This window comes from Ovis canadensis, chromosome 13 (genome assembly GCF_042477335.2).
Source record: "Ovis canadensis isolate MfBH-ARS-UI-01 breed Bighorn chromosome 13, ARS-UI_OviCan_v2, whole genome shotgun sequence".
Lineage (NCBI taxonomy): Eukaryota > Metazoa > Chordata > Mammalia > Artiodactyla > Bovidae > Ovis > Ovis canadensis.
The window spans coordinates 90378638-90520961 of NC_091257.1; the positions used below are offsets into that span (position 1 = coordinate 90378638).

The window sequence follows — 142324 nt, forward strand, 5'->3', positions numbered from 1 at the left end:
GCCCCTCCCACTAAACTCCATCACTGTTTTATTTATTTTGAGATTTATTCTCCATCTCACCAGCCTGTTCCTTCCCCTAAGTCCTTCTCTCAGTTTATTCCCCTTCATTGATCTCTCCCAGCCCTGCCTCTCGGCCCCTCCTCTCTCTCCTCCCCTCTCCTCTCTATTCTTAGCCTCGACTCTTTCATGCTTTCAGAGACCAGAGGCCAACCCTTCCAGAGGCATCAGCACGCGTTCTGTTCTCTCCCTTCCCTCCTACTCACTTTGGCTATTTGCTCTCACTGCCCCTCTCTCTCTCTCTCAGTTCTTCCAGGCCTTGCAGTGTTCTGTTCATCTCATGAGTCACATCTGTTTAATTGTCCACAGGTAGTTCTGGCACTGGGACACTGTTGCTTGCACCTGCATCCAACCAGTAAGTGCTCCATAAATGTTCATTGAAGGGACTTCCTCTCACATCTTTCTTTTGCTCTCTCATCCCTGTGACTCTTGTTAGAGCTGCATCTCCTCTTCTGAGGACTCTTCAGACTCCCTTTCATTATTTCTAATTCTTCCAACACACCTCCTTTGAACATCCACTCTGGGCTAGGCACTGCACTAGGCTGAGAACACATGCTGAGATCACCCTCAGCCATGATGGAACACTGGCTGTATGCCATGATTTTCCTCTGAAGTCCTCCCAACAATCAGATGCTAACTGGTATGAGCCCCCATTTTACACATGGGGAAACCAAGGCACAGAGGGTTGAAATGTCAGGATCACACAGCTGGCAAGTCATGAGATCAGGTTGGTGCTTGACACTTGGTTCTGATGTTGCCCTCTGGTCCTGGAGAAGGTAAGCCGTGTGATAGGGGCAACAAGAGGCTGTGACAGAGGATGCACGGAGAGGACCTGGGCTGAGAGCCGGCTGTGTGATATTGGACAAGCCACTTCCCTCAGTGTCCTTGTGCAGGTGAAATGACATGATAGTGACAAGAGTTAGCTTTTAGCAAGCACGTGCCATGTGTCAAGCCCTGGTGCTAACTGCTTTACATAGATCGTTACATTTGATTCTCATAAGTGTATCTAACCAACACATACACTTAGAGATGTAGAAACTGAGGCACTGAGAAACTGCCCCAGGTAACACTAGTAGTTTGTGGCAGAGCTGGGATTCAAACCATACCAGAGCCTGCATACTGAACTGGTGTGTGATACCTCTCCAGGCAAGCAAGGTGCCTCATGCATCGCAGGCACTCAGAGGTCCAAACCTGTGCGGGATTACATTAGAGCCTGGTGAGTGTACAAATGAGGGAGATGCTGCTCTGCCAGGCACAGGGATGCAATAAGGAGGGGTGGGAGAGGGTGGGGCACAGGGCCAGAATGAATCCAGAGAGAGGTTTGTAAAAGTCCTCTTTTCACTTCCATCAGATGCTTCCAACACTGTCCTGAGACAGGGCATGTTTTCCTTTGGAGCCGTCCCCTAGCCCCATGGTATTTCCCTCCCTCTAGCCCAGGGTTTCTCCACCATGGCACTATTGACATTTGGGGTCAGATCATTCTTAGTTGTGCAGGGCTGTCCTGTATCTTGTAGGATATTTAGCAGCATCCCTGGCCTCTACTCACTGTGTGCCAGCACATTCCCCAATCCCCACCCTCCATATGACAACCCAAAATGTGTCCAGGCATTGCCAAAGGTCTCCTGAGAAACAGAATCGCCTCCCCTCCTCAACTGAGAACCACTGCTCCCACCTGAGCGCCTTAATGGCAGGGTTTAATGGCTCAAGAGTTTGCACGGGCTTCAAGCAGGCAGGCTGCCCTCAGCTCCAGGCTCTGCCTTCCTCCCTGGCCCTTCTTTTCTGTACTTCTTTACTCAGCGGCCAGAACCCAAGGGGCCTCACGTCTCTCTGTCCTCACCTGCAGGCCTTCTTGCCCTCTCTGTCTCCTTGCTCATTTCTCTATGTCTGTCTGTTGCCTTCTCACCCACTGTCCGACTGTCCCCCCTGCTCAGGCCCCCTCTGTCTTCTGTCCATTGGTGTTTCTGGTGTCCCTGGTCTCCCTGACTCTTTCTCTCTTAGTGTCTGGCCCCTTCTTCGTCTCTCTCTAGCCGTCCTTCTAGTCTCTCTGGCTGTTTCCCCCCTCTCTCTCCCCCTAGCTGTGTCCCCGTGTCTGCCTTTCTCTGTCCACTTTCTCCTCTGTCTGTCCACCCTCACTCATTCATTCTCTCTGCCACCTCTCTGTCTCTTTCTCTCCGTGTCCCTCGGTCTCCCTCTGCCTTCCCTCCCCCGGTCTTATTGTGGCTCTCTGTCCCCATCTTCCTCCTCCGCTGTCTGTCTTCCCTCCTCTCCCGCGCTCAATGCCTCCCTTTCCCCTTTCTACCTTCCTCTCCCCTTCCTTCCTTCTTTCCTTCTCATCCTCTCCTCCCTCCCTCCCTCCCTCCCTTCCCCCTCTCCTCCTCTGTCCTCCCTTTATTTTCCTCGTCCTCCCCTCTCCTCCCCCTCCTCCCGTTTTGTCTGTAGGAGCTGGAAGTTAAAAGCTTTTCCGAACTTGCTCTCCAGTCGCTGTTCCCGGCGCCTTTCATCTCCGCAGCACATTTGTAAAACTGCGCAGGCTGAAGGGCCGTGACATGAACAACCAAAGAAATGTCAGCGCGGGGACTGGGGCCTCCAGCGCGCCGGGGGGCGTCGCGGGGGCAGTCAGGGAGCGCCCCAGCCCCTCCCAGGAAGGGACCTGGGACCCGGACGAGGATGGGAGGCCCCCTACGAGGAGCTCGCAGCGCTCTGAGCCTCTACAGACCCCAGGCTTCCTCCACTCTGGCGACCAGGAGCGCAGGGGCGGGGCGGGGCGGAGGTCGGGTGGGGCGAGGCCACCGGGGAGGGACCAGGCGCGCTGCGGGGAGCCCCAGGCACCCAACGCCCGCTGCGCACTTAAACACCACCCCACCGTGTTCATCCTGGGGCCAGACTGTCTAGGTTCAAACCCCATCACCCCACTTACCTGCGGTGTCATCCCCGGCAAGTGACTTCATCTCTCCACGTCTCAGTTGCCTCATAGGTAAAACAGGCACGATGCTAACAGTGCCTACGCCAAAGGACTGGGTGAATGAGCGAATCCATGTCAACACTTAGAATAAATGTTTGCTGTAATTAATAAAGAGAACAACAACCTGGAAAGGGGGGTGGGGTGGTTATCAGCCCTATGCTCCAGGTGGGGAAGGTGTAGAGGGGCGGAAGTGATGAGCCTGAGACTCAGAGCAAGTCAAGGACAGAAAAGGAGTTAAAGCCAGGCCCCTTCCTCCTCTCTCCCCCTTTCTTCTCAAGGGAGGGAGTGCAGGGACGGAAGACAAGCTCCAGGAGTTAAAAGACTGAGTCTGTTTTGTGGATTGCTGAATCCCGTGGATACTGCCTAGTAGATGCTCAATAAATATTGGTTGACTGAATGAGTGAAAGACGAGAGGAAGGAAACTGGCTGAAAAGCTAGAACATGGAAAGCCTGCTCTGTTTGGGGATGTGGGTGGGTTGCGTTGATGTCTAAGAAGGAGCTCAGTGCCTGGGGAACTTCTGAGCAAGAGGAACTTGTGCGGGTCTCCGATGGCCACCGGGATCCAGGCTGCGGCAGCACCATGGACAGCAGACACACCTCCAGGCCGCTGAGACGCTCTCTCCCTTCATCTCTGCTTGCATCCCAATCCCCGACTCAGCCCTTGGACCCTCAGGCTGAGACTAGACCCCAGCCTGCTGCCTCCGTCCGCCCCCAGACACAAACTTTGTCCCTTTTCTTCTCTTTGGATCCACATCCAAGCAGCCCCTTCTTCCCCTCCCTTCCCTTCAGCCTGACACAGTGTCTGCAGCCCTGAGGTCCCACACTGCAGATGGCTGCCTGGAGATGGGAAGAGGGCTCCCATGGGCTTTCCTGAAAGGCCCTAAAGACACAGCGAGAGCAGAACAGCACCAGTGGAGCACCTGGACCACCCCTCCCGGACCCCTTCCCTGGGGCGGGAGAGTGAGACAGCCCTGCCACACACCGCCCCCTCCCCAACACTTCAAACACTCCACTCTCCCTGAATTATTCACCTGCCTCTCCCCAGGCTGCTGCAGGGCGCCCAGCCCAGGTGCTGAGGAAAAAAGCAGGAGGGCCCATTAAATTTAAACACCGCTGAGGATTGTCAGATGTGAGGTTCTATTCCTGGCCTGGAGAAGAGCAGCCAGCGGGAGGTGGGGAGAAGAATCAGCAGGGGGCTGGGGGGAGAGACCCACCATGGGGTGACTTGCTGAGCTCCAGTAGTCATTGGAGAAACTGGGTTTTCCCTCCCTGGAGGCCCTTAATCACAAGGAAGTGGCCCTTGCTGTACCACCTCACTCACCTGGCTCCGATAAGGCAGGAGGACCCATCTGAAAATAGCTTCTCTGCAATGGCCTGAAAGCCCACCATTACTGCTCCAGCATCAGCACCTCTCCAGTTCTATCTCTTGCTGCTTCCTTCTCATCCCTTACATCCTGGGAATGCCAAATACTTTTGGTATATATATATATATATATATATATATATATATATATATATATATATATATGGTATATATATATATAAATATATATAAATTGCACTCTGAGCTTTTATAAAGTCACTCCTGCCTGCTTTGGATATCTCTGTCTTCTTTTGTCTCTCTGGAAAACTCCTATTGAGCCTTCAAAACCCAGCTTCAGTGCCACCACACCAGATGTCATGAAGCTCACCCATCTCTGCCCTCCACTGGACCTGGAATACACATCCACATCCCCTGGTGCCCCACACGGGTATCCTTGACTGTCAGGCTGAGGAGGCCATCATGAATCATGGTCCACTAAGAAAGAACAGAAAAAGAGAAAACAGAGAAACAGCAGAGAGGGAGCTAGTCACCCCAGGAAGTCTGAGATCTCCCAGTCCTGGCTCTGGCCCCAGTTCTCTGTGTGTTTTGGGACACATCCCTGGCTCTCTCTCTTTTCCTTTGGCTGCGCTGGGTCTCCGGTGCTGTGTGGGCTTCCTCTAGCTGCAGTGAGCGGAGGCTGTGGTGTGCTGGTTTCTCATAGCAGTGGCTTCTCCGGTTGCAGTGTGCAGGCTCAGTAGCTGTGTTGCTCTGGCCTACTTACCCTGCAGTATGTGGGATCTTCCCAGACCAGGGATCGAACCCATGTCCCCTGCACTGGCAGACAGATTCTCTACCACTGGACCACCAGGGAAGTCTGAGGGCAGGGATCTTATCTGTCTGGGTCACTGCTTCTAAATCAGTGCCTATTTCTACAGCAGATACACAGTCATTTCACTAAGTAAACAGCTGGGGCCTTGGGTAAGTCATGCTGCCTCCTTGAGTTTCCGTTTCCCCACACCCAGTCTGGAAGAATTATCATGAGGCATATATGCTGAGGGGGCCTGAGATCCTAGTCTTTGTTCCAGCAACAAGCCCACAGTGTCACCTTGGGCAAGTTAACCCCCCTCCCCATGCCTTGGTCTTGCCAGGGCACTTGGCTGAGGTGATGAGCCAGACGGAGAAATCATTTCAGTCTTTGGGCCCGCTCTGCTGCTCCTGCCCCTCCCTTTGCCACCTCATTCACTCATTCAACAAATATTTAATGACTATCTACTATGTCCCAAGGCATGGAAGATACAGCAGTGAGCATGGGGTTGCCCTTCAAGGACTCCCATTCCAGCTGGGGAAGACAATACATGGACCAGTCTGATCACATGGACCACAGCCTTGTCTAACTCAGTGAAACTATGAGCCATGCTGTGTAGGACCACCCAAGACGGACGGGTCATGGTGGAGAGTTCTGACAAATCATGGTCCACTGGAGAAGGGAATGGCAAACCACTTCGGTATTCTTGTCTTGAGAACGCCATGAACAATAAATGGGGTAAGTAGTAAAATACATGGTATGTTAGATAGTACCAAGGAGCGATTTAAAGCAGGACAGGGCACCAAGAGTGTCAAAGAGGGGTGGCGTTTCTGTTTTGGGAAGGAGGGTCTGGGAAATATCCCTTTGCTAGATGAGATATATGAAGAAAGACAAGACACAAAGGAGGTGGCTTTTGAGGGAAAGAGCCTTCTGGGCAAGTGCAAAAGCCAGGAGCAGAGGCTGGCTGGGTGTGTTTGAGGAAGAGCCAGGAGGCACGTGTGTCTGAAGCCCATCGAACTAGGGCCAGTGATGGAAGGACAGAGGGTAATGATGGGTGATTCCCTCGCTCCCTCCATGGGGAGATGGCTTCTAAGTCTGCCTAGGGCTCCCCTCCTTCCATCCCTCTCCCTCCCTGCCTGCCTGCCTAGGTCTCTCCTGGGCTGGTGGGGAGCCCAGCCTTGCTGCAGGTGCCCACGCTCTGGATCGGTCATTTATCTCTCCGTGCCACGGGTTTCCTGGAGCCGGGCACTTCCTCCCCTCTCAGCTCTGCTCCCCTGAGTGGCAGAGACAGGTGTGAGGAATTAGCTGTGGGGACTAATGCCGTGACAGGAACCGGCACAAAAGAAGAGGACAGAGTGTAATGTTTATTATGTTTGAAGCAAAGCAAACACGCGGCCTATTTATGTATCTATAGAGAATTAATTGGCGAGCGGCAGCAAGAAGCAGATTATAAATTAGAATCATTTTCGCCAACTGAAACCCATTCATCTTGCTTCAGAATGGGCCTGTCACCTTCTCCTGACTAATTCCTTTTAAATGCGTTGCCTTTCCTCACCAGGTCCCCCACAGCTCTCACCTTGAGACCCACCCAAACCCTGGGAGGTTGCAGGGGGCTGGGGGGCTCAGCCTCTGTGCTTCTCGCAGGCCCGTGCTCCCTCCTCACTCCAGCCTCCTGGACCCCCGCCTGCAATCTCCCCATCCTGGGTCTGAGTCCCTAGTGCCCTGGCTTTACGTTGTTGTCCCTTCTCCCCCGTGTCCCAGTGCCTGCCTCAGCCTGCATCCTGCTCTGCCTAGTCCCCGAGCATCTGGCAGAAGGGGAGCTCTAGCGGCAGCCCAGGCCAAGCAGGTGGAAGGGGACCCCGAGTTTGCCATGCTGGGGGCCCCGAGGCTCTGGCCACTGCTGCCTGCTTTTGATTCTGGGCTTGGAGCAGGCAGCCTCCCAGGGAATCAAAGGGAAACCACACTGCCGCGTCCCTGTCGGGCCCGGCTTCGGCTCCTCTCACCTGGAGCCCATGGAGATGAAAGTCTGGGGTAGGTGCCAGGCCTGAGGGGCATGCCATGACCACCAGGTGCTGTGACCACCACTAGTTAACCCTTTCCTCTCTCCTGCTTAAGCTGCCATCCTTCGAACTGGAGGTTGCAGCCTGGAGGCCTCCATCAAGGCCTTTTGGGGAAAGAGAAAACAGCCAGAATGCTGAAGCTAGGCACTTCATGATAAAAGGGATGAGCCCTGGACTCGGCCAGATGGATGTCTGAATTCAGGAGCACCTCCTGCCTACAGGTGGCAAGGCCCCACACTTCTCCAAGCCTTGTTCCTTGACTATAAAGTGGAGATGATAATAAAATACCCATAACCTGATCTGATATTCAGCGGGGCTTGTTCAAGTATTGCAATGCTTCCAGACTGGTCAGTAAACAGCCAATGGACCCAATGCTCTTCCCTGCTACCACCCCAGTCCCACCTAGGACGCCTCTCCTGCCCACGATCCAGAAGGTCAGCTCCTTTGTGTAGCTCAAGGACTTGCTCCGGCATCAGTGCTGGATGTTCTGATGGACCCACGCACGCTGTACTGGGTTGCCCTGCCTGCATCCCACAGATATCATGAGAATGAACTAAAATGATGGGAGGCCAGCACCTGACCCCCGGAAGGTGCCCAATAGATCCTGGTTGACACTATTATTATTCTGGACCAGGGCTCTAGGCTTGGAATCCTGGCATCCCAGGTCTCCACTCCAGAGACTTCCCTGGTGGTCCAATGGCTAAGAATCCACCTTCCAGTGCAGGGGATGTGGGTTCCATCCCTGGTCAGGGAACTAAGATCCCACGTGCCAAGAGGAAACTAAACCCACGTATGGCAACTTCTGAGCCTGTGCCCGAAAAAATGATCCCGTGTGCCACAACTAAGGTCTGATGCAGCCAAATAAATAAACGTTTTTTTAAAAGCCTGCCAGTATCTTCCATTCTCCACCAGGAATCCCCCACACTTGCCCCCACTGCTAGCTTCAGAGAATCTCTGTGTTCACTCCCTGTTGTTGTTGTTCAGTTGCTAAGTCGTGTCTGACTCTTTGCAACCCCATGGACTGCTGCACACCAGGCTTCTCTGTCCTTCACTATCTCCCAGAGATTGCTCAAACTCATGTCCATTAACTTGGTGATGTCATCCAGCCATCTCATCATCTGTCGCCCCCTTCTCCTCCTGCCCTCAATCTTTCTTAGCATCAGGGTCTTTTCCAATGAGTCGGCTCTTTGCATCAGGTGGCCAAAGTATTGGAGTTTCAGCATCAGTCCTTCCAATGAATATTCAGGGTTGATTTCCTTTGGGATTGACTGGTTTGATCTCTCTGTTGTCCAAGGAACTCTCAAGAGTCTTCTCCAACACCGCAATTCGAAAGCATCATTTCTTCAGTGATCAGCCTTCTTTATGGTCCAACTCTCATATCCATACATGACTAATGGGAAAACCATAGCTTTGAGTAGATGGACCTTTATCGGCAAAGTGATGTCTCTGCTTCTTAATACACTGACTCCCTTCAGACACCCCGAGCACACACCTCCTGGGACTAAAGAGCCTTTGCCTTTGGGAATGTTGAGTTTCAGAGGCAGAATTGGGGCCTCTTGAGGGAATGACCCCAGCTTGACCGAATTCTATGCCCCCTCATCCCCCAGACCACCTGAAGCCTGGTTATCTACCAAGGGCCCATCACTGAGACCAGGACAGACCTGGGCCCAGTTTCCCACAGGACTCAGAACCACAGGTGATCGTTCAGGCATTCAGAAGGGCCCTTGACCTTCTTGTCGAGGGCCTACAGAAAAGTTGGAGATGTGAAAGGAAAAAAAGAGAAAAAAGATTAGCTCCAAAACACAAAATGAAAACTGCAAAATCGAAATTAATGAGTGTTTAATTAAATGTCTACAAAACCTAGCATTGTGCCAACTCGTCGACAGCAATTCAACTCACCTCTCCCATACTCATGTGTAAGAGATGCATGAGGTGGGGGTGGGTGCATTTCACTGCATTTGGTGTGTAGTGGGGACCCCTCAGAGGTGGACTGTAATGGGCCCTATCTCTATCTGCAAACTCCTTTCGGTCCCCACTCTGTTCCTTATCACTGTGTGACCCTGGGCAAGTCACTCCCACTCTCTGGGCCTCAGTTTCTTCATCTGTCAAACGGGGAGAACCACTCCCTGGCCCTCAGGGTGGCTGTGGGAATGATGTAAACATGTTCAGGGAGGCCATAATGAAGTTGCTCAGTCGTGTCCGACTCTTTGCGACTCGTGGACTGTAGCCCACCAAGCTCCTCCGTCCATGGCCAGCTCTAAAGTGCTGGCCTTCTGTTCCAGTAAGGGGAGGGGCCTTCCAGAGACTGGCTGGGAAGGACTTGAGCTTCAAGCCCTGGAGCCCTGCTCAGGCTCTTTCTCTGACACAGGATTATGGACAAGGATGATATTCAAAATATATAACAGCTGTCAATGGACATTGGGAACTAGAACAGGACCCTAGAGGCCTTTTCTGGGTGAGGTGTAACCCGTTACTTGCTAGACCCTGGGGGAAGTCAGGGGCTCTGAGAAGAGCTGGAGGTCAAGGTAGGCTGAGCCCTTGGGAGACTTACAAGACAGGGAGGCCGCTTGTTTAGCTGCTAGGGTGGAAGGGTGTCAACTTTTAACACCTGGAATAGCCATGTCTGTGCATCCTGGCTCTCCATGGCCTGCTGTTCTCCAAGGTGGGCTGGGACACCCTTGTGAGTCACATGAGATTTAGAGATCCTTGTTTATATGGTGACCTATGACCCAGGGATTCCGCTCCAGGTATACATCCCAGGGAAGTTCTCAGCATGTCCATGAGGGACAAATTTGGAGGGTGTTCATCTCAAATGCATCTGTGGTGAAGGAGGGAGGTGAGGTGACCTGGATGATCTCCCTGGGGCAGGGGTCAGGCACATGCCGGGATACAGAGCCTGGAGATCTAGGCAGCTCTTCGTGTAACAGACTATACACAGTGATAGATATGGATGGGTCTTTACAACATGAAATGAAAGGATTAAGAAGCCAGTGGGGATCTGAAGATAATACCATTTATGTGAATTCAAAGTGCATTCAATTGGTGCTCACATGAATCTATGTGTGTTGAAATGTATAAAGCCGAACACCAAAAAAGAGTCAATGTTCCAGGATGATAAATAAAATAAAATAGGACAAGAGACCCCTTTCAAAGGTTTCGATCTAAAAGGGGAGAGATGCTTAAAAAATTGCATTCATGCAAAATTGTTCTCATTTGCAAAAACATACAAACAGAGGGATCTCTTGTCCCCTCGCCCCTCCAGGAACTCCCAAGCTAATGCAGCAGACAGAGGGGGGAAAAGCCAATTCACTCTAATATCATCAGGCCTATGCAAGCATACAAGGCACTCTGGCACCACAGATGAGGGAACAGTTTATTCTGCCTGAGGGAACCCCAGAAAGCATACAAGGCACTCTGGCACCACAGATGAGGGAACAGTTTATTCTGCCTGAGGGAACCCCAGAAAGCAGCCCCTGCAAAAAAGAAGACGTGTGCTTTGTCTACAAGGCTGTGTAAGAGGAGTCAAGGCATAATACCATCTTCCCATCGGACAGCATGCAATGCTCTAACCCAAGAGAATCAAGCTCGAGCGGTGGGAGTTGAGGTGCCGGAGGAGGAGATGCTAGTTGGCCAGGGGGTCTTTCAGGCTTGGGCACATTTCTGCCTTATCAGCTGCTGGTGGCTGGGCCCCCCTACAGTCCAAGCTGGGCTGAAATCAGCCAGCTGTGCCCCCTCCCCGAGAGGCCTGGCAGGGCTCTTCTGTACTAGGGGGAGAATGGTGGTCTCCTCCTGTCTGCCTGGAATCTGTGGGTCCCACCGCCCTGACCCTCCCTGTCTTTTATCCTCCCTCCAGCTTGCAATCCATTGCTCACTCTGCCCTCTTTTACCTCCAAATCACTTACTGAATTTGCTTCCTCCTCCCCAGTCCCCGGCCAGCCCTTTCCTGGCCCATCACCAGTCTCCCATGTGTCTCTCCCTACCATCTCCCTTCATCCTATAGCCAGAAGGGGCTTCCTGACGTCAACTCTTGCTGCTCTCCCTGCGTGGCTCCCTATCGCCCTTGGCATAGCGTCTGGAGCCTCCAGTCCCCTGCTTGGTTTCCTACAGTTCCCCACCTCACTCCTTATCCTCAAACATCACAAGACCACTTGAATCCTGCCCTTTCTTATTTCTGTGCTTTGCTCACGATGCCCTCACCTTTTGGAATTCCTTTCCACCTCCAGTTCCCCTAGTGAACTCCCATGTACCCCTCGAGGCTCTCTCAGACCTCACCTCCTCCTGGAAGCCTTCACTGATTACCCAAGACTGCATGGCATGCTTCTTCCATGCTCCTGCAACCCCAAATGGACCCTATTCTAGTGTGGCTCATGCTGAATCAAAACTCTTTTATGTCCCCTTTAGAGGCTTTGTGGTGAAAACAGGTTGACTTTGGACCCAAACCCCCTGAATCCACTACTGGTTCTGCTTTATCATGACTGTGGATAAATTACTTGATCTTTCTGTGTCTCTGTAAAATGGAGATAAAAGGAGTATCTATCAAAAAAACAACAAAAAATCAAACCCCAGCCCAAAAAACTACCTACCTCAGGGGGTTGTTGGGAGGAATCAATGATTTTGCATACGTTCTTAGCACAGTGACTGGCACATGGTAAAACTCCATAATGTTGGCTGTTATTATCCATCTCCCCATTCCAAGCTATGAGTTCCTGGAGATCAGGTGTCCAGCACATCCCCAGGGTCTGCTTGTTGAGTGGTCATCTCCTGGAGACCCAGCTGCTGGTGTTAAAAGTTGCCTCAGGTCTCAGAATTGATTCCTTTTTTTTTTTTTAAATAAGGGTATAGTTGCTTTACAATGTTGTGTTGATTCTTTTTCTAATTTTTAAAATTTATTTTGGAGTATAGTTGATTAACAATGTTGTGTTAGTTTCAGGTCTGACAGCAAAGTGATTCAGTTGTATGTATAAATGGGTCTATTCTTTTTCAAAGTCTTTTCTCATTTAGGTTATTACAGAATATTGAGCAGAGTTGCCCGTGCTATTCAGGAGATCTTTCTTGGGTATCTATTTTAAACATAGCAGTGTGTATATGTCAATCCCAAACGCGCACTCTAATTCTCCTCCTCTCATCCCCCAGGTAATTCAATTGATTCTTAAACGCTTTTGACTCAGGGCCCTGAAGTGCCTGTGGCTGTGGTAAAGGGACCATTGCTCGCCAGATCTCTTTCTCAGCCTCCTGGCTGGGTCCCAGCCCCGCCTCAAGCCATCACCCCTGAAGGATGAAGCCGATGGAGCAGAGGATGGGGTCCTCGAGAGCAGGAGCTGTCTCTGGCCAGACCACCCTCGGTCGAGTGGGCTGACCCTCCTCGGGGGCCCTACCCCTTGCCTGGGTCCCCAGCATAGCTCCAACGTTCCCCAAGGCTGCCCCAACTTAGGCTCCCTGGGTGGTCCTCCGGTTGGGTCACAAAGAAGTTTCTCTTGGTGGTGTTAGTAATTAGCAGTGAGAGATGATTAGTGTCATTAACAGCCTCAAAACATTTGTTTTCCGGGCTCCTTGCTGGCTTGCAGGGAAGCCCTGGACAGAGATGGGGTGGGAGCCTTGGCGAGATCAGGTCTGCGAGGGAGCTGGCAGGAGAGGCAGGGCGGAAAGACATTGGCAAGAAGAAACGAAATTTAAAGTGGATGAATTATTTACTGCAGGAAACAATCCCGAACTCACTTACTCTCACTCGGAACATCCCAAACTGTAATCCGCGGCATTTTTCACTTCTCCCTAGTGTGCTGAGTGATTTTCTTTACGACTAGATATCAGAGGCCAGGGTAATCTTGTGGGAGATTGGCTTAGTATTGATCATGTGTGTCTTCCTGGGCTCCAGGTTCTCATCCAGGCTTGATGCTCGCGCGCCCGGCTTGGGTCACACCCCGAGGCTGGACAGGGCTGACGAGGTGGTCATCTCTGCAGCGAGCACCCGGGGCCACCCGGATGGACCCCTCTTGTCCACAAATGAGCTGAACACCCCTGCCTGAGTCACCCCCGCCATCAGTTCTGGTCTTGCCCCAGGACGGTCCTAAATGAGCACCTGGTATTTTGCCATATGTTTTAGATCCTTCATGTCATTACCTCCTCTCAAGAACCTTCAGGTAGATGTTATTAATCCCATTTTTCAGATAATAATAGCCGCAACCGTTTATTGACCTCCCCCTATGTCCTAGGTACTGGACTAATACCTTTCATTTATTCTCCAAATGTTTCCCTGTGACAGCTCCATCTACTGAAAAGCTCAGAGAGGTTTACATGGCTCGCCTAGAGTCACACAGGAAGTGGCAGACTCTGGCCCCAAGCCCTGATCTGCTCACTGCCAGCCCTGGGCACACACTGACTCAGTTTGAGAGTGATGGAAGAGGAGTCATTAAGATAAAGGATATTAAGCACATGATGAAATGGAACAGGTGTCCGGTAGGACTTCGGTGCCCCTTTGGGACTTCCTGAAGCGGGCAATGCTTAACCTGAAGGGCTGCGTGGCTCCCAGCAAGAGACAGTGTAGAGAGCATCACTCACTCAGGGTCAGGGGTTGTCTTCAGAGCAGAGACATTGGGAATCTGGCTGGCTGGGTGGACACTGCTGGCCTGGCACCCGACACGCCTCTTCTTCTGCAAGGATGCTTATGGTCCAGGGGGAGGGATCTCTATGGAGTCAAGGAGGAGGAGAGAGAAGCTGGGAGAGGAGGGCAGCGAGCCACAGGACTCAGGCTCTGCAGCTGTCTCTGGCCTCTGCATCCCTTTCAGGAAGAAAGGAGGAATCCAGGGACCAGGGTTCTAGTCCTAACTGGGGGGCTGGGAGACTTTACCTGAGTCCCTGCTCTTCTCTGGGCCTCTGACTTTCCATCTGCAAAATGACATCTCTGATCTAAGTCACATAAAAAGACTCCCTGAGTTCCAGGTGATTAGGTCAGCATGTGCCCTTCTGCCTGGGGTGGTCGGGGCAGGGGTGGGGGGACAGGGAAGATGGTTGGTGCCAAATCCCCCCCTGCCACTCCTCCTTCCAAATGTTGGCTCATCAGTGTTAGAGTGACCTCTGATATCATTGGTGCCAACCCACTCATTTTATAGATAGGAAAACTGATGTCCAGAGGTGGGAGCCAAGATCACACAGTCAGGGGCAGGGCTGGGCATCCTGATTCCCCAGTCAAGCTCTTCCTGGGTCTGCCCCATCCAGGCTGCAGAGGCAACTTGACTCTAAGGCCACTTTGCTTGGGACTGAGGGACCACAGGCACAGGGCTAGGGGTGGGAGAGGAGCAGGGAGTGGGTCCCACCACAGGGGTCACAGCTCTGGCATTTGGCCAGCTTCTCCTATGATTATAACTATAAATAAGACAGCTGGGAGGACTCCTAGCACGTTAACAGGTTTAACAAGCAGTAATGTGTGACCCACACTACAAATGGATCTTTTAATAATGAATAAGCATTTATTTAACAAGCTGTAACAGTTTTACCACTCTCGGATCCTCAGAAGTCCAAAGCTCTGGCATCGACTCCATAGACTGGTTTCCCCTGCTCATATCTTTTGTCCCTTTTTTTTCTGATTGTCTTTCCCTTATTGATTAGTAAATGTTCTTTGTATATTAAGGCTATTAACCCTTAACCTGCTGTGTGCAAACAGTTTCTTCTAAGTCTATACATTTTTATTCCTTAGATTGTACAGAAATTTAAACATTTTATGTAGTAAAACACGTTTTCTGCTACCGTTGAGGCTTCTGAGTTTTGAGAATTGCTTATGATGGATCCTCTGTTGGGGAATTGCAGGGTAAGACCAAGACACAGGCCAGGGTGAAGGTGGGGAGTGCGGGGCGGAGTGGAGGTTGATGCTCAGCCAAATTCAAAGACAAGAGCCCTGGCCCTGGATTACAACCTTGAGTGAATCCCTGTCTCCCTTGGTCTTCAGATGTCCAGCTCATAAAATGAAAGTGCTGAAATAGACAAACTCTCCACTGCCTCTCACCACAAATGCCCCAAGATTCTATAAGAAGAAGACCTTGTAGGGAAGATGCTGCTGAGCATTCTGGAAGGGGTCCCAGCGGTACTGTCTTCTATCTATGCATCTATCTCACCCACCAGATCGCCAGCCCCTTTGAGAGCAGGAAATCTTTTTATTTGTATTTTTTTATTATGATGTCTTCAGCTCCTTGCAGGAGGCTGCCTGCCCCACCCCTGGGAGAATTTCTCCCAACTGAGTTGTTGATCATACCCGGAAGTAGACCCTGGCTTCATTTCATGCCTCTATCTAGTGAGTAAGAGAGTGAGCTGCTTGAGTTTGGATACCGACTCTCGTTTGCTCTGTGACCTTAGGCAAGTGACTTCACCTCTCTGAGCATCTGTTTCCTCATCTGTAAAACTGAGACAGAGCTTTCCAGAGACGTCATTCAGTTAGCGTCAAAGATTGATCCAGGAGTAAGAAACACACAGTCCCTGCACATAGTAGGCATTCAAAAAATGTCAGACCTCTCCCATATCTCCATTGCTAACTACAGTGCTTCACATCTTGAGCTGCTAAGAAAGGTTAGATGAGCGTCTTAGTTTGGGTTCCTGTGGAAAAAGACCCGAAGAAAAGGATTCAAGGTCAAGTAGTTGATTGGGGTAGGTCATCCCAAAAAGCAGGAGCAGGAGGGTGGGAAGTGACAGGGGAGAAGGGAAAGAGCCAATGAGGAGGTGATGACCAAGCCCTTTACCACTGTGGGCAACTGGAGCTTAACTCCATTAGGGAATTCCGGGAGCCAGCACGTGGACACCCCCACAAAGAGCGAGAGAGCTCCAAACTCCAGCTCCAAAGAGTCAGTAATTCAGAGCTACGCTGTGGACGTTATCCCCTAGCTTTTCCAGTCTGCCATCTGGGCAGCAAAGTAGCTCTGAAGGCCTGAAAAAAGGGGATTTCCCTGGTGGTCCAGTGGCTCAGACTCCTCCCTCTCAATGCAGGGGGCCTGTGTTTGATCCCTGTTCAGGGAACAAGGTCCCACATTCTATAACCAAGAGTTCGCAGGCCACAGACAAATATCTCGCATGCCCCAACTAAGACTTGGTGCAGCCAAATAAATAAATATTAAAATATGAACAAAGCACATATTAAAAAAAAAAAAGAGGTTCAGGTGTTGGCAGTTGAAAGTCAGGCAGGTGAGCACGGAATTGCTGGCAGCCAGGTGACAGTAGTGGGGTCCCAGTACTTCTTCTGGAAGGGCAGGTGACAATGTCTCAGGTGGGCTGGCCCCACAGGGGTTTAAGGAAAGGATGGGGTGGCTGAAGGCGGTTTAGCAGAACCTGGTTCTTCATCTCTCTCCACTCTGGGCGCTGCCTGAAATTGATAGCTGGTACCAAAGGGCAGAAGTGTCACCTCTCAATAAGATGAAATCTATGTCTCAGGTGGGTGGAGGCGACAGGAAGATTTATCAAGGCCCTGGCAAAATTAACATTTGGATGGGGACTCAGCAAGAGCAGCTTCCAGAAGGGGGTCTCTTTGCATTTATTTAGGCAGGTTTCTGCCAGCGGCTGGACAAAAGAGGGCTGCCAGGGTCAGCCTTCCAGCTGGCCTCCTCCTGGAGGGAGGCCTGGATGGACAGAAGCGGACACACAGGGCAAAAAAGAGACTGGAAAGAGAACCGTCCCCCTGGCTGGAGCAGGGAGGCCACCAGGAGCCCCGGGGCTGTGTCCCGGCCCTGCCACCTGGGTCTCAGTTTCCCCATCTGAAACATGAGGGCCTTGCACATGACATTTTCAGAACTGACAATCTTGAGACCGTGGAGCAGGCATGTGCTACCCCAGTAGTCTTGGGAGGCTGGTGTGCGTTCATCCACAGAAAGGATGGCTGCCTTTGCTCAGGCATCCACTGTGTGCCGGCCACTGCTTTTCTAAATAGTTCTGCAATACACTCGCCTATTAAGGTAGGCTCTATTATTATCTCCATTTTGCCATTGAACTCAGAGAAGTATAGTATCACAGAGTGAGTCTGGGGCCAAGTAGAGATGTCAGCCCAGGTCCCCTGGTTCCTAGCCCAGGGCTCCTTCCACTGCAGTCACTGGTTCCAGTGAGTGGTTCCAGTGACTGGTTCCAGGGCCTCCTTCACTGGAATTTCTGTGTCCTGACTTTCCCCTGCCTGGGAAAGCCTGCTATTAAGAGTTCAGGATCTAGGACTTCCTGGTGGTTCAGTGGCTAGGACTTCATGCTCCCAATGCAGGGGGGCCGAGTTCGATCCCTAGTCAGGGAACTAGATGCCATAAGCCACAACTATAAGTCTGCATGCTGCTGCTAAAGATCCCACATGCCGTGACTAAAGATCCTGCATGCTGCAAAGAAGAGTGAAGATCTCGCATGCTGCACCTAAATGCTGGCACAGCCAAATAAATATAATTTTTTAAAAGCTCAGGTTCTAGATTCAGACAAACTTGGGTTTGAATCTCGGCTCAACCAAGTCCTTACTGGGAGGCCTCGCACAAAGTGCTTCACAGGAGCCTCCTTTTTTTTTTTGTCTGTGAAATGAGCAGGCGATAGCATGGCTTATCCGTTGTTGTTCAGTCACTCAGTTGTGTCCGACTGTTTGCACCCCCATGGACTGCAACACAACAGGCATCCCTGTCCTTCACTATCTCCCGGATCTTGCTCAAACTCAGGTCCATTGAGTCGGTGATGCCATCCAATCATCTGGTCCTCTGTCATCCCCTTCTCCTCCTGTCTTCAATCTTTCCCAGCATCAGGGTCTTCGAATAAGGTGGCCAGAGTATTGGAGCTTCAGCTTCAGCATCAGTCCTTCTAATGAATATTCAGGATTGATTTCCTTTAGGATGGACTGGTTTTATCTCCTTGCAGTCCAAGGGACTCTCAAGAGTCCTCTTATGGCTTATGGGGCTGGCTTATAGAGGAGATGAAGTGACTTATGCAAAGGACCTCATCCCAGGGTCTCTAGGAATAGGATCCAGTGCAGGTCAGGATCTTAAGTACCTCTGTGCTTAGGAGGTGAGGCCCGCCCTACAGCTTAGCCCTTGTACGAGACGAGGGACCTCAGCAGGATATTAGCTTTGAGGTCTGAGCCCATGCATGGAGGAAGGGCAGGTATTGGGCACATGGACCCCTGCCCCACCTCAGACACTAGCATCAAATACACCCTCTGAAAACCCAGCCTTCTGCCTTGGAAATGCCAGCCCGCAACCCCGGGAGAGAATAAAATGAAGCTTTCATGGGAGTGACATAATCCTTAAGTTTAAAGTAGGTATGGACTAGGCCTCCATTTCCCCATCTGCAAAATGGGCATAGGTAGTGCCACCCCGACTGGGGCTTTAATGATGTGTAACTGGCTTCCTGGTGGCTCCAGTGGTAAAGAACCTGCCTGCCAATGCAGGAGATGTAAGAGACGCAGATTCGATCCCTGGGTGGGGAAGAACCCGTGGATCTCTCTTGCCTGGAGAATCCCATGGACAGAGGAATCTGGTGGGCTACAGTCCATGGGGTCGCAAAGAGTTGGACAGGACTGAGTTGGACAAAGAGTTAGCACAGACACATGAGCTTTTAAACTTGGGACTCCAGACATGTGACAAACGTAAAAAATTCATTGTGGGTGCCATCCAGACTCTGAACAGATTATTGAATGCCTCCGTGCCTCAGTTTACTCATCTGTACGATGGAATATACTTAGCATGTTGGGGTGTTGTTGAGATTAGAGGTGCGCTGTCATAGAGCACTTTGAACAGCTCCTGGTACCTAGGAAACGCTGTGTAAGAGATGCTTGTTGCTGTCGTCATCTTCATCATCACCTAAGATGAGGGGTGCAAGGGTCCAGAGAGGGACAGAGGCTTGCTCAAGGCCACACAGCAGTCAGGATATACCAGGGGTCTGGACTCTGAGGTTACAGCCATGCGTACTGAGCCCAGGCCCAGCCCAGCTCCCCAGCATCCCTCCCCTAGCTGGGGCTGCCCCACCCCCACCCACCCCCTCCCTTGCCCAGGAGTGAGAGGAGGCCCAAATCCAATTAGCCTGGGAGCCTCCTGCCGAGCATCGCCCCTTTAATATAGCTGGAAAGGCTGCAGAGATAAATGGGAAATTAGAATTCTGCTGGGGTCTGTGAGACCCGCGGCCTGCCCTGAGCTGGGGCTGCAGCATGTCTCCTAGGGACCAAGGGGCTGCCTGAGCCTTCACGGAGGGGCTGCCCCTGAGAGGTGCTGCTGAGGGCCCGGTTTGGCATCTCAGCTGGCCTGCCAGCATCTCCCGCCTCTGCCTTCCCATGGACCACCCTCCTTCCCCAATGCCATTACCCCACTCCCTTCCCATCCCCCAGGCCTAGAAATCACCACTCCCCTCCTGATTACCCCTCCCCTTCTCCTATTCAGCCCCCTCCCTTCTCAGGACCTAAGGGCAGTGTCTGAGGGGGAGCTGCGGAGGGCATCAGGGCATCGGGCCAGGGTCTGCCCCTCAGCTCCTGAGGTGCCCTTCCCCTTCTCCCACTTCCTCAGCCCTAACCAAGCCAATCCTTCCCTCCTTTCTGTGATGTGGACCCCTGGAGGGAGGAGCTGGGGCCTGGACCTCCGTTGACTCTGGGGCTGAGGCTTCTGCTGGGCTGGGGACTCAGCCACTTGTGGGGCTGGGGTCAGGCCTGCAGGGAGTGGGAATGGCTCTAGCCACCTTCAAGAATGGGTGGTCTGCAGCAGGGGCTCCCCTGAGGGTCCCACAAATGGGAGACCCGCAGACTCCCTCTCTAGAGGAGTGTGGGTTGTCACAAGAAGTCCCTGGTCATCACCACTGTCTCCCCACGGGCTTCTACAGCTCCCAGCCCCATGCAGGCCTCAGTTTCCCCTTCTGTCCAGTGAGAAGGGTTGATATCCCGTGGAGACCTAGGATCGGCCACTGGAGGCCCAGATCCCGGGCAGCAAGCGGCCCCCCACCATCAACCCAGCTCCGCCCCTGCCTCCCCCACTCCCTCCCCCTAGGGACACATTTGCTGCTGGGAAAGTTAATCCATTACAGTTTAAAGGCTCCGTTCCTCGCTGGCAGTAAATTACCTACTTTGCATTTTGCAGCAACAACTTAACGGTATTAATTTATTGTGCTCTGTCTTTAACAAACATCATTATCATATTGCCAGCCAGGATTATGTAAATGGGAGGGACAAGGGAGAAAGAGGCCGATTCTTGTCCCCAAAGTCACCTTGATTTATTAACTCTGGGGCCGGCAATTGGCCAGACCCGGGAGGCCCAGGTGAGCAGGGAGGCTAGGACCACCAGGAAAGTCTGGGAAGAGAGTCTCGGGGCCACTGGGGGGCACCCAGGGGAGGTCCCCCTGCGAGGGAGGGACTGGCTGGGGTTAGAGGGATTTGCTTGCCATGTGACTCTGGACAAGTCTACTCCCTCCCTGGGCCTTGGTTTCCCCATCTGTAAGATGGGGCTTGGATTAAGAGGGGGCGGGAGTTGATACTACGTGAACTTGAGATCCAACAACACATTCTGAATGACCCTAAAGACGGTGTGTGTGTGTATGTGTGTGTGTGTTTGGCGGGGGAGGATGGGCTGGATGGGGAAATGTCAGGGACCACGTGATCTTGGACTGGGGTCCTCCCCCTGCTGGGTTTCCTGGCTCCTCACCAGGCCAGTGATGGATGGATACCTGGTGGAAGGCGAGATGGGTGAGCTGAGGAAAGAGGGATGTGAAGGAGACGCAGCTGGGAAGGGGGAGCCAGGACACACCAGCTCAGCCGCGGGGCAGCAGCATCGAGCTTTTGGCTTGCCCTCGGGCCTGGGGGCCGGGCTGGTCTGTACCATGGGGGCCCTGAAGGGTTATGTACCGGGTCTCAGCCCTCCTGCCCAGACACCTGGAGTCCCTCCTGAGTTTCCTGGGCTCTGAGCTCCCATGGGATGCTCCAGGTCAGCCTGTCTTGGGAACTGGCGGCAGCTGGGGTCTCACTCTGCTTGCCTCACCTCCCACCCGGGGTGAGGGCCGCCTGATTACACAGCTGGCTCTCCCCAGCCGCCCGCCACCCATTCCCCACCACCTGCAGCCGAGCTCTGCCAGGAACACACTCGGGCTGCTTCTAAGCACCCATGGGCTCCAGCCCAGGGTTCTGCCCCAGCCACCATGGCCCTGCCCTGACCCTACAGAGGCGCCAAGGTTGGGGCTGAGAGGGGCCAGCAGGAAGAAGGCCTCAGCCCGCCCGCTGGGTGCAGGGGTAGGTGGAGAAACAGCAGGGAGGGGGCGCCCTCCCGTGAGCTGGGGTCACAAGTCACCCCATCTTCTCTGTCTCTTCCTTGTTTCCACCTCTGTGACCCCCAGGGGTGTGGGGTCCCTGCCCGCCCCACTCCCGGTGTCTGTCGCTTGGTCTCTCTCAACAGGGCTTTCAGAGATGGGGGCTGGAGTGGGGAGGGAACCGGGAGCCGAGGGAGAGGGAGGCAGGAGAGGGAGGAGGCAATTCAATCTCCAGAGTTGGTCCTGTCAATTCAGGTCGTGGCGTGATAAGAAAGTCATTTCTGTGATGGGTTTCTAATCCACGCCCTCCTGCCTCTGCATCCCAGCATCCTGAGGCTCCCTCCCTCCTCTGCCAGAGCCAGAGGCTGGAAGGGACCCCTATTGCCCGACAGAGAGGGGCCGTACTTGCTGCAAACAAACCAGGCTGAGGAGCGTCCGCATGGCTGGGTTGAACGCCTGGGGTGCCCTTGTGGGCAAAAGAAGCAAACCCAGAAGGCTCCGTGATTCCCAGCTACCTGGGATGAGCAACCCCTCAGCTCCCTGTGATTCACAAGGGTGTACACAGTTGTGACATAATTGCCTCTCAACATCAGCCCTTTAGTTAAGGAGGGATCATGCCCATTCTGCAAATGGGGAGACTGAGGCTTGGAGAGATTTGATGATCTCAACAGTGAGATGGGTAGAGAGAAGTGCAAGTTGAAGTGTGCAGGGTAGGAGTTGAGCTGCTAAGGGGGTGGGGGACATGGGGGAAAGAGAGGGAACAGGGTGGGCAGGGAGTGGGAGCCTGCCCCTCCAGGCAAGGAGAAGAGCCCCTCCCTCACCCTAAGCCCCCTTCCAACTCACCTGGACCTGGGCTGGCTAGATAGATGGGGGAGTGAGGGATGTGCCAGGGACATGCTTTCTGCAGCCAGCAGGTGCCAACCTCAGACCTTAAAAGGAGCAGCCCAATGGCGCCCAGCCAGCCCCAGGGCAGCTCAGGGCCACGCGAGTGGCCTCAGGATGGAGTCACTGCTGGCTGGGCCGGTAGCCCGCAGGCTGGAGAACAGGGAGAGATCCTTCCTCGGGAGGAAGAGGGGAGGGCTCCCGGGAGTGTGGTGGGGAAGCCCCTGCAGCTGGCAGCGGTAGCCCTGGGCAGGGCGGGCCCGCCACACCCCTAACCCCTTCCTGAGACACGAGTCCTGACGCCAAAACATCTCTCACCTCTCCCAGGGCCCTGCTTGGGGACCCAGTCTCTCTCTGGTTTCCTTTACAGACCCCTGCAAACTTTCTGGGGACCAGGGACAGGGACTTCAGCTAGATTAGGGCTGGGCAGTTGAGCTGGGTCTTTCTCTTCCTTCCCCGACCAGGAGAGAGTCAGGGAGGTGTGGGGCTGGGCCAGACCTTTCTTGTTGTTTGATTCCTAGTGGCCCGGGGGAGTGGAGGTAGACGGAGTGCCGCTGGGTGGTCCTTAGTCTGCTCACTCCCCACTCCTGGCCCCCTTGATCCGCCCCACTCAGGGGTTTAAAGGGAGGAGAAGGGGCAGGGTGCACCTCCTGTTTGCTCCCCCCAGGAGGTTTGCTGGAGAACTGGAGAGGGATAGGGAGCAAGGAAGGATCTTTAATCCTGTTTGTCTTCCTCTGCCTGCCCCCCTCCCCTGGCTGACTCCAGAAGGGCTGGGGAGAGGGAGGAGGAGGCGGGGCGATGAAGCTGGGCAGCATCCCTCATCCTCTCTGACCTGGCCCTGGCTGGCCCCGAGTTTGATCGGGGTGGGGGATGGGGTGTAGAAACCAGGCTGGGCCCAGCAGGCCGGGGGCCGGGGGCCGGGGGCGGCTCCCCAGAACAGCCAGCCGGGGCTGCGCAGGGCCGGGGGTGGTGGCGGTGAGTGGGACTCGCTTTTGCAGGCAAGCTAATGTCATTTGGCTGCTGCAGCCTGCAGACCGGGGCCTGCATGCTAAGTGGCCGGAGGCAGCAGAGGGACTCAGGACAGGCCGGGGAGAGGGGACCGGCCACCAGGCACGCCCAGGGGGATCCGGAGGGCAGTGCTATCTCGGATGAGGCGCCACGCTGGGCAGTGGCCGAGGGGCAGTGAGCAGCACCATGCGTCCTACGCTGTCAGAGTCTCCTCACTACTGGGGGGACCTGAGTGAAGATGGGGGGGCACCCGGGTCATCCGGCTCCTCTCTCAGTTCCGTCCTCCCCCCACCTAGCCCTCCTCCTGGCGGTCCCAGGCGTGGAGTTCGTCGGATCTGTGAGTGCACACCACCCGGGTAGCAGACATCTGGAGAGCGAGCTGGTCCTGCTTGCCAGGAAACTGATTGGAGGGAGGACCTGCGGGCAGACGTGAGGGAAAAAAAAGGGAGGGGGGTGCTGGGGAAGCCCGCAAGCGAGGAGGAGTGGGGAGAGGAAGACTGGGGTGGGCGAGAAGCCTTGAACTCAGCACCCTGCTCAGTCACCCCGCGGCTCTGCTCCTCCAGCGGCTTGTTTGGAGGGAGGGCCAGTGAGTCCAGAAAGAACTCTGGCAGCTAAAATATGATGAGAACTCTGGTGAAACGCTCTGCACTGGTCTTTAGCTCAGATGGGGAGGGATGGAAATGCCAGGGGTGTGGGGGCCTGGGTTGGTCCTAGGCTGGGAGGCAGGGTCTCCTGACTGCAACCCACACTCCGGAGCCTGGTCACCACCCCTTAGGCTACCAGTACCTTCAGGCCCCTGAGAGGATCCAGGAGGCACACAGGTAGCCTCAGTCTTTGGGCAGAGATCTGTGGTGTGCTGACCGCATCTCGGCAAGAGACAGAGAGCTGTGGATGAACACCCTGATGCTCACCATCTGAGAGTCCGGGGGCCCTTCCAGGAGTGCTCTGAGACTCAGTGTCTCCCTGTGGGCCCGAGGGGCTGCTGATGAAGCAAGACATGCATGTCCAGCGTCTGGCTCCCGTGTCCAGGGTAAAGCAAGCCTTGTTATCACTTTCTGGCATCACAACCAGCATCTGGGAGGCGCCCCTCACAGTACTCAGAGCACCACAATGCCCCACCATGGGAGTCGGATGGGCCATAAGAAAATGGCTCTGGGGCTCCCTGGTGGCTCAGTGGTAAAGAATCTTCCTGCCAGTGCAGGAGACACAGGTTTGATTCCTGGTCTGGGAAGATCCCACATGCCACGAAGCAGCTAACCCTGTGAGCCATAGCTATTGAGCCTGTACTCTAGTGCCCGGGAGCTCCACAACCAGAGAAGCTACTGCAATGAGAAGCCTGTGCACTGCACCTAGAGAGCAGCCCTCACAGCAACGAAGATCCAGAACAGCCCAAAATAATACAATAATTTTTTTTTTTTTAAAGAAAGAAAACGGCTTTGGCCTCCCTTGCTCTGTGGCTGTGGGCAAATATCTTTACCCCCATGAACCCCAGATTCTCTATTTGTAAAGAGGGAAAAGATTACTTACCTCACAGAAACGTGCTTAGTCGCTTAGTCGTGTCTGACTCTTTGCGACCCCAAGGACTGTAGCCCTCCAGGCTCTTCTGTCTATAGGATTCTCCGAGCAAGAATACTGGAGTGGGTTGCTATGCTCTCCAGGGGATCTTCCCAACCCAGGGATCGAACCCAGGTCTCTTGAATTGCAGGTGGATTCTTTACCATCTGAGCCACCAGGGAAGCCTGAAATGTTGCAAGGAGCTAAATAAGACTATAAAGATAAACATGAATAAGGGACAAATACAAACAGAGACAGTGTCTGGTATGCCACAGGTGCTTGAAATGTCTGTTCTTTCCTGTAGAAGTTCCGTGTCCAACACTAACCCTCACGGGGTACATGGAGGTCCAGATGGGGGTAAAGGCTCACTCAGAACCCAGGGCTGGAACAAAGGTCTCTGACACCTGTGGGAAGAACACAAGAGACAGAATCTCTGGACTTCAGATCTGCAGCTGTAAGAAGAGAGCGTTGGATTGATCTCTGGTTTCCAGCTTGTCTCTGGGCTCTTAGGGGCCACAGTTGGGGTCGATGTCAAGTTCATAGGTCTCCAGGCTCATCGTTCCTAATTCACCCAGACCACTTCCCTTTCACTCCCTGCGGGTTAACAGAAGACTGTTTGAAAGAGTTGTAAGGGCTGCTAAGCCCCAAATGTGTAAAAGCCTCTGACTTGTTCATCTTCAAAGGTCCTGGCAGCTCGGGCCCTCTGGGACGGACATCCCTTGCAACACCCCTGCCCAGCAAACCCTCCCTAATCCTGCCTGGCTCCAGGTTGGCTCACCTGCGGGGCAGGAGATGAGTGATCCCACCCCAACCCCAGCCGGATGGAGCCTGGGGCCTTGGACGCTGGCTCCGCTGGCAGTTTAAAGTCCCCCTGGTTGTCTAATTTAATCACAGCTGTGTGCACGGCGACTCTATAAATAATTTTTAGTGCGACATAACCATTATTTCACTAATTGCTTCACACGCACCCCTGGCCTGTGAGATAAATTAAAGTTTGCTGAGTCAGCACCTCTGGCCAATGCCGCTTTGGGGCTTGGGTAGCTCAGCCCAATAATGGCTGTTCCCGTATCAGCTTTAGCTCACACCCTAAGGTGCAGCTCTCATGAAGGGGACAAGGGTGGAAGGAGAGACGAGGAAGGAGGAGAAAAAGGCTAGTAAGGGTTGCCATGTACAGTTGTACAGGTTGTAACCTGTACAAGGATACTTGGCCAAGGAAGCTAGTGGGGGCTAAAATTCAGCCCATGAGATACTTTATCCATCTGTGTGCCATCATATGGAATTTTGTGGATTCAAGAGAAAGAGGAATTTTCTGTAATCTATGTAAAAGCACTTGCTTGGACTAGTAGACTCCAATTATACCCACCCAGCAAGTTGTCAGAGCCGCCCCTGTCAGAGGGGAAGCAAAGTAACACATGACCTAAGGACACCTCTCACCTTATCAGCGGAGTAGAGACCTGGGTTCAAGGTCCAATGCTGAGTGACCTTGGGCAAGTCACATTCCCTCTTCTGGGTTATAATGTTTCCACAGTTTACCAAGCACTAATCACATCTAAGGCTGGGCTTCAGACCAAGTCACTGGCTCCAGAACCTCCGTGCTCTTTCCCACTGCCTGCATATGCCCAAATTAGTGGGTATGTCCTGGTTAAGCACGTCTGGTTACCATCAAGTTAAATAGTTCTTTTCTGCAGGACTTTTCAGGGACCTGGAGTATGATACAGAGCAGGGTGACTCAGAGAGGCTGAGAGATGTGCAGCTTTTCCTGAAGGCCTCTGGCCATGGAACCCTTTATTTGAGGACTCCTGTTGATGCTGAGATCCTGGTGCAAATCTCTGGGCTTGTTAGCAAGTGAATTTCAACCCCGAGGGCAGAGAAGACTTCCATTCCTGCTCACTGCCCGAGGCAGGCACACAAAGCCATGACTCTGGACTCAGAGGGCTCCCCCATCTGTCATCCCTGAACAGACCCGGGTCTTCCCTGGGATTGGTGCAGCCTCAGAAAAGATCTCTGTGTCCTCTGCCACGAGGGTCCAAGTTCCTCTAGGGTGGAAGTCCTGTCTGCTTCTTTATCTTTTGGGCTTAGCTCAGGGACTCTCCGTTGAGCAGATGAATACCTAAGCAGCTGAGCCGAAAAGAGACGCAGGCTGAGATACCTGGCTTCATGTCCGGCCCGAAGTCTCACCGGCTGTGAGACCTTTGAGCAGATTGTTTCCCTGAGTCCATCGCCACGTGAGCTCCTGTGCCCCTCGTTTGTCAAATGAGGATCAAACTCTCAGTCCCACTCCTCGTGAAGGGCGGAAGTGAGGCTCCAGGAGGTGAAAGAATGCTTTAGAAAGTGTGGACCTCTGGACACAAGCGGGGGATTATTCCTCGTTTCTCCTCCTCCTTGCCCAGCACGGGGCTGAGGCTGTGGTCATGTATTCACGGGCTCTGCTGTGACATTATTTGCATCCAGCACTCCTCACCACATTAGGAAGGTTCCAGCCTTGTTTTCTGATGAGAACACAGATGTTCAGTAGATTTGAACCCAGATCTGCCTAACTCCAGAATTTGCTTTTTCTCTCCACCAAGGTCTTGTTTCCTCTGGTGCCCGGCTCCCATCATTCAAACCCCCAGTTGTGGGCTGGATGATAAAGTGGATGGTTCAGGAAGGTGAGCAGTGAGGGATGAGGGTCCACCGTCCGGTCATTTGCTACATGTTAACAGTGACAGTGGTTTGTTGAGTGTCAGTCATGCACCTGGCATGGAGCTGGCTGCTCTAGATCCATCCCTTTCCCTGCTGACTCCTCAACCATCCCTCCCCATCTTCAAGATGCAGAGACAGAGGTGTAGAACGTTTATGTGACCTGTTCAGCCGCGTGCAATTAAGGAGCAAGAGACTGAAGGAGGGCTGATTCCAGAAGTTTGTCCTTTCCTGGGATTCTCAAGTTGCTACCAAACCCCTGGTTCCGAATAGCCAGCTGCTGTCTGGGAGACGTGACCCTCCAACAACTTGACTCCAGGGTCTGACACACCAGGGCGTCCCCCTTGAAGAAGCTGCCTTAGGGTCTCTTCCTACCCATCCAACCTCGCGCCTGCCTCCCCAGCTCCGTGGGCCCAGTCTGGTTGCCTGGTATGGATTTCCTTTTTCTCGTCGGTGCCGGGTGTTGCTTGAGACCCGTGGGATCTAATTCCCTGACCAGGGATTGAAACTGGGCCCCTTGAATTAGGAGTGTGGAGTCTTAGCCAATGGACCACCAGGGGCGCCTGATGCGTCTTTATTGCCCAGGAAACATGGAGGAACTGATCACTTTTTCAAAGTTCCTGTTTAACATCCGGGTGGGTGGGGCCAGAGGAGGAGGCAGGGAGGTAGGGCGTGAAGTAGCTGCTGACATTCACCACTGGTGCCAAGTGGCTGATGCCCGCGCCTCTCTCCCATGCCTTCCTCGGGAAGGCAGCCTGGGCCATCTCTCATCTCCCCAGTCTGCATCCTTCCTTCCACTGTGAGTCCATCACCGCCGGTCACAGCCATGCCCCTAAGAGCGGTGTTCAAGGTCCCTCAGCTCTGCCCCCAGCATCCCTGTCTCTCTAGCCTCATCCCTTGCTTGTTTTATTTATTTAAAAATAAAGGCATTGATCCCTTATGTGCCTGGCAGTGCTCTAAGTCCTGGAGATACAGCAGTAGAACAGATGAAACCCCTGCCCTCCTGGACGGACCTGACAGTCAGAAAGTTATTAATAAATAAATATGTAGTGTCAGACAGAGAGGGGCTTTCAAGAAAACCAAAATCAAAACAAACCAGACTCCTCCGAGGGAGCTACAGACAGAATTCAGGGGGTCAGGGAAATCAAAAGGGGGAAATTTACATTTTTATTTCACTCGTTTCATGAAATATAGCATTTCTCCTCGATTATAAATGTGAGCAACACATCGTGTGGTACTGGCAATGCTGTGACTTTGTCACCAGCAGAAATCAGATATTTCCTATCACATTACAGCGGTTGCAGACATTGTAAAGTATCATTGACACTCATCAGCACTTCAAAATTGTGGGAGTTAATAGAGGTGTCGCTAGATCTTGTTATCCAGTGTGTTAATGGAGAAGCACCTATAGGGCTGTATCACGCATTTGTTTTGTAAATATTTTGAAAACTCTATTTCAGAACGCTAAGTCGCTTCAGTTGTGTTTGACTCTGTGACCCTATGGACTGTAGCCCGCCAGGCCCCTCTGTCCATGGGATTCTCCAGGCAAGAACACTGAGAGTGGGCTGCCGTGCCCTCTTCCAGGGCGTCTCTCCAACTGAGGGGTGAACCTGCATCTCTTCTGTCTCCTGCATTTGCAGGCTGGTTCTTTACCACTCAGTTCAGTTCAGTTCAGTTCAGTCGCTCAGTCGTGTCCGACTCTTTGTGACCCCATGAATCGAAGCACGCCAGGCCTCCCTGTCCATCACCAACTCCCGGAGTTCACTCAGACTCACATCCATCGAGTCAGTGATGCCATCCAGCCATCTCATCCTCTGTCGTCCCCTTCTCCTCCTGCCCCCAATCCCTCCCAGCATCAGAGTCTTTTCCAGTGAGTCAACTCTTCGCATGAGGTGGCCAAAGTACTGGAGTTTCAGCTTTAGCATCATTCCTTCCAAAGAAATCCCAGGGCTGATCTCCTTCAGAATGGACTGGTTGGATCTCCTTGCAGACTCTCAAGAGTCTTTTCCAACACCACAGTTCAAAAGCATCAATTCTTCGGCGCTCAGCCTTCTTCACAGTCCAACTCTCACATCCATACATGACCACAGGAAAAACCATAGCCTTGACTAGATGGACCTTAGTCGGCAAAGTAATGTCTCTGATTTTGAATATGCTATCTAGGTTGGTCATAACTTTCCTTCCAAGGAGTAAGCGTCTTTTAATTTCATGGCTGTAGTCACCATCTGCAGTGATTTTTGAGCCCCCCAAAATAAAGTCTGACACTGTTTCCACTGTTTCCTCATCTACTTCCCATGAAGTGATGGGACCAGATGCCATGATCTTCGTTTTCTGAAAGTTGAGCTTTAAGCCAAATTTTTCACTCTCCACTTTCACTTTCATCAAGAGGCTTTTTAGTTCCTCTTCACTTTCTGCCATAGTGCCTCCCTATTTCAGCATAATTGGTTTCTTTTGTAATTCTGTGTGTCTTCTATGTATTTAAAAAGGCTATTCTGGGAAGGAGTCCATAGGCTTCCCCAGAGGCCCAGGGGTCTGTGGCCCCAGATGGGTGAAGTCCTGGAGTGGAGGGTGATGGAGAGGAAAGTGCCTCCTCCCTGTTCATTTTTCCCAACTCTGGTATCATTGAGGGCTGAACCCCTGTCAAACTCGACAAAGAAAAAGAAAACCTTTATGGACTCAAGCCGTTGTCGTTAGAGCTCTGTTATTAGCAGTCAAATAAGAGGCCACAACCCAACTACCTATTAAATGTCTCCATCTGAAGAACACAGGCCAATGGGTCTGATGCTGGGTCTCCATGTTTCTCGCAAGGAGCTCCTAGTCAGGGAACTCAGACACCCGGGGGAAAAGGGAACTCACAGTACAAGAGCTACCTCACCCATCCAACTATCCATCCACCCATCCACCCAATTATCCATCAGTCTATCCCTCTATCCATCCAGTCATCCATCAGTCCATCCATCTATCCACCCACCCATCCATCCACCAGTCATCCATCCATGCATGCAATACCCAACCCTCCATCCATCCATCCCTCTCTTTGCATGTCCAGCTATCTGACAAACTTTTATCAAGCAGCTCTGTATTCTGGGCCTTGTGCTAGACACAGGAGCTAGAGATGGGACTGATATATTTTGTGTGATGCCCATTTGCCTCTATATGAGTAGGACCTCTCTGGAAGGAAACATCAGAAGAAAACCATGGCTGTCCTCATAGAGGGAGACACGGCAGATGGAGACACGGGTACTCATTCCTTTTGCACTTTGAATTTTGCATCGTATGTACCTATTCACTATCTAAACAGTTTTAATTAAAAATATATGTTTGTCTCATCTAAATTGTCAGAATGTGCCTTGCTCCTGAAAGGATTTGAGGCAGCTTACAAGAATACACAGAGATGAACAGATGCGCCTCCGCTGTCAGGGAGTTGACAGTTTCATGGGGAAGAGAAACGCGTAAACAATTTCAAAACAGTGTCACTCAAAGGGTAGAGGGGCATGGGGCTACACTCAGCCCCGGCTCCTGAGCAATGACCTGGCACAAGAGTCACCTTGGTCTTGCCCAGGCTGGGCCTGAGAACCTAGATGCCCACCTCTGGGTTATATGGCCGGGATTCCTCCTGCCCCCACTCCACCAAGTTCAGGCACTTCTCTGAGCTGACTTCTAAGTCACGGAGCCAAACTCATGTCCATATCCCAGGTCGGGTGGCTGAAAAAGCAGCCCGTGGAGCGGTGGGGCAGGGATCCTCCCTGCTGGCCTGTTACTTGTGTGTTTATTCCACACGAGGCCCCTGGGCTGGGGGGTGAACACACAGAACAGGAGGGAATTATCTCCCAGGCCCTGATGTTTGGCATGGCCAGGACCCCTCCCACAGCCCCCAATTGGGAAGACGGGGCTGGGGGCTGACGGAGGACAGGAGCCAGGATTGCGTGGCTCGCCGGACCAGGGGAGAGAGAGGAAGAAAGAGAGGCAGAGAGGACCAACCTGGCTGTTTGGAGGATTCGGGTCTTTTCAGAACAACCCTTTGAAATCGAGCAAGAATAACTTTAAACAATAAGATGCTCCTCTCTCCCCCTCGGCTGTTGCCCAGGCAACGCCAGAGTGCTCAACAGCTGTTTAGTTCTTTAAGAAACCAAATCTCCCTCCCTTTGGTCAGCTACCGCCAGGAGGATGAAGAGGCGGTGAAGGCGGCCCTCGTGGCCTATGGTGTGGGGACCCGGGTCAGCTGCCTGCAGCAGTGGCATTTAAATCTAACGCCACGTATTACAGATGAACCCGGAGCCCCGCTCCTCAAGCTCCTGCCCAGACTCCTTTCCCCTGTGTGTGGCTCTGGCAGTTTGGAGGCGGGGTCATAGAAGAGAGGCTGACTTTCTCCTGTAAGGCAATTCGTGGCTTGAGTGGGTTTCAGGAGGCCACCCCAACCCTCTGCATCACTTGTCCCAGGAGAATCCTCATCAGGCCAGGGGACAGTGCATCCATGGGGTTTTAACCTCGAGTGTTTAACCTGGGCATGCATGCTCGGGCCTCAGTCGTGCCCAACTCTTTGTGTCCTCCTGGACTGTAGCCTGCCAGGTTCCTCTGTCTGTGGAATTTTTCAGGCAAGCCTACTGGAGTGGGTTGCCATTTCCTTCCCCAGGGGATCTTCCTGATCCAGGGATCAAGCCCGCATCTCCTGTGTCTCCTGCAATGGCAGGCGGATTCTTTACCACTTAGCTACCTGGGGAGCCTGTTTAACCTCGGATGCTCTCCAAAAATCTCCACCTTTGAGCAGAGAACACCAGCAGCTCGCCTCTTTCACAATTTCCTGCTTGAAGGCAGTTGGATGCCATCATCTCCATGGGGGTCTCCAACGACCCAGGGAGGGAGGTGTTTTCGTGTCAGTCCAGGTGCAGGGAGCTCTCGGAGAAGGCTAAGGGGTGTCGGGCACTTTCAAGCATAAATCCTTACAACCGTACAAGGAGGTAGGTGCTACCAGGAGCCCATTTTGCCCAAAGTGGAAGCTGGGGCTGCGGGGATGGACGTGACAGCCAGTGGGTGTGGTGGGATTTGAACCCACGCAGGCGGGCGACAGCGTCTTCACTCCTGTGTCTCAGCCCGGACCACCTTGGCAGGGCTCTGCATCACAGGCAGGGCCACATCTTTCCTGGCTCCTGGGACTTGGCCAGTGTGCCTTTCTGGAGGAGACTGACGCTTGGCTTTGCCTCCACAGAAGGGAAGTGATGGATGTTGGCCACATGAAGTTCTGAGTCCAGCATCCTCAAACTAGTCAAAACAAAGATTTAAAGCCTCACTTTGCTCATCTGTAAAATGGCCGCGCAGTTGTAGAAATAATAATAGTAGCTGCCCCTTAGAACTTACTATGTATTCAGCAGGATTCGAAGTATATCTATGACTTCACTTAATCATCACGGTAACTCCAGACGCAGGGAGTATTATGATCTTCATTTTCACATGAAGGAATGGAGACACAGGGAGGCACAGTCACGGACCCAAAGGCATATAAACCTGGGGCGGGGTGGGGGGGGGACGGGGGGCGGGACACTCCTGGCACATACTAAGTTCAAAGCAGAGGCTGGCTTTCATTTCCCAGGAAGATAAACAGAAGGGCTTCTGTCTCTGGGGTAACAAAACATGCGAGAAAGTTAAATTTAGAAAAGCTAAACCAGGTTAGCACATGCCCCTTCTCCAGCTCAGCTGCAAAATCAGGATGGGAAATTGGCTTCAGCCACAACAAAAACCTAGCCGGGGAAGCCTGACACCGCTGAGAAAGACCGCGTAGGGGAGGCAGCTCGCGGCTCGGAGGCGGGAGCGCCGGGACCGCTCCTCCCGGCCTGGGACAGCGGGCCCTGCCCCGGACCGGAGTCCCTGAGGGCCCGCGCCGAGTCCCGAGTCCCGGACAGTGACAAGGACACAGGCCGATGACAACCGCCAGGGCATCACATCCCCCGGCCTACAGGTCTCGCCACACCCAGCTCTGGCCCTTCCACCTAGGAAACCGGAGTACGTTCATCCGCGGCTTCCCATCTCCACCCGGAGAAGGACCCCCCCCTCGGCCCGCCCCCGTCGTTTAGCGCCGCTAAATGGCTAGCCAGGGGGTGCGGCGACAGAGGGGGTAATGAACTCCCATTGGCTTCTTTCACGAGATCGCTGCCTTAATTTACGAGGCCTGAGTGAGCCTCATTTCCCCAGTGCGCATTGAGTAATTAACTATTAATAAAAGCATTACTGAGTTAACCATGGGGGCATGTTTAATTCATGGGGCAGCCCTGGAACAGGACGGAGGCTTTGGCTCAGTGGGGGATTCCTCCCAGAGCAAAACATGGCCAGCGGGATGCGACTGCCCCCAGGCCCTTGGTCCCCCTGCGGCCGGCAATTCTTCTCACGCTAACCAGAAGGGCGGAATCCCAGGAGGCGGGTGAGACTCCCGGCATCCTAGTAGAGGGCTGCGGAGCAGAGAAGTGGAAAAGAGGGCCCTGGGAGGTGTCAGACCTGCTGTGAGGGCTCCTGGCTATGCTTGGGTGCGAGGGAGGTGAGTGACCTTGGGCGAATCACCTGGCTCCTGGAGCCTGTTTCTCCTCTGCAAAATGGGGCGACCGACTGGTACCACTGACCTCCCAGGGACGGACTGCAAAGGCAAAAGAGAGGAAAGGACGTGGTAAATGACCAGATGCCCTTCGCTTGGGTGGGGTTATCGTCAGGACTTCCCCCAGCCACCCACCTGGAGGTAAAGTGTTGGTGGCGTGGAGAAGAGATACCTACCTGTTCGAGCACAACCTGAGTAATTCCTCTCAAGACACCTCCTTGGAACCTGGAAGCTTTCCAAAGGAGAAGACTCCCCTCCCCCACCGTACCTGTGTGCACTTGTGACCTGCCACGGTGAGCTAATTCTGTGGTGGCGAAACGCACTGTCCCCATGTTCGCTCACCCCTGTGCCTGCATCTGCACTTGCCCCTGCCTGGTATGCCTGTCTCCTTTCGTCTGCTTGGCAACTCCTATCCAGTCTTCAAGCCTCACTTCAAAAGTGACAGCTGCTACTGGGACTCTTTGCTCTCCTCCTGCCCCAGGCAGAATTGGTCGCTCCTTTTTCTCTGCCTTCCACACTGTCTTGTTATGGCATCTATCCATCCGCCCGTTTATCCATCCACCCATCCTTCATCCATCCGCTCGTATTCACTGAGCACTAATACTGTGCATCTCTGATCATGTTCTGAAGTTTTGAATAAGTCTCAGTTTACTTGGGCTAGTGGTTCTTCATCTCCCCTCCCCTAGGAAAATGCTCAAACGTGCAGACGTTGCTTTCTTCTTCAGGGATCTCTGGTCATGTGCAGAGCAGACAAGCGGAAGGCGGGCACTGGGTGTGAGCCCCACCACGAAGCCCCCCAGGTGCACTTGAGGGCGAGGGAGGTGAGTGACCTTGGGCCAGACTGTGGATGCTGTGTGTGGTGGATGCTGTGATAGCCTGAATGTCGCCCTTTGGGAATGACTTACTCCATGAGGCCCTGGGAGTGTGGCTGGAGGGATGGTCAGCCCTCTTTGGAGGGCTGTCTTGATTGGAAGAAGACTGCCTCACCCTACAGGGTAGACTCAGTTCCAACGACAGACCAGTGTGGAAGCGTGAAGGCCTGAACCTCTCTCACACTGGCTTGTAACAGCTCTGCAGGGTCATCCCAGCTCCAAAGCTCCCCATGGGGTTGACTGAGGCCTTTGTCGCACCTGCCATGAAGCTTGACTCCTCCCTCCGCTGAAACCTGCCTCCATTGCCTCCCTTCCGCGGGTGTTTTTCCAAGCCCCCTCTCTAAATAACATCATGGACTTTAATCTTTACCTCTGGGTATACTTCCCAGGGAACCCATTAGATTTAAAAGCCCTGCAGAAGTTTCTTGAGGACAGCACAGCATCTATCACGCCTTGTGTATCTCCAGCAGCTCTCGCTGGGCAGGGTATGGGGGGACTTGCTCCAGAAACAGTTATTGAATGCATTTGAATGCCTTTCCTCTTGCCTCTCTGTTCTGTCCCTCTGTTGGCCCAGCAGGAGAGTTCTCATCAGATATCCAGGAGAAAAAGATGAACCCTTCGGCAGGATGCCAGCCGGACTAGAGCTTGTGGGCCTGTTTCTGGGGAAATGTACTAGTTGCCAACGAAACTGTGCATAACCATGGGAACAGAAGTTAAGCTAATTGGTTACTATGAAACAAGGTCAAAGGGGCCCGGCTGATGTCAAGTTAGGATGGAGGCTCAAGGGGATGGCTGGGAGGCCGGCAGGGATGGGCGGTGGTGAGGGGACAGCCTTTTCTTGTTCGGCAGATCATTTAGAAGTTAGACTAGTCCTCGGAAGCCGGGGAAAACCTCACTTCACTTTCCACTGTTGGAAACTCCTTCATGAAACAAATATCTGTCAAGCGTCTCCACTGTCCCAGGCATGGCAGCAGGGACGGTGACCTCAGGAGGCCAGAACCTCAGTGTTTGCTCTGCCTCTCACTTGCTTTGTCATCCAGGCAAGTTGTCGCATCCCCATGGCTGACGTTTGCTGAATAGTTATTACTGTGTGTCCCGTTATGTGTTAACTGCTTTACATACACTAGTTCATCTTCACAACAGCTTGGCTAAAAGATATACATTACCATTCCATCTTTAAAGAAAAGGACATGGGCTCAGAGGGGATCAGCGGCATGCCCGAGACACATAGCTGATCCCAGGGCCAAGCGGGTATGTGAACCCAGGTCTGGTGGAATCCCGAGGCTGTGTTCTTAGGTACTATCCTGCTCAATGTCTACAAGCTCGGTTTCCACAGCAATGAAAATAGGTACAATCAATTTTGACTGTATTGGGGATGTTAGCGATTAAATGACTGACGTGGGAGGCTTAGAAGGTGCCTGGTGAACGTCCAGTGTTCTCCTCCCCATTTCCTTTGTCCCCTGCGCCTCAATGCTTCCCTGGGCAGGAGGAATGATGGCCCCATCTGCCGTCTCTCCAAGGACACACGTCTCTGTCCCAGGTCCAGCAGTGTCTGGCACACGGCCAGAGCTCACCGAATGCTGTTGGCCCCAATGGATGATCTGGGAGTCCCCTCCCTCAGCTCTCTGGACTGCAAATCGGGGATCCCACTCAGTCCGTTAGTCTGTGATGCAACAAGCTGTGGCAAGTTCCACGAAGACAATTCTCTTGGTGCCGTGGAACTCTACTGTCAAGACACTGGAACTTCTAGGTTTTTCTCAGCAGAATGGAGTGTTAACAGGTAAGATGTGATCCCCTGAGCCCTCCTGGCAGAGAGGGTACCAGAAGGAAGATGAGGGTGTTCCCGGTCCAGCCTGATGTCTCGGCTTTCCCCCACAGGCAAACTCCAGTTTGTTCTCATGCTCACCACGCCCCCGCCTGCAGACATGCTCATATATGGGGGGCATTAACCCTCTTCCCACTGTAGGCCCCTGGAGAGGGGGTGGGCATGTAAGCACTTAAAACTCGAACCTGTGGGTCAGCCCTCCTCCCTGGCCCCCTCCTCAGCAGAAGCACTGGGGCTGGAGGCTTCGTGGGGACAGACGCCACAGCCTTGGAGACAAGTCACATCCTCAGCTTCCTTCAACCTGTGTGCGCAATGGAGTTGCCATGGCGACACTGCAGCCCTGAGATGCAATGGCTGCAGACAGCATGGGTGCTCCCAGGGCTCAAAGCTGAGGGTGACGCTGTCTGACCTAGGAGGCCAGGCGACTGGGTGGGTCTGGTAGGGGGAGGAGGAGAGGCGAGCCCCCTCCTCTAGGCTTGGCTGGTAATTGGTGCTAAGTGAGGGACCGCCATGGAACCCAACATTCTGGTAGTGGGGCCCCTGCTCTGCACCCTGTAATTACTGCACCAGACAGCACTTGTTCCCTGTGCGGGGAGAGGGAGACGGAGTGGGGAGCAGACAGGAAGCTCTCATCCACCTGAGCCAGCGGGGCTCTGGCAGCCTCTTCCCACCGCCCAAGCATCCTGCATCCCAAGCAGGCTCTCTGGCAGAGGTGGAGGCCCTGGCCCCTCCTGTCTGCTGGCTCTCCCCACATCAGCGGTGTGGAGCACAAGCTTCCTTTAATCCTACCCTCTGAGCCTACAGAATCCGAGGGTGGGGGTGGAGGTGCAGGAACCAGATAAGACACTGCCTCAGGGGAGTCCTGGGTGTCACACCTCCATTTTCGAGAGAAGTCTGCGCTGTGAAGCTGAGCCGGCGGCAGAAGACCTCGATTCTAATTCCTCCTGGGCCCAGAAGTTCTGGGGGCCTCAGGCTACTCACTGCCCCCTCCTGGGCCTCAGTTTTCCCAGTCTTAAGACTGAGCATGGGACTCAAAGTCATTCTTCAGGCTTCTTCTACAGCAGGGATTGGCAAACTCCAGCATGCAGGTGGAATCCTGATTTTGCAGGAAGCATTCCCTGGAACACGGCCCCGCCCTTTCGCTTCTGTATCTCTGTCTGTGGCTGCTTCCCTGCCACAAAGGCAGACTTGAGGAGCTGCGACAGGGACAATATGGCCCCCCGAACGGAAAATATTTACTATCTGGTCTTTCGTGGAGAAAGTCTGTCGACCTGTTTCTAAAATATTAACGTTCTCCTGGGCTTGATGGGCTGGGCTGTTCTGGCTCTGATCTGATTAGACCAACTCCTAACAAGTCCCTCTACCTGGAGGCACCAGGGCGGGTCCTGCTCCCAGGACTCTGCCTGGGTCTGGCCGGTGCCCGGAGACGGGCGGTTTCCAGAGCCAAAGCCTGGTGCGGTGGCGCCACCTACTGTGAGTGCTGGGCACACTGGGGCCCAGAAGGACCACCTGCCTGCCCGCTCCCAGGCAGGGCAGCGGCGTAGAGAGCAGCATCTCCTCTCCTCTCTCTCCATTTTATAAAGAAGACTGCAGACTAGTGGGCAGGTGGGCGGAAGGCTCAGGTCCCAGAGGCCCATAACCCCTCCATACATGTCCTGTAGACACACGTGTAGACACACAGAGCTGGCTCTGAATTTTAGCATGCCTGCTCACTGAGGGTCTTGGCTCCATGGTTGTCAAAGGACTTTCAGAATATGTGCGAAAGTAGCATTTGATCTGCTACCAACATGACTCAGTCCTTAGAACACCTCTGAGATAACCATATCCCCATTCCACAGATGAAAAGACTGAGGTTCAGAGAGGTTAGGTAATTTGCTTAAGGTCACACAGTGAATGACGAGAGTCAATATTCAAATTAGGCTGTGAAAACACTACAGTCCCCAGAATATGAAACTCAGTACCTGTTCTTCGCTGCCTGCAGGTGTGGCGAGGCCCCAAGAGAGGGCTCTGGGGCTCCGACAGGAGATGAGACACATGGGCGAGTCCGCTGAAGGAGGCGGAAGCGGGGAGCCTGGGCCTCCCCGCCCTCACACCTCCAGGCAATACAAGGTGGCCAGTGGACCGGAAACCCTTTATTTCCAAGCTATAAATAGGTCTGCTTGCAGAGAAAGGACAGTCTCCAGGTGACGGGGCCCCAGCGTCCCCACCTCCCGTCCCTAACTGCACTGCAGTCCAAGCCCAGCCCCCTGGAAACCTGTCTTCTCTCTAAAATCACCATCCCGGCTCTCAGAGCCTGACGAGCGGCTGCAACAGCCCACTCCCTGCTCCTGCTGCAACACCAGCGCTGCTGGGCCCCTGCTCCGGCCAGGCCCAAGGCTGGCCTGGCGCCCACCTGGCACACCAGCTCTCTGCCCCGGCCCCAGCACCGGCTGCATGCCCTCCGAGGCCTGGCCCAGGAGATGCTGGGCCCACTGCTGCCCGGCGGCCAGGAGGAACCACCCGGGTCCCCAAGCCGCTGACTGGTCCCCCGGCTGCTCACTGCTGCCCCTGGGCCACGAAGTATTCCTCCTCCTCGTTGTCCTCGTCCTCCGGCTGGCTACTCCGGAGCAGCAGCTCCAGGTCGGGGTTGGAGCCCAGCCCCTTCAGGGGCTTAGGGGCACTGTCACCTGGGGACAGAGACAGCAGCATCACACACCCAGCAAGGGTCTGCCTGCCCTGGCCTGACAGGAGAGCGTGCCGAGGGACCCAGGCCCCCGCCCGCTCCCTGGAAATGACCCCCGCAACTTCTCGGAGGAGTGGCGGTTGCCAAATCACCAGGCGAACTCCCTGAATTAGAGGAACAGGCAGGGCAGGGGCAGCTGAACTGACCAGACCAGACTGCAAATGGCTTGGGGGGGTCGAGAGCCACCTGCCTCCTCCTGGCAGGGATGGGCGGAGGGGAGATCCAGGAGGAGAGGGTCATCAGGAGACAGGCTTCCGAAAGGGGCTCTGGGTACCTCTGGCGTGCAGGGCTTTGAGGGCGATGTGCAGAGATATTCCCGAGAGGCAGAGGGCAAAGCCCAGCCAGTTCAGGAGGCTGATCTGGTCACCCAGCAGATGCGCTGCCAACAGCAAAGTGCAGACTTCCTGCAGGAAGAGAGGCAGGGAGGGGGCGTGCTCATGGCCAGGGCGGGGGGCGCTCCTTGGCAAGGAAGGTGGGGCCTGGGGGCGCCGTCACACTACAGGGGAGAGGCAGACCTGCCCAAACTCCCTGCAATGCAAAGGGGGAAGCCTCCCTGAGTTCGGGGACCAGCCTGAGGCCTCCCCGGCTCTGTGTTACTGTGGACAGAGGGGAGGTGGTTTTTACAGAATTCTGTCTGGACTGGAAGAGGCAGACCGAATCCAGGCTGGGGACACACAGTAGCAAGTCCAGGCAGGAAGGACAGCTGCCCTTCCAGAAGCACCTGTGCACGGAGCACCTCTGGTGCCGTGGGGCGGGGTACAGTCACACTGGGCTCTACAGGACCCATTGGTCACAAGGTTCTTCGTAAGCAATGGGTGCAAAGGGGACTGATCAGAAGACATTCTGAGAAACACAGCTCATGCGTCATCACTGGGTGGGCGAGACCCTCAGGGAGCCCTGTGCTGCTGGTTTCAGGGAACACTGTTCCAGGATCAGGATCTGCCTGTCCACTGCCCTGAGCAGGAAGCAGTGAGTGATGATGGGGGGAGGAAGGGGAGAGGAGACGGCTGGGGCTCCTAGACAGCGGTAAAGGCAGGATCAGCAGCCGCAGGGCCCTCGTGATAGAACCGTCCCTCACTGTGCTCCTGGCAGACACTGTCAATCAATCACTGCCAAGCACAGGACCCTATGCTGATGAGTCTGACTGGGGGCTTCTCAATCCTGACTCCAGGCTGCTGCCTCATGACTAGAGTTGGCTTTCTTGGTAAGATGTAAACATGTCCCAGGCCTAGTGGAGTCAGCCTGGCTACCTGCTAGCTGTATATCCCTGGGTAAGGGAAGCTCTTCATGTCTGTTTCCCCATCTGTGAAGCAGGGCTGTCCCCACTCTCCCCCTCCGCCCACTCCGGGCCATGGTGATGATGGACGGACTGCCAGGTGAGACAGGCACTTCCGTCTCTTCCCTGCAGGAGTCTGGAAAGCAGGAGCTGGGGCAGGAGCTGGGACACCCGCTGGAGACAGGCTCCCCTCTAAGACAGGACTGGGGTCGCCTCCAAGACTGTACCTTAAAAATGCCGGCAATGGAGAGAGTGAGGCTGGAGGTCCTGGAGACCAGGAGGAACTCAGAGAAGCCCAAACCAAAGGCGAGAATCCCGCCAAGGAAGAGGCTCCCAAGCACCCGCAGGAGCAGCCCTGTGTCCTGGAAACGGAAGATTTTCTCAGATGTGGACAAATGGAGACCTGGAAGCAACGGGGGGAGAGAGCGGGGGGCCACGTCCTGGGTGTGCCTGTCTGGGCGGCCTCACCCCACCCAGCCGTCGGGTGTGATCTGCCACGGCTACACCCCACCCTCCCTGCACCCGCCACCTGTCTGAGGCCCCAAGTCCTGGGACAGGAGGCGTCAGAGAATCTCAGGCAGATGGCCAGGGACTTGGGGAAACCAGGAAGCAGGGCAGGCTGCCAGGGAGCCCGGGGGCAATACAAGCCAAGGATCCTAACAGGGACTGATGGAGGCTTCTGAGCCTCTGGACTAGAGCGGGGGCCTGGCACACAGCGGGCATTGGGCGGAAGCACCTTGCTCCTTCACACCCTGTGTACCACCTGTCTTTGAGGAGGAGGCGGCGGGGAGGGCTGTGACTTCCTGTGGCCTTGGCAGCTGAGACCCCATGGCCCAAAGAAGATGCTAATGAGAACTGTCAGTGCCCTGGGCCACTGGAGGAGGCCCTTCACTCCAGGTGGGTCCAGGGACAAAACTCCATCCATACAAACCTCCTCCATCTAACTACAGAGCTGTGGGGTGTAGCCGAGACATGTGCCCTTTTCTGGACCACTGTTTCCCCACTGACAAAACAAAAGGGACTAGACTGGACAGTACAGTTTGATGAACAGTTCTCAAAAAGTAAACATACACACGTTCAAAGAGACGACAAAACCATGGCTCCTGTTCCAGAGATACCCACACAGGCCTCCACACACCAAGTTGTGCCCAGACTTTCAGAGGACCCCTGGGTCTCCAGCACTGCCCATCTGAGAGAACAGGAAAGGCTCCCGGGGGTAGAAGCCAGTGGGAAGGTGAGCCCTAGACGCGGCAAATGGACACTCGTGGGAGCAGGAGGCTGGCCAAGGAGGCTTTTGGAGGGAAGCACTGAGGAGAAGCAGAATGTCGGAGTCCCCTGGGCACACAGCCTTTTGACGCAGGACATCGTGTCTGGTGCTGGGCTCGGCAGCACTGCAAAGGCGTCGGCAAATTGAAGGGAATTCGGGGAAGAGCAACATAAGTAATGAAGGCGCTTGGGGGATTAATTTACCAGAAAAGATTAAAGAAGCTAAATCCATGCAGCTTTGCTAAGTGATGACTACCAAGGGCTCTCGGGTGAGAGTTTGCAGAGATGGGGAAATGGTGTAAACATCTGGGAAGGGAGGGAGAGTGTGGCGCTTGGTGAGGGGCATAAGGAGGGGATGGAGAGAGATTTTAAAACAGGGGGAAAAAAAATGAGGCTACAGAGCACAAGTTTCCTGGACAACGGAGCTGCAGAATAATCTCCGAGAGGTTTGAGACGCTTCACTGCTTGAAACTTAAATGGATGTGGGACAGAATTCTCTGTGATGACCCTGAGGACAGAAGGGACTCTGGGAGGAAGGATTAACAGACAGAGGACGAAGACCAATTCCAAAACATCAGGGAGAGGAACATGGTGGCCTCCCCCGGCCCAGGCTAGACACATCCTTCTGACTCTTCCCTGGGAGGTGAGGCGGGGAAGGGGGAAGGAACCCGCCCCTTCCTCACTCCCCAGCTCCCTGACTGGGAAACAGCCAAGGCCAATCCCACACACCTCTCCATGCCTGAACCTCCTATTCCCACTTCCTGGGGTGCCCGCCCTCATTGGGGGGTCAAAATCCCATTCATTCTCCAAAAATGCACTGTCTGGGAAGCCTCAACTTGCCTTTCTGGCCCACCAACCTGGACATTCATGACTCTACTCCAACTAAGAGAAAGAGGGCATCGTGGTTAAGAGAGGGGCTGGCTGGTATATGAGCTACGGGGACCTTGAGCAAGGCTAACTTGACTTCTCTCTGCCGTAGTTTCTTTTATCTGCAAGATGAGGCAGTCCTAGTACTGGCACATGGGGTTTGGGGGGAGTATTAAATGAGTTAATATGTTTAGAACAATCAGAACAGCCCTGGTATACTTTTAGCGCTGTGTGCATTTACCATCATTACCGCCTGGTGTGTTTTACACGTGACTTCTCAGTAGCATTTATCCTGCGAGATTCTAGCCCCTTGGTTTAAGTATCTGTCCAGACTCCAAACCAGGCACTGCCAGGGTCGGGACCACCATCACTAATCTCTGGAACCTCCGCAGCTACCACAGTGCTGGGCTCCGAGCAGAGATCAGAGCTCTGTGCCGAGGTCCCCCCAGGGTGGATGACCCCACGTACCTTCAAACACGGCAAAGAGAGGGAAGAGCCCCAGGAACATGAGTGGCTGCAGGTGGAACATGGTGTCTATGGGGTTCTGGAGTCCTGCACAAATGACTTGTCTGAGCCATTGTGCCCGGCCTGGCCCGCCTGCACCCTGCCCGCCTCCACCCTGCCTGGTGCCCTGAGCCCACCAAGTTCCGCCTTCTGCAGGAGCATCTGGGTGAGAGTCCAGCGAATGCCGCCGATGAACGAGGCACCCAGCACCAAGGCGAAGCCCTCGATGTTGAACTGCGTCGACTTGTAAGTGAACATGAAGAGGCCCCCGGCGATGAGGAGGACCACCAAGACTAGCGCCGCACGCTGAAAGGACAGGGTCGGGGAGCAGCTGCAATCAACTCGGGGGTCTCGAGTTCATCACGCCTGGGAGACTGGGGGTCAGTGACCATCTTGGCTGCCCTTGGGGCAAGGCCTCCTACCTGCCCCACCCTGGGGTCCTGGCTGGTCCCTTCCCTTCGATGTTACCAGGGCTGACACCCAGTTGGCATGGACCCGACCCTGAAACATGGCAGGAGTGCTATCCTACAGCGGCCCTAGGTCTCCATGTGGCCCCCCCGCCCCCCCAGGACCCAGCACATGAAGGGCCCCGGCTGCACAGCAGGGTCCCCCCGGACCACTGCCCCAGCCCCACGTCCTTGAACCTCATCTTCCGCAGCCACCGCGCCTGCCACACCGGTCCCTAAATCTTCTCCAGCAGCGCCCTGGGTCTGTCCCCAGGGACAGAGCGCCACTGAGCTGGGCTTGCCTCCTTGGTCACAGGCAGGGAAGCCACTGAGCAGCTACCGCTTTCTATTCTTAGCATCAGTGGGGGCGGGCGGGACGCAAGGAAAGCTGGGGCCTCACCAGCTCCTCCAGCTTGAAGATCAGAGAGAAGATGAGGATGAAGAGGACGGCTGAGGACTTGGTCATCGTGTACCTGCAAGGGAGACGTCCCCGTGACGCGCTGCTGGAGCCAGCGACACAGACTTACTGCCAGGAAAGGAGCCCACGCGGCGCCACCAAGGGGCGGGAGGAGGCCAGGGGAGACCCCTGACCTCCCTGAGGGCCGCAGGCCCCGCGCGATACAAAAGACCAAAGGAGGGAAGCGAGTTGTCTGGGTTGACACGCGACCTTTAATCGGAAGGAATTTCTGACTCGGAGGCCTCTGATTATCACCAGAAAATAAAAAAACTGAGCTTCCCGAGTCCTGTGATTTACGGGCTCTTTAGTGGAGATCAGGATTAAGGAGGGAAGAGAGAAATGGAGAAAGAAGGGGCAGCCACACACAGCTCGCTGAAGCGCAGAACCTGAGATAAGCAATAGCTGCTCCCTCTGCTCCGTGCCCCCTTCCCCGCTGCCTGGCAGGGACCTGGCAGGGAGGTGCAGCCCCCTGCCCCCGCCTGCTGGACAGATGGCCAGAGGGCCCAGTACTCACAGCGAGACGGTGATGTAGAGGAAGCTCCAGTTGGACAAGCCCACATCCAGTGCCGTAGCCAGTGCTGCGGAGACATGGGGCACGCATGGGACACCCCGCCCGGGTAGGAGCCCTCCTGGAGCTTTCTTTTCCACCCAGCAGCTGAAGGGTTAACTCCTGGCCCCACGCCCCTGAAGCAGAAGGGGCTGCAACATTAGGGCAACAGTCCACTGTCTAACCGCTTCCCATTTGTTGGATATTAACGAATGCCACGCCCACCCCATGAGGGAGGGGTGTCCACCTGATCCTGAGGACCCCTCACTGGAAACTCTGCAGACTGGCTCCTGCCTCCCTCGGGATGAAACACACTGTCGTCCATCCCCCGCCGCCACCACCAGGACTTGGTCCTCCAGTATCTGAGCCAGCTGCCTTCTCAGTTCCGCTTCCTCTCCCGACAGCTGAGTGCTCAGCTTCCGGAGACACTTTCAGTTCCCTGGCAGATCTGCCCACGTACCAAGCCTCTCCTGGAGACACTGGGGCCTCCCCTCCGAGGGGACCCGCGCCCCCCTCAGGTTTCAGCCCACAGCCCCCCACTCCTGGAAGCCCTCCCGCGCGGCTGCCAGCTGGTCCCTTCCCTGGGCTCCGTGGGCTCTTGCGCCTAGTCGCAGGGCCGGCTGTGACGTGCCCTCTGACCACCGTCTCCAGGCCGTGATGCATGTGTTCAAGGGTGTGCCGCGTTCAAGGGTGTGGGAAGGTCGAGCCACTGCACCTCCCCCATCCCCGCCCGCCCCCCATGAGGCAGCAGTGGGGGTGGGGAGGACTCCGTGAGGAGTGGCCCCGGAAGGGCTCAGCTTCATGCCTTCCTTCCCCTCTGAGCTGCCCCCTCCCTCCGGCCCACAGGCAGGCACGTACCGGTGGGAGCCACTCTTCTGAGGTAGTCGGGCCAGCTCAGCACCACGCGGGCCCTGTGGCTGGAGCACTGAACCAGGGCCCTGGACAGGGCGGAGAACAGGAAGATCACAGCCAAGTGCAGCATCGTCATGAAGAGGGGGAAGTGGAAGCTCTGGGGGGCCCAAGCACAGATGGAGCGCCTCCGTGACCGCCCGCCCCTGGCCCCGGCGCCCCCCACCCCTGCTGGCCTGGCTACGGGTTCAGGGGCCTCTGCAGTGTTTGAGGGGCCCTCTGACCCACCACGTTTGCCCTGGCTCACTCCCCAGTCTCCCCCTTTCCTGATGCCCCTCCATCCCGGTATTTCAGGGGACTCCCCGGCGAGGCCCTGTCCCAGCACTGGTGTGGACTGGCTCCCAGCCTGGCTGGCTGAAGCCCGTGCCTCCCCGTTGCTAAACATCAGGGGGCGCCGCGGCCCCCCGCGTACCTTGGTCAGCCACTTGTTGTAGAAGGTGATGCCGATGGAGAAGCAGTAGTAGAGGAGCACGAGCCCCAGGGTCAGCACCGCCCTCCACACGAAGGCCACGTCGGGGGCGCACCTCCCCATCCGCAGACGCTGGCCGGCAGGGGCAGCAACCACCTCTCGGGAAGTCGCCCCGCGGGAAGGGCCGGTCGGGCTGGGCCTGCGACTTTCAGCAAGCACGCCTCCCGGCTGCCGCTTCCATGATCTGGAATCGTCTATGGAGCCCCAGGGGCCGTCCTCACCTTCGGGGCTGGTGGCCTGAGCCAACCCTCTCCATGATCAACGGTGGACGCGGCTCGCTGGACCCCAGGGCTGAGACTAGAAAGAGGAAAAGGGCCGCGTCGGTTGGCTGGGGCAGGGGGAGGGTGACTCAATGCGGCCACCCCGGCCCTGCCCTGCAGGGAGCAGGGGTGACCCAGCCACGGGACTCCCCGCAACCTGTTACCTCCACTCTCCTGTCGCCTCGAGCTCTTCTCTGTGAATTCACACCAAAGTGACCTTTTAAAAATGCAAATGTGATCATGCCAGAGCAGCTGCGGCCCTTCAGCAGCTGTCAGGGCTCTTAAAGCAAGACCAAGACCCTCCCCTGGCTAAGGAGGCCTGCCCCGTGGCTGGGCTCTGGGTGCCCTGTCTCACCCAGGGCCTGCTTTTCCCTAGGCACATCCAGCTCTTCCCTGCTCCTGCAGGGAGCCGAATCTCTGCACGCCCTGCATTCCCTCCTCTGCAGGTTCTACTGATCATCAGCTCGGATGGCTCTTCCTGGGGGAGCACTGCCTCCACAGGCCCCCCGAGACATGGCTGCTCCCCTACTCCTCCGACATCACATGTGTGCCAGGCCTGAGAGCCGGCTGTGTGCCCCGTCGTCAGGTGGTGAGCCCCAGGCACACAGGAGGTATGGTGTTCACGACAGCTTATAGCCACCTGGCACCCTATGTTCGCTATATGGTTCGATGAGAGAGGGCAGGTGATTTTCAGGGGACAATCTGGTCTTCGAGGCACTGAAAATGAACCAGAAAACTAATGCCTCCTGTGCCTTAGCCTCTAACAACTACTGTCAAAGAGGCAGTGCCTGCCTTCAAGTCTCAGCCAAAGAAAACCAATAAAACCAAGCCCTGCCTCCTTATCAATCCAGCCAAGCCTAATGAGTGTCCGAAGCGTGCAGGCTGGAGTCGGGGAAGACCAGGCGGACCCGGGTCGACTGTGACCCACCTGCAGCCCCATCTGTGTGTCTCTCCTTCCCCATGCTCCTCCCTGCTGAAATGCCACCTCCTTCTGGAAGCCTTCCGAACATATCTTACCTCCCCCACCCCCAGTCCTTTCTAAAAGTAAAGCACTCGGTTCTGTACTCTGAAGCCTGGCTTACCATGTCCCCTCCCCATTGTGGGAGCTGGTGCAAGGCCTGGCCCGAAGGACATCAGAGGCTGTGGTTCTCTTTGGGAAATTCTGGAAACCTGTGCTCCCCACGTCAGACTCCTTCACGTGGCCAGAGTGGAGCACGCGGGCACCAAACCCACCTCTGACAGAACTCCAGGCCCATGCTCCTTCCTCTATACCAAGGCTTCCCAACTGTGGCATTAGTGCTATTTGGGGCTAGATAATTCTTTGCTGGGAGAAGCCCTGTCTGTGCACGGGAGGATGTTAAGCTGCATCCCTGGTCGTTGTGCACTAGGGGCCTGGACCATCCCTTCCCCGCAAGTTGGGACGACCAAAAATGTCTCCAGATGTTGCCAACTGTTAACCTGGGGGTGGGGGGTGGGAACCGCTCCCCCTTGAGACTGACTGCTAGGTCCCACAGGCAACTGCGGGTCCTGTTGGCACTAGGGGAGCTATCTCTTGGTACTCCCTCTCCCTGGTTAGCCCTGGGCTCCCACACCAGGATGGTCAGCACCCTGCTGGGAACTGATTTCTTACATCTCCTGGCTTCTGGAGTGGTTCCAGCTCCAACAGGCTCCAACACTGCCACGCAGGTGCTCCCTCCACTGTTCAAATCCTGCCCTTTCAAGGAGCCAGCCCAGGCCCGCCACCTTCGGGAAGTCCCCATGAGGACCCCAGCCCACAGGGAGCACCTTTTCGAAAGGTAACGAGGCTCCTCACTGGTGTCCCTGCTTCCAATTCCTCCTACAGCCTGGAGGCAGCCATCCAGCTGCAGAGGTGGCCTGAGCACAGAAAGCAGACCAGGCCCTCACTGGGTTAATCCCAACTCCTCAGCAGACCCGAGGGGAAGGCCTCCCAGCCTCCGGCCTCTGCCAGCTTCTGCAACCTCATCTTCTCCTTCCCACCCCCCACCCGCCACGCTGGCCCCTGGCCATTTGTTCAACACATCAGGCCTGCGTCCTTTGTATTCGCGGTCGCAGATCTTTGCTTGGTTGAACATCTTGGGGCCTGGGGCGGGGTAGGGGTGTGGGGAGGGGGGCGTCTAATCCTGGTGGCACCTCCCACTACCTGACGTTTCCTTGTTTGTCCACGTGTTTACCATCCACCCCCCGACTCCCACCCCACGGCGGGATGCGGCCTCTCCAAGTGCAGGGCCGGGTCCGCGCGATGCCCGCCTGGGTCCCGCCGCGGGGAGAGAGCGCGGAGGCCCGGGCCCCTCCATGACTGCGATACCGAGGCCCGGGAGGAGCATGACCCGGGCGGGCCCCGCGGCCGCGGCGCGCGGCGCCGAGCCTGGACCCCGCTCACAGCCCCGCCCTGGTCCCCCTCCAACCCCGGGAGCGCGCGGAAGGCCCGCCGCGCGCCCACTCACCTCGCCCCGCCGGCGCTGCAGGCCCGGATCCTCCTGCCGGAAGTTCGAGGCCCACTGCCACCACTGGGGGGCGCTTCTGCCGGAAGCCGCTGGGGGTGGGCCCGGGGCCAGGGGCGGGGCGTGTCGGGGGCGGGGCGGGGCGTGTCGGGGCGGGGCGGGGGGCTGGTCCTCCCGTGTGGTCTGCGAAACCGCGTGCTGCGCGCCCTGGCTCCCCAGGAATCTGGCCTGAGCATCCCCCTTGGTTGTGTCTCCTGTTGTCAACCGAGATCCTGGTCAACCAAGGTGCCTGCTGCAAGAGCCCTGCGCACCGCTGGCAGCCAGGAAAAGGTCACCTACTCATATATTGAAGTATTTACCTTATTCCAACCCAGTGCTGGGCAACCATGGAAACGCTTGTATCTCTCCTGGGCTTTTTCCTATGGGAGCTCAACCCAGCTAGGGAGTGATATCGGAGGCATCAGGTTTCAGGACTTAGAAGATCCGCTCAGTTCAGTCGCTCAGTCGTGTCCGACTCTTTGCTACCCCATGAATTGCAGCACGCCAGGCCTCCCTGTCCATCACCAACTCCTGGAGTTCACCCAAACTAATGTCCATTGAGTCAGTGATGCCATCCAGCTATCTCACCCTCTGTCGTCCCCTTCTCCTCCTGCCCCCAATCCCTCCCAGCATCAGTCTTTTCCAATGAGTCAACTCTTCGCATGAGGTGGCCAAAGTACTGGAGTTTCAGCTTTAGCATCATTCCTTCCAAAGAACACCCAGGACTGATCTCCTTTTGAATGGACTGGTTGGATCTCCTTGCAGTCCAAAGGACTCTCAAGAGTCTTCTCCACCACAGTTCAAAAGCATCAATTCTTCGGCGCTTAGCTTTCTTCACAGTCCAATTCTCACATCCATACATGACTATTGGGAAAACTACAGCCTTGAACAGACGGACCTTTGTTGGCAAAGTAAAGTCTCTGCTTTTGAATATGCTATCTAGGTTGGTCATAACTTTTCTTCCAAGGAGTAAGCGTCTTTTAATTTCATGGCTGCAGTCACCATCTGCAGTGATTTTGGAGCCCCCCCAAAATAAAGTCTGACACTATTTCCACTGTTTCCCCATCTATTTCCCATGAAGTGATGGGACCAGATGCCATGATCTTCGTTTTCTGAATGTTGAGCTTTAAGCCAACTTTTCTACTCTCCACTTTCACTTTCATCAAGAGGCTTTTTAGTTCCTCTTCACTTTCTGCCATAAGGGTGGTGTCATCTGCATATCTAAGGTTATTGACATTTCTCCCAGCAATCTGATTTCAGCTTGTGCTTCTTCCAGGTCAGCGTTTCTCATGATGTATTCTGCATATAAGTTAAATAAGCAGGGTGACAATATACAGGCTTGATGTACTCCTTTTCCTATTTGGAACCAGTCTGTTGTTCCATGTCCAGTTCTAACTGTTGCTTGCTGACCTGCATACAGGTTTCTCAAGAGGAAGGTCTGGTGGTCTGGTATTCCCATCTTGGGAGAGAATAAATAGTAAACATTGGTGAAACATTTTGAGTGCCTGAAAATTTTATGAGCATGGTCTCAACTTTAGGAAGTTGAATAAGCAAGAACATCCCAGGCAGGAGAAATAAGAAGGCGAGGAGAAAGCTGGAGTCTGGCTTGAAACCTACTTGTTTACAAGAAGTTGACAAAAACTATGCGTTAGAAAAGTAGGCAAAAGGCAGATTGCAGTAGGCCCCAAAACGCCAACTGAGGAGTTGAGATCTTACCTGCTCTTCAGGATTCAGGAAAAGCGTTAAGACCACGCTGAGAGAGAGGACCATTTGGAGGCCAGAACCAGGTAGGCTACACAGTGGGGTTCAGTTAGGAACTTTTTGCTCTCCCTCTCCAGCCACTCCTGGATGGCTCACAGGCTGGCTGCAAACAGGAGTCCTTACAAGTGACCCAGCTGGGCTCCTTGGCCTCTCTCAACAGAAGGCTCAAGACCAGAGTGTAAGCAGTTCTTTATGCAAACCACTGCTGCCCTGCCCCCGCCAGCTGGCATCACCAGGCATTTGTTCATTTAGCACTTATACCAACACCTACAATGACACCGAGGCTCTTGGCTTTATTCAGTCAAGGCTGCATACACTTTCTGTGCCTTTTGAAAGCCCTTGTCCTCACCCACTTCTTCCACAGAATCAAGATGAAGTATGTTTCATCACGGCCCTCATTCAAGCCTCCAGGCTACCAAGGCTGAGGTTTGGAGGACAGTGTGGAACACCAGCTGGCAGGCTGGGCACTGAGCACCGGCAACGCTCAGGGTGAAGAACATGTCTTCCTTGTAAGGCACAAGTGCTTGAGCTGTTTCTTGGCTGTGTCCCTCCCTGGCAGGGAGAAGAGGGAGGTCATGTCCTCAGCGGTATACAGGATGCCTTTCCTGCTGTACCTGGCAGGCCTGAGCAGAAAGCACTTTTTCCTGGTGAGAGAGTCTATGAGCATCCTTAGCCAGCAGGCAGGCGTGTGTGTGTGTGTGTGTCTGCGTGTGTGCGCAGTCCTGCGTGTGGTAGGGCAGAGTGGCTGAAGAGGAGGCAGCGGCTCTGGGAAGGTGACTGAGGGCTCCAGCTGGAGCTCTCCAACGTCTCCCAGACACAATGAAATGAAGGCTTGTCAAGGTGAAAGCTCCCCGGGGCAGGGAGCAAGTACAGAGAAACAGCTGTTAATGGGAACCAGTGTGTACATGAAAGAGTATTTATTGAAAACATGGTCACTGACAGGAAGCGCCTGGCCGCTCTCAGGTTACAATCTTGGCTTGCAACTGCAAGTGCTGACTTTTGGTTTGTGTTGTTTGTTTTTTTGGCCTCCCATTTTATTTTCCCTCCAACATTCCACCCTAGGATAGGTAGATCTTATATAAATATATATACATGTCTGTAGAAGTATGGCCTATAGTAAAGAAAATATACAGTACACTCTTCACTGGGCAGTCCCCACCATGCTAGGCTACCAATACCGGATGCCACGGTGCCCGTGCGTGTGGTTTACGAGTGCTGCAGCACCAGGGAAGCCTCATGGGCACAGCAGGGGCCTCCGCGGGCCCCGGCCAGCTCCCTGAAATCGTGGCCAATGGCAGAGACCACAGCGCTGGGGGAGAGGGGGCAGGGAAGGCAAACCTCCCGAGGTCCAGAAGGCCGAAGAAGCACAAACCGGAAGGGCGGCTGTTCAGGTTAGGTGGGAGTTTTCTCCCCAAGCAAGGACATGATATAAATGTGGAGGGGAGAGGAGTGGACTCTAGTGACCGTACCACAGTCTAGGCCCAGGCCTCCTCTCAGCAGAAGGTGGGACTCGGCCTGTGTCTCTCTGACTTGCCAGGATGAGAGACTGCGAGCTTGCAGGGAGACATGACCCTCTGCCCAGGCAAATGGGTGGGCAAGAGGACCTAGTGGCTCTGGAGACCAGAGGGGTCAGAGCAGCAGCAGCAGCAGCACATTGGCCCCGGGCAAGGCCGGGTGAGCCCTCACGAAGACGGCAAAAGCAAGGGCAAGGCATCTACTGAGCAAAGGCCGAGGCTTCCACTTGGATCTGAGACACAGGCCCGGGTCACTTGAGGCTCTCAACACGCCCAGCACGTCTGTCCTCTACGGGCAGCCTTTCCTGGGCCAGCTCTTGCCCCCTTGGGGGATCCAGGCGACTGGTGAGCAGGCTCAGGGAGAAAAAGTGAGTGGCTGTGGTTGACTCCGGCTCCAGGAGCAGTTTCTTGGCCTGGAAGGCAAGGGTGTCTGCTGTTCATCCCTCATGGCCCGTCCCCAGGCTCCATGGTGATGGCGAGGGCAGAGCACCCTGCCTTCACGACTTGGAGTGGATGGGGACCGAGAGGAAGCTCGGGGTGGTCCGAGGTGAGTCTGAGGTGTGACTGGCACTGACTGGCCCCCACGGTCACTATGGATTCTGTACAAGCAAAGACAAGGCACCAGACTGTGAGTGCTCCTCCTGGGCCCCAAGTCCCTTGTGGGGTACAGTCCGCTCCAGCTCCGGGCTCAGCCGTAGTGGTAGACGAAGTCGTAGCTGCTGGGCTCCTTGGGTACCGGTGGCGGGGCCTCGGGGATCTGGATGTTCTCCAGGTCCAGCAGCCGCAGCTTCATCTCCATGCTCAGCAGGGTGTCTAGGTCACTCTTGGTCAGCTCGCTGGACATGTCCTTCCCCAGGAGGGCGCTGAGGCCATCGATCCAGATGCAGTACTGTGGGAAGCAAGTTGCAAATGTCACCCGGGGGCCCCTGGTCAGCAGGAGGGCCTGCTGAGGTCCCTTTGCTGAGAGGGCTCACAGAGTCTCTTTGGGCCCCCTGCAGGACAGGCAGCACTGATCCGAGATAACCGCAAAGGTAAGCTGGGAGGTGATCAGTCATCTGCCCAAAGACCTTTTGATTTTTATAAGGGATTTGAAGTGTGATTTAAAAAAAAAAATACTATTAAGGAAAATAGCAAAACAGAATCTAAGAACAGGGACATCAACTACCTGAGACTGCCCCCAAATCTGTAATGGTGGGGAGGAAAAACATATTCAGTGAAAAAGGCAGGAAAGGAATCCCAGTAAAAATCAACTTTGTTTCAAGAAAAGTCAATTTAAAAAAAAGTCAATAAATGTTAAAAAATAAGTACTAGAAAAGCTGAACATGAGGGTTTCAGGATAAGAGGGAACAACAGAATTCTCAATCCATTCCTCCCTAACTCCTCTTGTTCCACCTTTTTCATACCTTTGCTCACCTGTCTCCCACCTGCAAATTCTTCATTTCTTCCCAATAAACTCCACTGGCAGCTCACGCCCCCTGCCTTAGGGTCTCCTCTTCAGAAGCCCCACCTCCAGCTCCCTCCAATGGCTCCCAGAGCGCACCAGACATGTGTGCTCTTAACCAGTTTCTCTTTGATAGCTAGCATCTTCTGCTGCTACAGATGAAACCGCAGGCCCCGTGTCAGGAGCGCCAGATCCACCTGGCTTCAAAGCCCAGGTCAGATCCACTACAACATGTGCCCCAGAAACCCAAGGACGGAAGATCCTTCAGGTTCTCTTGGATGGGTGGCCGGCCAGGCAGAAACTGCGAAGAGGAGACTTTTCCTAGTTCCAGGCACATAAGTTACCCCTAGTGGACCTTGTCCTTCTAAGACAACCTACTGCTGCTGGAAGGACCCCTGGCATGGCAGATCTTTGGCATGCCTTTAGAAAGACGTGCCTGTTCTGCCCACTCCTCCCCTCCAGCTGCAGAGTCACAGAGAAGGCTCGGCTGTACAAGGCAGGGCCACACCGCTCACCTCGTACTTATTAGGTGCAATGAAGTTTAAGGTCTCATCGGGGTCGTACAGGATGGAGAAAGCCAACTCCAGCACCTCCTAAAGGAGAAAGGGTTCCAGTTATCTGGAGCAATGGAATGGCCTGAGCTCTACACACCGAAATCTTGGCCAGAGTCCCAGCAACTTGGCACCATCACCAAATGTGCCGATTCAGATGTGATGGTATCAAGGTCCTAGGGCTCATGCACAACTGGGGCTGGAGACGAGGCCAGCGGTCATCAACGTTCACTTGCCCACTCCCCACTCAAGTCATGCCTAGGATATGATGATACTTTTAAGGTTACAGAGAACTCATCTCTCAATACTCTGAACCTTTGAATGTCAGAGTCCACAACTGTGTATAATTATATATATATAATATATATATATATTAAACTGAAAGTCTTAACAGTTTAAAAAAACCCACCACAACAGAAAGAAATTGTGGCCACAGATGGGATAACTTGAGCATCAACAACACAACTGTAATGAAGAAATATAACAGGCTAAAATCCATGAGTTTATAATAATACTAAAAAACAAAACACATGCACAAGATAGGTCACTGTTGGACGATACCAGGGACCTAACTCCTTGTTTTAAAAGTAAGCGTTTATCCTCCCTTCTTATATAAACCATACCACTGGGAAACCACAGTCAATGACGGCAAGTTTCTCTTTAGAGAAGTAGTTCAGTTAATACATGAAAAGGGATGACTACACTGGAATATCACTAGTTTGCAAACCTTAATTTACTAATGAAACAAGGCACTGAGCATCCAGAGTCTGCTAACATCAGAGAGAGACAAGCAGACATTATGTGCCTCTTGATAGAATATAATACCATCTAGGAAGGAGCCTGGCCACAATAGAAAAGGTCAGGCCTGGGCTGGATCGAGCCTCAAGGTCTCGCTACCAATTACAGATCTGGGACAGAGAAGCGGACTCAACTACACCATGGGGAGACAATCAGCAGATTTTAGACTCTGGAAAACTACCAAACAAGCAACCTGGTTTCCTCAACTAATGAACTGCAAAGAGAGGGAGAGAAAAAGATGGAGGGGGAACTTATGAATTAAGAAATTAAAAGAGGGGATTCTCCGGCAGGCAGTCCAGTGGTCAGGACCCTTGTGTTTTCACTGCTGAGGGCCTGGGTTCAATCCCTGGTCAGGGAACTAAGATCCCACAAATAAATAATAAATAAAATTCTTTAAATTAAAAACGTTTTTTAAAGAATTAGAAAAGAAAACCCTTAAAAGACGAATGACAATGTGCGTCTCTGTCTCTTGCACACTCAGTCGTGGCTTATTCTTTGTGACCCCATGGATGGTAGCCCACCAGGCTCCTCTGTCCATGGAATTTTCCAGGCAAGAATATTGGACTTTGTTGCCATTTGCTCCTCCAGAGGATCTTCCAGATCCAGGGATCAAACCCGCATCTTCTGCATCTCCTGCACTGCAGGAAGATTGTTTACTGCTGAGCCACCAGGGAAGCCCCATCACAATGTGGAGACCCTATTTGGATCCTGATTTGGCAGACAAACTGGGTTTGAGTGTGTGTGTATGTGCGTGCAAATGCTTATAAACATTTATGCATTTTTATGTAGAGAAACTGGGATGTTTTTAAGACAGTTAGTGGAAAAATCAAGTATCAGTGGAACATTTGATTCTAGATAACAACTTTTTACTTCCTTTTAGATGTGAAAACGGTATTGTGATTATGTTAAATAGAGTCCTTATAATTCAGAGATACAATCTAAATGATTACAGGTAAGATGAAACAACACTCGAGATTTTCTTCAAAGCAGTAAGCGAAGAGGGGCAAGCGGATGTGGACACTGCCATGGTGGATGAGGCTGGGCAAGGCCTAGAGGGTTCTATCTACTTTGGCGTCTGTTCAGATTGTTCTTGATGAAACATTCAGGGTCAGTTTAAAGAGAGAGAATGGGAGGCCATGCACCCAGAAAGCAGCCACCACCGACTACCCAGGATCACTGGGACAGCAGCTCAAACTCAGGGCCGCCTTTCCACTCACCTTGTTCTGTTTTAGAGCACTTTTCTCTTTCATGTGGGGACAATCCTTCCCAGTGACAATGGCCTTAATGTCTGCAACAGGAACTGAAAAATGAAGAGAATTAGTTTCTGGAAAGTTTATGCTATATGTTGGGCCTTGCAGCCAACCTAGTGCTGAAAGGGACGCCCTAGCCCCCCGCCCCACAGGGCTGTAGGAGCTCAGGGAGGGCGGCCTACATCATTCCCTCCTCTGTGGCCACTTGGCTGGGACCCTGGCCTGCTGGACTGTGTCAAACCTAACTGGGGTCAGTGCAGGACCTCTACATGGTCTCCTTAAGGCATGGGGCCTCAGACACCTCGCTTCCACTTCACAATAGTAAGATGACAATGCTGGCCATAGCAACCAGCAGCTAATAATGACTCTTCCTCCCTGCCAGCCACTGTTCTAACTGCTTTACAGATAGGACTCATTCAGTCCTCTGAAGGGGGCAATGTGGCTACTGGTCCCATTTTATAGAAGAATCTTTAAGGCAGAGAGCAGAAGTAACTTGTAATTAATTAGAATTAACAGCAAAGCCAGGATCTGAGTCCAGGCAGTCAGGCTTCAGAGCTTCTGCTCTTAACCATTGCCTTTCAACGCAGTATTGCATCACCCTTTCCAATCTGCAAAACCCATTCCTATCTGTGATCTTACTGAATCTCCAAACAGCTCCTTGACGTCGGCCAGGTAGACATGACCACCGATCACCAGGGAAACAGGTTCAGATGAAATAACTGGCCTCAGGCCAGGTAACTGGTTTGGAGCAGCCAGGACCAGAACTCAGATCTGCTGACAGGGAGTCCGGCTACACGAAAGCCCAACAGGGACCTGAACTTACTCTTCTCCTGCAGGGATTCAAACGTCACCTCCCCTTGAGGGTTGTCATCCAAGTCCCCGTAGTGCAGGACTTTGTGGTTCAGGGCCAAGCGGCAGTACCAGAAACGCTCTGAAACACAGGGGAAGCCAGGCAGGTGAACGAGGACAGTTCTAGGAAAGGCCCGGGCACACACTGGGCCAAGAGAAGACTCGCTCCCTGCCCGCTACCCCCAGGGACGCTGCAGCGCAGCAGCTCCGGGCGGGAGGGACAAACAGCCCGGAGACCACAGCCCGGGGACTGCGCCCTCAGGTCACCTTGCCTCCGGCGGTTCCCAATCTTCCGGAAGCTGCTCCCCTCACAGAGCCGGTTCAGCCGCTGCTGTTTGATCAGCTCCAGGATCTCGGGCTGGATCTTCTCCCTCAGCTCCCTGGGGTGGATGAGCACGGGAGTAAGGGGAGGTCACTGGGACAGGGGGTGCTTCGGAAGGGAGGCGGCGCTGGCCCTCCCTTCCGGGCACTTACACAATCGGCGGGGACTGGAAGTCATCCTGACTCATCCTCTCCGACTGGCGCAGCCGCAGGATCTCGGAATAGCTCAGGCTCCGCAGTTTGCTCTTGAACTGGTCCAGAGAGTTGGGTTTGGAGGGCAAAGCTCGAGTGATCTGCTCTCGGACCACCTGCATGACCTGAGAGAGGAGGCAGCGCGGCCTCAGTGTGGCCCCGGGAAACGGGCACCAGGCTCTGCCCTTTGGGTCCTGGGCAGAGCAGGCACCACGGGCATCCGCTGGGTGAGGAAGAGCACTGGCTCTCGAGGCACACTGCCTTAGACAGCTACGGAGGACCGCGATGCTGACAAACGCTTCATTTCTCCTACCTCTCAACAGGTCAATGGTGGGGGAGAAAAGAGGAGGTGGCTGGGCCAGACAGGAGTTCAGGGCTTGACTCTGAACCCTAGTCTGTTCCTCGAGCAACTCACTCAACACCCTCAGGCCCCACCTACTCGTCTTTAAAGCGAGAGAAAGGAAGATACATCTTCGATGGAAGCTGCCACGAGGAATGGGAGACCCCCAGTCTCTGGATGTACCACGCCCGGCCCACTGGTATGTGTGCAAAATACCTGTTAGTTCCCTCAGAACGACAGCTAAAGTAAAAAGCAGGACACCATCTGTACATCCTATCAGCTCCCCACCAATGAAGGAAAAATACACAGAAAAAAAAAATACTGGAGGGAAACATAAACAGGGTCGTGGTCGCTGGGTAGGGGAATTACAGACATTCCCCTTCTTTATATTTCATCAAGTTTTTACAATGAGATGAGCAGCTTCAAAAAAGCCAACTCCTAGATTATCAGCTTTTGAGGGCCTAGCAGTGCTGTCAGACAGGCAGGTGCTCAGAAAGCGTCGAGGAGTAGCTACTACTGCCAAGTACCCCAGCATGAATGCTTGCGGGTCCACTCAGGCCTCTAACAGCTGTAGCTCATGCAAGTGCCTCGGTGCCTGCACGGTTTGAGTGCTCAGTAGCCCACGCCATCACTGCCACGCTTTCCTCCCGTCCCCAAGGAAGGCGGGAGGGGCTGGTACTGGTCCACCGGGCAAAACAGGGGTCCAGCAGGGAGACACCTGCTCAGGGTTCTGGGGCGGCTGATGCTCTCAACGCCTCTGTCCTATGCCTCAGCGCTGCCAACCACGGTGTCTTCCAGCTCAGGGGCCGCCAGGCTCAGGCCAGCTGCCCCAGGCTGCCCTGGTGTGGCCTTGCCCGGACCTCGGAGCTCTGCGGCCCTGACCTTGTTGAAGTCCTCGGCTGTTGCCCTCATCTCCTTCCAGGTCTTGTTCAGCAGCTGGATGCAGATGCCAAAGAGCTCCTCAAACGCGCGGTCGTGGGTGAAGAACATCGGGTGGTAGTCGTTGCGTCCCTCGTTCGCTGTGGAAGGAGAGGCAGGCAAAGGATGACACTGGGAGCCCACGTCTGGAAACCTGGGTTCCTTCGCAGTCCGGAGAAACAGAAGTAGACTGAGGACTGGGAAGGTAAGTGGGTGGTGGCAGAGCTGCTGAACACGCTCAGATCACCAGCTCAAACAAGCCACGGCCACGACTCCCGCAAACAGGGGTAGACGGATTACAGCCCATTCAGTGATTTAAAAAAAAAAAAAAAAGCCCAAGAAGGCTGTCCAGTCTCATGGACGCCTAACGCTGCCCCCTCAGGTCTCACCGGGCTCCTGAGCACAGGGAACGGGCATGCAGGGGAGCCGCGCACTTACGCAGTTCCCCGACCTGCAGGATCTCACACAGCATCTTGGTGAGCTCGATTGCGCTGCGGCCAAAGGGGCACTCATGCTTGTCTTCTCGGCTACTGTTCTCCAGGACGATCTGCGGGGGAGGAGAGGGGGTGAGGGAGGGAGAGGGGAGGCAGGCGACGGGGCGTCTGCGAGGGGTAGCTGGCCCCAGCCTTTACCCGGATGTAGGTGTCCTGGTGGACTTTCGCCAAGTACAGCATGTTGTCCAAGGCCAGCATCCCGGGCGGAGTCTGGGTGAAGTCCATCGCGGGGTTGATGTGGTTCTGGGGAAAGAGACACCGGACTTGAGACCCGGCGGTCTCCCTGTGTGGGGGCTCGCTTGAGGGGGAGTCTGATCGCCCCTCCACCTCGTGCTACCGGCACACCACACCTGCCCCTGCCGAAGCTCTGGTCACGTGCCATCTCTATGAGGGCTTGGGCTCCTACCCACTGGACTGTGGCTGACTTGTTTGGCATCCCCAGGGCCTAGAATACTGCTGGTTGCTGAGTAGATGCCCAGTAAGTATTTAATTAACTCCATTCTCAAGCTGTCTCCTATTACAACACACACTCCAGCTTTTCATGGAACCAGCTGCTTTGATGAGCGGTCCCCTCGCCACTCATCTGGCCCACTTCCTGGGCCCTCCTACAGATGGGTTTGTTTCAAGGGGCCAAATATTGCACATGAACTTGTGAACCTGCCACGGCCAAAGGGGACCAAGTGTCGAGGGCCCTCCAGCTTCTCAGTGTCTCCGGTTCCGGGGCTCCCACGACGATACGAGATGTTACAAGGCGGGGCTGTCAGGGTTCTGTCTGAGGGGGCCCTCTCACTCCGTCAGGGGAGAAGGTCTACAGTGTTAGTGTCTGGGAAACTTACAGTGAACCCCAGCATTTTGTAGTCCTTGGTGTACATGGCTTTGCGTTTCTCAGTCCCACTCCCGGGGGCGTTGCTGGGGTCAGATTCTGCATCAAATGCAATCCTCCTCAGTTCAAATATAATGTCTCTTTGAGCCTGGGAGGTGAAACAGACTGTCAGCAGATGAGTCAGGTGATCAAAGGAAGCAAGGAAAAGAAAAGAGTGGGTCAAGCTTTTCCGGGCAGAACCCTGGCCCCGATCAATCCCTGAGGAGGCATTACACAGGACACAGATGGGCTTGGCCCAGAACCACCAGCAGGAAGGGATCGCGGTGAGGCACAGAGCTGACAAAACCATTTCTGCAGACACAACAAAGCACGGCTCCTGGCACCCAGCAGGCGCTCCAGAGACAGGGCACAACATGCCGTGTCACACGGCACACGACGCCAGCCGGGAGAGCCCGGTCCCACTGAGAGCCTACCTGGTCGTTGGGGTCCATCTTGGTCATCATCCTCTCTTCCAGAAGGTTAAAGGTCAGGACTTGCAAGACATACAGCTGATGGGCCATCTCGGTTTTGATGGGGCGGTTCCCTCGTATCACATGCTGGAAAGAGCAAGGGAAGAGGGTTGAAGTGGTTTCTGCTGGAGGGTTGCATCCATGCTGGTGCACAAGACAGACCACTGGGCAGGGGACGGTTTCCTCCCCACACAGCGCCTGCACGCTCCACAAGGGGAGGGCGTATGAACGGGCCTGACTCAGGCAGGGCTGATGCACTGCAAGCCCCGAGGGCACCATCTTTTCTCCTGCCCGGTCCTGGGCAGGGAAGTGGGACGAAGGGTAAGGTCACGATGTGGGAGGTGGGTGGCTGGGCCTCATTCCAATTGATCCCAACAACAGAGAGCGTATGTCAAGAGTCACTAGCAGAACTGGACGGTACGCTTTTGTCTTAGGAAAATGTTCAGGATGGCCTCATTGAGGAGACAGGTTTCAAAAAGAGCATGTTCTTTCAGTCGTCTCGAGACACGTACACCAAGGCGGGGGGGAATCTAATGCTCCCTGAAGGGCTCCCTCTCACCCCTTCTCTCTCCCCTTCCCCCTGCTCACTCTACAGCCCCCTCTCTGTGTTCCCACCCCAGTCCCTCTTCTCTGATGACTATCCCCGCTGCCCCGAGCTCACCGCCTCCTCCGCCGCCCATGCTTCATCTCTGCCCTGCCCTACATCGCCCCGCTGTCCTCTGAGCTGACCACACTGGTCCGCCCGTCTCCCGCCCGCCGTGGCCTCCTGCCCTTTCCTGCCTGCTCCCTGCACGCCTTGCTCCCTCTGTCTCACCCACCCTCCTGAGGCCCAGTCGCTCTTGGTCTCTTCTCATCAAATGAAACTCTTGCCCTGTCCTGACACATACCGCCACCTGTGCCTTTCGCGTTCTCTTCCTCCGTCTAGCTTGTCTCAAGAGCTGTGCTGTCCAGTATGCGAGGCCCTAGCCGTATGCGGCCACGTGCCTTTCAGGCAGTTAAAATTAGTTCAAGTTACGAGGCCTCATTTTAAGCTGAGGCACTAGCCTCACTTTCAGCTCAGGAGGCACCTGCGACTGGTGACTACCGTCCAGCAAGAGAGCTGGTGTGGAACATGTCCGTTTGCAGAAAGTTCTGCTGTATCTAGAGCTCTTTCACTCTAGATCAGTCCTTCTCCAGAGCATGCACACTCTCTTCAGATCTGTGCAGCCCAATCTGGTAGCCACTGGCCACCCGTGTCTGCGGCACACTGGAAATGTAGCTGGTCTAAACCGAGATGTGCTGTGAATGTAAATTGCACCCTGGATATCAGAGTCTTGGCATGAAAAAAAAAGTAAAATATCTCCTTAATCATTTTTCTATTGATTACATGGTATCATAGGCTTTCAGACATACTGGGTTAAATGTAGTATGCTATCAAAATTAATTTTCCCTATGTACTATGCTATCAAAAAAAAATTAATTTTCCTCCCTTTTTTGTTTGATGCTGCTACTGGAACACTGACGATGAAACCAGTGGCTCATGTTGTATTCCCACTGGCTGGCACTGCCTTAGGCGTCGTCTTCCCACCTGCGACTCCAGAGCTCTTCCTTTCCCTGGACTGCAAGGCCCAACACAGGATCCACAAGTCACAGGTGGGTACTGAAATTTAAACTGAAACTGTCAGCAACGACAAGCTCAGTTCCCCAGGCGCACCGGGCACGTCCCAAGTGCCCACAGCCACCCATGGCGTGAGCCACCGCTCTGTGCTGCCCCTGCTTGGCCTGCGGCGTGCACGCTCACGCTCATCTCCCACCCCAGCCCTCTTCAGCCGCCTCCGCCTTGGGTCTGGGTGTCCGTCTGTCTCTGGAGCTTCCCTGTCATGGTCCGCCCCGCCCCGCCTCTCCTCTGCCTTGGCTGCTCCGGCCCTCTCCGTGTCGCCCAGAGTCTCTTTCTTCCTCTGAGCCCCGCTGCCACTCTGGTTTCTCCCTACCTGTCTGTCCCTGTGCCTCCCTCCTTGCCTCCCTCCATAATTCATGAAGCCACTCTGAAGAGAGCCTGGTTTTCATTCAATATAATCCCCCTTCCTCAAACTGAGAAGCGTCGGAGCAGGGGAGTGGTTATTCCAGCCCCCAGCGGCTTGAGGAGATAGAGCTCCAGTGATAGAGTCCCATTCGACTGCCAAGCACCTCGAGGCCTCCGCTCTCTGACTTGACTCCGCTAAATCCAGACTGAAGTGAGCGTGCATTAACCTTTTCCGAGCGGACCATTTGGGTCCCAAGTCCTGACGCTGAACTGTCTTCTACAGTGGACGGAAGCCTTGCTTGTTTGCCAGGTTTGTCCAGGAACGAGCTGAACTTCTAAACCCATTCAGGTAAAGGACGAGCCCCGGAATTCATTCAAGGGAAGGGCACCCACTCCCACACAGGCAGAGGATGGTGCCCGACACAGCTGCCTGGGCATGTGGACGGGCCCTGGTGCCGCAGGCGGGGGCAGCAGCGTCTGCTCCTGTCCGTCCTGCCGCGCTGGCAGGGGGCTCTGAGTGGGGAGACAGCCCCAAGGCAGGGGCTGGTTCTGCGGGGTAATGTCCAGCTCTACCCGTTCAGAGCAACTGATCCGCTTCTCAGGCGCCCACAGGGACGTCTCGAATCGTGTCCCCCATGCGTCTTGTTTGCAGTGAAGGAACTGCCTCTGTGAGCAGAGTACTCAGTGAGCGCCAGGCCCCCTGCTAAGCCCTGTGTATGTACAGCAGCTCATTCGGTCCTCACATCCAGGTGAGCAAATCGAAGCCCACAGACGGCAAGTAGATTGCTCAAGGTCAAAGACCGGTTAATAGTGGGGGTGGGAGGTACTGACTCCAAAGTTCATGTTCAGAATTCTGAAGGCTTTCACACTTGACTCTGATTTCTCATTTTGTTTCTTTCACTGCAGTCTCCCAGTTTCACCATGTTTTTGACAACCGATACAATGGCCATCTTTTAACTGAGCTCCTTGGCACTCTTCCTCTGCCCTCACCTCCCACCTCAGCTCTCTCCCCACCGCCGCCCCTCAGGAAACACAGACCCTGCAGTGTGATCTTTCTAGAAGGGCAGCCTGGTTATTTCACGACCCTGATTAAAGCTCCTCAATTGCTTTTCGAAAAAAAAAAAAACACCAAGGTCCTCTTTACTACCTCTCCAGCTGGTCACAGGCTTCCCTGGTGGCTCATATGGTAAATAATCCACCTGCAATGCACAAGACCTAAGTTCGGTCCCTGGGTCGGGAAGATCCCCTGGAGGAGGGCATGGCAACCTACTCCAGTATTCTTGCCTGGAGAACCCACGGACAGAGGAGCCTGGAAAGCTACAGTCTATGTCGCAAAGAGTCGGACACGACTGAGTGACTAAGCGTAACACACCAGCCGATTACACATCCTTGCTCCACCCTTTACAGGACTCTCACTCCTCCTAGGTGTCCCCCTTCCCCACGCAGGAATTCCTTTTCTGACTGGTCTGTCAGCTTGCCCTCAGCCTTACCTACAGCCTCCTACACCCCCCTTCACAGCAGCACTGCCGGGTCCTCCCCTGGAGCCCACAGGCCAGGGACCCCTCCCAGGGCCCCACACAACTCGAGGTTACGGCTGGTGTCAGTCGAATGAATTGCTCTTTTTGTGTCTATTTTAACACAATCCTTCTGGATAGACTTTTTTTGGAATTGTGGGGCAACAAACAGTATTAGCTGGCTAAAGACCTCTCTGGAGGCTCTGCAGTTCCTGGTGGGCCAGGCTCCTGGCGACAGCCCTGCTTAAAAGGATCACAAAACACAGCTTTCCAACTGAGGAAGGGTTAAGTACCTACCAGTAAGCTTCCTGAGTGCCCACCTTGCTCCATAGCAGTTTCACTAATAATAGTACAACTATAAGAATCGTAGGGGCTGCCCTGGTGGCTCAGTCAGTGGTAAGGAATCCACCTGCCAATGCAGGAGACACAGGTTCGCTCCCGGATCTGGGAGGATCCCACGTGCTGTGGAACAGCTACTGGGCCTGTGCCCTAGAGCCTGGGAACCACAACTGCTGAGGTCACCTGCTGCAGCTACTGAAGCCTGTACACCCTGGAGCCTGTGCGCCAAGACTAGAGAAGCCCCTGCAAGGACGCATCTGCACACCCCAACTAGAGGGAAGCCCCCGCTCGCCACAGCCCCCGCTGCAAAGACCCAGCACAGCCGAAACAAAACAAAACAAAACAAAACAAAAACAATAACAGCTGCAGTTAACTGTAACAAAACAATAACAGTAACAAAATACAGCTTGTCTAGGAACTTACATTGAGGATTATGGACCGAAGGTGCTTCTGTGCAAATGCGTTGGCCATGTCCTGTTGAGAAGACGCAAATGTGAGCTGGGTGGCAGGCACGGAGCTGTGACAATGATCCAAAGGAAGGCATGTCACAGCTCTCAGGCTTTTCCCCTTGATTTTTCTCTTCTTTTTAAATGAAAGGTGGGCACATGGGGTAAAAATTCAGACCTTCAACTATGTATTTTATACTCTGAAAGATCCCCGCACATTTTCTTTCCAGAGTACAAATGAAGGCAAACAGGGCTTCCTTTCTCAATGGCGCAATCAACTGAGTCATCTTCAGAGAGGGACAAAGACTGCTTTAGGACAAGACGTTACAAGGACGCTGGGCAACAGACAATGAGCACAGGCCACAGAGCAGCGTGAAGGTTCCCAGGCCACATGCACCGTCCCCAGCTGGAACCACTGCCAAGGCTGCAAGGGGCTCGATGAAACACTGACTCCAACCCAGGGATAGGGCTTGGCCGCAGCACCCCCCAGCCCCCAGCACCACGCCAGCAGGAGCTCAGGCGGGATGCTCTGAAACAGTACGTGGTCCATGACTCACTTCTGACCGGTTTTAGAGAACAAGCTGTTGTGTGGTTTGGGGTAATTTTTCATGACAGGGTCGCCTTTTTTGTTATATTGGGTTCAGATTTTGACAGTAACTGTTTAGCACACTCAGGAAATAGTGTCCTAAGTTAAGTGAATCTTCCAGGGAATGAAGCCTTAAGGGTCCTCTCAGAACCATTATTTTGACCATTCTTGTGCTAATCTTCTCAAAATATACACTTCTTTATTTCTGAAGAGACTATGATTATAATTTAATCACTGCCAAGGATTTGGTTCCATCAGTAAAACCCACATCAGTTATTATTCTGTGTTGTGACACTATTAAGGGGCTTCTGAAATGTGAAGCTGTTTTCCCCTAAACAAAATGCGTCTAGATTCCTATGCTTTTCATTTTTTGGACAGCTTTTCATAATTCTTCCATTTCCTCCTTCCACTGTCAGCCATCACTTCTTATAATGTTAATTCATATGACTTCACTTTCTAAACTGCTTCCATTTAGTTCCACACATAATCATCTTTCTCAGAGCTGGAAGGCCTCTCTCTTGCTTCTAGATTTCTGGCCACACTCCGAACGGCTGACGCTGCCAGGAACATTAAGTTTTACTTTGTGTCCCCAGAGCATACACTGGCTGGCAGAGGAAGAAGGTGGACTAAAAACTTCTTCAGTAGCTATGGGAGGCTGGTTATGGAGCTTAAACCTTGCTGTCGACAACTCACAGAGTGGATAATTGCCAGTGATCTGCTACCGGAGTATAAAGGCCTTCGACCAAAGATTTCTCTGTGGTGCTGGCAGGGGAGGGCGGGAGAAAGCACTCACTGTCTTTCATATCCTTGTAGAGCTGACCTCTCTGAGCTCCCTCTAACCAAGAAACGAGCATTCAAACTCCCTCTGTGAACCGTCTAAAGCTTCTCCAATTCCTATGGTCCAGTAAGCATCCAGAAGGGCACACATTTCCCTTTACTACTGCTACTGCAAGCAGGAAGACGATGCATCTGGCATCATCTAGATCGAAGTCACAGGCTATTTCTGAATCTGATCTTCTCCAGCGGAACCACAGACCCACATGAAGGCAGGTTACAAAGGACAGACGGGGCCATGGTCCCTGGGGCAGGCAGCCCCTTAACCCTTGAGGTGACTGATCCGCAGTGCTTCTCTCCGTGTCCTGACAAATGAGATTTATAGCACACAACCTTTTCCTGTGTCTTGGAGCTCCCTGAACCGCCTGATCAGATCAGGAGATTTTTGCCTGGCTTTGACCTCCCCACCTGGAAGAGAGCGGGGCCCTTTCCACATGGCAGTGCTACTTACAGTGACAGGCAGGTCTAGCGGATTAAGGTGCTTGTCCTGCCGGCAGAAAGCAAAAAGCACAGAGAGAAGCAGATGGAAGAATGAGCTTTCGGCTTACATTCACAAAGGACTAGGGAGGAAGAGATGAACAGAGCAAGCCATCCAAGAAAGACAAGGACAGACAGAACCACAGATGCTCCAGGTCCTCCCACCAGAACCTTCCAAGAACTCGGTACATGATCCCACAGGAATTACAACTTACTGAACCCAGGGGGTTGACTGAAAATTACAAAGCCTTTCTTATGTACCTCTCTTGGGCTTTGACCAGAGAAATCGAGAACGGCAGTGTTGGAAGGGCCCTTACAGACCCTTTACCTGGCCCTCGCATTTCACAGAGAGAGAAGTGGAGACCCAGAGGGTCAGAGCACTTGCCCAGCAGTGGTGAGAAAAACACTCGGCCCTGGGGCTCTGGCCTCTGAGGTCAGCGTTGCCCCAATGGCCTGCTCATCCCTAGTTTCCCCCCTGGGAAAACAGGGGTCTGCCTTTTTCTCATGACATCCTTATGAATGAATGGGGCAGATGCTGCTCCCACGTTATAGGTGAGGAAACTGGGGCTCAGAGAAGCAGAGCAATTTGCATCATGTCACATAGCTAACTAATAGGGAAAAGTTTAGAATCTGGATGAGAGGATCTTTAGACATGAAACTTCGAGGTAAGTCTCTCCACTGTTGCTTCCTTCAGCAAGGATAGGACCCGGCAGAGCTGCCGGCAGAGCCGCCTCTCCCTGCTTCTTGATCCTTTAACCCAGGGGTAGCCACACTAAGGCCAAATGAGATGTCAAGGTCTTATGGAAAGACAGTCGCCACACCCACCTGGTGTCTACTGTCTGAGGCTGCCTTGGCTATAGCAGGAAGGCTGAAGAGTTGCCACGTAGACCATAAGGCCCACCAAAGAAAAAAATATTTATTCGGCCTTGAGAGGAAAAAGTCTGCAGGCCCCTGCCCTGACCTAGGACCTAGCCGGACTCCCGCCTTGGTCTTCCCGGGGTCTTCCATATTAGCAAAGCCACTCTGATGGGGTCTGGCTACAGAGAGACAGGACGAAGGACTCTCCCAAGAGCCCCTGACTGGCTGGGTGAGAAGTCTTCTCTCGGAAAAGCCCAGATGAAAAGCTTGAAAAGGCTGCCACAGACCTGTCGCTTGTCCTCAGGGGCCTTCAGAAAAAGTGCGTTAATCAGTGCAATGGCGTAGGTCTGAATCTCCTGGTTGGAGCTGTGTTAACAGAGAAAGAAGGCAGAGGGAGATTAGCAGACTGAACTGCAAGAGATGGTTTACAACAATCACTCGCAGACTGTCATACAATAATTGGAGGCCAAGGATCAAAAGCCTTAAAACAGAGCCCCTGACCCAGTAATTCAAGTAGGAGGAATTTATCCAAAGACAGCCATCAGAGAGCTGTGTGCAAGTTACTGGCAAAGTGTTTTATCAAAGTACTATTAAAAAGAAGAATAGGAAATAATGTGAACGTCCACAGGAACAACTCTGCTCATGTATATTAAAATCCTAAGCAGTCATTGTTTTAGCACAAAGGTTCTTCATTTGGGGTTAGGGATGGGCTTAGGGTATCTATACACCCTAGAAACAGTATAGCCATTATTCCATTTATCTGGTTGACTATGTGACAGTTTTTCCAGGGAGGTGAGAGTCCATAACCATTACTGGATTTTCAAAGGCATCTGTGATGCAAAAAGATTAAGCACTACCCTTTTAGAAGGTTCTTTGACATGGGAAATGTTCAAGAGCTATCACTCTGTTACAAAAAAAAAAAGTCAAGGCACACAAAGTATGTGTAGTAAGATTCCAACTTTTTTAAAGTATGCATAGAAAAGAGAAGACCAGTGAGACAGTCAATTTAATGTTAGGGACGTCCCTGACAGTCCAGTTGTTATGACTCTGCACTTCCAACGCAGGGGGTGTGGGTTTGATCCCTGGTCAGGGAACTAAGATCTCACATGCCTCGAGGGTGGGGTGGTAAAAAAAAAAAAAAAAAAAAAGTTAACAGTGGTTATGTCTGGAGGTGGGATAATGGGCAAATGATTCCCTTATTGTGCTTCTCTGTTTTTTCGAAGTCTTCAACTATGGACATATTTTATTTTAAACAAATGGCAGCTACCACTTTTCTGTGGAATCTCATACTCCCAGCAACTGATGAAAACTCTCCACCTGCTGTATCATAGCTGCATCCTGGGGCTCTTTCCAGAGGGGCTGCTGGGCTCCCAGGTCGGGCAGGGGTGTCTTGGAAGTCTGATTGAGGGCACAAGGCGTTCCTCAGCCCAGCAGCAGCGGACATGACTTCCGGGGACAGCAATGGGTTGAAAATATTCACAGACTGACCCCTAAGAAACGCCTAGCTCCTCTCTCCTCCCTAAGGAGGTGACTGGGTCATTCCAATTCAGAAACAAAGAAACAGAGGTAACTCTGAGGTCAGGAAAATCAGAACTCTCCATCTGGGGTTGATCATGTCCCCTCACTTCAATCAACCTTTTTGGCTTTGGGGGCATGAAAACAGAGGCTGAAGAATCCCCTAGAGAAGTGACAAGGAGAAAGAAATCAGAGTTGCAAATTTTCTTGTGCTTTTTTTTTTTTTCCACTTGGGCTCGTGGGAAGGTTTGGGCTGAGAGCATAGCTGAGTGAAGGAAGAAAAGGCTGCTAAAAACAACCAAGTCTGGGAATTCTGGCTTCCCTGGGAACCGGAAGGGTATTCAGTCAACAACCCACATGCTGGAAGGGGGCAGTAGGTAGGAAGGTGTCAGCAGTATTAGCATCCTTGCTTTTGGAAAGTCCAGACCCCTTAAATTACGTGGAATGGCTGAAAGGGAAGAATAAAGAACCGGGAAGGGAGAACAGGCTCCAAAGGGTTCATCTGTCTTTAGATTTTGTTTACTATCTGTTAAATGTCTTAGGATGGGATAAATTTCTTAAAAAACAAACAAAAACAAAAACAATGACCAACAACAAAAAAACCTCTCCTGAATGAATACCTATCCTGTGCGGGTCCGACACTAGACCTTTTCTCTCCTTTGATCCTCCCAAGTCTGAGAGGTGGGAGGGATTAACCCCAGCGTAGAGGTGTGAAAACTAAAGCCAGGAGAGAAGAGGTAGCTTGCCGAGCACAGAGACCTTGTCTGCAGTAGAGCCTGAATTGGAACGCATGCTCTGCAAGACACTCCTTGCTACCCTCAACTGCACGCTGCTAGTTCAGCAAGAGTTCATTCAACAAATACTAACAGAGCTTCTACTTAAAACAAGGGATATAAAACTGGTCCCTGTTCCCAACTCAACGCTTAAAATGGGAGAAAGATAATAAAAATTACAGTATTTCATGTAAATATGATTGTCATAGGTACAAACAGGGACTACTGAGCTCATAGAGGAGAAAGCATCTAATTCTGTCTGGCACCATGGTGATACAGAGAGGGACTGGGACAGTTTCACGCTATCCTAAGAGATGAAGAGAGTTACAGAGGGTGTCAGGCAGGAGCGTGACATGAGCAGCTCTGATTTATGGGAGGAGCTCCGGCAGTGAGTAGTAGGGCAGAGGTGATGAGTGGCAAGCGGACCAGCATCTGGGAATACAGGTGTGGCAGAAGGAGGGCAGAGGGCTAGGAGGACGGGCCATGCAGGGCAGCACGGCGGGGTCGCACTTACACCTGGAGGTGCGAGATGAGCTGCCCCACGGTGATCTCCTCCGCGATCTTCTGGTACAGGCTCTGACTGTTCAAGACCATGCTCTCCAGGATGGCCAGGGACCTCTGCAGGATGGACACGTCCACCATGGGCTGGCTCACATACCCCGCGATCTACAGCCAGAGAGGGTGAGGCGGTCAGGAAGCCCGCGAGGGCTGAGGGCTTAGGTTTCAGATGCCCGCCCCCGCCTAGGACTCTCCCCCCTTAAGTGTGCACCCACTTCTGGACAGTTGCACCCAGGTAACAGTGGTGTCTGCTGTGTGGGCCAGGGTGCCAGGGAGTCCCCCGGCACGGATAATGCATAACTCGATTTCAAATGACAGTATCCACTCAACTGTGTTTCCTTAAACCTAAGGACTTAATCCCTTGTGTTTAGAAACAAGGGTTTGGGCATGGAAGGGGTGAGCGTGAGGAGCAGAGGGTCTTCCTGATCCTGGGACCTGGTGTGCTCGCCAGGTGCTGTTCCCCTGACGTACACTTTGTCCCTGTATACACACAGAGACTCAGGGACACGGAAAGGACCTCCAAGTCTCGTAATTTAATCTCTCCACTCAGTCCCCATGAGAATATCCTTGACACAAGATCACTGCACTTGTGCCTAAGTGTCTCCAGCATCAGGAAGTTCTCAATGTCCCAAGCCAATGACAGGTACGATCTAGATCAGCTGAGATATCATTTATTGGTTTTCAGTTCAGTTTCTTCTAGAAGAAGGAGAAAACTAGAAGTCTCTCCTCTCCACACTGAGTTCATCTGACAAATAGGCTCGCCTGCAGATTCGTAAACAGAAGGCACACTAGTAAATGTAAGAGAATATAAGGCAAATGAAATGAACATTTTTTTTTTAATCCCAAGAGGGCTCGGGAAGCAGTGAAGAGACTTAAGGACGGGGCTGGCGGGCGGGCCGGCACCACCGCCGGTCTCACTGATAATCCAATCCCACTCTGGCCACACTGGGTTCTGGGAGCCCAGTCCCGCCTTCTCAGCGTAGGCCCTGTGAGTGTAACAAAGTCTCAGTACATCTTCCAGGAGCCACAGGAAGGCCAGAGCCTGAGGATGAAAAACCTGGCCTTGGGGCTAGAAGGCCGACCCGCCCTGGAACAGCTGTGTGGCCTGCATCTCCCCTCGAGCCTAGCGGACACCTAACTGAGGGAGGAAGGTTGGAAGCCTCACCTGCTTAATAAAGGTGATTGAAACCATGTCCCAGGAGACAATGCCATGGTCCATGAGCTCTAAGAAGGCAGTCAGGGTGAATGCCAGCATCTCACTGTAACTGAGACGTGCAAAACACATACAAAACAATATGAAGATTCAGAACCGGAGAACACAGGAGTGAAGGGAGCTACAGCAGGCTCGGGTTTCAGCGTAAGCACCATGCAAGGAATCCACGGACGACACTGGGGCCCGGCGCCTGGCCGACACCTGCACCAGGCGCGGGGAGCGGATTCCTCCCCGGATCTCTAGTATCACCGAGGGGAAGGCAGCTAGGTGACCAGACGTCCTCATCTCAGAGAAACAGTCCCTCGGCCATCTCCTGTCCATCAAACCACAACACCTGGTGGGGTGCCCAAGGGAGCTTGCATCCCAGCCCACCTTTAGGCCAGGAGGCAGCAGGACGCAGGAGAAAGAGCGTGAACTTTGGCCCATGGTTTCAGGTCCTGTCCGACCACTTCCTAGCTGGGCAAATTTCAGACTTCTAAAATTTTCAGACTTCTATTTCTCTCTCGGTAAACTGGAGTTCTTCTCACAGTGCTGACCTCACGGGGTTGCGGTGAGGACAGGATAAGGCATGAGGAACCTGAGCAGAGTGCTGGCGGAGAGAAGGACTGGGGTGTCTTCTGCCCCCTCTCTGCTCTGTACGCACTGTACCCGTCACACACCCGTCCCTGCGCCCGCGGGCTCAGTCCCTGCATTGTGCCCAACTCTCTGCTGCGCCTCGGACTGCGGCGCGCCAGTGCTCCATGGTTTACAGACCCCAGGCTTCCGTTTACAAAACATGTTCTGACCCATCTCACCCACAATCCTCCTCAGGACAGGACAGCCAGGTGGGTACCACCTCCATTTTAAAGAGGAGGGAACCACAGCCAATCCAACCCTGCACTCCTGGGAGACTGGGAATGCCCAGGTCAGTGCTGATGGCAGCCACAGGCTTCAGGATTTCCGTGCAGCCGGAGAATCCATGGCTTAAAACAAACACCCGAGATGAGCTGCTCAGTTTGGCTAAGAAACTTCAACAGCTGACCCATCAGCTGAAAGAAGATTTCTGACTCCCTCTCTGCTGGCTTAGGTTCCATGGGCTTAGAAGACCAACTAAACATGTTTATCCACTGCTGATATCAACAGGGCAGTCTCCCGCCACGTTCCCCTTGGCACTGGAGTATCACAAAGACATTTCCGGTGCATCACGAAGTCCTGGATGCCCCCTCTAACCCCACCGTGAAAACAGGGGACAGGGAGACAGTGAAGGGGCGAGGAGAGCTATGACAGGGGAGGGCCACACGTCCGTGTATAAGGAGGGGGGGCGGTGACTGGAGAGGGAGGGAGGTGGGATGCGGTTAAGAATAGACAGAGATCTATTCTAGTTGATAACAGACAGCCCGCTCATTAACCTCCATCACGTCACATCTACTTCCCAGAAATGATTGCACCTACGAGCTGACCTCTCTTCCCAACATCCTCAGCCCAGAGTTTTACTTCTCACTTAGCACAGAGCTGCTTTGTCCCGTCTGAATTTGTGAGAGCCCAACCAGACTAGGAGATTTAGGGCCACAACAGGTTATACTCTTCTGCGTGGACCTCAGTGCTTGGCATGCTGCTCTGTATGCAAACGGAGCTCAATAAGCGCATCTGACTCAATGGAAAAAAGACTAGGATGCCCCGCGGAATGTCGTAGATCTCAGAGCCCCTGTCGAGACCTCAGAAACACTCACTGGGATAAGAGCTTGGTTCCGCTTTCCACGAGCCGCGTCAGCACAACGATGCCATCCATGTTGATGAACTCGGTGGCGAAGGTCACGTCGGCAGAGAGCTTGGCCAGCTCCTTCATGGCATCCAGCCGGGTCTCCATGCTGGAGGACTGGGTCCTCTCCATCAGCTGGCGTGCAGCCCGGGACTATGGGACCAAGGACAAGATACAGGACATCAGCTCCCCGTGGGGGGTCGCTGCTCTGTGAATAGCTCACAGAGGCCCCTGTGGACTCTCAAGCCCGAGGCAGAAACAGCTTTTCACACTGCTTAATATTTGCTAAATAAATGTTTATTGGATCCATCAGGGAATCACCAGTAGGTCAAGACAGATCTGTAGCCAAGTGTATCCTTCCTGTATCATTCTGGTCTATGTATTAAAAAGAGTCCCACAGATGGAATATAAGAGATTTGAGGGATGATAATCCACTACCTATGGCAAGTCACAGAGACAGACTAACGCTGTTGTTCAGCTGCTAAGTCATGTCCAGCTCTGCGACCCCATGAACTGCAGCACGCCAGGCTTCCTTGTCCTTCACCATCTCTTGGAATTTACTCAGATTCATGTCCATTGAGCCAGTGGTGCTATCGAACCATCTCATTCTCTGCCATCCCCTTCTTTTGCCTTCAATCTTTCCCAGCATCAGGGTTTTTTCCAATGAATCAACAGACAATGGTTCAATCAATATTGGAGAGTTTTTCTTTTTTTCAAATTGACTTTCAGTTGATTTAGAATGTTGCGTTAGTTTCTAGTGTATACCAAAGTGTTACACGTTTTCTATACATACATTCCTTTTCGTGTTCTTTCTCATTATGGTTTATTATAGGATACTGAAGCTAGTTTCCGCGCTATGCGGTAGGACCCTGTGGTTTGTACCCGCTAATCCCAGATTCCTGATTTACCCCTCCTCAATCCCCTTCCCCATTTGGTACCCGTAAGAGTTCTCTATTAACTGAAGCCATCAGACAGTGGAAGAGGTTGTGTCTTGAAGTACTGGGCTCTTGGTCACTGGAAGCAATCAAGGAAACTCTGGATGACATCTGTCAAAAAGTGCTATTGGAGGGATTCCTGCACTGGGTGGAGAATTCAATCTGATGAACTCTAAGCTCTCTTTTTCAATCTGAAACTGGTAAGCCCAATACATATATATATATTTACTTTCTCTCAAAAGTCCAAATCGTTGTTCCTCAAAGTGCTAGCCCTGGAGAAACTTTAAGAATGCCAAGCAGCAGCTAATTTCGAGACAGCTTTTAGAAAAGGACCGCCAGCGACAGCGCCTCCCCTGAGCAGGTGGCCCCCTCCCTCTTGGAGCGCCTGCCTCCTCCTGCAAATGCGGCTGCGACCCCTCCTCCCGTGTTCACAGGTCCTGCCTGTTGCTGAACTTCTTAATTTTACAGCTGGCGCCTCACATCTTACTGGTTTATCACTCTATTTTCTGTGTGTTAATTTCATGGTCTTGGTTTGAATGGAAGAGTCTGGAGAGCAAAAACACTCCCGGGGTCTTAATTTTTCTTACAGTGCTAAAGCAAGTGACTGGAGCCCCTGTTCTCCATTGGCGAGGAGTCAGGCTGCCCACGTCTCTACCTTCCAACTGCGCACGGCTCTTGAGGACACAGAAATTCCCCATTACCGCCAAGGTGGAGGACATGAGCACCGGAGAAAGGGCCACAGGACAGAACAATTCGAAGAGCACTGGCCTACATCACACTCAGAACCTTCCAAACCCAAATGTTCACTTTCCTCCTGAGACGGTGCTTCTGAGCGGCCGCCTCCCGCAGCTCCTGCTCCAGGGAAAGTCACCTGCTCTGCACAGGGGCCTGGAAAACGCTTGGGCACTTCTGTGAAGGACACAGCTCCCAGGCTGTCACGTTAAACTGGCGGAGTGTCTGGGGCAGAGATGGGGTCCTTAGAATGAGAAGAGCTGAGGGAGGGAAGTGGGAGGCAGAGATGCTGCGAACACTGGCCCCGCGGCTCCTACCTGGGCCTGAGAGGCGGCTCTGACCTGTCCTGAGTGTCGACAACTGGCAAGTTGTTGAACCTGAGTCTCAGTTTCCTGGTCTGGAAAATGGGGCTATTGAGAGCACTCATCTCATGATACCATATGTGAAAGGATTCAGCTAAACCCAGGCATTCAGCAAAAAGCAGCTGCAGGTACTGTGCGGACGGAGCAGTCTCTCACGTTACCAAAGGAACAGGGGCTGGCAATGGCCTCCATAACAGAATACACGAAAAGCTGCAACAGGAGCTGCAGACGCGCCGAGGCCACCCCCATGTCACCGGTCCTGCTCTGGCTGAGCAGTCAGGGCGAACCCCTTGTTGGGTGGTGGGCCTCTCCTGTCCTGTGGGCACCAAGGTCCCGCCTGTCCGGTCGCTCACCCCCTTTCCTGCACTGGCAACCTCTGTCTCTTCCATCTGAAGACATTCTCAAGGACACAGAAAAACCACCAGAGAAGGTTACAACCCTGACGGGACGGAGGAGGCGGGGAGCTAGGCAGAGGAGACGAGAGTGGGAAGGAGACCTTTCGCTGGCTCTCCGTCAAACCTTTTTGATTTTAATACACGAACGTTTCACCTCTTTTTAAGTAAGTGTATCTTTTCAACTCCATATCCTGGAGCTGGTACCTTCTCTATCTACTTCCTTTTAAACCCTTTTAAACTCCTGATAATGCGGTGAGTGGAAGGTCCTTGCCTCCGAAAGTCGACGCACTGCCACCCAGCTGCCAAAGGCCAGGGCCAGTCTCCCAGATCCACAGACAGCTCCCCTGTCCACAGCTTCCCTTCTCTCTGCTCACTGCAGACGCTGCCGCCCTCCATCCTGACGCTGCCCCTGCCCTCAGCTCCTAGGCCACTTCAAGCTCCTGTTTCCTTCCCACACTCTGGATGCCTCCTCAGCTACCCGGAAGGGCTGCCCTGGCAGAAATCAGGGGCCAGCGTGGACTGTCTCGCTCCTTCCAGCTTCTTCGCCAAGCTCACCTCCACTTTTCCCGCCTACCCTTTCATCTCCACGGCCACTGCCTTCACGGGCTGTTAACACTGCTCATCGGCTTCTTGAAGATGTCTTCTGCCATCTTCCATACTGTCACTAAAGTCATCTTTCTGAAATATAAATCTAAATAAAATATTGCTTCCCACTTGAAGTCTTTCAGTGTCCCTTCTGGACACATCCCCTTCTGGATAAAGTCCAACCTGCAAGAAGGCCAGAGGAACCTTCTGCTGATGGCTACAGGCCCTCAGCCCCCCAGCACTCCCACATCACCCAACAAAGCACATCTCCGGGCTCGGAGTACCTTTCCTTCTCCTCTTTCTTCAGCTGACTCCTGCTAACCCTTCAACATCGGAACCACGTGTCCCTCCTCTGGAAGGGCCTTCTGGGACTCCTCGGGCTGAGTCAAGTGGGCCCTTTTCTGAGTTCCCACAGCTCCCTGAGCAACTTTCTCTCCAGACCCCGGAAGGAGGCCTTATACTGTAGTTGTTAACTCCCCACTAGGCTGTGAGAGCAAAGACGGGCATTTTTCACCTCCAAGTCTTACTTTCTAGAACAGAGTCCGGCCCATGGTAGGGACTCACATACACTTGACAGATAAAAGAATTCCTAAGGAAAGCAGAGTACCTACCGGGGAGACGGCCAGCTGTAAGATTGTCCCGTTCTTAATGTCGCTGCGAGTCTGGGTGCCAAAGAGAAACAAAGAGCAGCTAAGATAAAATATTAAAATTGGGCAAGTAAGCGGAATCAACACGAACTTTCTGTCATTTTTAAAGGAGTTGTAACTGACACTCTTCAGTCAGTCCCTCTCCTCCTGCTTGCTTCTTGGCCACAAATTTCTAAGACGCTTTTCGAGTGCCTCTCAGTAAGCAGAAGCCACATTTTCCAGCCACTAGAGAGTAAGGGCTGACCCGCCCTGACCTGCCCAGGGAGCGGCTCTCACCCCAGTAAGAGGAAGCTCCCTGAGGGCCACCGGCACCACTGCCTCGGGCGGTTCACTTGAGAGCGAGTCTCCGTACTAACCTGTTCCGTGATGTAGAGCTGGGGGCCATCTGCGTAACGGAGGGTGTAATACTCCGGGTTTGGCAATGACCACCTAGGTAAGAGAAAACAGTACAGCCTCTTTGGCCATATATACCTGGGGGCCTGTCTAGAAGCTGCAAATAAAGAACTTTCAGTAGAGCTGCTGAAGGGATTGGGTGGTCGGTGTGATGTACGGGAGGGAAAAATCAAAGCTTTGGGTTGAGATATTCAACAGTAACCCCCTCTGCCTTCTGCAGAGACTGGCACTGCAAAGGTGGGATGTGTAATTCGGCATGGGTCTCAGACCCCACCAGGACCTCAGGTGGGGCCCTCCTACTACTGACAGCAGGTCTTGGGGACATCCCCACCAGCGCGCGGGAGCCTGGGACTGGGGACCCGCCTAACTGCAGGTCCTCGGGCAGGATTTCTTTCAAGGCCTGGCAGTGCCCCTCTGTCTTTAGCCTGTCACTGTCTGCAACGGGGGGCAATTTCAACTCACCCATCACAAACTTCCTTGATGATGGACGCCAGGGGCCGTTTCTGAAAGAGAGGGGGGTGGTGGGGATGGGGGCAGAGATCCTTCACCAGCTGCCACATCCTGCTAATGCCAGGGTCCTGGTGAGAGGGTCTGCCAGGCAGCCTGAGCCTGGCGCCTGAGCACGGACTTCATCTCTGAGAGCTGATCTCAAAGAGGAAGCCTCTCGCAGGCTGTGGTGACCAGCCTTCCAGAGCGGGGACAGGCCTTGGCTGACTCCTACTCCTGACACCAGTGGTCCCCACCCCGCAAGACGACCCCTGCCCCGCACTCCCTGACCCCTCATTTCCAGAGCTTACCTGGTCAATTTCAAGGAGCTGCGCATTAGCACCTGGCCACTCGATGGCCACTTTAACGATGTCTGATGGTGGTGGCATCGTTCCCAACGGGGCCTGCCTCTCCAAGACAGACACACAGACACAGCTGCCTGGGGAGAAAGAATCGGAAAGAATGAGTTTGCCTTCGTTTTTCACTTTCGTTACATATTTTGAAAAATCGGAAGGTAGTGTCCAAAGAAACACATAGGACTACTTGCTTTGAGCTTTTTGAGATCACACCACAACCTTTCCTTGGGCCTTTTGTCTCTTTAGATTAAATCGGCTAGTAGAAAAGGGACAAACCTATCTATCCACTGCAGATAAGCCAGCAGCAAGATCTACAATGTGACACTTCAGCTGGAGGGCCAGGAGGGCCCTGCGGTAAATGAGCAGATTGACTGCAAAGCCATGTCCTAGGACCTTGAGAGGGAGAAACATATGCCCGAAGACCAATAAGAACAGATACAGGCTGTTCCTGGCTGGGTGGTTAAAGGAGCTCCGCCAGCTCTGCGGTCAGCCCTGATCCCAGAGTCAGCAGAGCCCGGCCACAGCTCCCTTGCTTCCTCCCTACTTATTGCTGCCACTCCTTCCCCCTCAAGCCTCCCCTGTGTGGGATGACACAGGGTTCAGAAAATGGGGAAGAGAAGCGGGACAGGAAATGCTATTTTCATCCCAATTCCCCAGGGCAAAGGGCCGCCAAGAGAAGTGGAGGGAGGTGAGGACACCCTCACAAAGGCCTCACTATCGGAGGACAGGCTTCAGAAGTACCTCTGACCCCACTCCCCTACAACATAAAGGAAAATAAATCATTTTGAACAAGTCTGGAAGATGGGCCCATGTGACCAGTCTCCTAGGCAACTGAGGGCTTAGTGGCGTTCCAGGCAGCAGCTAAAGCGTTCTCTCTCCAAGGTCTGATGAGGGAAGTCGCCCCACTGATGGATGATTTCAATGTGTGTTTACACTCCGTGCCCGCAGTTTCAGGAGAGGCCTCGCTCTTCATCAAAAAGACCTTTTTCCTGTATCCTCCATGTTTAACCACGCACCTGCAATTTCTGCTTCTGAACAGAGACTGCCTGCCTCTCCTGGAACATGCAACACAGCTGTTGCTAAGCTGGTATTCATGGATGCCATCACTTTTTCAGCCCAAGCACAGATGTCAGTTCTCACAGTACTTGTAACTACAAACCTCTTCGGTGATGGGGTACAAGTCCCTTGGACTTCCCAGGTGACGCTAGTGGTAAAGAACCCATCTACCAATGCATGAGACTTAAAGAGACCTGAGTTCGATCCCTGGTTTGGGAAGATGCCCTGGAGGAGGGCATGGCAACCCAATCCAGCATTCCTGCCTGGAGAATCCTATGGGCAAAGGAGCCTAGCAGGCTACAGTCCATGGAGTCACAAAGAGTCAGACACGACTGAAGTGACTTGGCATGTACAAGTCCCTTACCCTACCACCTCACAGGTCTCAGACAGAGGGAAGCTTTCCTGACCATTTCCTGACCAGGGTGGGCTGCTTCAGAAGTTGACTGTCAAAAATACCAGCACTTGGACTTCCCTGGTGGCCCAGGGGTTAAGAATTTGCCTGCCGATGCACGGAACACATGTTTGATCCCTGGCCTGGGCAGATCCCACGTGCCACAGGCAACCAAGCCCGAGAGCTGCAAGTACTGAAGCCCATGCACTCGAGAACCCCAGAACCCGTGCTCCACCACAAGAGAAGCCCAGGCTCCACGACAGGAGCAGCCTCCGCTCGCCACGACTAGAGAAAGCTGACGAACAAAGACCCAGCACGGACGGACACGGACACGGACACACACACACACACACACACACACACACACACAAGGTATATTTATATCATCAGCACTGTCAGGACACCGCAACGCAGAAGAGATGGTTTTTGACGTGCTATCTCTTACTTCGTTGAGTTCTGCCAGCAGCCTTATGAATTAGGCAGAACAGGATTATTTGAAGACATCTCCATTTGAAGGTGACAAAACTGAAGCTCAGTGGATTAAGCTCCCCGAGTTCATAAAAGCAGTGAAGGGGACAGATGTGGAGCTGACTTTGGCCAGTGCGCCCCCTGCGCCCCCACCCCCACTGAGCTGGCCTGGATTTCCACTCGCTGCAACTGAATCAAGCCTAAAGGTGAAGTGGGCTGGCCTCATGGCTCTGAGAGCTTTCACAGCTTCTTCAGCTCCAGGCAGAACTTCTCACGTGTGATTTCTATGTGCCTAGACACACAACAAATCTCTGAAAAGAAATGGGCCCAGGTCCTGGTGGAGATGCTCTGCTCAGGTGACAGAGCAAAGCAGGCATGGTACCATGAATCTCTGGATCCCCAGGATACCTTTATCCTTTTCTAAGAGTATCCTTGTCCTATCATTTTAATTTAGATACAAATTACATATAATAAAATGCGGAGCTTATGTATATATGTGTGTATACATATGTAAATACATACACACACACACAAAACAGAAACACACACACACACCTTTCTGTAACCACCCACCTAAAACAAGACACTAAACATTTCACACCCCCCAAATTTCCCTCCTCCCTCATTCTGGTCAGCCCCTCACCCACCAGCCCTCCAAGAGGCAACTTCTTTCTGACTTCTAATCTATCACCATGGATTTATCCTGTAGCCTTTTGTATTAATATAATACTTCATATATGTGGAAATGCACAACATGGCCTCTAAGACCATTTGTTATTTAATTTCGTTTCTTCTTCTTCGTTCTTTAACTTTTTGGCCAGAGTGAGGCATATGGGATCTTAGTTCCTGGACCAGGGATCGAACTCACGTCACCTTCAGCAGAAGCATGGAGTCTTAACCGCTGGACCTCCAGGGAAGCCCCTGGTTTCTTCTTCTTTTTAAAATCAGTAGGCCATGTAGATGCAAGAAGAAGAGTGCTGGGCTGGGATGCTGGTCCCTGCTGAAGAAAGCACCTGGGTTCAGAGCCAGAGGACTTGGGGCCTAGTCACAGCTCCGCCACTGAGTGTCTGGGTGATGAGCACGTGTCCCTTTCAGCCAAGTCTCAGTTTTCTTCTCCCCTGTGAGGAGAGACTGTGGAACTAAAGCACGTGTAATGTGCCTTTTAAGTCTAAGGTTCTAAACTAGAGTTAAAATTCCAAATGAAGACTGCCCATTTCAAAGTTCTATGCATAAGAATCTTCACCTTTACTTCAGCGGTACTGCTAAGAAACAAATCATATATTTTGGAACTCCTAAACAAAGTTAACATTCATTACTGTATTTTACACTTCACTTTGACCCCATATGGTATGTCCGAGGCTGATTATCTCTTTATTAAAGTCAGCTGTGAGTGATTCTTGTCTGTTCCAAAAATTCACATCCATGTGAAAGCAGGGGGATTTGCAATCACTGGGAGTGTTCCAGAGACACTGAAAACCCCTGGTCTCTGCGATTCTGCCCTTTCCCCAAATGCCCAGGCAGCCCACGTGTGTTGGCACTCTCTCCACCCACACCACGGCCTATGGGACCAAGGTGAACACCCACTCTCCACAGACTAATCCAATCTGCTCTCTTGAGCTTAAAAGACACAGGCTATGGGAGGTGGATGTTGACGGGCTCTGAAGCAGAAGGCCAGTCAGCTGCAGAGTGGGGACCACAGCAGGCCAAAGATATGGGAGGCGCAAAAACCACGAACCTTACAGGGGAAGGAGATGAGCAGACGGCAGTCTAACACACACAGGGCACGGAGCAGGCCCCGAAGGAACACTGGCCGGAACACTGAAGAGCAAAGCCCGCTTAGACAAGTCTAGTTTGTTTACAACAGTTCAGTTACGCAGTGGCTTCGTGGCAGTCATCCTGTGTGTAACAGTAATGTGCAGACAGCCTCTTTACACTTCATCACACACGTTGTGGTGTTACTACTGCTGATGCTCACCTGAACCCTGAACACCATCCCCATTAGACAGATGAGGCAACCAAAATTCACAAGGGATGAGAATGGGTCTCCCACATGCCTCCTTCCCATCTCTTCACACACAAAAAAACAAAGAAACCACATCAGACTGGATCTCAAGATTGGCTCTTAGGGGGACCTTCCCTGGTGGTCCAGTGGTTAGGAGTTCACCTTCCAATGTAGGGGATGTGGGTTCGATCCTCGGTTGAGAAACTAAGATCCTACACGCCTTGGGGCAACTAAGTTCTTGAGCCACAGTGGAGATCCAGAGCAGCCAAAAAAATAAAAAGACTGGGCCTTGGGACTTCACAGTTGGTTCTCTTCTGTGGCAGCCCTGTGTGATGTTATTCCATTTTATGGACAAGAAATAGAGGCAGAGATAAATTAAGTTCCATGCTCAGCGTCACGCAGCGGGTAAGCAGCACCACCAGAATCTGACCCCAGCCAATCTGGCTGTTTGAAAGCCACATGAAAGCAGGGGGCACTGTACCCACAGCAGGTCCCCCGGGGAGGATGTGGGCGTGCTGGACCTGAAGCTGAAGCACGCCAAGGCTGCACCAACAAGAGCTCACCACGGTGGCAGAAAACGGAGTCCCCTGTCTAAAGGAGGTGACCTCCACTCTCCTGCACGGGGCTCAGTCCTTCATGGTCCAGCCGGACCTTCCTGGACTAGTTATTTTCACAAGGCAGGGCACGTTCCTCCTCCTTCTCTGTGTCTTTGCACATTTCCTTCCTTCCTTGGGCTGTCAGGAGAGCTCGTATGCAAGCTTCAGAGCCCTGCTCAAATGTCATTTCCTCTGCACCAGTCTTGGTGAAGTGAAATAGGACAGGACCCCGTGTTCTCATGGCCTTCTGTCCACAGCTCTGTGAAGGCTCCCAGGCTACCCCATTACAGCTTTAGATTCAGACAGCTCTCTTCCCCACTCCCTCCTCCTGGGGGCAGGTCCAACCCTGCAGCTTCTTCCCTTAGCACAGCATTGTGAGCATCTGTATCTGCTCAAATCCAACAGCTCTGACTCCTCCAAATGCTACAAGCCAGGGCCAGCGGCACATGGAAGGGGGCAGGCACCGGGCGCTCCAGCTGTGTGTTCCATGACCTAGCACCTTCCAACTCCACAGCATTTCCAGTGTTTTCACATCTAACATCAGATGCGTCTCACTGGAGAATCAGATTTAGCACATCTGACTCCAGTTAAAAGATGGAGGGAAAACATCCTTCTGCCTTTCTCCCCTGGAAACATTAGGAGACAGACTACAAGAGTAATATTCTCCAGGTAACAGCCCCATGGACAGAGGAGCCTGGAGGGGTACAGTCCGAGGGGTCACAGAGTCAGACATGACTTAGTGACTCAACAACAATAACACACAGCCTGAGGATAAAGGATCTCCTTGTGGGGAACCCTTTCAGGGCTCCTTTGCTTACTCTTTTCATTTTCACTTTAGGAAGGAAGCGAAAATTAGGTCGAAGCAATTCAATAACATTGCAAAATTCTCAGGGTTATAAATAGCCTCTTGCTCTACCTGCTCGGCAGTCCATAGAGTTCAACAGTAAACGGCCAGGATGAGGGAGCTTTGGGTCCACAGCCAGGACTAGAGGGCAAGGAAGTCACAAACCCCTTTCAATTAAATGACTCTCCACCCCACCCCACCCCGCCCCCTTTCGAGTACTATAGACACAAAGATGACTCGGGAAATTGCTGCTGCTGCTGCTGCTAATGCCACCAACAAGAGAGAGATGCACAGCGATGTGGGGAAGATAATTCTACTCTAAGGCTTCAGAATGAAAGCCCAGGTTTTCAAAGGCGAAGCCAGGGAAAACAAGAGGAAAACAGGACCTTCCGTGTCTCCAGTGAGCCTTCTTTAAGTGGCTGCTGGAAGGTGTGCTTATAAAATCAGCACAGTTACAAAAGGCCCCACTGAGCTCCATCAATCAACCACGCCTGCGTGGGGGGTGGGGTGGGAGGACCACTCCTGGGAGCCGGACGCTGAGAGCGCAGCAGAAAGGAAGTGAAAGCCGATCCCTGGCCATTAGTGAGGAATTCAGACTGAAGAAGCCAGAAGGTTCCAGCTCTCCACCCTCCCCCCTCATTCCTAAGGATCAGGGCTGACTGTGCTTTTTGTTTCATTCTTTTGCTTTTGATTCGGTGGGGGAGGCTCGGGGGAGGTTGGTTTCTGTTTCCTGCGATAGAACCCACCGCACCAGAAAGGGGACCAGAGGTCACACCCTCTTTCTAATCGAGGGTGACAATCTCCACAGAGGCTTCTCCCTCGGACAGCTTCTCAAGTGAGAAGTGACTCAACTTCCCTCGGGTCAGACCCCTGCGTGAAGGCGAGAATCGGGGGTACGGGGAGGGAAGCTGGGTTTGCAGACTCAGATTCTGCCAATCACTGCCAGAAACACCTAGAAGGACCATCACATCAATGGCAGCTGAGGTTTCTCCTGTTTTTTTGTCGGACGCAAAACTCACCCAAACGCCTAGTTAAAAGCCACTGACTTAGAGCCACAGGCGCGGTGAGGAAGGGTATGGGAAGATGGGAACTGTCTGGGTTTCTTCTCACATAACACCCGCTCTAAGAACCACCCAGGTCTCTGGCTTAGAAAACTTCTGCAGCGCCCTGTGCTTACAGAATCGCACTTAGACTCCTCAGCAGGGCACCCGGCTCCTTCCAGTCCCATCACGGACCCTCCTCGAGGATGCTCCAAATGTCCTAGCGGACCACCCTGGTCCCTCGACCGCCAGAAGCTTCCAAGTCATACTTCGGTCTCAGCCGTTACTGCCTCCATCTGGTCTGGCTGTGCCGCCAGCCTTGTTGAGCTTCAAGGCCCAACAGTTCCTCTTCTGTGTGGCCTTCCTGGTGCTCTGACCTCAGGCAAAGTGAACTGTGCGCATCTTTTACACTCGGTCACGATCCACCTGATTCACAACTGCGTGTGCAGCCTTTTCTCTTGCTCTTCAGACTGTGACCTGCCTTCCAGCACTACCGACGTTGCTGGGGAGCCCCGGATAACGCAGAATCACTTACTCCAGCCCTGACCCGCTGAACCAGAAGCTGCCTTCAAACAAGATTCCCAGCTGGCTGGCATGCACACGACAGTCTGAGAAGCCAGACTCGAGACTGGTGGTTCTCCGCTCTGGTTGTGCCTTGTCCAGGCCCACCCCGGGTGACTGCAACACCTACCGCCCCACCCCTAGCAGGTGAGTGTGATGGGCAGCCAGGGCTGGGAGCCACAGCTCCAGGCTGCCAGCTGAGGGCAGGGACTCATCAAGTCCATATCTACTCCTCTGCCCACCTTTCGCCAAGGCTGGCGGCACAGGGCCTGGCACACAGCTGTGCCCATGGAATTCCATGCCAAAAATACCCTTGAAGATGCCCCTGGACCTGACTGCCTTTAAAAGAGAAACAAAAACTCTAATGACAGAGGACTAGCTGTTGCCTAGAACTCTGCAAATCTCTACAGTCATCGAGGTGGTTGTAGAAGGAGTCAGTGCTTCCAGATCACTTGCCTCAGTTTCCGGAAATGAAACAGACACTGAAATGGAAAAGGGTGAATCGGAAGTCCTGCCGGCCTTCATGGGGCTGTGGTGCTGCAGCGGGGAGGCAGAGCCTGTGTAGGGAGCAGGTATGCTGGGCTGAGAAGCCCTGGGGGATGACTGAAATCCTGGGCTGGGGGCCCAGCTCCTTCAATCCTGACCCCAACAACAGAGCATTGCGCTCGCTGGAAAGCTGGGCCAAGCCTCTTGTTTTATGAATACAGGAAGTGAGGTCCAGAGAAGCTGGCAAGGCCCCACCACCAGTCAAAGACAAGAGGCCTCGCCCCTCACTTCTGGGTCAGTCCCCCCCGAGCACAGGAAGCCTGGCCGACAGCTCTGCCACAAGCCCGAGCCTCGCTGGGCCTTAGGTCCTGATCGACACGAGGAGGCTGGACTAGATTTAAGTGAGGTCCCTTCTAAGCTTGACCTTCTAGCACGGCAGAGTAACTTACTGAGGTTAGGAGCTCGCATTCTGGGGTGGGACAGACCTAGACTTGCCCAGCTCTAAGAATTTCTTTATCTGTAAAATGGGGATTTCAATCAACCGACCCTACCCTATAAAGTTGTTGTGAACGATAATACACGTAAATCATTTAAGCATAGTACCTGACCCACAGTAAGCGGAATTCCAACGGTGTGAACTTGATGAAGTTGCAAACACATGGTAACTGTGTCCCTGGCATGACAAAGCCCTGTCTACTGGGCTTTAACATACTGATGACAGAAGGAGAGAACATATGTTAAGGCAATCAGAGAGGGAAAATATAATAATAATGATACCAAATATAACAATCAGATAATAAATATTATAACTATTGTATAATATAGTATAATAATTATATAATACTTAATATTCCTTTCCTAGCAGAACCTTGGAGAGCTTCAGAGTTCCAGAGCAGTGGCCAATACAATGCTTAGCACAAAGCAGGTGCTCAACAAACTTTTCTGCTGGCTCAGTTAAAACTAGTGTGCCTAATGGGTTCACAAATTCTGGCAGCATCTACATGGGAACTGTAGGAAACTGCAAAGGACCGCCTGCCACAGCCTAGAGGATTTCAAACCCAGCATTTGAAACACATCATGCAGCTGCTACAGCCTCTGCACACCCCTGCTTCCGGTCCTCCACGACACTGCACACTATCAGCCGCTCATCTAGTCACTCCGTGATCTGGCCTTGTCCTTCCACATGCCCAGTCAGCATCCTGAAAGTGAGGGCTGTGACCACGCTCCCCAGTTTCCCCAGATCCTGGTCTCACAGTGATGGGGACCTCACTCAGCCAGCTGCTATTGAACCAAACAGCCGGCCTGTTAACTGGCACCTTGTAAGAGATGCTGCGGGCTGGGTACATGTTTCGGCCCGAGGGCCAGGCTGAGTTGGTGCAGGCGCTGAGCTGCGGTGACTGGACCCAGAAGCACTGGTTTTGCAGGTTTTTCCCTCAACTGCATCAAACGAGCTTGTTCCTGAGCCACCTACCTAGGTGGTACTGATGCACCCAGCCACACGACTCTGCATGGACAGGTAGAATAAGTACAGACCCACAGGTGCCATTTTTGGGGGAAGAAGTTTAGCCCCCACTTCCTGCACCCCCAAAATCCCCTGGCACCTCCTAGAAGCAGCATAGGGTACAGAAGGACCAAACTCCAGATGAAGAGATTGGGGTCCTGGGCCCCATCTTGCTTCCTGCGCTCACAAACTTTAGGATGATTGCTGGCAGGCAACATGACTTCTAGGAGCTTCATTATGTTTATTAGTGAAATGCACGTAACAATAATTACCTCAGATGGTTTAAGGCGATTAAACGCCGCAGGTATATAAAGCTTCTAGCACTGCACACACCTACGAGTGGCTATTGAGCAGCTGATATGTGGTTATCACAAGCTGAGATGGGCCCTAGGTATAAAACACACATCAGATTTCAAAGGTTTATTGTTGTTGTTTAGTCTCTAAGTTATGTCCAATTCTTTTGCAACTCCATGGACTGTAGCCCACCAGGCTCCTCTGTCCATGGGATTTGCCAGGAAGAATACTGGAGCAGTTGCCATTTCCTTCTCCAGGGGATCCTCCTGACCCAAGGACTGAACCCATGTCTCCTGCATTAGCTGGTGGATTCTTTACCAGTGAGCCACTGGGAAGCCCTTCCCAGGCTTCAGTTCAGTTCAGTCCCTCAGTCGTGTCTGCCTCTTTGCGACCCCATGAACTGCAGCACGCCAGGCCTCCCTGTCCAACACCAACTCCCAGAGTTCACTCAGACTCATGTCCATTGAGTCGGTGATGCCATCCAGCCATCTCATCCTGTTGTCCCCTTCTCCTCCTGCCCCCAATCCCTCCCAGCATCAGATAACACACAAAAATGTTAATACCTCACTAGTAATGTTTTTCTATTGATTATATGTCAAAAGAATATTACTTGAAAATCTACTAGGTTCAGTAAAATGACAAGAAGTAATTTCACTTTTTCCCCTTTGTCTTTTTTTTTGGCTGCTCCGGGACTTAGATGCAGCAGGCAGGATCTAATTCCCTAACCAGGGATCCAACCCAGGCGCCCCCTACACTGGGAGTGCAGAACCTCAGCCACTGAATCACCACAGAAGTCATTTGCTTTTTTAGTGTGGCTATTAAAACTTTTTAAACCACAAATATTGCATTATATTTCCACTGGACAGCAAGGCTTGAGCACAGAGCCTGGCACAGTTTGTGGAGGACATCAGAGACACCACTCACACCCTGTACCTCTGGCCAAAGCCAAGTCCTCCATTCATATGTTTAATACATATTCACAGTGCCTGGCCCTGCGCAAGATGCAGGAAATACAAGGGTTAGGGTTAGGGTTAGCAAGGATGGACCCTTTCTTTTCCCTTGTGGACCTTACTACCTGGGGGGGGGGGGCGGTGGGGATAGACAGTCATCAATACGTTCATAAATATACGTCAAACTGCTGCTGTTCAAGTGGCATGAAGGAGAAGTACAGAGGGTGATGAAAGTGGGGAATTCACTTGCTGGGGGAGTTGGGGGCCAGGGATGCCTCTAGAGGAACTGATACTTGAGTGGAGATTTGAAAGATAAAGGGGACTTGACTAGAAGAAGGCAGGAAGGGAAGGTACTTCCTGGGGAGTAGGAAAGAAGGCTAAGGTTGCAGACCCTGATCTGGCCCAGGGCTCGGTATGTAGAAGGAACAAGAAAAGGCCAGTGTGACCAGAGTATTGAGCAAGAAGGGTTAGCAGCCAGAGACTAGGGAGGAGAGGTGGGTGGCATCCCATCTCCAGAGCTTGGGTGAGGATCTGAAGGTAGTCCTGCAAAGAGGTGGAAGCCGGCCAGTTACAAAGTAAGCCAGCGAACGGATCTGGACAGAATTTTGAAAAGATCCCTCGGGCCACAGTGCGAGGCCCACTTCTCCAGTGGGCCCCAGCGCCTGTGTGGGCAGATGGGTTAGAACACTGCATCAGTCCAGGCGAAAGAGGTCTGCACTGAGGGGGAAGCGGCAGAGATGCAAGTAATAAACGGTCTGGGGGAATACAGGGCCGGCCCGGTAGCCGGGGCGGAGTGATGAGCAGGTCTGTTTGTGCAGGAGAGGGCGGCGGTGTAACGGGAGACTCCCCAGGCTTCCGACGGGTGCCACCCAGCCCCACACACTCCCGGGCTCCGATCGATTCCTCAGCCAGCCGCTCCCCCTCCGGCCACCCTCTCCCTGCCACCAGCAGCTCGTTTCGCCCCCGGGTTCCATCCTCCCACCCTTCTTCCAGACCCCGCGTCCCCTACTCGGCCTAGCCGCCGCTCCTCAAGGCCTGGTCCGCCCTCTTCCCCACCAGCCAGCCCTTCTGGCTTGGGGACCCAGTGCCCTCCGGTCCCACCCGGGGCCTGCTGACCCCTTCGGGGCTCCTCGAGCCAGCACGGGGCGGCCCAGGCCCGCCCTCTCCAGCCCCCAGGCCCCTGGGCAGAAGCAGGCCTCAGCCCTCCGCCCGTTCCCCGGCCCCGCCCCTCTGCCCTCCGCCCCTCGGGCCAGGTCCCACTTCGCTGCCCGGCGCGCCCTGGCCCCAGGAGCGCCCCACACTCACCAGGGCGCCGACCAAGGCCCAGCTCCAGCGCCGAGGTCCCCCAGCCGCCGGTCCGCTAGCCTCCCGCCTCCCCGGCCCTCCCGGGACTCCGCCCCGCGCACGCCGACCCGGGCTCCTATTGCTCCGTTTCGCCGTCACACTGAGTTCTCTTTCTTTAATTGGGCGAATTGACTGTCACTCAAAACAAGGAGGGCCCAACTGCCGGGGCGGGGAAGAGAGAGCCGCCGGTCCCCGCCCTGCTGCCGGAGGCCTCTTAAAGGCGCAGGCTGCTTCTCCAGTCTCGGGCTATGGATTTTGGAGACATGGGATTCCCTCCCCGCGCCCCGCCTCAAATGCAAGAAGCAGCCTTTCCTCCCCACATTCCCTTGCTCCCCGAAACTTTTCTTTTGGCACAGCCTGGGTCCCAGGTGATCAATCAGAGGTTTTGAGGGCTCAGATGTCCTCTAATGGCACTCGGCCGGGTGCCCAGCAGGCATGGAACGCACTCAGCAGTGGGATAACTGTGGTTTGGAGAACTGAGTGGGAGGTGACAGTCGTGTCAGAGGCTGTGAGCAGCCGCGGCTGCTCACCACCGAGCTGGAGCTAATTATACCCGCACCCAGGGCTGACCGTGGGCGCGGAGCAGAGGCAGAGGGGGTACAGCTCAGCCGTACTGCTGGTAGGGACCCGTGGGAGGTGGTAATTTGTCACTGCACCTGCAGATCGGAGCCGGGCCCTGCGCCAGGGCCTCACTCGTGCTGCCTCCCTTTTACATGCACAGCAACTCCGATCGATGTAGGTATGAAATGGGTCCCCTGACCGTGCAGCTAGTGATGGGCAGAGCAGGACTCCGGCCTGTGCTTGACTGATTCTAAAGTCAATGCTTTAACCATTATGTCTCACAGATCCTTACAACCCCCTGAGGGATGGGTATTTTGTTGTCCCTTTTACAGATGCTCAACGAAGAGAGGAAATAATGAAACTGATACTCAGCAGAGAGGAAATAAGGACTCCCATTTATATGGCACTTTACACTCTGCAAAGCATCTGAAAAGTAGTTTTACATATATTGTTTCATTTGATCCTCAAAACATCTTGGAATTGAAGATGACCTTTATTAGTCCCCTTTTACTAGTGAATACAAACAATGATGCTCATGGAGGTTGTGGCTTAGTAACAGCTAATGTAGCACAGCCCTTGCAGAAATCATCAGCAAACTTTCCATAAATATCCAGATAGTAAATACTTTTGGCTATACAGCCTCTGTCAAAACTATTCAACTCTGCTGTTGGACTGTGCAAGCAGCCACAGACGATATGTAAACCAGTGAGGGTGGCTGTGTTCCAAAGCAACTTTATTTACAAAAAATAGGTGTTGACCTGTGGCTGTACTTTGCCCACCCCTTGCCCACCAAAGCTTTTAGTAGACCATTGCTTTGAGAGATCTTCACAGAAGACTGTTATTACTCAGGCTGTTCTTTTTAATTATTAATGAATTACTGTTGACGTTATTATCCTCATCATTTTACAAAGGAGAAACTGAAGGTTTGGCAAGGTTAAGGATTATATTTGAGGTCAACTCAGGAACTAGAACTCAGGTCCAGCTTTCCTCATTCCCAGTTTCATCTTCCATCTACAGAAATTGTTGGAGGAACGCATGAGAGTTCCACCTTGGTCACAGTTCAGTTCAGTATTTCAGTTGTGTCCGACTCTTTGCGACCCCATGGACTGCAGCACACCAGGATTTCCTGTCCATCCCCACCTCCTGGAGCTTGCTCAAACTCATGTCCATTGAGTCGGTGATGCCATCCAACCGTCTCATCCTCTGTCATCCCCTTCTCCTCCTGCCTTCAATCTTTCCCAGCATGAGGATCTTTACCAATAAGTTGGTTCTTCACATCAGGTGGCCAAAGTATTGGAGCTTCAGCATCAATCCTTCCAATGAATATTCAGGACTGATTTCCTTTAGGACTGACTGGTTGAATTTCCTTGGTCTAGCAGACCTTTTTTCCTGCCCCATTACAAGATGACAGACCAAGTTCATTTTCCCTCCCCAGCCTTGGGTGGTAATAACTCCTGCAGCTCCGTTCTTCAGGAACATTCTCCCACTTCTTCCTGCCTTATTCATTTACTGTAGCCCATAAACACCTCTCCCTCCCTGAGCCCCCACACCAAGCAGCTTTTTATTTTTATCATTTTTAAAAAAAACTTTTAATTTTATATTGAAACATAGGTAATTAACAATGTTAGTGTCAGGTGTACACCAAAGTGATGAGTTATACATATGAGTATTGATATCTATTCTTTTTCAAATTCTTTTCCCATTTAGATTGTTACCTAACACTGAGCAGAGTTCCCTGTACTATACCTTAGGTTCTTGTTAGTTATGGATTTTTAATATATCACTGTGGACATGTCCATCCCAAACTCCCTTACTATCCCCTCACTCTTCTGCCCTGATAACCATAAGTTTGTTCTCTAAGTCTGTGAGTCTGTTTCCCTAGTAGCCTTTGTTACTGAGAATAGACTCTGCTGGGAAATAGACTCCATGTGGGCAATGGCTTTGGTGGAGTCTGCTAGCTGCCTGCCAAAACCCCTTCTCCCAGCCTTTCATAGTGAGAGAGCTGCCTAGCTAAGCTTCTCTTCCCAGCCTCACTTACAGTTAAGAACAACTGGGTAGGGACCTCCCTGGTGGCCCAGTGGTTAAGATTCCCTCCTTCCAATGCAGGGGGCCCAGGGTTAATCTCTGGTCAGGGAGCTAGATGCCACATGCCTCTCAACTATGACCTGGCGCAGCCAAATAAATTTTTAAAAATGAAACAAAAAAAGACTGGGGAAGTTTTTGCCAGTGGAAGTGATGTATGAAACTTCAGGGAAGGCCTTTGGGCCTGGCTCCTCCCTGCTCTTTCCTCTCTCTCTAGCTGGGTCCAGTCTTGACCTTGTGATGATTATAACATGCTGGGGGATGAAAGGACCACCACATAGAAAGTTCTGGGGTCCCTGGATAGATCACATAGAGAGAAAGCTACGGGCAGACCTGGAATAATTCTAGGTCACCTTATGCTCTTATGTGAAAGAAAAGTAATCTTTGTTCTTTAAGCCATTGACTTTTCGGGGTGGGAGGGTACGTATCTGTTTGCTAGAACCAGCCCTGCACTTACACAACCCTGAGAGTGAAAGCTTCCTTAAATTTTGTGCCCCGGGTATCTCACTTGCCTCACCCTAGTCTTAGCCCTGTTCAGTACACATTTAGTCAAGGAATAAGTCATTCCCTTTAGCTTTACAATACTTGGTCTCCTCACCCTCCCACCCCCTCAAGCGTAGGTTCTTTAATTGCAAGTCTCAGGAACCAACTCTGGCTAACTTTAGCAGAAAAGGAGTTTCTTGGCAGGCTAGTGGCAATTCACAGAGGTGACAGGAAGCTGGAGGACTAGGCTTAGAAAAGGACAGAGCCTGGAGATGCTTTGGGTGTTTAGGTAGCCAAAATGAATTCACTCCACCCTCTTCTCCCCTTTTTTGATCAGATCTTTCTTTGATCAGAGTCAAGGTCCCTGGAGCAAGAGTCTAGCTGTCTGAGCTCAGATAACATGCCCAGCTAAGAAAACATCGCTTAGCTAAGGAAGGCAGGCACCCTGATTGACAGCTCCACCAAGGCTACTACACAAGGCAAGACTTCTTCAGATCCCTCCATCTCCACTCCCAGCTGAGACCCTGGCATTTCAGACCAGGTGCCCTGTTTTCAGACTGAAATGAACTAGGAGAAGTACCTGAAGCTGAATGTCATCATTATACGAACCCAACACAATGTCTGGAAGCCAATATGGCATGATAGTTATGATCCCTGGGCCTTGTAATTATACAAGAGCCCTTTGTAACCTCACAGACCTGCAAGAGCAAAGAAAGAGCCCAGAGACAGAGACAGCAATAGTTTATTGTCTCTTACACAAGGGCTTTCCTGGGAGCTCAGTGGTAAAGAATCCACCTGCCAAGCAGAAGACTTGGGTTTGATCCCTGGGCCTGAAAGATCTCCTGGAGAAGGAAACAGCAACCCACTCCAGTATTCTTGCCTGGGACAAGTGGAGCCTGGCAGGCTACGGTCCATAGGGTTGCAAAAGAGTCAGACACGACTTAGCAACTAAACAACAACTCTTACACAAAGGGTCCTGGAGTGACACCTTACTGTGTGTGGCAGATGGTGGGCATGGTAGCAGTCTTCACTACTTGGTTGGAGGAGGAGGTGACCGTTTATAGGGGGAATTGATGCTAGGTGGGAGCATTAGTTACTAGGGTCTAATTAAGCCCCATAATTAAGAGAATTGGATATTCATATGAGTGAAACGGGGCCAGGTTGAGCAGGGGATATACAGAGAGCAAGAGAGCCACCGTCTTAAATGGCCTAACCACACAGGCCAAGCTACGTGTGCTCGGGGACGTTACTAGATCTTTCTGAGGCTCAGTCTCCGCACCTGTACAATGGGGATAATAACACTATTGACCTTGGTGGATTGTCATGAGAATTCAATGAAATACAGTAAATGTCCAACACTTAGCAGGGTGCCAGGCACATAATATGGAGAAGGAAATGGCAACCCGCTCCAGTATTCTTGCCTGGAGAATCCTGTGGACAGAGGGACCTGGCAGGCTACATACAGTCCATGGGGTCGCAAAGACTCAGACACAACTGAGCGACTAAACAGCAACAGCAGGAACATAAGTGCTCATTAAGTTGTATGTAGTCTTCAAAATTATGGTCAGCCCTCAGTAAGTATTCACTGTATTCTTTTAGTTCCTCTAAAGTTACATCTGAAACTGGAGCATATGGAAATACTTCTCTAATCCTTTGACCACCCACATTTGTGTAGTCTGTCATCCCCTTTGGGGCCTCAATTTCCTCCTTACCCAGCTCACAGTCTTACCCCTGGTCTTCACTATAATCATGCCCTTGTGTTTGCCCTCAACCTAAATCACCATATGTCACACTTATGCCCAGCAATGGACTGGGGCCAGAGAAAAATACAGACCCTCACATCAGTCCTCCAGAGGAGACGATTCCTTATGCTTAACTGATGACCTTATCTCTCTGACAAAAGAGAAAAAAGAAAGGAAAAGAAACAATAAGAAGAAAACAACCTCATCTTCTCACTGCAAATCCATCCATTTGCTTGCATCAGAGTCTGAATGCTTTGCATCCTTCTTGGATCCTCCTTAAGGGCGATCCTGGAGGAGCAGGTGTATTTCATCTCCTGTCACCTAATCAGAAATGTTACTTTGGTAGTTTTCTCCTCTCCCTTGCAGACCAATGCTTTGGTTATTCCCATCAGCATCCACCTATGCCATACAGTGGTCCACCTCTAGAGTGCTGGGGGTGCTTAGACAAAATCTTCACCATCATCTTCAAGACCTCAGATGATCTGGCATTTGATTTCTTTCCACTCTCCTCCTAGCTCACTCTACTTGAGTCTCATAGGTCTAATCTCCCATTCCTTGATCAGTTTTTTCCTACCTCTCTGCCTTTGCACCTGCTGTTCCCTCTCCTGGAATGCTCTTCCCCCATCATCACATGGCTTACTTTTTTACTTTATTGAGGTCATAGTCTAATACCTCCTCAGGCAAGTCTTCCCTGACCACACTATCATTTGTAATCCAGCTCCTCCAACCCCACTGTTTCCTTATCCTGCTCCAGTCTCTTTCATAGCACTTGATGTCACATTGCCATTTTGTTTTATGACTTTCAGTTTGGTTGTAGACTCCACGATAGCAGGGATATTGACAATCTTGTTCCTGGCCGTCTCCCCAGGACCTAGAGCATGTGTGTGCATGCAAAGTCGCTCAGTGGTGTCCGACTCTTTGTGACCCTATGGACTGTAGCTGGCCAGCCTCTTCTGTTCATGGGATTCTCCAATCAAGAATATTGGAGTGGGTTGCTGTGCCTTTCTCCAGGGAATCTTCCCGACCCAGGGATCGAACCCACATCTCTTATGTCTCCTACACTGGCAGACGAGTTCTTTATCACTAGCGCCACCTGAGAAGCCCACCTATAGCATGTCTAGTACGTAATACACGATCAATAGCTTACGTATTGCATCATCGAAAAGGCAAAAAGAAATCACGGTTAACTGGTCTCTATGAACTTGACTTATGCTATGTTTGAATCTTCCTAAACACTCGGAAGTTAAGCATGTTCCTTCCTTCTCACAACAGTAATTGTTGAAATATGATTCCTGACACCATATCAGAAGGGTTTCTGACATGGCGGCTCATAATCAAAACCAATGTGTATCTGCTAAAAGAAATAGAATTCGTATTTATTACGGGCCTACTATGGGCCAAGACATGTTGGGCGCTGTTATGCACATGATCTCATTTTAAATGGCCAACTTTCTATGAAGCACTGCTGGGGCTGCCAAGTCGCTTCAGTCGTGTCCAACTCTGTGCGACTGCCATTTCCTTCTCCAACGCATGAAAGTGAAAAGTGAAAGTGAAGTCGCTCAGTCGTCTGACTCTCAGCGACCACATGGACTGCAGCCTACCAGGCTCCTCCGTCCATGGGACTTTCCAGGCAAGAGTACTGGAGTGGGTTGCCATTGCCTTCTCCAATGAAGCACTAGGGTGCCCATTTTACAGATAAGGAAGACTGAGGTTTAGAGATGCAAAGAAACTTGCCATGCAGCTTGTTTGGTACCCAAGTCAGTCTGACATCAAAGTACATGACCTTTTCATACTCACCACTGAAAACAATACACCTGGCCATTTCATTCTTTGTCAAACACTTGTTAGGCTTGGATAGAAAAGAGATTTTGTGCCAAGGTCTTTACATGATTTATCTCACTTGATCCTCACGTTCCCATGAGGTGCAGGCTCATTACCTTTATTAGACAAATGAAGAAACTGAGGCACAGAGAGATTCAGACATTTGTCCAGGGTTAATTGGTGGAGTGGTGAAGCCAGTCTTCAAATACAGGTCGAATTTCAAGGCCTGGATCTCTTGTGCAATATTGTACCGCCTATCTCTCTGACTCAGAAAGAGGAGAAAAATGACTAAAACAGGCGAATAAAGCATCATTAAGAAAATTCATGGTGACTTGGTTTTTAAGTGGGAAGCAAAGGGCAGGAGGCAGACAGCCAGTCTAGCCTCAGCTCTTGCAGGTTGGGGGTTCACATAACTCACGATAACTTCATTTGCGAAGATCGCTCTTCCAGGAACTGGGGCTTATCTTGTATTTGTGTGAGTGGAGGCGGAGCCGGGGGGTGGGAGGTGAAGACCCTGGTGAGCAGTCAGCTGTCAGCCCCGGCCAAGGACCGACTCCAGCCGCTTGTGTGAGACTAGCGCCCTCTGCTGGCCCAGGAAATCATCTACCAACATCTACAGCTCTGTGGGTGGGTGGGCGTGTGTGTGTGGGGGGGGAGGGGCGGTCAGGAAGGCATCAGGGGAATGAGACATTCAATGAGATTTGCAAAATAGCACACCTAGTAGATAAAAATAATAGTTACCACTTACCAGTGTGACATTAGGGTAGGGACAGGCCCTGTTTTAAGGATTTGGGGCTGTGCTTAGTCGTTCTGACTCTTTGCAACCCCATGGACTGTAGCCCGACAGGCTCCGCAGTCCATGGGGATTCTCCAAGCGAGCACACTGAAGCGGGTTGCCATGCCCTCCGCCAGGGCATCTTTCCAACCCAGGGATCGAACCCAGATCTCCCGCATTGCAGGCAATTCTTTACCGTCTGAGCCACCAGGGAGGCTACATTAATTTTATTTGCTCCTAGGGACTTTTACATACTGTATCTAATTGAACCTTCACCCCGACCTGCTGAAGTCAGAATTCTGATTATTATTGCTCCCATTTTTCACAAGCGGAAACTGAAGCATAGAGAGTTAAAGTCATCTGCTGTATGGCTATTATGTGGCGAATCTGGGGCTTGAACAAGAGGACTCAGCCTTGGCGTCCGTGCTCTGGAAACCACTACATGGCCATTCTTTGTGCCGCGAGCGCCCCCTGGCAAGTCCCCTGTAAACAGCCACACCGAGGGCGGACCCACAGCAATTGCTCAACAATTTCTTGGAAAATGGTGAGCCTGCTAGGATTTGCTGCTTTCTGGACCTGAGCGGGGGCACGGAAGATTGCAGGTTCTTCCTGAGGACTAGTCTTACAACCCACTGCATCCCTCTGAACCGGAGATAAGCCCCTGGCCAGCGCTAAGCTTGGCCCCATGGATCCACTTCAGGAATAGAGAAGCCGAGAATCCTAAATAATAATGTGAAATATTTAACAACCAGTGAGGCATGAAGGCTGACGGATCAGAACCGACAGCTCCTGGAGAAGATCCCTAGGAGCTCTGTCCCTCCCCCCTTCCCGTATGGCCACCGCTGCTTTAACCCTTTAGTTACTGGACTGTGGGGAGGTGGAGGGGTCAGTGGTGGAGCGAGAGCTCAGAGAGGCTGGGGCTGTGGAGGAAACGCTGAGGGGTTTGAGGCATCTACTATTTATCAACTAATGTGGGGGAATTTTACTACTTTAATGGTTGCTATGGCTACGCGGGCTGAGTAATGCCGTTTTTACTGTGGGTCCTCAGGCTGGTTGCTTGATCTCTCTGAAATGTATTATCCTCATCTCTAAAATAGGGATAAGAGTGGAAATTGACTCATGGGGCTGGTGAGGGAGTTATATGAGGTGAAACCAAGTAAAGGTCCTGCTTGCAGCTCTGAGTAGGCGTTCAGTTGATGGGGGTTGTCATGGCTAAACGGATGTGGGTGTGTGTGTGTGTGTGTGTGTGTGGGTGGGTGGGTGTGTGTGTGTGAGGTGTGTGAGGAGAGTGAAGTAGCCTTGTTGACCCAGGGCCCCTTTCTCTCACCATCCCTTGCCTTCATCACTTTAAGTGTAAGCCCAGCCCTGGAGATCAGAGCTTGGGTGTGAGGCATGGGTTCCTTTATTGGACGCTTCTTTTGCTCCTGGAGACACCTCCGTGAGTGTTCCTGAACTGGCTTGGTTTGTCTGGAGCAGCTCCTTGGTTGTTGAGAAGCTGAAGTGGCCGTGATAGAAGTGAAGACCCACCCTCAGGACTTACCTGGCAGTCCAGTGGTTAAGGCTCTGTGCTTCCACCACAAGGGTCATGGGTTCAATCTCTGATCCTCGGTCAGGGAGCTACGGCATCCAGGGGCCTGTATGCCTCCTGGCATGGTCAAAAGACTTAAAAAACAAAGCAAAACCCACCCTTGCCAGAGAACCTGGCCATAGAGGTGTGGCTGGGGGAGGAGCCCAGCTGGAGGGGCTCCTGTTTATTGTAGAGTTTATCTGTTCCTTCTGCAAATATTTGTCAGGTGCTCAGTATATGCCATTCACGGGTTATATAGAGTGAGCAAGACTAATGTGCCCCCTGCCCTCAAAGCGTTCACCGTCCCGCGGTGGAGATAGACAGCAAACAAACAAGCAACTAACTAAATTAATTAATTAATTAAAAACATTATTATAAACAGGGATAGATGTTCTAGGAGAATGATTAGGCTCAGTTCAGTTCAGTCGCTCAGTCGTGTCTGACTCTTTGCGAACCCACGGACTGCAGTATGCCAGGCCTCCCTGTCCATCACCAACTCCCAGAGCTTGCTCAAACTCATGTCCATCGAGTTGGTGATGTCATCCAACTATCTCATCCTCTGTCGTCCCCTTCTCCTCCTGCCTTCTATCTTTCCCAGCATCAGGGTCTTTTCAAATGAGTCAGTTCTTCGCATCAGGTGGCCCAAGTATTGGAGTTTCAGCTTCAGCATCAGTCCTTCCAGTGGCTATTCAGGATTGATTTCCTTTAGAATGGACTGGCTGGATCTCCTTGCAGTCCAAGGGGCTCTCAAGGGTCTTCTCCAACACCACAGTCCAAAAGCATCAATTCTTCAGCAGTCAGCTTTCTTTATAGTCCAACTCTCACATCCATACATGACTACTGGAAAAACCATAGCTTTGACTAGATGGACCTTTGTTGGTAAAGTAATGTCTCTGCTTTTTAATATGCTGTCTAGGTTGGTCATAGCTTTTCTTCCAAGGAGCAAGCACCCTTTAATTTCACGGCTGTGGTCACCATCTCCAGTGAGTCTGGAGCCCAAGAAAATAAATCTCACTGTTTCCATTGTTTCCTCATCTATTTGCCATGAAGTGATGGGACTGGATGCCATGATCTTAGTTTCTGAATGTTGAGATTTAAGCCAGTTTTTTCACTCTCCTCTCACTTTCATCAAGAGGCTCTTTAGTTCTTCACTTTCTGCCATAAGGGTGATGTCATCTACATGTCTGAGGTTATTAATATTTCTCCCAGCAATCTTGATTCCAGCTTGTGCTTCTTCCAGTCCAGCGTTTCTCATGATGTACTCTGCATATAAGTTAAATAAGCAGGGTGACAGTATTCAGCCTTGACGTACCCCTTTTCCTATTTGGAACCAGTCTGTTGTTCCATGTCCAGTTCTAACTGTTGCTTCCTGACCTGCACACAGGTTTCTCAGGAGGCAGGTAAGGTGGTCTGATATTCCCATCTCTTTCAGAATTTTCCACAGTTTATTGTGATCCACACAGTCAAAGGCTTTGGTGTAGTTGATAAAGCAGAAGTAGATGTTTTTCTGGAACTCTCTTGCTTTTTTGATGATCCAGCAGATGTTGACAATTTGATCTCAGGTTCCTCTGCCTTTTCTAAAACCAGCTTGAACATCTGGGAGTTCACGGTTCACGTATTGCTGAAGCCTGCCTTGGAGAATTTTGAGCATTACTTTACTAGCGTGTGAGATGAGTGCAATTGTGCGGTAGCTTGAGCATTCTGCGGCATTGCCTTTCTGTGGGATTGGAATGAAAACTGACCTTTTCCAGTCCTGTGGCCACTGCTGAGTTTTCCAAACTTGCTGGCATATTGAGTGCAGCACGTTCACAGCATCATCTTTCAGGATTTGAGACAGCTCAACTGGAATTCCATCACCTCCACTAGCTTTGTTCATAGTCATGCTTCGTAAGGCCCACTTGACGTCTCATTCCAGGATGTCTGGCTCTAGGTGAGTGATCACACCATCGTGGAGATCTTTTTTGTATAGTTTTTCTGTGAATTCTTGGCACTTCTTAATATCTTCTGCTTCTGTTAGGTCCATACCATTTCTGTCCTTTATCGAGCCCATCTTTGCATGAAATGTTCCCTTGGTACCTCTAATTTTCTTGAAGAGATCTCTAGTCTTTCCCATTCTATTGTTTTCCTCTGTTTCTTTGCATTGATCACTCATTTCCCCACATTTTAGCAATGGAAGGAGGAGGGTTGCAGTCTTGGAGGTCCTCTCTGAGGAAGTGATGATTATACTGAGACTTGATGGCTGAATAGCAGTTTTCCAGGTGAAGGGGAGAGGGTTCCTAGCAGAAGGGCCAGCAATGTGGGAAGACCAGGAGGCAGGCGAGATCCAACTTGAACTGGGTCATTAGACTGTAAAGGAAGGAGGAGAGATGGGCAGGGAGAAGCCAGTTAACACAGGTCTTGTCAGCTCTGAAGTAAATAGTCTCAGTTTTGTTCTATGTCCAGTGGAAATCCACAAGAGGATTGGAAGCAGGGGAATGACAAGATCTTTGACAATTCTGCAAAAAGATCTCTTGGGTGCTGTGATCTGACTGTGTTGAGAATGGCTGGTAGGGTTCAAAGATGGAAGCAGAAAGACTAAATGCGATGTGAATATTAAAAGCCTGCAGACTCCTAGGAGAAGACTGATTTTTCTATAGCCCTAGGGATAAATAACCACCAGAACTGGTCTTCAACCTGTCTAACAGGTCAAGGGCAACTCACCTCACTGATCCTGCCTCTGAAACCAGCCAACCAGTGACAGTCTGTGCTTTGAAAACCAGCCAACCTGCAGCAGCTTCACTGAAATGAACATGCTTCTAAGTCTGGCATTGCCCTAATCCCACTTTCGGAAACAATGCAATCCCAAAACAAACTTTTCCCAAAACCTATGTAGGATTAACCATTTGCTTTGCTCCTGAGACTATGCTGAGCATAGTGTTCCTACATGCAAGGAAGCAATAAGTCCAGCTGGTTACAATACAGATTGATGGTCTGACCCTTCATCAGAGCTCTTTACAGTCATCCTGGCTACAGATGACGATGGTGTGTCCTCTTGTGACTGCTGAGACTGTCCTGCTGGGCTTTTTGCTGCTGGCTCTCGCTGGTCCAGGCTTCAGTGGCTGACCAATCTTCTTTTGAAGTTCACTCTCTCCCTTTGGAGGTTTTAGGCCTTCATTTCGGCAGTCACCTCTTGGCCCCAGGGGATGCTACCCCCTCTTTGAGCAGGAGGTATGGGTCATGGTCTAATCAGGAGTTGGAAACCACACCAGTTATTTAAGAGAGATATATTGATATAAAGAATTGTTAATGAGATATCAAGTTGTTAAGTAGGCATCTAAAAAAGGATCAAAAGAACTCTTAAGTTCTCACGGAGGTAATGACTGCAGGAAACGTCTATTACCTCTAAGGCTCAAGGAACAAAGGAAAGACTGACATTATTAAAACCAAGAGGTGGTTTCAGAAGCCTATGAGGACAGTCCCTGGCCAGCTTGTGCTGGTGTCTGAGCTCAGAGGAGGGACCTTGAGGGTGGGATGCTGACCTTTGAGGGGGAGCCGCTCCCCCGGGGGCTGGATGTCCCTTGTGGTTCAGTGGTTAAGATTCATGCTCCCAATGCAGGGGGCCTAGGTTCCATCTCTGGTCAGGGAACTAGATCCTGTGTGCCTCAAGTAAAGATCCTGCATGTTGCAACTAAGACCCAGCACAGCAGAAACAATTATAATAGACTTCCCTGGTGGCCTAGACAGTAAAGAATCCACCTGCAATGCAGGAGACCCGGGTTCCATTCCTGGGTCAGGAAGATCCCCTGTAGAAGGGAATGGCTACCCTCTCTAGTATCCTTGCCTGGAGAATCCCAGGGACAGAGGAGCCTGGTGGGCTACAGTCCATGGGATCGCTAAGAGTCGGACACAACTGAGTGACTAGCACTAACTAAAATTATGTTTTGTTTTGTTTTGTTTTTTAAAGTTTTCCCCATGTGTTAAAAAAACAAAACAACCTTGCAAACTGGAATCAACTGGTGTTACAGGAAGAAATGTAGGTGTGTGTATTGTACTTAGTCTGACTCTTTGGGACCCCATGGGCTGTAACCAGCAAGGCTCCTCTGTCCATGGAATTCTCCAGGCAAGAATACTGGAGTGGGTTGCCATTTCCTTCTGCAGAGAATCTTCCTGACCTAGGGATTGAACCCATGCCTTTTGAGTCTCCTGCAATGGTGGGCAGATTTTTTTTTTTTACAACCAGCGTCACCTGGTAAGCCCCAAGTGATGAGAGGAAGAAACAGGCATGCCCAGGGTAAACATGGGATGCTGGGGTGATGCTCTCAGGAATCACACAAAAGGACACAAGAAGAGTTCCTTTTCCTCTTCCAGGCTTGCAGCTCCCGCCAGGACACTCTCCCCACTTAGCAGAGACTAGAAGGGGGCTGCTGGCAAAGCTGCAGAGCGTTTCCAGAATCCCAGCGCCAGCATCACAAGGCAGAGCATGGAAGGGTGGGTCTGGTGCTGAGAGGCAATAGCTTGATAGCTGAACAGGTGACATTCCGCATCTGTCTCTAGACTGTGTTTTGGCTTGTCTTAGCGTTTCCTTATCAGAGGGCAGCCTTGTTTCTAAGATTTTGGAAGTCACCTCAGATTTCTCTTATTGCCCCCTCTCCAGTGGTGGGCACAGGTGCACGCACAGATTAGTTGATTCCCAGCAAAGAAGGGTGATGCCTCCGGTGAACAAAGGAACAGAGGAAGTGGGCAGTGGTGTGAGTTCAGCCCGAACGGTTCACATCCCTGGAAGTGGCCACTATGCCTTTGCATTCACGCTGAAGGATGGGTGATGGGTGGCGTTCCAACAGCTTAGACACAGGCCCTGTAGGGCCTGTGTTATAGACGAAGAAACTGAGGTTCAAAGCACCCACTTCTTGAGTCAGAACGAACTCCATCTGTCTGACTGCTGACCCGAGATGCCTAAACTTCTGCCTGGCAACTAGAGCTTGTAATTTCTTCGGGTTTCTCATCCTATAAAATGGGGATAATGACATCTGCCTTTTGGGTGGTGATGAGGATTAACTGGCTTCATATATTAAATACAAACATAAAGCCATTTTTGGAGACAGATGCTGGACAGATTCCCACTTTCCACTCACCAGCCTGCCAATTTGTAGTTCAAGTTCGTGCCTCAGCAAAGGGATAAAGCAGTCCCTGTCGCAGATCTGGGGGTGGGAGGGGTGGTGGTGCTCTCACTTGGTTGAGAAAAACCAAGAATGTAAAATCCTTGAATGTCACCGTCTCAGCGAATACTAATAATAGGGTAATAATAATAATGATAATATGCTCCCATTTAACGAGCGCCTACTATACATGTGTCAGGTACTTCACATTATTATTCTGCTCTGTGTATTCATCCAATAGGTATTTAGCTCACTACGTGCCAGGCATCATGTTATATTAACTCTAATCATCACAGTGAAACCGAGTGGTAGGTCTTATTATTCTTGTTTAATAAATGATAAAACTGAGTTGACAGAGCACACAGACCAGGCTGTATAATAAGTATCACGAATATCTAGCGTCAAAGAGCCTAGTACATTAAATTTTTTAAAAGCTCCCCAAAGCGTTGTAAATGAAAATGTTTCATTAAAAAAAAATAACTCTTTTTAAAAAGTAAACATATCTCAATAGATAGGTTAAAGAGCAAAATGGGTAGAAGAATTAGTGAACCAGATCAAGCCAAGGAATTCTCCCAGAATGCAGTGCAAAAGAAGACTTCGATGAGAAGTATGAACAAAGTGTTAACAGACAGATGCACAAGTTCACTGTCTGCTTAATGTGAGCTACAGAATGAAAGCAGAAGAAAAAGGAAGGAGGGAATCCCCAAGGCAAGGCGGTAATTCAAGGCATTTTCTTAGGATTTAAATACATGTGCTCTTGCATCGAGAAAACCTAGTTACAGGTCCTGTACAGCTCACAGGAATTACTTCCTGCAATTTACAAGAAGACTGTCAAAAGACCTACATCTAAGCATATCGCAGTGGAATTTCAGGACCCTGAGCATGAAAAGAAAGTAGAGAAAAGTAGGCTGGAATGAGAATACAGTGGACATCAGGCTTCTCATTTGCAACTTTGTAAGCAAGGAAACACCAGAATGATGTCTTCAAAGTTCCCTGGTGAAAGACTTGTGAATTTAGGATTCTTTATCCAACTAAGCTACCAAGCAAATGTGAGGGTGTCACAAAGACACTTTAAGACACAAATGGACTAAAATTGTCTGTAACTCTGAGTCCATACAGAACAGCAGTTCTCACCGGGGTCCTGCTGGCATTTGGAGTGAAACAATTGATCATTCTGTGCGCACACTTAGTGTCCTTCACGGCCATCCACTAAATGCCAGTGGCGTTCCTCCTTAGTCACTGTGATGATACAAAACACCCCTACATCGGAAGGGGGTGCGGTATAGCCACTGGTCGAGAACCCATTGGTGTAGACGGTAAACTTCAACAAAGAGAAAATGAATCCAGGAAGAAACCACGTGACATACGAAGCACAGGTAAGCAAGGAAACCAAAAAAATGTATGTTTAAGTCTAATAAAGAAATTTATTTACAAGTTAATCAAAAGCTAAGATGATAACCCAGGGGGTCTCAAAGAGTCGGACATGACTGAGCTACTTCACTAACCTAAGATGATAACATGGGGTGGAGATACATAAAATTTGAGAAAGAGGTAGGGGATTCTCATTTTATTTAGTTGGAAGACCTAGATATCGTGGAGCCTGGTGGGCTGCCGTCTATGGGGTCGCACAGAGTCGGACACGACTGAAGCGACTTAGCAGCAAGCTATGGGACTTCCCTGGTGGCCCGGTGGCTAGGACACTGTGCTTCCAACACAGGGGGCCTGAGTGCAATCCTTGGTCAGGGAACTAGATCTCACATGCCACATGCCACAACTCAGACCCAGCATGACCAAAAAATTAAAAAAGAATGCGTTTAACGATGTGTGTCAAAGATATAAAGATAATAGGAACAGAGTATATATTTTCCAAGTCATTAGAAGGAAAATTAATTGAGAGCAAATAAAATGTTATCAACTAACCAAAAAGCAGGGGTGAAAAAGATGCATGAAAACAGCATATGCAATAGAAAATCCATGATAAACTGGTAGAACATGTACACATATATCTGGAGTCATAATAAATTTATGAAATTATATAAACTATATTAATACATTAAATCCAATATTAAAAGACAAAGACTCTTAAACTGAGTTTGAAGCCAAACTGCATGATGTTTTACAAGAGACAGCAAAAACAGGGTAATATAGAAAAATTGAAAATACTGAGATGGAAAAAGTATTCCAGGAAAATGACAGCAAAGGGAGGACATCAACGTTCAGTTCAGTCCAGTCGCTCAGTCGTGTCTGACTCTTTGCGACCCCATGAATCACAGCACGCCAGGCCTCCCTGTCCATCACCAACTCCCAGAGTTGGTGACTCAGACTCACGTCCATCAGGTCAGTGATGCCATCCAGCCATCTCATCCTCTGTCGTCCCCTTCTCCTCCTGCCCCCAATCCCTCCCAGCATCAGGGTCTTTTCCAATGGAAATTCAAGTAAACCAACCCTGAGATATCACTTTACATCCATAAGAAAAGCTAAAATAAAAGACTGTTTTAAGTATTGGAGGACCTAGATGTGGAAGACCTAAATCTCTCATACATTGCTTTGTAAATCATATAATCACTTTGAAAAATATTTTAAAAGTTAAACGCACACCTAATATATAAAAAAGGAGAGTGAAAAAGTTGGCTTAAAGCTCAACACTCAGAAAACAAAGATCATGGCATCTGGTCCCATCACTTCATGGCAAATAGATGGAGAAATAGTGGAAACAGTGACAGACTTTATTTTGGGGGGCTCCAAAATCACTGCAGATGGTGACTGCAGCCATGAAATAAAAAGACACTTACTCCTTGGAAGAAAAATTATGACCAACCTGGACAGCATACTAAAAAGCAGAAACATTACCAACAAAGGTCCCTCTAACCAAGGCTAGGGTTTTTCTGGTAGTCATGTATGGATGTGAGAGTTGGACTATAAAGAAAGCCGAGCACCAAAAAATTGATGCTTTTAAATGGGTTCCAAGGCAAAAATAATCAGTATGATTAAAACGGCAAAAATAGATATTGGGACTACCTGCTGGTGTAGGGGACACGGATTCAATCTCTGGCTTGGGAAGATCCCGCATGCCGCGGAGCACGCGTCGCAACTCCTGAGCCCGCGCTCGAGCCTAGGAGCTACACTGCCGAGGACTGCACGCCTGGCCTGTGCTCCGCAGCAAGGGACGCCCACGCACTGCAACGCAGGGCAGCCGCTCTCGCCGCAACTAGAGAAAGCCCCCGCTGAAGCAGCAGAGACCCAGGGCAGCCAAAAATAAATAGGTAAAATTTAAAAATAGATATTGAGGAAATACTCCATCTACCAATAAGTTTAATCTTTGTGCCTATATGTACCTAGTAACATAGAGTTGAGATGTGTAATACTAAACCTGATAGAATTAAAAAGAAAAAAACAATCTACAGTTTTGTCAGAAACTTTAACTTACCCTATTAAAGCAAGTAGTCAAGAAATCAAGGAAGGCGTTAGCATAATTAACAAGCTTTACAGAATAAAGTTATAAAATAAATGTTATATGGAGATAATGTGTTTTCCCTTTTCAAACACATGTGATAACTCTGACAAACATTGTACCTATTTGAAATAATAGTTTTTTTCCTTTAACCCCTCTTCTCACTTTTATCCTATTTTTCTCCTATATTTTTCTATATTTTTTCCAATTTCTGCTATATTTTCTTTCCTCCGTTCCCATTTTTCTCTCTCTGTACCACCTGCTTTTCTTCCTCCCAGGTAAACTTGCTAGCAGATGGATTATATCCTCCTGTATTTTTTTCATGTTCATAAAGTCAGATGCAAATGTATATATCTGTGTAGATTTCTCTCCCTATCTCTTACAAAAATAGAACCTCAGTTTATAGTACATTTCTCTGGATCTTGTAGAGATGAAAGATGGAAATACCTTCAAGTCAGCAGACAGAGACTTAAGACATTCTTTTTTAGTGGTTGTGTGATGTCATGATAGAAACCTACCATGATGTATTCAACTATTTGAGCATACGCTTTATTTTTAGGGTTTCATTGCAATCATGTTCATTGTTGATGTGAATAACCACAGCCACATATATTCTGGTGCTTTTATTTCTATGGGATGGATTCCCAGGCATGAGATTGCTGGGTCAAAGAATGTGTGGAACTGTTTTATCTTGATATACGTTGCCAGATTGCTCTTCAACAAGGTCATTGCTACTGGAAAGTGGTGAAGAGAGTCCCTTCCGAGCCTAGAGTAGGTGTTATCATGCTCTCGATTTGCTAGTCTGATGTGAGTAAAGTGATATCTCACTGTTATTTAATTTGCATTCCCTGATTCCTAGGGAAGATGAACATCTTTTTCGGTTTGTTCGCCATTTGGATTTGTCCTTCTATGCACAGTCTAGTGAAAGCATCTGACCATTTAATTCTGATACTAATTTGCAAATGCTCTGTGTATATATAGATATTAACCCTTCATCTGCCATCTGCACTGCAGATAGTCCCAAGATCTGATTGAGGGCTGAAAGGCAAAGTGTTATAGGTATTCTTCTAAGATTTCAATGGTTTGATTTTTTTTTAGACTTGTCTTTAATTCATTTGAATTTTTTGTTTGTTTAAATGATGTGAAATAGGGTTCTGATTTTATTTCTTCAATCTCTCCATTCTCTACTATAGTCCTCAGTAACCACAGGTGGCAATTATTTTATTTGAAATGTGACTGGTCTGACTTGAAATGGGCTGTAAGTTTAAAATATATACCAGATTTCCAAGACTTGATATGAAGAAAAGAAAGTACAATGTCTCATTAATAACTTTTATCTCGATTACATGTTGAAATAATAATATTTTGGATATATTGGATTACATAAAATATTAAAATTACTTCATATATTTTTAAAATTCTTTTTAATGTGGCTCAGAGAAAATTTTTAATTACATACGCAGCTTACATTATATTCCCATTGCACAGACTGTTCCTGATCATTGGTAGTGCCAGAACTATTTTTTAAACATTTTTATTCTCTTTCATTTATCTTTTATCTGCCTTTTGAGAGGCGTATCTGTTTTATTGCTTATAATAGACATCTGTCTGATTCATCACTTCCCATCGTCTTTTAAACAGTCTTTTTATATTTGGAAAAATAATTCATCAAATCTCAAATTCCCAGCCTCCCTCACCATTAGGCTGTGTGTACTTGACTTTCGCAGGATGAATGGGAAGTGAGCTACATGGGGAACCAGGTTCTAGGAGTTTCCATTTCCATGGGTCCAGGTGGCACAGGCAATGAGCTTTGAGGATAGCAGCCCCAAGAGTGGTTTTAAGGTCAAGGTCGTGGCTTTGGGCAGGTAGTAACAGCACAGCAGTTTCCTCATCGGGCAGGACTGGGTATGGTTTTGGGGCATTGCTTAACCTTGAGTCTGACTTTTCAGCCCTCACAATGACTCTCTTTAAAAAAAAACTTGTTTGCTCTTTAATCATCAGAATCAGCTTCTGTTGCAACATAGAACTCACTATAGAATGGGATGGTCTTTGGAAGGACTGATGCTGAAGCTGGAAAAAAAAAAAAAGAATGGGATGGTCTTCAAGAAGAGGATTTGGGATATTTTTCTTACTGTTTAAAAAAATCTTCCATCTTTTTTAATTTTTATTTTTTAAAGTTATGAAAGTGATAACACATTTACAGGAGACTTGGAAAATACAGAACAAAGTTACATATAGTTCCACTATAATTACAATTATTTTTAAAGTAGATAAAGTAAGATTTTTTAGTTGGAGTTTCAACATCAAGCTCTCAAAAATTAACAGAATGAATATATAGAGACATAGAAGGATATGGTAAACCTGAAAAGCACTATGAACCAATTCAGTGTGATTAAGATTTATACAATTTTCACACAACACTAAGATACAAATTCTATCCAAGTTGCCATAGACTGTAAACTAGGAGATGCTGGAACTATCCAGGGACACAAAACAAGGTGAAAAATTTCATGGCCTACAAGTACTGAAATCATACAGAGTCTGTTGTCACTGTGAAATAAAAAATATCTTCCACCCTAATGAGTTCTGTCTTCTTACTTTTTATCCCCAGCTTATTTTCTTGTTCTTTTTCTACTTCTCAAGGAGACTACTGTCTTACCCTGGCTTCCCCAGAAAATAGAGCCCTGTGTCAAAAGTTTACCTGCTAATACTCCACTGGGTTTGTGCAACAGACCACTTGCAGGAAACCCGGTTGGAGGAAAAAGTGAGGCAGGGAGGGAGCAGAGCCGACTAAGAGGCAGCATTTCTGAGAGGCCCACTGTGTTACAACGAGTGGAGCTAGCTGCTTGGGCTCGCAGTACATCCTCAGAGAGGCTGGATGAACTACTCTGGCTTGGAGCATCCTTTAGCAAGAGAAGGTGAGACGAATTTATCCACTGGGTCCTTCTTTGTCCCCCAACTACTATGGCTCAAAGTCTGCCTCAGAGGGTACTAACTCAACACATCCAAGGCAGTGTCTGTGGCCTCTGGAGAAGCCAGAACCTCCTGGACCAATCTGGCTGCTGCAGAGTGGGCTGTCTCCCCCTTTCTGTCTGTGCTATCATGGGACTCCTCAATCTGTAGTGCAGACGATGGCAGGGGCCGTGACCTGGCCTAATGACCAGGGAATAGCTTGCCGTTCCCTCCAGAGCCTCTCCATCTAGGAATCAAGACAAATGATTTAGAGGTGAGGTGGGTGAGTCGTGGGCTTGAGGGCGGCACAGCACAGAGGTCTGTGGAGGTGCATAACCTCAGTCTAACATCCTGCCCCTTGCACCATTCAGATCTGCTTTCACCCTCTTGTAATATATGGAGCACACACAAGAACAAGGTGCCCTTATTTCTTCCCTCAGAGGGGAGATATAAGTCAGGTTTTCAAGGCAGTAGCTGTTCAGTGAAGCAGAGAAATGCCTGGGGACAGGCATTTACAGAGGGAGTAAGGGGGAGACAGGCGGGGAAAAAGAGTGGAGAGCAGGGTGTGGTATGGACCTGAAGCAATGCTTAAACTGAAGCATATACAAGCATTACGCTCTTTCCATTTATAGATGAAGTTACTTAAGGTAAAAAATGTCCCTTGAGGGTAGCCTTTTCTACCTCCCTTAAGCTTTCCAATAAAGAAATCTCCATTTCTTTGTTTTCTGGATAATCTGTAATTTCATTTTTCACTTTCCTTTGATTCAGGTGTTCCCAGACTTAATTTCCATGTAGTTAGCATGTTCTGGTGACTTTAAAAATGATTTGCTTTTCATTTATTGAATGATGAGCAGAGATGATAGCTCATGAAACATCAAATTTACTGAAATTTTCAAGATTTTCCTTCTAGCCCAGAGGATGATACATTTTAGTAAATGCTCATGTATTGATGTATTGAGTATGTATAAAAAGTATGTTCTGTATTTGAAGAAACATTCATTTGAGTTTGTAGATTATATTTTTAATTCTTCCATATCTATTTTCCCTATCACATCTACTGATTTTGAAAGAAATATATTGAAACCTCCTACTGAAATTATATTTTCATGAGATTCTCTTTGTATTTCTAATAAATTTTTCTTTCTATATTTACCTGCTACAGTTTTAAGCCCATTGCATCCTCTTCACAAATTATGCAGTAGTAGTGCCCTTCTTTGCAGCCACAAAATTAAAACACGCTTGCTCCTTGGAAGAAAAACTGTGACAACCCTAGACAGTGTATTAAGAAGTAGAGGCATCACTTTGCTGACAAAGATTTATGTAGTCAAAGCTATGGTTTTTCCAGTAGTCATGTACGGATGTGAGAGGTGGACCAGAAAGAAGGCTGAGCACTGACGAATTGATGCTTTTGAAATGTGATGCTGGAGAAGACTCTTGAGAGTCCCTTGGACTGCAAAGAGATCAGTCAAACCAGTCAGTCCTAAAGGAAATCAACCCTGAATATTCATTGGAAGGACTGATGCTAAAGCTGAAGCTCTAATACTTTGGAGATGCTTTCACTGAATCGGTATCACAGCCTACTTCTGCCTAAACCTTCCTTCCTTTTGGAGATGTTGATCCCAAGAGCACTCCTTAATAAGCCTTCTTCCTGGGCTTCCCTGGTGCCTCAGGGGTAAAGAACCTGCTTGCCAATACAGGAGACACGGGTTCAATCCCTGATCTGGGAAGATGCCACATGCTGCAGGGCAACTAAGCCTGTTCCTCACAACTATTGAGCTTGTGCTCTAGAACCCAGGAACCCCCAACTACTGAGCCCATGTGCTGCAGCTGCTGAAGGCCCTGCACCCTAGGGCCCGTGCCTCGCTGCAAGAGAAGCCACTACAATGAGAAGCCCTCGCACCACAGCTAGAGAAAAGCCACGCAGCAATGAAGGCCCAGCACAGCCAGGAGCAATACATAAAATTACTAAAAAAAAAACCTTCTTCCTTCCTTTTCACAAATGTTGATCCCAGGAGCACTTCACACGCAAATCTCTGTTGCAGTCTTTTTTCCAGGAAAGCCAGCTCTGACAGTAGGAGATTGCCCTTATTCTTAAGGGACGCATACTTCAGAGTGAAGTGTCATAATATTGGTAGCTTATTTTCAAAGATTCAGACAAAATGCGTATGTATGTATAAAACAAAAGACACAGAGATAAAGCAAATATGGCGCAATAACAGTTGGGGAATCTAAATGTTTCATATAGAGATGTTTATTGTAGCATTCTTCTGCCTTTTCTAGGGATTTGAGATTTTACAAAACACACAAGTGAAAATAAAATCCTTTTAAACTCTTTTTAATAGATGTCTCAGTGGGACCAAATTCACAGTTGAATATTCAATCCCTCTATCTCTCCCTGGGACCTCTTCATTATTTTAAATCTTTCGTTTGCTTTTCTAATAAAATTATTTAAATCCGTAATTCTTCCTTTGAATTTTTCTTTGGTCACACTTCAAAGATTTTTATATTCTGTGCTCTCATTGTCGTTCATCAAAATAATTGATAATTTCTATTCTAATTTTCTTTTTAATGCAATAGATAGCTAAAAGAGTGAACTTTGGATATTCATGTTTTGGGGGGTTTTGGTGGTGGTGAAGTTTTTATTTTCGATTGGCTATTCTGGGTGGCGTTTTCTAGTTTTACAGCATTGTAGTCTGTGAGAGAGCTTGTAGTATTTCTGCCTTTTGACTGCAATAAGTCCCCTACATACGAACCTTCAAGTTGCGAACTTTCAAAGATGTGAACGTGAGTTCCATCAGCGTCAGGCCTGAGTGAAACTGCAGCTTGCCCTCGTCTCCTACTGTTGACGATCCTTCAGCTCTGCCATCTCCCAACACCTCGCCCTTCTCCAGTCAGTAACCCTTCTTGCCCGTTTATTCAGCACCTGCCCCTGTGTGCCAGCTGTTGTACAGTTCTACTATACTTTTCAAGGCACTGTACTGTAAGACTAAACACGTTTATATTTTGTGTTTGTTTTTTACATATCATTTGTGTGAAAAGTATTATAAACCTATTACAGTACAGTACTACATAGCCGATTGTGTTAGGTGGGTACCTAGGCTAATTGTGTTGGACTTATGAACAAATTGGACTCAGAACCCACTCACAGAAGAGAACTCACTTGCATGCAGGGGACTTACTGTACAGGGAAGCTTCCTCTGCGAGTTCTGGGGAGATGGCTGCTTGAATACATCCTTGCTACTCTCATCTTTCAGTTTAAAACCAGCTACTGAATGCTTTTTGAGGACAGCAGCTTCTGAGGTCTAGAGTAGAAGTAAGATCGAGTGCATCTCTGGGGTCTAGTCTGGGTCCAGTTAGAGCAGGGCCCAGGGCCCAGGAGTGATGGTCAGAAGGAAAAAGGGAACAGCTGGGAACATCTGACTTTTGCAAATCCAGGCTTCCTGCAGGAGCAGCTTCACCTGCCCACGGGGGCGTTCTCAGCCTCACTGCTCCAGAGCTCAGAAGGCTGAGCTGGGAGCAAGTAAGTGTGCTGGGCCCTTTCTTTCCTGGGGAAATGCCAGCTGAGGAGACGAGAGAGCAGGGGGTCCTTCTGGGACCAGCACCCCACGAGCCGGAGCACTGCTGACCCAGGAGACCTAAGACTGCTGAGCCATCCTGGACTCGAAGGCCTGACTGGCTGCAGGGCTCCAGCAGGGAGTCCTGAACACGCACCTCGGGGAGCCAGCAGAGGGGAACACCCACACACCCGAGGGGTCCTTGAAACGAGAAGGGAGAGAACTGGTGCATCACAGAGAACAGCTAGCACTAACTTGCTGGAGGAGAGAGGAGACAGAAATCAAGCATGAAAACAGCCCCTGAGCAGGAGCTAGATGGGCCCCCGGCTGAACAGTTCTCTCCTCTGTGCCCAGAAACTCCATGAAAGCGGAAGGACGGAGGCGGCTGGGCCCTGCCCAGATAGGAACTAAAAGACCACATATTCCTCCTTCTCGAAGTCAAGGAGACCTCTCTGACTACACAGGTACGTAAAGGCTCCTTGGAGGTCAGAAAGGGAGGGGGCGTCCTCTCGTAGTAGGTGATGTCAACTACCCACAGGCCTCTTCACTACAGTCCGTCTTGGCTGAGAGACGCCCACGTGAGCATGGGAGGATCCTGAAATACACCAAATGGACTCAGAATGAGGCAGGTCAAAATGACTGGTCAAGGAAATGTCCCATAAAACTGATTCAAACCACCATGAGGGCGTGACTCTCTGAGCCGGGACCATGTGTCTGTCCACATATGGTGTTTTTTCCTAATAAATACTTGTTTCACTACTTTTGGTCTCTGGGAATTCTTTTCCTGCAAATCCAAAGGACCAGGGCCTTGCCTGACCACTGGTCTAGTGTCTGGGATTCGGGGCTCTCTTTACCACGACCCAACCTCAGTCTCTGGCGAGGACCTGAAGCCCTGCTTCAAGCTGCTGCAGACTGAGGCCCCCGAGATCAGATCCACAACACTGTGATGTGTGTGTGTACACGCACACACTCATGCTTGGCATCAAAGGAAAATCTTGTATTCAGACTGAAACATCTCAGGAGATGAATCCAGGGAGAGCATGGTTGCTGTTGAAACCTGATGTGGATTAACACACAGAGAAATAAAAAAAAGTTCAAAGAGATGGCGATAATGAGGTGAAATCAAAGAGGTTGGGGGACTGATGGGATCAACCCAATGAATACATGTCTGTTTGAATTATTCAATATTGGGATTATGACTATTGGAAAAAAACAGAAATTCATAAAATGGAGGTACGGGAAGGCAGGCAATAATGAAACACAACAATGGAGGAAATTTTCCCTGAAATTTTTCCAACAAAGACCTGATCGGAAGACATGAAGCATTCACCAAATTCCAAACAGAGCTTCCAAAAGAGAATACTCACCTGTAGGCACGTGCTGGGAAAATGAACTCCAAGAATACATATAAAGCTTACCAGCCTCCAGAGAGGGGAAGTAAGTAACTTACCAAGAAAATCAATGAGGCTGGAACTGGACTTCTCATCTGCAATATTGGAAGCAAATGATGATGTAATACTATCTAGAGACTCTTTTGTGGGGAAAAGGAATCCTAAAGGAAAGATTAATAACAATATGGGACTATAAATACTGAAGGATCTCAATCTGGCTTTTGGGGAGGGGCAGGCAGAGATGAAAATAAAAGTCTTTGAATCTCTTTGAGAGTTACAGAGCACGGAGATGTAAAAGATTACAAAGGGTTGTCTTTTTAAAAAATTAATTTATTTTTTATTGAAGCATAATTGTTTTACAGAATTTTGTTGTTTTCTGTCAAATCTCAGCATGAATCAGCCATCAGTTCAGTTCAGGTCAGTTCAGTTGCTCAGTCGTGTCTGACTCTTTGCGATCCCATGAATTGCAGCACGCCAGGCCTCCCTGTCCATCAACTCCTGGAGTTCACCCAAACTCATGTCCATCGAGTCGGTGATGCCATCCAGCCATCGCATCTTCTGTTGTCCCCTTCTCCTCCTGCCCCCAATACCTCCCAGCATCAGAGTCTTTTCCAATGAGTCAACTCTTCGCATGAGGTGGCCAAAGTATTGGAGTTTCAGCTTTAGCATCAGTCCTTCCAAAGAACACCCAGGACTGATCTCCTTTTGAATGGACTGGTTGGATCTCCGTGCAGTCCAAGGGACTCTCAAGAGTCTTCTCCAACACCACAGTTCAAAAGCATCAATTCTTCAGGGCTCTGCTTTCTTCACAGTCCAACTCTTGCATCCATACGTGACCACTGGAAAAACCATAGTCTTGACTAGACGGACCTTTGTTGGCAAAGTAATGTCTCTGCTTTTTAATATGCTATCTAGGTTGGTCATAACTTTTCTTCCAAGGAGTAAGCGTCTTTTAATTTTATGGCTGCAATCACCATCTGCAGTGATTTTGGAGTGATTTTTGACACTGTTTCCACTGTTTCCCTATCTATTTACCATGAAGTGATGGGACTGGGTGCCATGATCTTCGTTTTCTGAATGTTGAGCTTTAAGCCAACTTTTTCACTCTCCTCTTTCACTTTCATCAAGAGGCTTTTTAGTTCCTCTTCACTTTCTGCCCTAAGGGTGGTGTCATCTGCCTATCTGAGGTTATTGATATTTCTCCCAGCAATCTTGATTCCAGCTTGTGCTTCTTCCAGTCCAGCGTTTCTCATGATGTACTCTGCATAGAAGTTAAATAAGCAGGGTGACACTATACAGCCTTGATGTACTCCTTTTCCTATTTGGAACCAGTCTGTTGTTCCATGTCCAATTCTAACTGTTGCTTCCTGACCTGCATATAGGTTTCTCAAGAGGCAGGTCCAGTGGTCTGGTATTCCCATCTCTTGAAGAATTTTCCACAGTTTATTGTGATCCACACAGTCAAAGGCTTTGGCATAGTCAATAAAGCAGAAATAGATGTTTTTCTGGAACTCCTGCCATAGGTATACATATATGCCCTCCAAAGGGTTGTCTTAATGTGGGGAAATAGATGGTGTTTTTCATATAATGGAAGACTATATAATTGTGATCATATATTTTGGTTTTTGATAATTTATATTTTATTTATTATTATTATTTGCCGCAGCGCATGGCATGGGGGAATCTTAGTTCCCTGACTAGGGATTGAACCTATGTGCCCTACATTGGAAGCTTGGAGTCTTAGCCACTGGATGACCAGGGAAGTCCTCATGATCATGTTTTTTTTTTTTAATATGAAAAATAAAAGGTAAACATTAACTCTTACAGAACACCAAAACCAGATAATAAATGACCGTGTTATCAAGCCAGTAAAAAAAAAAAAGAAAAAGGAAGAGAGACATAACAAAGTAAAATAAGTAGTAAGCCTAAACTGAAGTGGAAGGAATAAAATGAAGCTTTCCATTTTTACGGTAATCTCAAAGGGGCTGAATTGTCCTATGAAAACCCCAAGTGTGCTAAATAGTATTAGCAAACAAAACCCAAGCATGGGCTATTATTAGGAATACTGTATCAGCCAGAATTGTGTGTAACAGAAACCTGAATCACAGTGGTTGAAGCACAGGAGAAATTTGGTTTCCCTCGTGTAACAAGAGGTAGGTAGGCGGGTGGTGCAGGGAGTAGCTCCGCTGTCAGTTCTGGATTTCCCTCCCCGTTGGCCCGTCTGCTGGAGAAGTGGCTGACCTGGTGGCGTGGCCGTTCGCCCTCGCTCCTGCGGGATCTGGGCCCATCCTAGTCATTATGCCGTTCTCAGTACGAGGCCATGATGGATGCACATGTCCATTTACCATCAGAACTGGCCCCTCCTCCATGCACCAGGCTGAGGCTTCTTCCTTCTCTCTGCTGGTCATAAGGGACCCACCTCCCAGTGCATTCAGCCATAGGTTTAAGCCAAGGGGCAGCCAACAGGTGGATGAAATGGGGGTCTGGGCTGCTTACTCATGCAGCTGGCTTCTGCCATCTGGCCCTCCTCTGCTCGATCCTGGACACTCCCGAGGGGGGTGAGGCCATGTTGGTATGTTTGGAGCAGTCTCCCCAGAAAAGACTCCTTTCGAATCACTGAAGGTGGCCTCTCCCAGAGGAGTGGGAAAGGGGCCCCACTGCCTGGGGAAAGAGACTTTAACCAGCTCCTTTGTTATAAAGGGGAACAGACACTTCCCATACAATACAGTAATTTTACTCCTATGTATTTAAGAAGAGAAATGAAAACCTAAGTCCATACAAAGACTTGTACACAAATCCTCATAGCAGCTTTATTCACTGTTGCCTCAAACTGGACATAACACAAATATCCATTAATGAGTGAATAAATCCACAAACTGTGTTATATCCTTACAATGGGATACTACTCAGCTCTAAAAAATAATGGACCATTAATACACCCAACAACATGGATGAATCTCAAAATGATGATGCTAAGTGAAAGAACTGAGAAAAGAGAGTAGTTCACAGTGTTTGATTCCATTTATGTAATACTCTAAAAAGGCAAACTAACCTATGGTGACAAAGCAGATCGGACGTTGTTTAGGGGTGGCGGGGTGGGGGACAGCGGTGGGCAGGGGGCACAGAGGCGCACAGAAAGCTTGTGGAGATAATTAGAATGGAATTGAAGTTTCCTGGGGGCAGGGGAACGTCCTGAGCCATGACAAGACCTTCAGTTAGGGACTGTTGAGGTTGGGCGGTGCTGTGGCCTTCCCCAAATTATGGGAGAAAGAATTGTGCTACGTTATATGTGGAATCTAGAAAAATGGTACTGATGAGCCAGTCTGCAGGGCAGGAATAGAGATGCAGACGTAGAGAACAAAACTGTGGACACAGGGAGGGAAGGAGAGGAGTGAATTGAAAGAGCAGCATTGACATATATATATATATGTATATATCGTACATATGTATGTATGTATATATATGTATATTGACATATACAAACATATATATATATATAATACCATGTGCAACCCAGGTGGTGCTAGTGGTAAAGAACCTGCCTGCCAATGCAGGAGATATAAGAGACGTGGGTTCGATCCCTGGGTCTGGAAGATCCCCAGGACATGGCAACTCACTCCAGTATTCTTGCCTGGAGAATCCCATGGCCAGAAGAACCTGGTGGGCTACAGTTCACAGGGTTGCAAAGAGTCGGACATGACCGAAGCCTCTTAGCAAGCATGCATGTGTAAAATAGACAGCTAGCAGAAAGCTGCTGGATAGCACAGGGATCTCAGCTCTGTGCTCTGTGATGACCTAGAGGGGTGGGAGAGAGGTTCAAGAGGGAAGGGATATATGTATGTGCTTAGCTGTTCAGTCGTGTCTGACTCTTTGCAACCCCATGGACTGTAGCCTGCCAGGCTCCTCTGTCCATGGGATTTGCCAGGCAAGAATACTGGCATGGGTTGCCATGCATCCCTTCAGGGGATCTTCCTAACCCAGGGATTGAACCCAGGTCTCCCACACTGCAGGTGGATTCTTTACTGTCTGATCCACCAGGGAAGCCTGAATATATGTATACATATGACTGATTCATGATGTTGTACAGCAGAAACTGGCACAGCATTGTAAGGCAATTATATCCCAATTAAAAAAAGAAAGAACTGTGCTGTGTATTCCTAACTTCATGTGTGGTACAAAGATGACATCTCTTGATTCATCTCCCATTATTCCAGTGTTTCTCAACATTTTTTTTTTAAGTTATAGCCCCTCCAAGGGGACTTTTAAGATATTTTTTTCCCCTGTAATAATTGTCCTCCCCATAAAAATTTAATACCACAGATATACTGCATATCTCTTTATGTACTATGGTCCTCTGAGGGCCACAAACCACTGTAATATCTAAAGATTTTTTAAGGCTCTAAGAACCAATTTTCACCCCCTTGGGGGCAATATTTCCCCTGTTGAGAATGCATGTCTATTCTTTTACGAAAAAAATTAAAGCAGGCAGGAAAAAGGTAGTCTTATAATTTAAATGATCTGATTTGTTTCTTTGACAGAAATGCGGTGACACACATAACTGTGAAAAATGCCTCCCCAGCATCGTGCATTAATGTGGGCTAATGAAAATGGGTGGCTGAAAGGAGAGGAGGGTTTGCAAAGCAGACTGCTGTCAGCCAGGGCAGAGAAGTGCTGGAGTCATTCGTGTGCGAGTAGGGCCCTCTGCTGGCCATTTTGGGAACATAACCCCCCCAAATTAAATGCCGCTTATTCCTTACCCCAGCATCCCGAACTCGTCATTGATAAGCTCTAGGCTTGGGCCTGAGGCTCAGGAAAGTTTAATAATCAAAGCAGAACCACATAGTAATAAGCGGGAAAACTGGCATCCGAAGTCAGTTCTGTCTGAATCCAAAGTCCATACTTTCCTCCTCAGGAGGTTGAGGTTCATTTATTCACCTACAGTTTGTCCAACTGGGGCTTCCCTGGTGGCTCAGAGGTTAAAGCGTCTGCTTCCAATGAAGAGGACTTGGGTTCGATCCCTGGGTCGGGAAGATCCCCTGGAGCAGGAAATGGCAATCCACTCCAGTATTCTTGCCTGGAGAATCCCATGGATGGAGAAGCCTAGTAGGTTGCAGTCCACGGGGTCGCAAAGAGTCGACACGACTGAGCGACTTCACCTTCACCTTTATCTTCCTTGTCCAATTGCTCTAACATCGCTTGTTGAAAAGCCTATCCTTCCTCCATTGAATTGCTTCTGCACCTTTGTTAAAAAAAAAACCAGTTGTATATATTTGTGTGAGTCTATTTCTGGTTTCTCTGTTATATCCATTGATCTACATGTCTATCCATCCACCAAAGCCACAGTCTTGATTACTGTCGCTATATAATAAATCTAGTAAGTAGACTGATCTTTCCATTTATTCTTATTTTTCAAAATTGTTTTAGCTAGTCTAGTTTCTTTTTATTTCCACATACATAAACTTTAGAATAATCTGTCTTATATCTACAAAAAGATTCCTGCTGGGATTTTGATAGAATTTTCCTTAAACCGAAATATCAATACAGGGAGAACTGGCATCTTTACTGTGTTGAGTTTTCCAATCCACGAATCAGGTGTGTTTATCTACTTTTTAAGATATTCTTCGATCAGCATTTTGTAGTTTTCAAAATGCAGGTTTGGACATGTTTGGTTAAGCTTACATCTAACTATATTTGAGCAATTAAAAGAGGATATCATATTTAAAATTTTGATACCCATATGTTCATTGCTGGCATAGAGAAATACAATTGGGTTTTATATGTTTCTCTTGCATCCTTTGACCTTGTTGAACTCATTTATTAGTTCTAGGAGGTTTTTCTGTTTTGTTGCTGTTGTTTTTTTGTAGCTTCTTTGGGATTTTCTACTTAGACAATCATTTATCTGTAAATAGAACAGTTTTATTCTCTCTTTTCTGATCAGTATGCTTTTATTTCCTTTTCTTGTCTTGTTGCAGTGGCTGGAATTTCCAGCACAATGTTGAGTAAAACTTGTGAGAGCAGATATCCTTGCCTTGTTCCCAATCTTAGAGGGGAAATATCCAGTCTTTAACCATTAAGTATATTGTTAGCTGTAGGTTTTTATAGATGCTCTTTATCAATTTCCTCCACTTGTATTTTTATGAGAGTTTTGTCATAAATTTCATGTACATTTTGTCAAATACTTTTTCTTCATTGGTGGAAACTGTGTGATATTTCTTTGTTTGGTAATATGGTGAATTATATATATTGATTTTGAATATTTAATCAGCCTTGCATCCTTACAATAAACCCCACTGTATAAAATTATTTTCATATACTGTCTTTGCATACAATTAATAAATAATTCTATTTGCTAATACTTTGCTAAGGATTTGTGTGTCTAATTCATGAGGAATATTGGCTTGTATTTATCCTTTTTTGTACTGTATTTAACATTTTTTCCTTGGTTTTGGTATCAGTGAATGCTAGCTTCGTAAACTGAACAGGGAAGTGTTTTTTATTCTTGAATTTTTGGAACAAAGTGTGTAGAACTGGGGTTATTTCTGCCTTAAACATTTGGTAGAATTCTCTAGTGAAACCATCTGGACCTAGAGATTTCCTTTTTGGGAGTTTTAAAATTACAAATTAAATTTCCTTAATTCTATTTCATATTCAGTGAGTTGTGATAGTTTATATTTCTGGAGGAATTGGTCTGTTTAATCTAAGTTGTCAAGTTTATGCATATAAAGTTGTTCGTAGATTCCCCTATTATCATTTTGACGTCTTCAGGGTCTGTCATGATATCCCATTTCATTACTGATATTGGTAATTTATGCCTATCTCTCTTTTTGTCAGTCTTTCCAGAGGCTTCTGCAATATACCACATCGCCTAAAACCCAGACATGTATTTTAATAACTATCTTTGAATTCTTCAGAGCACTCAGCCTGATGAAATGCCCTTCAGTGACCTCAGGAAATCAATGGTGAATTAAAATTGACTCCTGCCTTGTACTCCTGGGATATCTTGGTGTTTCTGTGGAGTCTGAAGCCAAACCGCATTCCTGTAGCTTAAGGATAGCTCAGGGACCCTCCAGCCTGTTTTGTTGTTGTTGTTCAAGGTGGCACTAGTTTGGGGCTGCCAGAAGCTAGGTTTGAGATTCCAGAGGCCAGTGGGTGCCATCAGAGACAGACATTAGTTCCCAGGGTGGAGGTTCCATCTAAAGTGAATTTGTCTTTGGGGCTCAGATAGCGTCCACATGGATATATCACCTGTTGTGTGTTAGGAATCTCCAGAAACAAAAATACAAGGGGACACACACACACACAAGAAGTAAGACTTCTTACTCAGACTTCCCTGGTGGTCCAGTGGTTAAGAATCTGTCAATGCAGGGGACACAGGTTTGATCCCTGGCCCGGGAAGATCCCACATGCCATGGGGCAGCTAAGGCCGCGGGCTGCAACTGCTGAAGCCCTCATGCCCTAGAGACTAGGGTGCTGGTCGCACCATGACTGGAAGGTGCCCCTGCTGGCTGAAACTAGGGAAAGCCCGCGCAAGCAATCAAAGACCCATTCACAGCCAAAAATAAAGACACAAAGACATCTTTAAATTAAAAAAAAAAAAAAAAAGACTTCTTTACCAGTACTCTGGAAAGAGGTAGAAGGGCCTCAGTTAGGGAGTTGGGCCAGAAACAACTCTTGGTCTTTCTGTTCAGAGTGTGAGAAATTTGCATGGTGTTACCCTTTGTGATGGAGAAGACAATGGCACCCCACCCCAATACTCTTGCCTGGAAAATCCCATGGACGGAGGAGCTTGGTAGGCTGCAGTCCATGGGGTCACAAAGAGTTGGACGAAACTGAGCGACTTCACTTTCACTTTTCACTTTTGTGCATTGGAGAAGGAGATGGCAACCCACTCCAGTGTTCTTGCCTGGAGAATCCCAGGGATGGGGGAGCCTGGTTGGCTGCTGTCTCTGGGGTCGCACAAAGTCGGACACGACTGAAGTGACTTAGCAGCAGCAGCAGCAGCAGCACCCCTTGTGAGAGAGTATTAGGACTGGGTGATGAAGGTTTAGGACAGCTCTCAGAGGAATCAGCTGAGCTCAGAGGAGACAGACTCCACAAGATAGGCCCTATTTCGGGGTGTCTGTGAGAGAACAGTCTAGGCAGGAGGCTAGACCCCGCTAAGGAAATTTAATCTCCAATCCTCTAAAGACACTGTGCTTGCTTTATTCTCTACTTCTCTCTAGGTTGTCATTCTTGGCCTCTGAAGATGTGCTGGTTGCCCCATAAACAAACAATCATAGTTTAGAATGATAATACCGGTTAATGATAATATAGTTCTTATGGACTGTGTGTATCCCTCCAAAATTTCTATGTTGAAATTCAAACTCCCCAATATTATGATGGTATTAGAAGGTGGGGCCCTTGGGAGATGTGTAGGTCATGAGTGGGGAGCCCTCTAATAAAAGAGACCCCAGGGAGCCCCTCACCCTCTCTGCCATGTGAGGAACAGGGAGGAAATGGCCAACTCTGCACCAGGAAGCAAGTCCTCACCAGACACTGAATTTGCTGGTGCTATGATCTTGGTCTTCCAGCTTCCATCACTGTGAGAAAAAAATTTGTAGTTTATTAGCCCCCTGGGTCTATGGAATTGTTACAGCAGTCTGAACTGATGAAGACAATAGTATGACCTGAATCTGCCTCTTCCTTTTAAAGATGAATAACCTTAGGCAAGGTCAAGATTAGAAGTCAAGTTGCCCACTCTCAATGCACTGTGGTCATTCCAAATAGTCAAAACAAGTGTCTTAGAAAGTTTCTTCCTAGCAATGTCAACCAAGGGAGTGCCATCAATCAAAAAGACACACATGCCTGACAGCCTCTTCCCCCAATGGTGGATTTTCTGACCACAAAGAGTTGAAAATATTAAGACAGAAGAGCAGCATAACCTGAACATATTTACCTGTTGATGGATTATTTCCCTATAAGGTCATTTTGATGAGAGGCTAAAGAATCAAATGGTTAAAAACACAGTTGGGTTAAATGATATAATCACAGGACTTGCCCTTAAGTGCTTACATTTTAGTGGAATCAAAATATATATACAGGCTTCCCTGGTGGCTCAGATGGTAAAGAATCTGCCTGCAATGCAGGAGATCCAGGTTCGATCCCTGGATTGGGAAGATCCCCTGGAGAAGGGAATGGCAATCCACTCTAGTATTTTTGCCTGGAGAATTCCAAGGTCAGAGGAGCCTGGTGGGCTACAGTCCATGGGGTCACAAAGAGTCGGATATAACTGAGTGACTAACACTTTCACACTTTCATATATCTATATACATACTTTTGCCCAATCCTTTAACTTTCAATTTTCCTCTGTCACCTGGTTTTACTATTTTTTGGTAAACCACATATAGTTGGATTTAGTTTTTTAACTGAGCATTAATCTGCCTCTGCCTTTGATATATAAATTCAATGTATTCACATTATCTGCTATTACTTTCATTTTTCATTTTTATTTAGTTTACTGTGCTTTTTGTTTCTTTTTCACTTTCTTTACTTTTATACTTTGTCAATGTTCATTTTGTTATTATTTTTTTAATTAGGACATCTTTTTAAAGGAAAAATACAATCAAGAAACTCAGTCATACCAGGCCCAAATGACTAGTGGTACAAATACTTGAAAAAGTCATCATAGAGATTTTGGATACAGAAAAATAGATGAAAGAGAAAAACCTTGATTTTTACACCAAACACACTTTTGCTAACATTATAATACAATTATTTCTATCTGTTTCTTGAGAATTAAATAGTAAACACACACACACCCACACAGAGACAAAATATAAAGAAATAAGAAATACTCATGACCCATTTAATAACATGAAGCTTCCTCTCTGTCTCTCCCTGAATGTAAGCCCCTCCTTCTTCCACAGATGTAAATGCTATGCTAGATCTTTGTTCACCATCCAAGAGTTTTCCTTTGTAGTTTTACTACTTATTATATATGTGTCCCTAAACAATGTACTGCTGAATTCTTTTTGAACTTTATATAAATGTGATAACATGGTATTTATATTTTCCTTTTTATTAAAATTACTGTTTTAAGATAACAATCTTGATATGTATAACTGAGATTTATTTTTATTGGTGTATAGTATTTCCAGTGCTTTGACAAACCTAGACAGTGTGCTGAAAAGCAGAGACATTACTCTGCCAATAAAGCTCTGTATAGTGAAGCCTATGGTCTGCCCAGTGGTGACATATGGTTGTGAGAGCTGGACCAGAAAGAAGAAGTGCTGAAGAATTGATGCTGGAAAAGACTCCTGAGAGCCCCTTGGACAGCAAGGAGATCAAACCAGTCAATCTTAAGGGAAATCAACCCTAAATACTCATTGGAAGGGCTGATGCTGAAGTTGAAACTCCAGTATTTTGCTCATCTGATGCAAACAGCTGACTCATTGGAAAAGCCCTTGATACTGGGAAAGATTGAGGGCAGGAGAAGAGGGCATCAGAGGATGAGATGGCTGGATGGCATCACTGATGCAACAGACATGAACTTGGGCAAACTTTGGGAGATGGTGAGGGACAGGGAGGCCTGGCGTGCTGCAGTCCAAGGGGTCGCAAAGAGTTGGACATGACTGGGTGACTGAACAATAACAATTCCCACTGTATAACCATCAGTTCAGTTCAGTTCAGTCGCTCAGTCATGTCCGACTCTTTGCGACCCGCCAACATTTATTCATCTAGTCTATTGCCAGTGGACATTACTACTTTCTTTTTTTCAACTGTCATTACAAAAACTTGCAACACAGCAATAGACCTTCTCTTACTTGTCTATGGGTGTAGATGTCCAAGAGTTTCTCAAGGGCAGGGTTTTCCTGTGATGGGGGTATTAGTAACCTGGCTGAGTTCTTCCCTCCTGTCCTCTCACTGACAGTGTGGGGTGCTGGGTATCTTTGCTCCTCTCACATACTAAATACCTGTAGCACACTTAATTATTCTTTGGCATTGCCTTTCTTTGGAATTGGAATGAAAACTGACCTTTTCCAGTCCTGTGGCCACTGCTGAGTTTTCCAAATTTGCTGGCATATTGAGTGCAGCACTTTCACAGCATCATCTTTCAGGATTTGAGATAGCTCAACTGGAATTCCATCACCTCCACTAGCTTTGTTCATAGTGATGCTTCCTAAGGCCTACTTGACATCGCATTCCAAGATGTCTGGCTCTAGGTGAGTGATCACACCATTGTGATTCTCTGGGTCTGGAAAAGGTCAGCTTTCATTCCAATCCCAAACAAAGGTAACGCCAAAGAATGCTCAAACTACTGCACAATTGCACCCATCTCACACGCTAGCAAAGTAATGCTCAAAATTCTCCAAGCCAGGTTTCAACAGTACATGAACCACGAGCTTCCAGATGTTCAAGCTGGATTTAGAAAAGCAGAGGAGCAATAAATGCTGGAGAGGGTGTGGAGAAAAGGGAACCCTCTTACACTGTTGGTGGGAATGCAAACTAGTACAGCCACTATGGAGAACAGTGTGGAGATTCCTTAAAAAACTGGAAATGGAACTGCCAAATGACCCAGCAATCCCACTGCTGGGTATACACACTGAGGAAACCAGAACTGAAAGAGACATGTGTACCCCAATGTTCATCGCAGCACTGTTTATACTAGCCAGGACATGGAAGCAACCTAGATGTCCATCAGCAGACGAATGGATAAGAAAGCTGTGGTACATATACACAATGGAGTATTACTCACCCATTAAAAAGAATACATTTGAATCAGTTCTAAGGAGGTGGATGAAACTGGAGCCTATTATACAGAGTGAAGTAAGCCAGAAAGAAAAACACCAATACAGTATACTAATGCATATATAAGAATTTAGAAAGATGGTAATGATAACCCTGTATGCGAGACAGCAAAAGAGACACAGATGTATAGAACAGTCTTTTGGACTCTGTGGGAGAGGGCGAGGGTGGGATGATTTGGGAGAATGGCATTGAAACATGCATAATATCATATGTGAAATGAATCGCCAGTCCAGGTTCGATGCATGATACAGGATGCTCAGGGCTGGTGCACTGGGATGACCCAGAGGGACGGTATGGGGAAGGAGGTGGGAGTGGGGTTCAGGATGGGGAACATGTGTGCACCTGAGGTGGATTTATGTTGATGTATGGCAAAATCAATACATTATTGTAAAGTAATTAGCCTCCAATTAAAATAAATAAATTTTATTAAAAAAAAGAAAAGCAGAGGAACTAGAAATCAAATTGCCAACATCCGCTGAATCATCAAAAAAGCAAGAGAGTTCCAGAAAAACATTTACTTCTGCTTTATCAACTATGCCAAAGCCTTGACTGTGTGGATCACAACAAACTGTGGAAAATTCTTCAAGAGATAGGAATACCAGGCCACCTGACCTGTCTCCTGAGAAATCTGTATGCAGGTCAGGTAGCAATAGTTAGAACTGGTTCCAAACCAGCAACAGACTGGTTCCAAATCAGCAAAGGTGTATGTCAGGGCTGTATAGTGTCACCCTGCTTATTTAAATTATATGCAGCGTACATTATGAGAAATGCTGGACTGGATGAAGCACAAGCTGGAATCAAGATTTCTGGGAGAAATATCAATAAATATCAATAACCTCAGATATGCAGATGACACCACCCTTATGGCAGAGAGTGAAGAAGAACTAAAGAGCCTCTTGATGAAAGTGAAAGAGGAGAGTGAAAAAGTTGGCTTAAAACTCAACATTCAGACAACTAAGATCACAGCATCCAGTCCCATCTGCTGCTGCTACTGTTGCTAAGTCGCTTCAGTCGTGTCCGACTCTGTGTGACCCCATAGACGGCAGCCCACCAGGCTCCCCCGTCCCTGGGATTCTCCAGGCAAGAACACTGGAGTGAGTTGCCATTTCCTTCTCCAATGCATAAAAGTGAAAAGTGAAAGTGAAGTTGCTCAGTCATGTCCAACTCTTTGCGACCCCATGGACTGCAGCCTACCAGGCTCCTCTGCCCATGGGATTTTCCAGGCAAGAGTACTGGAGTGGGGTGCCATTGCCTTCTCGTCACTTCATGACAAATAGACGGGAAACAATGGAAACAGTGACAGACTATTTTGGGGCCTCCAAAATCATGGCAGATGGTGACTACAGCCATGAAATTAAAGGACACTTGCTCCTTGGGAGAAAAGTTATGACCAACCCAGACAGCATATTAAAAAGCAGAGCCATTACTTTACCAACAAAGGTCTGTCTCGTCAAAGCTATGGTTTTTCCAGTAGTCATGTATGGATGTGAGGTTGGACTATAAAGAAAGCTGAGCACTGAAGGACTGATGCTTTTGAACTGCAGTGTTGGAAAAGACTTTTGAGAGTCCCTTGAACAGCAAGGAGATCCAACCAGTCCATCCTAAAGGAAATCAGTCCTGAATATTCATTGGAAGGATTGATGTTGAAGCGGAAACTCCAATACTTTGGCCAACTTATGTGAAGAACTGACTCATTTGAAAAGACCCTGATGCTGGGAAAGATTGAAGGCAGGAGGAGAAGGGGACGACAGAGGATGAGATGGTTGAATGGCATCACCAGTTCAATGGACATGAGTTTGAGTAAACTCTGGGAGTTGGTATTGGACAGGGAGGCCTGGTGTGCTTCAGTCCATGGGGTCACAAAGAGTCAGACATGACTGAGTGACTGAACTGACCCTTAGTCATAGTGACAACTAATTATCCCAGCATTTCCAATCACCCCTCAGAATATCCAGTGGTTTTAGCGTATGTGTCCAGAAGTGCAACTGTTGAGGCACGGTTTATGTGACTGTTCAGTTTTCACTTATTACAACTACTGGATTGTTGAGATTCAGAGATAGAAGTGGGTTCCCTATATAAATCCAACATACACATAATTCATGTTATACAGCACACTCATGTACTATATAACATATTCATATACTTCAGAAAGTCCTCCCATATATATTCCATGCTGTTGTGGCAATAACTTATTCCTGCTTTGACAAAAGCTGCACATTTCACATTCTATTAAGAACTGAATATTTTATCATCTTTTTTTTGTAACAAGTTTGGCATCACATCTAAAATACAACTTCTATTTTCACGAGAACATTTTCCCACAAGAACATTTTTATCTACGTTCTTAAAACAATACATATCTCCTCATATCTTTGAATACTTTTTGAAAATTTTAACACAATCAAAGAATTCCTGTTGTGCTCAGTTGCTCAGTCATGTCCAACTCCATGTGGCCCCATGGACTGCAGTCCTCCCCAGGCCCCTCTGTCCATGGGATTTTCCAGGCAGAATACTGGAGTGGGTTGCCATTTCCTCCTCCAAGAGATCTTCTCGATTCAGGGATTAAACCTGTATCTCCTGCATCTCCTATATTGGCAGGTGGATTCTTTACCACTGAGCCACCTAGGAAGCCCCAAAGCATTCACAGAGCACTCCTATTTCATTTTCATATTACTTCTCTAATTACAATTAGCAATGACCTATTGAACTTCCCTGGTGACTCAGATGGTAAAAGGGTTTGCCTACAACACGGGAGACCTGGGTTCGATCCCTGGGTTGGGAAGATTCCCCCTGGAGAAGGAAATGGCAACCCACTCCCGTACTCTTGCCTGGAAAATCCCATGGACAGAGGAGCCTGGTAGGCTACAGTCCATGGGGTCACAAAGAGTCGGACATGAATGAGCAAATTCACTCTCACTTTCACTTTCACAACCTATTGATACTTTCCTGCATGTTGACATAATTGTGGTTCTGCTCTGTGATTTTGCTGGTGTTCAGTGAGTATGACCTGCAGTGGAAAGTGTTTGTGGGAGTTTTCTCCTCGTGCATTTTTCTTTGATGTTTGGTGAGTGCTGACCTCTGGCTGGAGCTTTTTCTACATTCATTACATTCATAGGGTTTTTTCCCCTATGTGAATTCTCTGATGTTTTGTGAGGGCTGACTTTTCATAGAAGGTTTTCCCACATTCAGGACATTTGTAGGGTTTGTCTCCAGTATGAGTTCTCTGATGTACAACAAGGTTGGATTTCACACAGAAAGATCTCCAGCATTCATTACACTTACAGGGTTTCTCTCCTATGTGCATCCTTTGATGCTGAGTAAGGTTTGACTTCACACAGGAGGTTTTCTCACATTCATTACATATACAGGGTTTCTCTCCTGTGTGAATTCTCTGATGGATGATGAGGGCTGACTTCAGGCAGAAGGATTTTCCACATTCATGATACACATAGGGTTTTCCTACATTCTCTGATGCTCAGTAAGATTGCGCTTCACAAAGAAGGACTTTCCACATTCACTACATTTGTAGGACTTTTCCCCTGTGGACATGTTCTGATGGTGAGTAAAGTCTGTTTTCTTAGGGAAGCTGTCTCCACATCCACATTTATTACAGTCATAGGTTTTCTTCTCTCTGTGAGCCCTCTGATTTTGAGTAAGGTGTGACTTCTCATTTTAAACCCTCCTACTTTCACATACTCATTGTTTAGTTCTCCCAAGCATGCTTTCTGATGTTGACTTAGTTTCAACAGCTTATGGAAGGATTTCTCACACTTACTCACTTTCAAGTTTTTCTCACTTGTGTTAATTCTCTGATTTAGAGCAAGGTAGGACTCCTTTTTTTTTTTATGGCTCTTTCACTGTCATTACACTCACTGGGTTTTTCTGTTGTGTTAGTTCTCTGATGTTGAGTCAGGCATGGCTTTGCATGGAAGGATTTCCCACACTGGTTACAGTCATCAATTTTCTCTCCTGTGTGAGTTTGCAATTTATTACATTTACAGTGAGCTCTCTGAGGTATATGTTTTGACTTTGCATATGAAAATTTCCAATTTTTACTGGACTCATGTAGATTCCTTTCCCCAGGGGTTCTTGGACAAGCACTGAGCTTTAACTTTTGGATAAAGGCTGTTTTTCTGTGAAAGGCTTTCTCATAATGATTATATTCAAGAAGATGCTCCAAAGCTGAAATCTTCTGATGTTCAATAAAGGCCTCAGTTTGCCTGTGGGATTTCTTCTTTTGACCATTTTCACAAGATTTATTTTCTGTATGAGTTTTCTCATGAACAGTATCAAAGAACATACATCCACTGAAATCATCAGATTTTTTCTCACATTACTTCTATTATTAATAATTAATTGAGAAACACTTTTCCAATTTGTTACAAATGGGTCATCCTGATGGAATATATATTCTTGAGGGCACTGGATCTGTGGCCATATTAAGTGTTACTTTGAAGGTCTTATTCCTCTCCTTAGTCAGTGTTCTGTTGTTGATGAATAAATCTTGCCTCAAATATTTGTCATTCTCTTGGCTTATTTCTTTCATGTTATTGGTTCTTTGGACTTCTAGAAATATGAAAAATTAACATACATTATAAATCTTAACACATTTCTTAAGAAACAGGTTTGTACATAAATGACCTAGGTTGAGGTGATTCTTAGATTTTAGACATAAACTCCTGGGGTGAAAGAACTCCTAAGCACATATTTATCTTACTGTTTTAGTTGGTACATGAAAACAAAAACATATATGGAAAAAATATATGTAGAAAAGGGGAGAGAAAGAGCAGCTTTGGCTTGTTACAAAAATGACCTCAAAGTGGGTAGAGAGTTTGAAATAAAACCAAGGAATGGTGGAATGAGTACACTTCTCTACTCAGAACCTGTACACCCTTCACGGTAATGCTATGACCCCATTATTTAAAAATGAATCTCCTCAGTACGTTAAGTTCCATTTGTGGTTAAAGTTGGCAAGTTAATACTGTCTGTATAATATATTCCAACACTATTTACACAGCTATGTCACTTTCTATTTCTGTTTCCATGAACAAGGCTGATTTTCATTGCTTTTGGCAATTTTTCCACTTTTTAAAAAAGTTTGGGGTTTCAGCTGCCTCCAATCTGTAATAAAAATGGAACTGACATTAAATATTTTTCCTCTGGATAATTTGGAAAGGAAAAAAGGAAATGGAAAGGAAAAAGGAAAAAGGGAAATGTTGACCACATTTACATTTGCATCTTGGAATTCACTCCGTCTTTTTAGAAAACACTTTGTTCACACGCTCCTGGGACACCACTGTATCCTGATTCTCCCTCTACCATGGTGGGTGCTCTCTCTTGGTCTCTCTTGTTAGAGCCCTACATCTCTCTGACTTCTGAATTCAGTGCTCAAGGGTGTATTCCTTGATCTCTTCCCTCACTGAACCCTCTCTGGTCCCCCCAACTTCCTTGCTGTTCCCTGATTACACCAGGCACACTCCTATCCAGTGGTTTGGCCCCTGATGTTCTCTCAATCTGGAATCTCTCAGATAACCCACGGTTCACTCCATTCCTTCATTTTAAGACTCCATTCCTGAATAAAGTCCTCTTCAAACATCCACCTCCACTGAGAGGCCTTCTCTGATTTTCTTCTGAAACAGGATTCCCTGTCAGTCTCCCTCCCCTTCATCTGACTTTAATTTTTCAGAATTAAAGCAATCAGAATTCAGATTGCTACCAGAATCTTACATATGCATTTGCTATTTGGATCTATTGACAAGAGTAGAGATTTCACTCTTGTATCTCCTGTGACTTAAACAGAAAATGACTGGCGTATAACAGGTCTAGTAAGTACATACTGAATAAAATGATGCATCAATAAATGCATAACTACAGGATGTTTGGCACAGGAGGGAAGGCAAAGGATCCCATCATTGAACAGAGAAAAACAAAGAAATAAGGGCCTAGGATGAGAAATGCAGCAATTGGATTCTACAGAACCCAAGCAAATCTCTCTCTCCAAAAGACAGAAAACAAAGAACATTTATATATGAGAGTGACATTTGGTGGTTTGATATCTAAGAGGTGGTAGTCATCTGTCTTTCAGTCAGTTCAGTCGCTCAGTTGTGTCTGACTCTTCGCGACCTCATTTGCCTTTAGTCACTGTTAAAGGCTAGAGCCACTAAAAGAGATCCTTAAAACCCATTTCAAAGATACCACCCTCTGAACTGGCCAGTTTGGATCCAGTTTTCCCCATTTGTCTTCTATCTGACCTCTTCATCTCACCGGGGTGGCTCTGACTTGGGAGTTGTCCCTTTAATATCCGCAGTTCTTCTTCTTGCTCCAACTCCTTGCTCCAATATCAGCTCAGGTTGGATAACACTGTGACCTGCTTTGGGAAAGGACATGGGACTTGGCAAAGTTGCTTAGGGTTCAAGCCCTTTGAAGAATCAGAAGGGAGAAGCTTTAGGAGCCATACAATGCTGAGGATCCTTTCACTAGGGAGGTGAGAATACAGTATCCTTTCAAGTTCTCTTAAAGGTCTTTGAATCCAAAATCTCAAGCCCCAAACTCATGACAGGCTACAGTGGTTTGGTCCCTAAGACGGAAAATGCATGCTGTCAGGAGTGGCACGGGGGGGACCAGGCTTAACCAGGGACACCATGCACTGATAGTTCTCCAGCATCATATCCTCTGAGCATGGTCCAGCAGCTGTCACACATCCTGGGTGAAGCCCACCAATGCATCCTTGAAAAACATGGATCCCTGTAATGGCCCAAGGCTCCTCAATCTGCAATGCTCAAGACCAGATGGCACGGAAAATACTTATGGATGCTGATCCTACTGTATTCACTGTGAACAGTTTACCAGAAAATGTTATAAAGGCTGTCTACCATGTACCTTCTGTCATGCTATACGGGTACCTTGGAGATATTGTGGGTTTGGTTCCACACTACTGCAGTTAAGCCACATTAGCTTGGGAGGGAATTCCCAGTGCATATAAAAGTTATGTTTATGCTATTTATTAAGTGTGCAATAGCATTACATCTAAGAGAACAATGCACATGCCTTAATTTATAAAACACATTATTGGTTAAAAAAAAAAAGCCAACCATTTGGGTCTTCAGTAAGTTGTGATCTTTTCACTGGTGGAGGGTATAGCCTTGATATTGATGGCTGATCAGGGTGATGGTTGCTGAAGATTGGGGTGGTACTGGCAATTTCTAAAAATAAGAAAACAACAAGTTTTGCAACATAATTGAGTCTTCCTTTCACTAACGATTTCTCTGTAATATGCAATGCTATTTGATAGCATTTTACCCACAACAGAACTTCTTTCAAAATTGGAGTCAGTCCTCTCAGATCCTCCCACTGCTTTGTCACCTAAGTGTATGCATTCTGAATCTTTTGTCTCTTCAACAATCTTCACAGCATCTTCACCACGAGTAGATTCCATTTCAAGGAACCACTTTCTTTGTTCATCCATAAAAAGCAACTCCTCATCTGTTCAAGTTTTATCATGAGATTGCAGCAATTCAGCCGCATCTTCAGGCTCCCCCTCTAACTTTAGATCTCTTGCTATTTCCACCATGTCTGAGGTTACTTCCTCCATGGAAGTCTTGAACCCCTCAAAGTCATTCATGAGAGTTGGGATCAACTTATTCCAAACTCCTGTTAATATTGATAGCTTGACTTCTCCCTATGAATCACAAATGTTCTTAAAGGCATCTAGCATGGTGAATGTTTCCAAGAAGTTTTCAGTTTGTTTTGACCAGATCCATAAGAGGAATACTTGTCTATAGCAGCGACTGCCTTATAAAATATATTTCTTAAAGAAATTACTCCTTGATCCGTGGGCTGAACAATGCATGCTGTGTGAGCAGGCATGACAACAACATTAATCTCACTGTCCATCTCCATCATAGTTCCTGGATGAGCAGGTGCATTGCCAATGAGCAACAATATTTTGAAAGGAATCTTTTTTTTTTTTCCCCCTGAGCAATGGGTCTCAATAGTGGACTTAAACTATTCAGGAGACCATGTTGTAAACAGATGTTCTGTCATCCAGGCTTTGTTGTTCTATTTATGGAGTGTAGGTCGAGTACATTTAGCTTCATTCTTAAGGATCCTAGGATTTTCAGAACAGTACACGAGCAGTGGCTTCAACTTCAAGTTATGAGCTGCATTGGCTCTTTTTCTTTTTAATTTTTATTTTTACTTTATTTTGCTTTACAATACTGTATTGGTTTTGCCATTAGCTCTTAACAAGAGAGTCAGCCTGACCTTTGAAACTTTGAAGCTAGGCATTGACTTCTCCTCTCTAACTATGAAAGTCCTAGCTGGTAGCTTCCTGACCTCTTTCAACCTTCACAGAATTGAAGAGAGTTAGAGCCTTTCTCTAGATTAGCTTTTGGTTTAAGGAAATTTTGTAGCTGCCTTGATCTTCTATCCAGGCCACTACACTTTTTTCACATCTGCAATAAGGCTTTCTTATCATTTGCGTGTTCACTGAAGCAGCACTTTTAACTTCCTTTAGGGATTTCTCCTTTGCATTTACAGCTTGGTTAATTGATTGGCACAAAAGGCCTAACTTTCAGCCTATCTCAGCGTTCAACATTTCTTCCTCACTAAGCTTATTCATGTCTAATTTTAGATTTAAAATGAGAAATCTGCAACTCTTCCTTTCACTTGAACACTTACAAGGTACTGTTGGATCATTAAGTAACCTCATTTCAACAGTGCTGTGTCTCAGGGAATGGGGGAGGGGGTCCACGGAGACGAAGAGAGATAGCTGGTCAGGGGAGCAGTTGGAATACATACGACATGGATGGATTAAGTTTGTCATCTTATATGGGCAATGTTTGTGGCGCCCCAAAATAATTATAATAGGAACATCATTGATCACAGATCACTGCAACAAATATAACAATGAAAAAGTTCGAAAAATTATGAGAACTGCCAAAATGTGACACAGAGACACAAAGTGAGGAAATGTCATTGGACAAAAGGCACTGGCAGACTTGCTCCATGCAGGGCTGCCACAAACCTTCAATTTGTTAAAAAAAAAAAAAAATTCAGTACCTGCACTTCAGTAAAGTGAAGCACAATAAAATGAGATCTGTCTGTACTTTATTGGAGAAACAAAAACCAGACCAGAATACTCTGCCTCTGTCTTCAGCTCAAAACAATTTGAGTTCCTCTACATGTTTATATTTCAAATCCTGGAAGATGCTGTGAAAGTGCTGCACTCAATATGCCAGCAAATTTGGAAAACTCAGCAGTGGCCACAGGACTGGAAAAGGTCAGTTTTCATTCCAATCCCAAAGAGAGGCAATGCCAACTAATGCTTAAACTACCGCACAATTGCACTCATCTCACACACTAGTAAAGTAATGCTCAAAATTCTCCAAGCCAGGCTTCAGCAATATGTGAACCATGAACTTACAGATGTTCTAGCTGGTTTTAGAAAAGACAGAGGAACCAGAGATCAAATTGCCAACATCCACTGGATCATGGAAAAAGGAAGAGAGTTCCAGAAAAACATCTATTTCTGCTTTATTGACCATGCCAAAGCCTTTGACTGTGTGGATCACAATAAACTGTGGAAAATTCTTCAAGAGATGGGAATACCAGACCACCTTACCTGCCTCTTGAGAAACCTATATGTAGGTCAGCAAGCAACAGTTAGAAGTGGACATGGAACAACAGACTGGTTCCAAATAGGAAAAGGAGTACATCAAGGCTGTATACTGTCACCCTGCTTATTTAACTTCTATGCAGAATACATCATGAGAAACGCTGAGCTGGAAGAAGCACAAGCTGGAATCAAGACTGCCGGGAGAAATATCAATAACCTCAGACATGTAGAAGACACCACCCTTATGGCAGAAAGTGAAGAGGAACTAAAAAGCCTCTTGATGAAAGTGAAAGAGGAGAGTGAAAAAGTTGGCTTAAAGCTCAACATTCAGAAAACGAAGATCATGGCATCCAGTCCCATCACTTCATGGCAAATAGATGGGGAAACAGTGGAAACAGTGGCAGACTTTATATTTTGGGGCTCCAAAATCACTGCAGATGGTGATTGCAGCCATGAAATTAAAAGACGCTTACTCCTTGGAAGAAAAGTTATGGCCAACCTAGATAGCATGTTCAAAAGCAGAAACATTACTTTGCCAACAAAGGTCCATCTAGTCAAGGCTATAGTTTTTCCAGTAGTCATGTATGGATGTGAGAGTTGGACTGTGAAGAAAGCTGAGTGCCAAAGAATTTGAACTGTAGTGTTGGAGAAGACTCTTGAGAGTCCCTTGGACTGCAAGGAGATCCAACCAGTCCATTCTGAAGGAGATCAGTCCTGGGTGTTCTTTGGAAGGACTGATGCTAAAGCTGAAACCCCAATACTTTGGCCACCTCATGTGAAGAGTTGACTCATTGGAAAAGACTCTGATGCTGGGAGGGATTGGGGGCAGGAGGAAAAGGGGACAACAGAGGATGAGATGGCTGGATGGCATCACTGACTCAATGGACATGAGTTTGGGTGAATTCCAGGAGTTGGTGATGGACAGGGAGGCCTGGCGTGCTGCAATTCACGGGGTCGCAAAGAGTTGGACACGACTGAGCAGCTGAACTGAACTGAATTGACATGCTTATAATTGTCCTAGTCAGAACCTGGGAAGACCTGCCAGCGCAGCAGCAGCTGTGGCTAAAAGTTAAGGCCTTTGGGCTTGGGCTTAGGGAACGCGAGTCATGGAAGGGCCACCACACTCCTGATCCCAAGGATTAACCCTGATCCTGAGGGTTAATGCTCAGGAGGATATTCCCTGTAAAAAGCTAGGAACTTCAACAAAGACCTACTGTAAAGCACAGGGAACCCTACTCAATACTCTGTAATATCCTATATGGGAGAAGAATCTGAAAAAGAGTAGCTATGTGTATATATATATATAACTGAATCACTTTGCTGTATCCCTGAAACTAACACATTGTAAATCAACTATATGTGTGTGTGTCTAGTTGCTCAGTCATATCTGACTCTTTGTGACCCCATAGTCTAATATAAAATAAAAAATTGAAAAAAAGCAAGGAATTGCCTCTAGATATCTGCATGGACCTTGAAACCAAAAGGGGAGCAGGGTATGGCGCTTGGTCCTCTGATTCGGGCACAGCGTTTGTTTCAAGGCAGCTCTGGGGAAACAGACTAACATGCCATCAAGGAAGAGGCTGCCCCCTTTAGCAGGGGGAAGGGGGTCCCCTCAAGTTTTGTTCCCCTCTGTAGAGCCTAAGAGAAGCCAATCTGTACACATAACCCAGTAATCCATGTAAGAGGCCCCAAGTCAGTCCTTTCGTTCAGGGGAAAATCTTGCCCAGGAAACAGACCTCTGCACTGCTGAGTATCACACATCAGCTGCCTCCATTGATCTAACGAGGTCTTTACTTTTCTCTTCACCCAGAAAACAACAAAGGGCCCAGATGCTAGAGGGAAAACAATGATCTGAGAAAGAAGCATCAGGAAGAGCAGACTTGAAGACTGCCAAACAAACAGAATGCCAATAAAAAGCAGCAGCCTGAAAGATGAGTATCAAAACCAACAGACTGAAGACTATGAAAACAAATGTAAGTAAGATACTGCAGAGAATACATTTTAAGTATTCCCACTGTTGTCTGCAAATCACATAAGAGAGGCTTATTTACCTAAAAGGAGAAAAGTTGGCTATGAACACAGAAAAAGGAAACATGAGTTTTGCTGCTGACTCAGCACACCAACCAAAAAACCAAAACTCTTAAGAGAAGGCTTGAAAACAAAATGACCCCGATGGCAAAAATGTAGAGACCTTTTAATGCATAAAACATAAAAACACAGAAGAATGGAAATGATGAAAGAAACACAGAGGAGCACATTTGGAGAGAAGCACTGACTATCTCATGGGATTTGGGGGCTACAGAAACAAAGAGGATGGAGGGAAGGAAATAAACACAGAAAGATCCAACAATGTCCCAGAGCAAGTGGGTTTTCATCTCCACAGGATCCATCCAATTACCAGGCAGGAATTCTGCAACGAGACAGGTAGCCAGACATGTCGCCTAGGGAAATAGCTGAAACCCAAGGGTAAAGAAAAGACTTACAGGAAGAAAAAATAAAACTGGCTACAACAAAGGATCAAGAATCAAGCTGCCACATGACTCCCCCTCTGTCTCCCCAAATGCTAGGAGAGAATACAGATCATCTATGATCTTCTGAAGGAAAGGGATTTCAAACTAAAATTCTATAACCAGCCAGTCAGTCATGGAGTGGGGCAGAAAAAAGGCCCTTTCAGATTCCTAGACTCAGAGGGCGTGTAACCCATAGGGATTCTGCAGAATACTCCAGAGGCCTCTATTAAAATTCGCCAGAATCTGGGAAAGTAACACATCAAAAGCAATCAATGACACAATAAAAATAAGCTGTGGGCCTTCAAAACCAGAAGAAGACAATAAGAGGAAAGTAAAATAATAACACAGGAAAACACTGGCAAATGAAAAGGATGAAGAACAATTGACAAAACACCATGGTTATTAAAAATGCAAAGTAACATTAAGATGTCAGTGAAAAAACCTGAGTAATAAGTAAACAATTCACCTGGACTGTGTTCGTTTTCTTCTGCTTCTGGAAAAGTTTAGAGAACTGGGAAGGCAGAGATGGAGGAAAGGGATAGAGCAAAAAAGTTGGGAGACATGTGATCTACCCTGAAGGTCCCCACAGCACTTGCCTAGAAATCCACACGTATTAGCTAACAAGCAGTAACACAGAGGAAGAGTGTCTCTGACCCTCTGGAGGGACAGGCAGGCTGAGGGGACTCTGGCAACCTTGGTGGAACAAGCAGGGCTAAGAGAAGCAGGCTTTTCACCGGTCAGAGTATTTTTTTTCCTTATTAGTTCTTACCAAAGAATCTGCCTGTAATGAAGGAGAGCTGGGTTTGATCCCTGGGTTGGGAAGATCCCCTGGAGAAGGGAATGGCTACCCACTCCAGTATTCTTGCCTGGAGAATCCTATGGACAAAGGAGCCTAGGAGAGCTACAGTCTATGGGGTCCCAAAGGGTCAGACATGACTGAGCAACGAACACTTTGATTTAACAGTGACAAATATGAAACAAAAAGTCCAACTAAGAAAGACCTGGTTTAATGCTTCACAGCATAGCAAGGATGCCATGCCATGCTTTTGGCTGTTATTAAACCTGTTACATTCTGAAAGTTTAAAAAGAATTTTTTTTTCTTTAATTTGGCTGCTGGGTGGCTTGCAGGATCTTAATTTCCCCGACCAGGGACTGAACCCACACCCTTGGCAGTAAAAGTGCAGAGTCCTAACCCTGGGACCACTTGGGAATTCCCATATTCTGAAGGTTTTGATGTGGGATCTATATTAAAATAATCCAGTAGAGGAAGGCAGAAGAGGAAAAGTGTACGTGCGTGTTGGTGGTGCGGCAGATACATATGTTGATAACTGAGGAAGCTGTGATAAGTATACAGGATTTCTCTTCCTGGAAAGCCTGCCTCCTGCTACCACCCTCAGCCCAATTCCCTCTCTCTCTTGAAAGCTGGCCCACACCTCCACTGACCAATGGTTCTCCACAACCTCTGGTGTGATGTTACTCAGGTCGGAAGGATCAGGAATTGCTTGTTTCTGGGCTCTCTGTCCCGCAGCGGTTGTGAGGCATGTCCGTGTAACGTGGGGATCTCCAGGAGAGAGTCCTGCTCCTGGTGGCCTGCCTTCTTTCCTCACAAGAGCTGTATGAGCCAGGGAAAATTTGTTCCTGGCTGGGGCAGGGAGGGGTAAATTCAAACAACCACAATCTTCAGCCCAGGTTCCAGCAACTCTCCCTTGGAGTCAGTTCACCATCTTCTACAATGGAGGTTCTCAATGAGTGGTCCCCGACCAGCAGCATCAGGGACATGTGGGAACTTGATAGAAAGGCAAATTCTTGGGCCCCTCCCCAGACTTCCTGAACCAGAGACTCTGGGGTGGAGCCCAGTGGAGTTACGGGTTTTAACAAGCCCTCCAGGTGTTTCTGATGCCAGCTCCTTTGAGAACCACGGCCGGAAAAATCTGACTTGGGATTCTGTACACTGCTGCTGGCACAGGTCAGATGGGCAATGAAAGAAGAGTCTAGAAGCCTCAGTTATGCAGTAACCTGAGGGCTTTGAACAGATACTAAGGAATCTCCAAGAGCTTCTGGAGAAGACCCAGTCCCCATACAGTCCAGGTCCTTCCCTGTGGCTCTTAGGGGCATGCCACTCTGCTTAGCACCCCATGGACTGTGGCCCACCAGGCTCCTCTGTCCATGGGATTCTCCACGCAAGAATACTGGAGTGGGTAGTCATTCTCTTCTCCAGGGGAATCTTCCCCACCCAGGGATCGAACCCAGGTCTCCCACATTGCCGGCAGATTCTTTACCGTCTGAGCCACCAGGGAAGCCTGTGAAGGGTGTGCTACTGCATAAAACCCAGTATGGGGTCTGGAAATAAAACTGAGGATTGTAATCCCAGCTTCTCCAATTACTGGCCTTGAGTATTCACCCCCAGAATCTTGGTTTTCTTGTCAGGTGGAATGGGTAATCCCAGCTTGCCAGGGGGTCTTTGAGAACCAGTATCTTCGTGAAAAGAACAGTGATAAAGGCAATGAACACTTCTTGAGTGCTTAGTGAACATGGAGACCATGGCTGAGAATTTGCACGTTATCTTAACTCAATCCTCAAAGCAATTTTGAGACAGGCTTTTGAAATAACCTCTTTTGACAGATGGGGAAACAGACCCAGAGGTGCATCCTTTTGTCCAGGGAGACTAGGCTAGAATCTGAACTTGTCTTAGTTCAAATAGAGGCTCTTAAATCATCCTGTTATACTGCAGACCCTCCACCTGCTGCTAGCCTGCAGGCATATAATAAATGTTATCAGAATTAATTCTCGTCCCGCTGGTGTCCTGCTGGATGTGGTTCGATAATGAATGATTGGCCAGG

General features: G+C 49.7%; 2 protein-coding genes and 1 long non-coding RNA gene across 12 annotated transcripts; all 3 read right to left on the reverse strand.

The window, feature by feature from the left end:
• Positions 1-33737: 33737 nt before the first annotated feature.
• On the reverse strand, positions 33738-36081 carry LOC138417217 (uncharacterized). Its single transcript, XR_011248034.1, has 2 exons — positions 34068-36081; positions 33738-33958 (listed from the first exon to the last, which is right to left on the reverse strand). It is a non-coding gene; the product is annotated as an uncharacterized lncRNA (long non-coding RNA).
• A 2828-nt stretch (positions 36082-38909) lies between these two features.
• SLC35C2 (solute carrier family 35 member C2) lies at positions 38910-49071 on the reverse strand. 9 transcript variants are annotated; one of them, XM_069547027.1, is made up of 11 exons: positions 48984-49048; positions 46683-46735; positions 46202-46555; positions 45739-45818; positions 44848-44911; positions 44277-44349; positions 43568-43736; positions 43395-43478; positions 41021-41196; positions 39792-39921; positions 38910-39461 (listed from the first exon to the last, which is right to left on the reverse strand). In XM_069547027.1, the coding sequence occupies exons 6-11, from the start codon at positions 44340-44342 to the stop codon at positions 39331-39333; spliced, it is 756 nt and encodes a 251-aa protein (XP_069403128.1). In that variant the 5' UTR covers positions 44343-44349; positions 44848-44911; positions 45739-45818; positions 46202-46555; positions 46683-46735; positions 48984-49048; the 3' UTR covers positions 38910-39330. The 9 variants fall into 9 exon arrangements, with proteins under 9 accessions (XP_069403128.1, XP_069403122.1, XP_069403125.1 ...); XM_069547021.1 differs by having other exon boundaries at positions 45739-45889; XM_069547024.1 differs by lacking the exon at positions 48984-49048 and adding an exon at positions 48304-48393 and having other exon boundaries at positions 45739-45889; positions 46683-46712.
• A 2611-nt stretch (positions 49072-51682) lies between these two features.
• Positions 51683-90127, reverse strand: ELMO2 (engulfment and cell motility 2). Of its 2 annotated transcripts, XM_069547031.1 has the most exons (22): positions 90019-90084; positions 81313-81439; positions 78480-78607; positions 78145-78185; positions 77646-77718; positions 77254-77304; positions 73605-73786; positions 71848-71947; positions 70639-70790; positions 68124-68202; positions 65059-65109; positions 60745-60867; positions 60285-60419; positions 59587-59691; positions 59393-59501; positions 58919-59055; positions 57658-57821; positions 57451-57563; positions 57158-57265; positions 56302-56384; positions 54251-54328; positions 51683-53183 (listed from the first exon to the last, which is right to left on the reverse strand). In XM_069547031.1, the coding sequence occupies exons 3-22, from the start codon at positions 78555-78557 to the stop codon at positions 52983-52985; spliced, it is 2163 nt and encodes a 720-aa protein (XP_069403132.1). In that variant the 5' UTR covers positions 78558-78607; positions 81313-81439; positions 90019-90084; the 3' UTR covers positions 51683-52982. The 2 variants fall into 2 exon arrangements, with proteins under 2 accessions (XP_069403132.1, XP_069403130.1); XM_069547029.1 differs by lacking the exon at positions 81313-81439 and having other exon boundaries at positions 90019-90127.
• Positions 90128-142324: the final 52197 nt, after the last annotated feature.

Excerpts from the sequence above, each read along its gene's own strand:
- SLC35C2 (XM_069547019.1), bottom strand. The coding sequence starts at position 46,321 with ATGGGGAGGTGCGCCCCCGACGTGGCCTTCGTGTGGAGGGCGGTGCTG. Across the intron at positions 44,350-44,847 it reads CTCTACATCACCGTCTCGCT|GTACACGATGACCAAGTCCT; the intron begins GTGAGTACTGGG and ends TCTCCCTTGCAG. Across the intron at positions 39,462-39,791 it reads CAAAGCCCTGCACGCCAGAG|GTGACAGTGCCCCTAAGCCC; the intron begins GTACCCAGAGCC and ends CTCTGTCCCCAG.
- ELMO2 (XM_069547029.1), bottom strand. The coding sequence starts at position 78,557 with ATGCCACCACCATCAGACATCGTTAAAGTGGCCATCGAGTGGCCAGGT. Across the intron at positions 73,787-77,253 it reads TACAGCTGGCCGTCTCCCCG|TCCCGGGCTGCACGCCAGCT; the intron begins GTAGGTACTCTG and ends TTGGTCCCATAG. Across the intron at positions 59,692-60,284 it reads ACAAAATGCTGGGGTTCACT|AACCACATCAACCCCGCGAT; the intron begins GTAAGTTTCCCA and ends CTCTTTCCCCAG.